This window comes from Tauraco erythrolophus, chromosome 18 (assembly GCF_009769465.1).
Source record: "Tauraco erythrolophus isolate bTauEry1 chromosome 18, bTauEry1.pri, whole genome shotgun sequence".
NCBI lineage: Eukaryota > Metazoa > Chordata > Aves > Musophagiformes > Musophagidae > Tauraco > Tauraco erythrolophus.
Window position 1 is genome coordinate 15,436,563 of NC_141482.1, and position 107,126 is coordinate 15,543,688.

At 48.3% G+C, this 107,126-nt stretch overlaps 1 protein-coding gene across 7 annotated transcripts; it reads right to left on the reverse strand.

The window, feature by feature from the left end:
• Positions 1–40,454: 40,454 nt before the first annotated feature.
• On the reverse strand, positions 40,455–106,283 carry KCNQ2 (potassium voltage-gated channel subfamily Q member 2). Of its 7 annotated transcripts, none has more exons than XM_086623195.1 (17): positions 105,988–106,283; positions 82,233–82,323; positions 81,165–81,291; positions 79,858–80,033; positions 78,626–78,751; positions 76,254–76,364; positions 75,469–75,564; positions 74,744–74,838; positions 71,241–71,270; positions 66,821–66,889; positions 64,827–64,856; positions 51,953–52,176; positions 51,417–51,525; positions 50,740–50,871; positions 47,705–47,812; positions 41,893–42,016; positions 40,455–41,174 (listed from the first exon to the last, which is right to left on the reverse strand). In XM_086623195.1, the coding sequence occupies exons 1-17, from the start codon at positions 106,281–106,283 to the stop codon at positions 40,455–40,457; spliced, it is 2,664 nt and encodes an 887-aa protein (XP_086479321.1). The 7 variants fall into 7 exon arrangements, with proteins under 7 accessions (XP_086479321.1, XP_086479322.1, XP_086479327.1 ...); XM_086623196.1 differs by lacking the exon at positions 47,705–47,812 and adding an exon at positions 59,224–59,277; XM_086623201.1 differs by lacking the exon at positions 47,705–47,812 and having other exon boundaries at positions 51,417–51,522; positions 51,953–52,140.
• Between the last annotated feature and the right edge of the window lie 843 nt (positions 106,284–107,126).

The window sequence follows — 107,126 nt, forward strand, 5'->3', positions numbered from 1 at the left end:
CTTTGTAGAGGAAAACATGAAATATAAATCAGCGATTGACATTTCTCCGTGGGGAATAAGAGAGAAAGAGTGACATGTGACAGATGGCAGAAAAGTGACAGCACACTTTGCAGAGATGCTCAAATCATTTGTTGACAAGGAGAGTCTAAAAGCTTGAACAAAATGAGATATTTCTGCTCATGCATTTAGTCAGCTGGTGCTTAACTGGTTTTGTGATGAAGGCAGAAAAATGCTATTTAAAGTTTCTGAAGATCTGAAAAAATAGCTCACGGATGATCATTTTCTTTAAAGTCCAAGTTGTGAAAAAGTGATAACTCAGTGGCATAACACTTTCTCCAGGATAAGACTTGAAAGCCAGCACAGGAAATAGGTTAAATAAACATAACTTTACTGTCAGAAGAAATTATAGGTTTGCATTTTCCCTAAAGACTTTTTATTTTTAAGCAGGCAGCAGAAACTTTTAAGCTTCACTTAAAAAAAACCCATATATTTTTATATATATATATACACACCATACATATGTATGTGTGCATATATATACACAAAATAAATTTTATATATAAATATATACATAAATAAATATAAAAACCACATATATACGTCTATATATTATATATATACATATATTTTTTTTCCCCCTCCCACTCACTGAGGGACACCAGAACCTGAGCAAGGAGGAACAATGAGAGGAAACTTCAAAAGCTACCAAATGGAGACAAACAAAGTGGAACCAAGCTTCAAAGTCCAGTCCACCTCTCCCAGAGAGGTTTCTCAGGAGCTCAAGAAGACAACACAACTCCTGCTTTTATTTGTGCAAATCAGCTTTGTGGATACTTGCAAAGCTCAATCTGACAGGAACAGGTTTGGATCATCCCAGACTGGTTTCCTGTCAGAAACGACGTCAATGGCATGGGGTCTTCAAGAGCTGTGTGAAATTTGTTTCTCGTACACTAGGTGAACAATTCCTACTTAGTGCTGGTTACACGTTCCTACAACAGCCACAATAAAGCTGAGCTGACCGGTATTGAGAGAACATTTGGTGTCCAGAAAGTGTCTTAGAAGATAAAAAATATGAACAGGCAATTACAAGTGATGGTTTCTTAGAGTTTGACAAACCACCAGCCAAGTGAAACTCAGCAAATAACTCTGTGTGCCTCTAATCCATGGTAAAATATGTTATCCCATATAATTAGCTGGTCTGTGGACTCAGGGCATGCATCTGGTCAGATAAGACAACTTCTCAGTTTAATCCAGTGCAACTATTTGCAGTCATCTTACGGATGAGGAACATGTCTCAGTGATGAGTCTTCTGCTGCACACAACAGTTTGCTCCAAGGACTGCTCCAACTAGCAAGCCAGCCCTCTCCTACAGCATTTGCAGCCAACGACCTGCTATGAGCACGTGTAAGAGCAAAGAGCACCATCTGGTGACTCTTCCCACAACAAGAGCACTTCTCTTCTTGCAACCTGTGTGCAATAGGCGGCACTGGAGCCTCCAGGACTAAACGATGGACTAAACATCCATCTGGCCAGGCAGGAACTGGGGACTACCTGACCGATTACTCCTGGTGCAGCTCTGAGCAGAGCCTGCTCCTCTCGGTTTTAAAAAATGGAAAGTCCTGTATGTGAAAAACTATCTAAACTGCTGCTACGACCCGCCTCAAGTTGTATCCAAAGAGTCTTACCACATCCACCACCCCACTTGGGTTCATCTCCTGGCTGCTGTGTCCCTTCCGCATGAACTCCAGCCCTTTCTCCTTTCGGGAGCTTGTTGCATTATTTACTGGATGCCACGGGGAGCACTGGGGTTTGTCATTTCCCTTCCACTTCATTCTCCAGGAGCTTGAAGATGTGTTTTATTTATTTCACCTGTTCTGAAAATACATTTTTTTGGGGGGTTCTGTCCATAAAGACCCTTGCAGGCTCCACTATTGCACGAGAAGAAATATGAAGCAAGTTGGTTTTGAACAGGACTCTGGGGTGTTTTTATGTGCCTGTTCAGGAGCTTTGACTCCTACCAGCTCTGCACGAGCAGGACTATAAGCAGATGGTTTCAGCAGAGCTGACCTTGCCATAGGGCAGGTGAACGGACTAAGCAACCTTCCAAGGTCTGGAAGTTCGTGTCTTCCTCTCTGTTCCAGGATTGCAGCCCACACAGCAGGTGCTTTCCAGGGGCTTTCTTTCAAAAGTAGACAACATAAGCCCCCTCCTCCCAGAGTGTCTTCCCACCCAACCACTCTGTGTGTCTCCATGACCTCCCCTCCCCAGTGAGGAGGTCCCTTCATCCCTTTCAGCCACTTTACATCCCATCAGATACCAGGCAGCACCATTTCAGCCTGATCACAGAGAAAAGGGCTTCTAACAAAACCTGCCAGCTGCTGTCACCCTTGGCCCTTCCCTATGGTAAATACCCATCACCACACACTAACTGGACCTCAGAGATTAAAAAAAACAGGCTCAACGCTCAACAAGAAAGCATAAACACTTGCTGTCGAATCATGGCATCGTGGTGGAGCACTTGCCTGCTCCCCCTGAAGAATAAGTCATCTATGAGGCATTGATCCAAGCGAAAACTTCACCCCAAAACCGTGCAGACCAAAAGGGCACAGTCAGGAGAAGATCCCAGGAATTCTTGACTTCTGGCCATATTGAGACATGCTTTGGAAAGCACCCCAGTGTAACACTCGTTTTGGGGGAAGTCAGACAAGGAAAAAAGTGACCCATGCTGTGGTATGCTGATGTTTCAGCTCTTTCCAGAAGCCTGGGATGCTCTGATAGCTTTAAGGAGACTTCATTTCTTGAAAATTGTTAAATCTGTCTAAAATCTGTCAGGGTTGCTTTTTTGACACTGGAAGCCCATTTCACTCACTCAGCTGACTTGGTATGGGTGCAAAACAGAGGTAAACTCATTGCTTTGTCCTTTTCTTCCCTGACAGAAGTATCAACAACTTATTCAGATGAAGTTGGATGAGGTAACCCATGCCAGCCCTCGCTCAGGAAAGGTTATTGAACAAACTGATAGAAGTATAAAGTGTCATTCATCAGCCTGAGGCTTGCTGTGAGGCATTAGGTTTTCTTTTTGCTGGAGTCTTGGCTTTAAATCATGCTTCCATTATCTGCTTGCTGTGATTTAGCAAGGAAAAAAAAAAACTTCAAAGCCCAGTCCGAATATTCAAGAGGACTTGGGCAGCAATAGCTAAAACTAAGTCCTAAAATCAGCAAACCACACTTGTGGCTAATCTTCTTTGACATTCCAGCACAAACAGTATTTGCAAAACATCTACCAGTTTAACCCACGGTTTGTCAGAGCCCAGGCCTTAAGTTTCAATCAGTCACCAGCAATAGATTAAAGCTGAAAAAAAAACATCTCCACACTTAGTCTGCAGTAGATTTAAAGCCTTGAGAAATGTGGGACCTTCCTCATAAGAGGATCCTCTCTGCGCAGGATCTGCTGCAGAGCAGAGTTTGAGGATGATGCTCCACCTCTTTACAGAGAAAACAGGGGACTGAAGAGGTTTGAGCAGGAAGGAATTTGTTGAACATACACAAACTGTGGGATCTGTCTTAATAGGGTTAACAAAGCTTCATGTGCTTATAGAGATGTGCACGGAGAGGACGAGGGTTTTAGGGTTATTAACCCTAATACCTGGTTGGTTGGGATTATCGTGCAGCAGAGAACTGTGATTTCTGTACGTTCAGAAATCCTGGAGCATTTCAGAGGGAGGATCACACTCAGATTTGAGCTGCTGTTTCAGACTGAGCTGAAGAGGATTCCTCATTCTTCCTCCCAGTTAAGTGGTGGGTTGGCTCAGTCTTTAGCAGCGGAGAGGGTCAAGGAAACAGGGAGATAACCTTGCCCTGAAGGAATGGGCTGTAGCCATTCCCTCACTTGTAACAACCGCATAGCAATGAGTCTCTTCCACTCTTTGCTCTCCTTTAAAACACTGTATTCTCATTCCAAGAACTGCCTCACTTCTAACCTCATAAAAGTTTCAGCTCAGGCTGGGAGATGAAGCATCTTCCCAGAAAATACTGGGAACAGTCACCCCAGGAGGGGACCGTATAACCTTTAAACTGACTGTTAGACTGCAGCACCTACTGCTCAGTGTTCACAGGACAATGCTGTTAGCTGAAATACTTAGGATGACTCTCAATAGCAAGGCTTGGCTTTCTAAGAAAGCACTGAGGGGTGGGCAGGTCTTCTCTTGCACGTGTCGGACAGGATGCTTGAAATTTAGCTGGAATTTTGCTTTTCTTGATGTAAGCCTTCCATACATACACAGTACATTGCACTAATTACACCTGGCCACAGACAGAGCAAAGCCAGGAGTAACTACGCTGAGGTCCTGAGGGTGCTCCTCCAGCCCTGCCCAGCAGCTGCCAAGGGGCTGCAGTGGGGTTTTACTATCGCTTTGCTCAGCATTGCTGAGCACGGGGCACAAAAGAAGAGCAGAGACAAGCAAATTGCAATAACACACAGCCTACAGGCTCGGAGAAAGCCTCACCGACAGCTGGGATTAGTTTCTCCAGCACCCAAGTGCTTTCAGAGAACATCCATGAACTATCCAGGCTGCTGACTCCTCAGTGGCAGAAGTAAGAAACAGTCCAATTACTTCATTTTTTTTTGTTAATCAGGAAGGAGAACTCCAATTGAAGTGGTGTTCACTCACCAAGTAGGGAAAGCCAGGAAAACAGCAGCTGCCTCTCCAGGACCAGGTGAATCTGGCCCACGTAATGCAGAAGGGCAGATGCATGCTGGGCACCGAGCCCCTATGGGGAGGCACCTAATGAGCATGAGTTAATATAAAGAGGGTAGCTGAAGAAGGGAATGGTTGCTGCTGAGGAAAGCTGTCTTTATAAGCAAGGGCAAGTGTTGACTGAAAACTCAGATACCTTTTCTCAGCATAGATTCATTTTCTTTTACTCAATAGATTAGGAGTCAGGCAGAAGATCAAGATGATCTTATTAGACCCCTCCCTATTCTCTTTATCCTATCTTTTCAGTTAAGGAAAGAAAAAAAGAGAAAGGACAAGACTGGAGAAGGGAAATTTGATGGGGAACAGCAGCTTTGAGGGCATGACGTGAAGACAGGAAAAAGCTGAAAAGATGAAGAGTAACACTGTGGGTCTTCTGCTTGCTGAGTCCCTCATTGGTAGCACCTACTCAGAGGACTCTACCTTTTCTTTTCTGTAAATACTTCCATTTCTAGGGATGGGCTGCATGGAAGAAAATGGGCCATACTCCAAAGAAATGGGTGAATTTATGGCAGGAAAGAAGAGGCTCTGAACCCCTGTGCTTGTGGCTCAGCACGAAGTTAGAACTGGGGGCTGCTGACACAAATGGAAAATTACCATCACTTTTGCTGCATCCCATCAAGGTGACAAGCCTTTCAGCAGCACCACCAAAGGAATAAAGTTGGGAGCATCTCTGGGCCCCGACAGCCTGCTGCACACTCTGCCTGTGTTTACTGCAGGGATAATGACTCCTTGTCAGGACTAATTCTGTAGGGAGTGACAACCATTTAGGGGCTGAATGGTGTCATTAGATGTGGCTTGCATGCTCTCCAAGCTACTTTTGCTCGCAATTTGTGCCGTGTTGCCTTTCGAGATGTGCGGGAGGGGATGGGGGGAGGAGGGTGTGCAGTGGGTTATCTATTCCCAAACCTTTCCAACAGTGTTTGGGCAGTGGCAAGTTACTGCAGGCTTAGGGATTCACGTGGGGAGGCATGGAGAAGAGAAGCGGGTGCGTGAGGAGTGAGGCAGCAACCCAAAATCTGCTCTTCATTACAATGTCCAGGTCCCTGGTCTCCCCGATGTTCCTCTGAGCATCTGCACGTGTCGATGAACAGGCAACTGCTCTCAGCACGAAGGGAGCTCCTCTTCTGCACAGCAACACCTACGATTTCTCACACACCCAGGGGACTGCTGGATCCCTATATTCAAATCATTCTTGTGTTACTTTTTTACACCTAATGGTGCAAATTTGTTCAGAGTTTCCCTCCTGGAATTGCAGAAGAGGGCACTGTTAAGCCCATTGCAAATATACTTTTTGACTAATAGCTTAAAAAATTTGATATTCTGAAGTATGTTGTCCCCTAGTCAAATATTCATCACTTATCATTATTCACCTTGGAAAATAAAAGCTGTGGTAGCTCTCAGATACTCACGTCTTAGCAGTTGGCAAGACTTTTTTCTTAACAAGAGCTTGACTTTGATCAAGGACAAACAAAACTGGGAAGCAGAGCAAGCTGCTGTTCTAGTTGGAAATGCAGTTGTGGTTTTCATTTTTTTGGGTCCAATCTCCGGCTCTCACCCTGAAGCAGCAAACCAGCATGGGGCTTCCTGGAACAACAATCCTTCCATGTCATCTGGACTGGCACAAGCTTTTCACTTGTCATGTTGTCAGTGGGATAACAAGGTTTGCTCTTCCTTTGGATGGAAAGAAACCAGCTTAATGGGAGAAATGGAAAGGGTAAAACCCCACTGAACCCTGAAGCAGGTTGAGCAGGACCCTTCTCAGCTTTGTTTCAAGCAACCCTCACCATAGGTGGGCATCGCCATCTGGAACGCTGCTGCATGACCGACCAGCAAAATCCACTTGGTCACAGCAGTCAGGAGTTGGCCGTGTCCTGACCGCAGGTGTCAGATGGCATCAATGCCCAGTTGAGTCTTTGCCATCTATTGGGCAGCTAATTTGTTCTGACAGCAAATGAAGATGTTTCCTTCTCGTCCCTCAAGGTTAGCCGTTCCCTAAAATAACATTTTTCAACAGTCACGCTGAAAAATGGCTAAAGTGAGTTGAAATGGCTGAACTGATTTGGGGGAAGATGGTTAATCATATTTAATTGTATGACATGTTTGAGCCTCGGTGCAGTGATACGGCCTCATGAATCATGTTCCCACGGGATGTGAAGGAGTTGCACCAGTTTTATATAACAACATGCATTTGGACAATAAATCCCCTGCGTATTTTACCTGGCTGGCTCTATAGATTCCAGCAAACACCGTACCTGCTGATTTTTTTAATATTTTGAGGGGTATTTGGATTCATTCGCACATACAATTAGCATGGCTGATGTCAATGGGAGCTATTCTTAGCAGAGGGCAGGCAGGCAGAGATTTTAAATAAATACAGATATGTTAGAATTCGTGTCAAGCGAATATTGCAACCTAGTCTTGGCAAAAAGCAGCAGAAGATTATTATTTTTTTTTCAGTTGTCCCATGAAAGTTAGAGTTGTACAGGGCTGAAGGTAAAGGGTGGAAGAGAGAGCTGCTGGGCTGGCTCAGCAGACCCAAGTTTTGCCTCAGAAATAATAATTTATGGCGCTGACATGCTGAGGACAGAAACCTGAGGGCAAGTAAGTCCTGGGAGGGGAAGGACACGTCTGAGGGATGTGAAGTGTGAGGTCCACGTTACCACAAGTGCTGACGTGTGTGATGGATGGGCGAGAAGTTCAAGTAAGTGTGATGATGGATTATGAAAGCTGTCTCGACGGCGGGGAGAAGAATCGCCCAGGTGCCGTAAGGAGGAACATCCAGCGTGCCACAGGGAACAAAACCCTTTATTTGTGCTGCTGGAGCCAAGCCAAAGGGCTGTGTTTAGGATCTGCGTGTCAGAGACACTCTGCCTTGTCCAATTTCTTTTCTGTCTCAAGGATGGGGATTGATTTGCTGACCTTGGGTCTGACACCTCACCTTGCAAGCACCGCACAGCCTTCCCCGTTCCCTCTGCTCTCATCCAGGCTTTTACCTTTAAGATGTTTTTTCATACATAATCCAGGAATCATTTTAATTCAGTACAAAATAACAGGTTTATGCTATTGAGTGATGTGAAGTCTATTGCAGGGTGCTTGGGAACGTGGAGGTGAGGGAGAAACACCTCTGTTCATTTATTTATGTCTCAAGAGGTGAAGGACAGGGCTTTGCTGTCCTGGGCACTGTGAAAACACAGGGAAAAAGTCTCCTGTGTAAGATAAGCCTCCTGTCATTTCAGAGGGCAGAGGGGCTCAGCCACCCCAAAGGGTTGGCTTCCAGCCCTGCTGTGAGCCCCAGGGAGGGAAAGCATCTCGCTGCACCCCTGCTTTGGGCAGAGATGGTGTTTTGGAAGATGAAAGGGCTGTGGGTTTTCCTAAGGAAAAGGGAAGAAGGTGGGAATTAAGCTCTGTCCTCTGCATCCCAATGCAGAACCCTGAAAGAGCAGGTCAGTAAAAATCACTGGTACCCTGGTTCTGTCCACAGACCAGGCTGGTTGAGCATCAAAGGGAGGTGGGACCTGTCTGGCTGTGCTTGTTGGGCTCTCTCTGCTGAAACACCGGGTCCTCTCACCCCCCCAACACAGCCTTTTGCCTGTTTGATCTCAATCACTTTGCAATCTCATTTCCTCTCGCCTGGCTGCCCTCCCCTCTCTTCCCTTCCCTTTCTTTTTTTTCCCATCTTTCTGGACATTCGCCCCCCTCTCTCATCTCCCCATCTCAAATTGTCCTTCCTTTCATTTCCCCATCACTCTAAATCCTTTCTGATGTCTGAGCTTTTGTTCTGCTCCCTCCTCACCCCTGCTGGGACCGACGCTGCCTTTTCTGTTTACACGCATGTCTATACAAATTCTGTGCCTGACAAAGCGTGGAGAAATGCCCCTCTGAGACCCGTTTTCCTTTTGCAGAACAGACTGTCCTTTATAGCAAAATAATGACTCAGCACTGCCGGGGAGAAGGGCCATATTTACTCCTCAAGCGAAAGGGATGCAGATGAGTCGCCCAGGCTTTGGGCTGGATCCCTGCCTGGAATATGATCTGATGCCAGTGAACAAGCACAGCAGCGAGGCAGGGAGATGAGGAGGAGGAGAAACGAGCTGGCAACATAAAATGAACTTTTAGCTTTGCTTCCCTCTGCCTGGGTGGACAAGCAGCCCCTCGATTGCTCTTGCCCACCACAAGCAAGCAAAGTTCCTAGAAGATGGTCTATTCCCTTTGTGTAACTTGAAGCATAATCCCATTTTAAAAAGAAACTGGGGCATTTTGAGCTTTCAGGATTTTAAAATCCCATTTTAAAAAGAAACTGGAGCTTTCAGCCAAGTGTTCTCGAATGGTCACTTGTCACCTTGACTCCAGCATCCTCCATCAGTCACTCTGTGCCATGGAATTTTACCTTGGAGACAACCAGCTACATCTTTCAATGTTGCCCACTTGAGCTGGCTGCCAGTTTCTTTCTGACTCACAACGTTTTATTTTAAGCAAAAGGAGTCATGAAATATGCTTTTTTTTAAAAAAAAAAAAACAACTAGAAATTGAAGGTAAAACACAATTTTTGCATTTCTCTTCCACCCCCAAGTCTCTGAACTGCCCCCTTCCCTCTCTTTGGGATGAGGGAGCTGCTCAGGAGTGACCAGCCGTGGTAAGTGCAGCCTCACTTTGCAGATATTGGGATTTCTTTGCGGGACAAGGGCATGGGAGTCTCCCTCAATGATGCTCCTGGTGACACGAAAGCCCCTTCACCTTCTGCCTCTCCCCACAAATTCACCCTGCCCATCTCTGTGTCCTCTGCATCAGCATCAGTTCTGGAGACAGAGCTGCCCTGGAAATTGCATCTTTTCTCCCCCAATTTCTTCTTTTCTGCTAAAAGAGGCAACAGAACCCCCTGTTGCCATGAATTCGAAAATCACAGAACCATCTACTCTTTAGCTTTCGTGCAACTTCTGTGCTCTTGGCATCCTTTAAAGACGGATTGCCCTAATCTGTCACCAGCAGGAAAAGGGGAAAAGCCCTACGAGAGTTTCCTGGTAGCCCTGTATGGGGATATACTGGGAACAAGCTGATTTTACCCACACGAGATAATAATAAGCCCGTGGGAGGAGGCGATTAGTGGAACAGATTCAAAAGGCGCCCTGCTGAGTCTAATCTGTCTGTTGTCATTCTGCTGCTGCTCTCAGGTCTAAACAGCCAGGGAGCGAGCCAGCCACGAATTTCCGTGGGGTTTATGTCAATCTTCTGACTTTTCATTTTAATAGTGGGGTTTTTTATTTATTTAATGTATAGCGTTGGGCCTGGCTCGGGTTGTGGGTAATCTCTGCTTAGAGCTTTTTGATCCATTTTCCAAAAAGATTTATTTTAATCTCTTCCTCCCTTCCCGTCTCGCCACACCAAAGGATAATTATTTATCCTCTTGGCTCACCTCGCTTCCACGGGGCCACCGTTTAATACTGGCCAGATGCTCGGAGCAGGAGAGTTGGGGTCAGGTTTTGTGCAAGGGATGCGACGTGGCACGATAGCAACAGTTTGAGACAGCAGGACAAAAGGGCTAAATCCCTATTTAAGTGAACTATTGCAAAATTATTATTAAACTATTGCAGTTTTCTTGCGTGTCTGAATTATATTCAGATGCAAAAGCCCTAAACTGCCCCAAAATGACCATCAGTGGTATTTCCTTCAAAGGCTGCTCTGAAGCCACGCACTGGGAATGGCTGGGTCTGGTGTCTGAGCTGATGATTAGGGTGAACATCACCAATCTCAGGCCACATAGAGCTGGAAAGTATGTACAGCCTGATAAAGGGAAATGGAAATCCCATCAAAAATATGATTCGGAATATTTTCTTTTCCCTTTCTCCTCCTCCTGCCTTTGTCTTTAGCAATCTTCCTCTTCCTACTCACCCGGTCCCGGAGGGTAATTTGTCTCTTCATGGCTTGTGGAGGCTACTTGAAAAGCTTTAATTAGCAAAGAAAGGTTCTGGCTCTGTATTTGCAGCACTTCCATTTCTTAGTTTTGCTGAACCTCTGTCTTCATGGAGATTACACACTAATCTTAATTAGGAAGTGGAAGAGGAAAAGAGGGGCTTTTTAGCTTGCATTATTCAACTTTGATCTGACTCATTCCCTTTCATTCTGGAAGAAAAACATTTCAAAGACTTCCAGGAGCCTTAGTCTAATGGCATTGACCAGAGGCACTGTCAGTCTTGGTGGAGAAGAGAAAAATGCACTGATATTGGCAGTTTCTCATAGAGTGTAATAATGCCCTTCTTAGCAGCTACCTCTGATTAGACATATTTTTAAATTTAAGGTCATATACTGTTCCTTGGGTGGTTCTCATTTAAGAGTCTATAACGCATCTCATCTTATATTTTGGTTAGCTTTTTAGCCAGTGAAAGAGAAAAATTCACGGTCTCTTAATTTAGGTTTCACAGGCAGTTATTAAACATACTTAAATATGCTGAATATTTTTAAGAAACCTCAGGCACGTTATCCTCAAAAAGGAGCAGAGACTTTACATCCACCTTCCTTGCTTTGGGCGTAGCATTGACACGTTGAGTGGATTTATTTACAAGGTGGACTGAGCTAGATGGTCTCATCCTGCTCATTAAAATTTGTTTAACAAGCATCACAAACACAAACTGCTTGTAAGGGTTTTTTTAGGGAGGGTGTTTTTTTGCCATCTTTTCTGGGAGGTGATGTTTAGACGCATTAGTGTAGTCATGGGGGACAGCAGTGCACTGCTGGGTACCCCTGGAGAGGTCATCTGTAAAGGAAATGCACGTAACAGAAGAAGTCATCACATCTATTTGAGTTAAGTGTCACTTCTTCACAGTCTCTGTCATTATTTTGGTTATAAGAGTACATGGTATAGTGGAAACCTACTGGTGGATGCCTCTGGTTTTGGTGCTCACACTCATGCCTCACTGCTTTAGTTGTCATACCAATGTCCTCCTCTCCAGGCTGTGTAGAGCCTTCAGCAATAATACATTATTAACATCCTCTTTCTGGGCACCAGCAGTCAAACATTAATGGACACACAAAGTGTTTCAGTTTGGATTACTCCCTTCTTCCTCCTGTTTTGCTAAGGGGAGTTGTCAATACAAAGCGCACGCTGGGCTGGGAATTGGCTCAGCATGGAATTTCACTGTGAAGTTACTGTTGGAGAAGGAGGAGGTTTGGTGAAGTTTCAGTTCACTTAGTCAAAATTAAATACCTGTTTACTGCAAGATGGAAAATCCAGATTTTGCTAATATGTGAAATATTGACCTTCATCTGAGGTTTAATAATTAAAGCAGCCAACTAGCCACACAGAGAATACCTCTGCCTTGTTATGTTCTTCTTGTTGAGCAGCCCAGATAGTTTCTCACTACCTAAAATAACAATTTTTTCAAAAGCATATGAAATTTTCAAAAGCAGCCAATCCTTCCCAGAAAAAGCTCCCTTTCAGTGTTAACAATTCCTCTTGATTTCAGTACAGGAAGACCTGGGGTGACTCTAAGCATGTGTGGAAATCTTCCCTCTGCCTCCAGGACAGAAAAAAGTTTTCCAGTTGGCTAAACTTCCTCAGCCCCTCAGCTGTCTTCCTCCTTTCGCAGCACAGAAATGTCTCCTCCCTTCCCATGCCAAAGAACAGGGTTTTGGTAAATAATCCAAGCCATAGTGTTAATGATTGCTGCAGACTTGTCAGATTGTCCTTGGAAAGGGCCACGGGAAAGGGGGCAGGGGAAGGGAAGTCACTTTGCCACCCCGCTGCCCTTCTTCATTACAAGTAATTCAGTATTATAAATATAATTACGTGTAATAAGCAGATTAGAGTGAGGAAACCAGCTTCCCAGGCTGTCCAAAATTTGGAAGATCTCATAGCTCCACTCTTAAATTTTCTATCCTGGCAAAAACAGCCCTACAACATCCTTCAGGGACAGGCTGGTACCGATTCCTGATCTAGGGATGCTCCAGTAGTCGCAGAGGCTGGGAAAGAGGCCAGGATCAGCCATCCGAAGGGTTAGCCAAGGAGCCTATTTATAGGGCTGTTCTGGTAGCAAATGAAACGTGAACCTTGCCTGGTGGATGCTGAGGGCAGAGCCTGCTCAGAAGGGGCTGTGCAAAAGTCTGAGCCCCCTCAGGACACTGTCAGAGAGACCTAAACTGAGCAGTGTCATCTCCCACACCTTCAGCACCTGCTGAGCGATGCCATATTATCAGTGCTGTGTCTGTACAGCCATGTATGAATGAAATATCACATGAATATATTCATCCTACCTGTAGAGCTTGATCTGATTTGTCTGACATCCCAAGAAACCAGTCAGCGATGTATAATAAAGAGCTATTGGTGCTTCAAAGGACCTGGGTTACATGAATAAATTATCTCTTTCAAAAGTAGCCTGAGATTTGACTTGCTTTCCTTTTTTCATTTTAACAAGACCCAGCAAGAGGAGAGAGAGGGAGAATCCTCAGATCGCACCGAATTTTAGATTAGTTCCTGTAATGCAGGAAAATTAAATATGTGTCTAACTATAGCAGGAGTGATTTTATACTTAGGAAAGGGCAGCAGGGAGTGAGTCTAAACATAGCCCGGCTGCAGATAGACGATTTGGCAATAAATAGATTCCCAAGTTGTAATGAGGAGGAAATAATTGGTACGGGGAAGTGTTTATCCTTGCAGAGTTGCCTCCAGAAAGGAGAACCCGCGTGTGGCACACACAGCGCTGTCACTTTGGAGCACATCAACGGAGCAGCAGCGCCTGGGAAAAGTCCACAGCATGTTCAGGACCACAAACTGCCCCAAATTCACAGTCAGGTGGAGGAGAAGAGACAAACCCATGAAGAAAAAAAGAGGAATATTTTCTCCATTTCATTTCCCAACCTAAGCATAGCTCAAGGCAGGTAGCTCAAATTTCTGCAAGGACTCAGAGCTCGCTCCTAAATTTCACTTCAAGGCAACTTTTTGGGGAGAAGCCCTACTCACCATAATGCTGACAGATGTCATATGTCCAGTGATGCTCCTTGCTCCAAGTATTGAGGAAGTACCTATGTTTTTTTTTTTAACAGGATGGTTTTTTTCCCCTGTTGAATGAGGCACATCTAAACCAGGCTTGTATCTGTATTCCAGCTCTGTAATTCAGCTCCTTCTCTCATCTCCCTCCAGGATAGGATGTCCTCCCTCTCCTCTGCCTCCCTAGATGCCTCATTAGCTTCTCATTGTATTTTGCTGTCTTAGCTGGCTTCCAATTTTCTCGAAGCAGCATTTTGATCACCTCAACTGCTCCAGCCCCTCTCTGTCTCACGCCCGCCACAGGTGGGGTCAGATCATCAAAAGACAGAAAGCAGCCTCATTGCAGCAAAACTGATTAAATTCAGCTGCTTTTTGACAACCTGTGGATGTGACTGAGAGATCCTGAAGGAGCCAAATGAGGTTTTGATACACCTTAGACTGTGCATGTCAGAGTGACTCAGAACCTGCGGAGGTGGGAATAGCGTTGGGCACAAACAAAATTCACCTTTTTCTTTGTTTTCTTTGCTTAAGATGAAAGAACGAACCCAAATCCGTTTCAATACTTTTCTCCTGACATTATAACTCCTTTTCCCATAATGATTTTTCCTCCAAGGTGTCAACAGGGGCATCCCTTGCTATAAACTATCAATCAAGAGGATTCCAGTTAATTGTTTCATGCAAACTCTTACAAGCTAAATGAGCCCATCCAGTGAATGTTTCTTCCCTTCCCTTTTGCTGATTCTTCTTATGGGTGGGTCCATACTTAGGGATGGTGTTGATAAGCTAATAGCTGATTAGGACTCTAATCACGTGCCACCTGGAATGAAAAGAAAATGCCAGGGAGGAGTGAAATGCAGATTTAATATATCTGAAGGAGAAAGCTGCTGCAGTGCTTGCAGTGCCTTGGGGAGGTGGCTGAGTGCACGATGGGGGGCTGTCCCAGGGATGGGGACAAGGACAGGGATGGTCCCTTTGATGCTCTCAGTCGAGGCAGATCTCGCCTCCCCTCCGGATGGGCTCCAGCTGCACGTGCAGGGAAGGCAGAGCTGCTTTTGCTGCATGAAACTGTTGCCACTTCACTTTGAAGTGTTCAGTGAATATAATCTTGTTTTTCCAGACTCTTATCTACCTCTTATTAACAAAGGATTGGCGAACATTTCAACCCTGCTTGGGAAGGTGTGAGAAGAAGATTAATACATCTGTTTTTCAGCACTAAGATGGCTCCCGCCTCACTTTTCCAAGACAGGGTTTGGGTCTTTGTGCTACGAAACACTTCCCGGCTCAGGGGGTGACTGTAACCTGTGAGCATCTGAAAGTCTGACCTCCCCCAGCACATCATAGGCTTCCTTTGGGCCAACTTGAATGGTCAGGGTCCAAGTGCCGTGCCTGGGATGCGATAAGCACAGCCCATCCTCTTTGACCGTGGTGGAGGAAGGCATCTCAGATGCACAGCCCAAATCCACAGAGTAAGCTCTCCCCAGCAAGGCTCTGCCATCTATGACCTGGGGGTCAGCAGAAAAACTCTGCTATTACAGTCCATAACCCGGGTTAGAAAGACAGCGTGTCAAAAAAGATGACAAGGTCTGGACAAAGTCCTGTGAGTTCCTTTCTCCAAGCAGAGAGCAAACTACAGCTCAGCAATTTAGCCCCCTTTGGAGAAGAGCTGCAGCCTCCCCCTCTCCTGGTGGGATGAGCCCCCCCAAAAACACTGGGACTGGGTGGTCCTTATCTCTAAGAGAGGAAAAAGCTGCTCTGAGTCAGGACAGAGCACTACAAGGCAGGTACCTTGCCCTTGGACCTGTTTACCAGGTGGAGACGATCTTTACTTTTTCATGGTCTATGACATTCTATAAAGAGCTGTGAATTAAAAAAAAAATAATCTACCTTTCTGTGTTTTCAGCACAAGTTTAAGGAAAGACCTGCAAGGTGGTGGCAGCAGCCAGGTGTCTGAGGTGGGAGGGATGGAGAGGCACCAGCTGCAGCTGGAGCCCAGTGACAGTGGAGCCCCATTTGGAGACCTGCTGTTGATGGTGACATCAGTGACCAGAGGCTGGATCAAGGAGATCAGCATCGTTCCTCCAAACAGAGGGAGGAACAGGCACAAAGACCCAGGTGCCGTGGTGAGCTGCCTGCCTGCAGCAGATAACTGCTCTGTGTGACCAGACAAGGCTTACAGGATAAACGTAGAGGCTTTGTGTTCAAGTAACTTAATACACATTCAGAAACAGAGGCAGTAGTGACCTCAGCCAGTGGCTTTCTCCAAGCTCTCAATGCAGGCAGATTTTCTCTTCCATAAACATGTATTTTGATGGGTGAAGTAGGGGATCTGTGGGGTTTTTTTTATTTTTTTTTTTTTTTTTTTTTTTTGTGAGATTTTTGTGTTTTCAACTCAAATTAAGTATTTGGACAGCTTACCCAAGCAACTCTGTTGCATAATTCTTCTACCCTCTCCCACCCAGAAGATCTCAGCATCTCACAGCCTGAAAAGTGAATGGAGAAAAACTAGCATTTTCATTTTACAGGGAACTGAGGGATAGAGAAGCAAAGGGACTGATCAAGATTAATCTGTGGCAAAGCAGAGTCCCCAGCCCTGAATCCTGCCTTGTGGGTTATTCTTGCTCAGTATGCCTTTAATAAGAACCAAGTTGGACCTAGAAATCAGGCTACATTCATGCTCAATGCAGCATGAAATCCTCCAGTCTATGCTGCATCTCTGGAGGTTTGGGATGCTCGTATGCAAGATCTGGTTTTCAGTTCTGGCTCCTGATTTTAATTTCCGATGGTATACAGGTGCTTGGCTCGGGAGCCTGCGTTGCTGCTGGTCCTGAATGCTAATTCCAACCAAGCTGTACGAAAGAGCTGCTGTAAATGTGATAAGGAAGCACTGGGAGCTAGTGTCAGAGACTCAGCTGATTGTAAACTGATACTGCTCCCTTGTTTAAGTGGAAAATTAGCTGGACAAAAATCATTAAAATATGGTAGACATTTTCTTCAGGCTCTTCTGAGGGCTGCTGTTTCTTGATGCATTCAAATAAGGTCTGTATTCCCTGTGCCCTTGTAATACAGAGCAACGGTTTGTCAAAAAGTACATGACTGTCTGCTGTCTGTTCTCTCTTCTATTGTAATTAAGGCACCAGGAATGTTGATGGGATTCAGGCCCTTGCACTTAATGACTGTTGGACCTGTGCCTCCGTTTTAATCAAGTGTGGGATCGGTTATTATTAACGCAGGGCTTTGGGTGTGCACGGCTGCTTGCAGAGTTAATGAAGATGGAGTCCTTCCCCAAAATAGATTACAAGCTCAGGTCTTGCAACCACTGATTCGGAGGTGTTCTTGGTGAGTAAATCATGGCAGAAAATCATGAACTGCTGCAAGATGACAGAACCCTGAAGAACAGCAAGAAGCGTCCCTGCTGAGGATGCGCTTGTGGTGGGAAACAAGTAGGAGACGAGTGGGATTTTCTTGCTTTGCATTGAAGTTGGGCTGGAGTCTAGAAGGCAAAAAATAGCAAGAGATGAGTCTGGGGCAGCACCAGCAATTGTGAACTCTGATGAGCTGATTTGCTCCAGGCATCAGGATACTGAGGTCTTGCCACTCTGCCGAGCCCACTCCCCATCCATCACACCCACCAGCGTGGCTGCTCTGTATCACCAGACACAAACTCAGTCCCTCGTTTGTCACAGCCTTCCCTCTTCTTCTGTCCCTTCTGCCCTTCATCAGCCCTAAGGCACATTACGGAGCTGTACCTCCATGTGCCTCCAACTGCAAAAGAAAGACAGTGCTATTTCTTGCTTAATTAGACAGTTTTCAGGCAAATGGCACCTATTATGTATCTGTGCATCTTTTTGCACAATAGTGCATGATGTCAGTTACGAGTTCTTGGATGCAGAATAATACGAATACTAACCGAGTGAGAAAAACACTGGAAAACAGGACAATGTGAAAGTCAGGGATAAAACCCACGAGGTCAGGGATTTCATGCCATGGCTGGCCTGATCAGGTGTTGGCAATAGTCCTGATTCAGGCTGGATTAGAGACTTCTAGAAGCCCTTTCCAGCCAACACTGCTATAATATGGTGATTGCTAATAAAGTCAGCACACTGAATTTTGCTAGTTTTAAAACAGAGCAGTTAGGTGAATAAACCTATGTCTCCTGAGGTTCATGTCTGAATCGCACTGGAAGAATTATCTTTGGTGTTTAATCTGCTGTAAGGCAGCTCTACAGCCTGACAACTGAAGGTATTGTTTAAATGGTCTGAAAAGACTGGATGGATGGATGGATGGATGGATGGATGGATGGATGGATGGATGGATAGATAGATGGATGGATGGATGCCCACCCCAGAAAGCTCACAAGGGACGAACCTATAGATGGAGTCAGACATGACAGGTTCCTCTTTTCATTTAAAAATTAAATGTAGGATTCTGAGTTAGCAGAAGGGGTGGCAACGTTGCATTTTAGGCTGAGAAACCAGGATTTGAGGCACCTGAGACCTTTTTGGACTCCTTTGGTCAGCTCTGTCATGCTGCGGATGCTGTGTTGGTCCCAGCAGCCAGTACATGCAGAGCAGTAATTTCAGTACGTTGGTGACTTTGAGACATTTTAGAGCTAGATGTTATCAAGGTAATTTATTTTTGTCTGTCAGAAGTTTTTTTTTTTTTCTACCCACAGGGGATGAATTTTGGCTTTTGACTCAGTTCCTTGGAATTCCCACCAAGACCAGATCTGTCAGCAGCAAGGCTGCGAAAGGATTTGAATGCAATCAGTCTTGGTATGACAAAATAACAGTATGCTCATTATCACAGTCTGAAATCACACCGTATTGTGGTTCTCAGGACAGTAAAGTATCTCCTGCACCCAGCTGTCTGGCTGAATTACATTATTTGTGTCCAGATGCCATCATACTGGATCGGATTGTGCTGTTACAAAAACCACTGTATTAAACCTCCCAAATCACTGCTTACTGCTCCCAGACTGTCTCCTACTGCCATATTCAGCGCTGATCACCCTCTAAAAGGGAATAGCATCTTTTCCTCTGATCCTGACACCTGACAAAGCTTCATTCGTTTTTGCATTATTTGCCTTCTCTTACGTCGTGTTAGTGGGAAGGGGAAGGACTGAGAGAAGAGCGCACAGACTGGCCCAGGGTGCCAGCTAATATGGTCATGTTAGAGTGACTTAATGAGAAAAGTTTCATTTGCTTATGTGCTTATGTGATTTGGCAAAAAAAGAAAAAGAGAGAGTGCAGCAGATCAAAAAGAGATAGTGGGTCTATACAGTTTAGATAACCAAGTGCTGCCTCTATTTTGATAAGAACAGCCACTACCAGGTCATCAGCAGAGAGTCAACTTTGTGCCCAGGTTTCCCCTGCAGAGCCCTCAGGCTGCCCAGGGAGGCTGTGACATCTCCATCCTTGGAGACGTTCAAAAATTGATTGCAAAAGGACCTGAGCAACCTGGTCTGACTTCAAAGGTAGGTCTAGTGTCATAGTCCTCTCTGCATGGGGACGGGGGTTGGAGGGCCCAGAGGTTTCGTCAAGCTGCAGTGACTCTGCGTGGTGTCGCACGGGGGGAATGAGCTGTGTTTTCCTCGGGAAAAACACTCATTTCAGCACTTCAGTGGTTACACAAACACGGCCCGTATAAATTACAATGTCAGGAAAAGTTACCAAAGCATGAAATTCCTTCTTCACCCCGAGTCTATTGGAATTGACTCATTTTCATGAGAAATGTGCTCATGCTTGGCACTAGATCCTTTCACTTCTCTTTCAATTCGCGCTGAACACCCACCCACATGCAAGAGTTGAGGCTTTTCCAACTTTTTTTTTTTTTTTGACGTGAGTTTCTGTGCAGGTTTGTAGTAACAGAGGGACCTGGTAGCTACGATAAGTTATTGCAGTAAACATCTGTACAAAAGAGTGATGAAATACCCTTTAACTTTGCATCTTGCAAATCTGTCGTCAGACTATGAGCAAACACGTTAAGCTGCCTCCAACCAAATCCTTGTTTTCACATATAAACCTAATTCTGCTTTCAAGCAAACGCTGGTGTACATCAATCTGGAGATAGGCTGTCCCTTTGAAATCCTTGCACTCCAGGATATTCCTGTGCTGAACTGTGTGTGACTCCATATATTTTTTGGCTGGACTTAACCTAAGCTTCCAAAACCGATCAGAGTTTTCAGCATAAATACATTTCTACTAGCTGGCAGTAGCACTCAGCCTCCCTAACACATCACTAATTTGATTAGAATTCCAATTTAAAAAAAATGTTGGAAAAACCTGATATGAAGAAGACTCAGTGTATCATCTTTCACTTCTGCTTGAGTCTCATGGAGTTTTGTTTTCAAGCAAAGGAGGCTACATCTCTCCGATCATCTACACTATATCTTATTCTTACTGCAGGATACAAGGCTTGGCAGAAGCTAAGCCATGCTGAATGACCAGCTGTTCTTACATGCCTTTGAGAAAACAAAGTGGTTTGATTACAGCTCCCAAGCCACAAAACCAGGAAGGAAAAAAAAGAGGTTAGGACTATGGAGCGTGCCAGGAACGGCCCTTTTCCCCAGCCACTGGTTTATGAGGTGTGGGCTTCTCTTGTTGGGATGAAACTGGGCAGCGCCGAGGAGGGCAGCAGCATCCTTTTACTGAGGTGTTTCAAGAATTGCACGTCTTGGGGACATGGGCAAAGCTCCCAGGGATAACCTGGTGTCTCCAGTGCTCCTGTAAAATTATGGAGTCTATATAGCTGCAGAGCGGCTGGCAACAGAGTTAAGGAAATGCAAACTCATTTCAGATGCAAATACCAAGGCAACAGTTTGCATTAAAAATTAGCAGCTCTGAATGTCAGGGAAAGAGTTTTACAGGCTTCATCTGCCTCGTTTGAGGCAAGGGGTCCAAATGTGGGCAGGCTGCTATTTCAAGAAATCTGGGCTGGAAAGGGAAAAGTTGTCTGGAAAGGGTCTCTAACTGTTTTGGTGGGAGCAGTGACCTGGGGGAGCTCTGACCTCCCATGAGAGACCTTTGTGGGGAGCTCAGGAGGACAGGGGGTCCCAAAGAAGGACTGCAACAGCAGGAGTGGACAGAGGATGGTCCAAGTTTATGGAGACAGTAAGAGGATGATTTGAGAATTGGCTACAGACTTGCTGAAAAGCAGCAGCAGAACAGGAGATGTCTGGCAAGGCTGTGGTTTGAAAAACAGCAGGACAAACACCAAGGACGGGCCAGGATTCACGTTGCTTTGGAAGAGGAAGGTTCAAGGGCCTTGTCTCAGCTTCTGTGTGACCTGACACGGCTCCCTCACCTGCTGTAAAACCTCTTCTGCTCTCGATTCTTTTGCAAAAGGATTTCAGGTTAAAAAGAAATATAAACACAGCTTTCAAACGGAGCAGAAGCTGATGTTATCGCAACAGTTTCAGCCCTCACTTGCCAAGTTCTGCTCTGGCACAAACGGGTCTCTCCCATCTGGTGTGTATTTCCAGCTCTAAATTGAAGTTCTGTCCATGTGATCCATTTTCTGTAACACAAAACTTCACGGGCCATTTCTAGCAGCTCCCTCTGTCTCTCTATCTCCCTGTTTCTTGGCTGTGCAGGAGATAATGGGTTTTCTTCTGCCAGCACGGCCCATCAGCAGGGCTGCAGCAGCGCAGCTGCGCTGAGCACGTGGGCTGGGACCCCACTGCGGGTCCCTGGGTGCCACTTCAAAAAAATACAACCCCAAGTGGAACACCATCACCAGCACGAGAAGAAACTGTGAGATGCAAGATGCTCGGTTCCTCCGAGACACCGTGCTCAGATCTGGAAGATGGGTTTTAAACTTTTTAAAAATCATACCCAATTTCTGTTTCTTTTAGTTTTGTACCTTGGACACCATTAAGGTTAATAATAGTTGTAACTGTTGTTATTGCCTACATTTTTACCCTCATACATTACTTTAGAGAAAGGCAAACTTTCACAGAACTCATCTTCAAAAAGAAATTTTCTATGAGGAAGGACCGGAGGCACTGGATAACATTTTCTTTAAATTGTCCAATTAAAAACAAAGTGTCCAAGAGCTAATAACCAAAGCAGATGTTAGCTCAAAATCTAAACCAATTATTTTTAAAATCTGTTCTTGATCGACTTATGCTAATGCACTATTTTATTATCATGAGAAACTGTAGCTGGTGCTGTGGTTTAACAGTCTAATTACAGAGATAACACTTGTTTTGTGTGCCCACCATCAGCACAGACTTTGAATTCACCCAGCAAACAGCACCGTGGCAGGGCAGGGCTCAGTGTCTGCAGCTCTACAGAGGGCACGAAACCAGAGCTCTCAACATCTGAAGAAGCTATCAGAGTTTCTCTGTGTCTTGACTACATCAGGAAATAATGAGAGTGTCTTCAGCAAAGTGTTTCTTCCAGCGGTTATCCGTGACCCCAAGGACAGCTTGCTCGACTGCATCCAGCTGGTGGCTGGGGAATAACAGATATTTAGAATGGTTAGGGCTGGAAGGGACCTTCAAAGGTCATCTAGTCCAACCCCCCTGCAAGGAACAGGGATATCTCCAACTAGATCAGGTTGCTCAGGGCCTCGTCCAGCCTGGCCTTGAACGTCTCCAGGCATGGAGCATCCACCACCTCTCTGGGCAACCTGTTCCAGTGTTCTACAACTCTCATGGTAAAAAATTTTTTCCTAATATCCAATCTGAATCTACCTCCCTCTATTTTAAAACCATTACCCCTTGTCCTATCACAACAGGCCCTCCTGAACAGCCTCTCCCCATCTTTCTTGTAGGCCCCCTTGATTTAGGATATTTATTTACATTCTATGCCCCTCTTTAGTGCCCCAGAGAGGGAGACACACCAGAGATGGTGTCCTTCGGAGGTGAAGAGCACCTTGCTGCACGGCCGTGATGCTGTTGTATTGGCTTTTCATTCCTGAACAGGGAACTCATTAAATGCTTTTAAAAACCCTCCCAAAGAAAGCAGATTCTTGTAACAACCCCCAGCCAAGGGGGACACCTCTGTGCCTCGGAGGGAGAGGTCATGACTCAGGCTGGAGCTTTCTTCACAAGCCCTCCGAAAAACAAAGCTTGTTTTTTTCCTTCTGTTTTGTCAACATTACTGAAGATACTTCAGCCAAAGGCAAGAGAACAGACCCTCTTTTTCCCTCTGCAGAAAATGCTTTTTTTTTTTTTTCCTTAGCACAAATAATGCCTTGCACAAAAACGAAAACTGGAGTGCAAGGACTCAAAAGAACAAGAATATGCAGAAACCTGATACTAATCTCATCAGCTACCACATCCATGAGATGCCCGGAAATGTCTCTGACTGCACGTTAATAGAACTTCCATAACCAGAAAGGTTTTAAGACTTTTTCCAAAACCACGTGAGCAGGAGTCTGTGCATTGCCCTCAGTGGACTCTGGCTGTATCAGATGCCTTCACTGTGGGAGCCCACAGACCCTGTTTATGCCCAGTGATGGTCACTAGATCACCCATCCATGCACGTGTCTTGTGATGTCCTCCCTGTACCGCTATCTATGAAGGATGTACCTGGTTTACTCAGTGGGATGTGAGCAGTGCTTGGGAGCACCTTCTTTGCTGTGCCACAGGCCACACACAGCATTGGAGAGAGTGTCCCTGGGCAAAGCCCAGCTGTGTGGCTCCGCAGAAGGATGCTGAGCATCCCCCATGACGTAGATTAGAGGAATGCATCTGGGCAGGTGTAACAAGGGACCTCATCAGCTCTTAGAAAGGCAAACAGCTCCAATGGTGATGGACACATTGGCCAGTAGACACTGAGAACTGTGTTCAGAAAAAAAAAAGTGATCGGAGCTCTTTGTTCAAAAGGCTGAATAGGACAAAAAAAAAAAAAAAAAAAAATCACTGCATGCTCTCTGGAATGAGTCTTTCTTCAGATTACAGAGGCATTTTCTGCTGCTTGTGTTGCCCTCCTGCCGATGTTGGCTGCCCTGCCTTTTTGCTCCAGAGCAGCCAGGGAAAATTGCTAGGCTATAATCAAGATATTTTTCAAGTGACTACGGCCATTAAATAAATATGAAGGTCACAGGGCTGTTTTCTCCCCTCCTTTTTCTAAAATCCATTTTCATACAAATCAATATCTGTGAAGATTGAAGGAGAAAGCAGACTTTGGGAAGCAAACCTTATCTGCTTGGAAGCAGGGCAAGAACATGATGCTCCCCAGCAGTGTTTTATTAAGGAGCAGGATTTATCATCGCAGGCCAAGGTTGGCTTCTCTTTCATTCTTCAGCCACCTCCTTCCTTTCCATGTCTCTCATTTCTTCCCTGTGCACCAAGAGGGCGAGTGGTGAACGAAGCTCAGCACATGGCACATCCATTCCCCTACACTTCAAAGAGATTTTCTCCTTGCGTGGCGCGTGACCGAGCTTTCATCCCACCAGCTGGAACAGGAGGTTCACGATTACTGAAAATTTTGGAAATGAAAGGAATGGGAAAGGTTTTTTTCTTTCCCTCTCCTGCCTCATTTACCCGGTATGATTGAGGTGCAATTTTGAAATTCATCCAGCGCAATCAAATGTCCCATTTTGCAGGCAAAGCCTATTTAAATTTACTCTTAAAAATCCCCCATAATACAGCAGATAAAATTCCCAAACACTGCTGAATTTTGTGTTAGGGGTCCAGCCCTTGGCTCTTTTTCCTCCCTTCTCTGAGATAAGCCTCAGCTGCTGGGCAGCAGTCGGAGCCTTCCCCCCATCCCCGTGTGTCCCCGTGCCTCAGTGCTCTGCCGTTGGAGGAGACAGTCTGAGATGCCGTGGGGAAACGGGACTGACAAAGAGCTCATATTTCTGCAGAACCAGTGGTATTTTCTCCCCACTTCGCAAAACTCCAACCCTTTAAAACAGCTTCTCTTACATTTTGGAGAAAACCACAAAACCACCTTGCCCCACTTTGCGCCCTAGAAACCTGCAGAAATTTCATTTCCAAAAAAAACCCCACCCCTGTTCTTCTCTCAGCCATCCCATCTCTGTTCCAAACACCCTATCGATATCCATCAATAGCATCTCCTTCGAAGACCAGCTTCAGCCTCCCAACCCTCTCTCCATTAGGAAGGGACGAAGTAAATCAACCCTCTGGCTGGTCCCGACGGCCGCCGCGCTGCGGTGGAAGATGAATCGCGCCGTTGCCTTTTATGACTAATGCAGAGTAATCATACTAAGGCTTTACGAAGTGCCATACATCTTCAAAGAGCTGTATGTCCATTAGCTAAAGAGCACTGCTCGACACAGGAAAGCAAGCAATAATGCAAGGTGGGGGGAAAAAAGTACCCCCGTTCCTCCATCTGAAATACAACCAATCTACGTGAGAGCTTAATTCTTTCTTCACAAGATAGCATCACAAGTCTTTGGATACAGAAGAGATGAGCAGCAGCCCCTGTATTCTGCAGGACACAATGCAAGCGAGAGAAGGCAGGACCGGATTACTGCCACTGCACTAATAAATATTCCAAATTAATCAAACGATGCACTATCGAGTCTGAAAATAAAGCTCCTGCACCCTCTGCTGGGGAGAGGGTTGTGGATGCAGATCCTGGAACGCCAACGCTGTCCTGGTCGGACACTGCCCTTTCACAGGAGATTTTAAAAGCACTTATTTTATCAAGGAAATACCTTCAGGGCTGTAGCTGAGCTGCCGTTGCGGGGTCAGAAGGGTCCACGAGCACAAAGAGGCACCACAGGGTGGACGGGAGGAACTGGGACCATCCTGCTTCACCTCTCCTTTATTTCTCCCCTGTTTTGAGGACAGACAACTCAGATTTTTTCCCTTACTTCCTTTCCTCAAACCTCCCCACTCAAGCCCAAGTGATGATCAGTGCAAATGGGACACCCGATGTTTCAGCGTGGTGACGGGCAGCGCGGATGCGGTGGCAGTGACAGACACGTGTGTGCCCGGATCTGCTGCTCCCGAGGGATTCACACACTCTGCAAACACTCGGCTTTGCCATGTGCCACCAGCAGATGAACAGACTGGGGACAGGAGAAGACGTGCTGTGCAGCTGGTCCACACACCACTCCTGACTCACACCAGGAGCCCTTTGTCCTTTGATTTAGAAACAGCCAACTTCATTAAAGACCTGATCTTTTCCTCCCTGACACGAGAAAAATCTGTTATTTTATGTAAGAATGAAAATCAGGACAGACCTGAGATACCCCAGACCTGAGTCCCTGCTCTGGTACCCCCTCCCTGGACTGGTGCACCCCCGATTCACTGATGGACCTGGAGCTGTACCGACAGGTATCTGAGCTGCAGCATGACCAGGGGCCTCGAGGCACCCAGCGCAAAGCCAGGTGTGAAGCTCAGCTGGTGGAGACGAGCCAGGATCTCCCCCCACCCCAGCCTTTCCTGCCATGCCAAACCAGAAAGCCTGCAGACCCCAGACAAGAAGGAAGCTTTGAATAATATATTCGATGTTATCAATAAATCACGGAATAAAATCGAAATAGCTTCCTTCTCCTACCACCCTCAGCTTGAAGGGCAAGAGGCCGGGACACACTAATGCTTGAGTCTTTGGTAGTTCCTACAACACAGCTTTGCACACTTCCCAGAATACCCCATTCCTTACAAGAACACATTTTGCCCCATTTAGGCAACCAGTCTCACTGAATCCCTTTATTTTTGCCAACGATGCTGTTCCCACTCCACAAACAGCAAGGGGGAGACATGCTAAGGGAGATCTCCTAACACCAGGGAAGACCCCAAACTCTGCCTGTATTCTTCCCTTATTTAGCAGAAATGAAACCCAGGTGCTTTGCACAGCTGAGCTGGCGTTGTGGGCAGTTCTGGGAGCGATCTCCTGCTCCTCCCCCGAGCAAAGAGCTCCGGGGCCCCTGCTTCTAAGGGGTGCGTCCCTGCAACTCCCCAGAAACTCTGCTGTCTCTGTCCAGTGGGTGCTTAACTATCACTACTGAGCAGGTTGGTGACTTTCTGGACTCTGAAGGACCCAGAAGTTCAGCTGGAAAAGGGAGCGAGTCATTCTGCTCCCGTTTCGGCGATGCTCTCCGGCAGCAGATGGGTTTCCAGTGCGGTGCTCGGCAGCGTGTCCGTTCTGCCACCGAGGGCCTGGGCTCTGTCTGCAGCAGGCTGCACACCTCCAGCCTGCCTTCCTCCCAAAGAGGAGCTCTGACTTTGCTGCAGGATGGATTGGAGAGGAAATTTCAGCTTTGAGCCACTCGGGAGGGGTTTCGTGCGCCGGACGCAACGCAGACGTGCACTGATGGGCTCAGGAATGGGTTAACACAGGGGGTTTTGGAGTGGTGCCACTACCTGGATTTTTGGGAGAGGGAGATCCAGAGGTATCACCCCCTCCTTCGGTCACGTCATTCCTGAGCAGGAGCTGTTTTGTCTGAGATTACTTTTTTTATGTACTATTTCAGACTCTTTCCACCCAAGGAAAACGTGCCTCCATGGGCTTGCTCCAGTGGAGCCCCGTTTGTGCATAGCAGGGAGCTGGGATTACACAGAGCACCAGTTAATCTGTCGTGCCTCGGTGTGTGCTGAAGTTTGGTTCAACCACTTCACCAAAACTGTCTTAATTTTTTTATATTCATGGTCTCATTCATGTTCTCATTTCAGCAAAAGCCTCAGCTGAGTCAGGAGAAGGCAAAGAATAAAAATCACATTTTAGTATTTGTCTTTTAAAGAAGAAATCAGGACCTGAAAAGACACAGAGATTGTATCTTAGTGTGGAGCACCTGCCCCAAACCTACGTGCTGCTTTTGTGGGTAAAAAGGAACAGAGCAGAAAGCTACAAAAATTAAAGAAATTCCAGATCAACAGAGATCTCATCCCAGTGCTGATCAGTGGCAGAGGGAGAAAAAGAAACAGCAAGAATTTATACTGATTTTTGGAACTCGAAAGTTGGAATGATAAAGTGTGTCAGTGCAGCTAAAACATTTGTTCAATAAATCATCAGGAAATGTGTAATTGATAGGTCTGGTTGTGGGGGAGTCCCTGGGACTGGCTCAGCCAAAGCTGAGGAATCCCTGAAAGTCAAAGGGGAAAGAGGAGCTCAGGGGCATTTGTTTGTTTTACTTAGCATCTAAATTCAGTGGTTTAAAGTGTAATCTTATTGGCTTTTCAGTTGCATCCAAAATTCTCATTTCCCCACCTCTGACTTGCCTCCTGCTAACGGTCCTTCAAGGGCAAGGAGATAGAAAATCTGCTCATGAGTTCTGTGTGAAAAATCTCATGTTCCATTATTCACTGAATTCCTTACTCATGCCAAATTACATAATCTTTTGAAGCGTGTCCCATGCCTTCTTCCTCTTCCCTCCACTTCATTTTATGTCTGTCTTTCTGTTCAGCTATGCATTATTAACTTCCTCACATAAAAAGAGAGGAACCCCCTTGCTGAAAAAGGTTCCTCCTTCCAGAAAGACACTTTATGTCCAAAACCACCATTAGGTGACTATTGATGGAAACAGGAAAGAGCTGCCAAGAACATAATAAGGGTGAATTATACCCCGGAGCAGTGCTGGAGTAGTGTTAAACGGGTCAGAGTGATTTCATTCATGGTTCTGCCACTGAGTTATTGTAGAGTTTCGGAAAGGAAAAAGGGCTGTAAATCCAAATTCTGGAGTCAGGTGTGTTGGTGGCATCAAATCCTGGAGTTGGCTTTTTTTCACCTTGGACTGAGAAGCTCCAGGTGTCCTAAATTGGGTGCCCAAAAGTAGGACTGAGATTTTACAACATGAGTCTTCCAACAACTCCTGCTTACCCCTCCAGTGAATTCGGAAGAAATGTTTCTTTATTTGTCAAGGATAGTGTATGGTTTAATTAGTCAGCAAACAAGGCACAGAAATACCCAGACTGGGATTCTGCTTAGGAACAGAGCTTGGCAGCGTTTCTGGCAACGAGTTCATCCTGCAGAAGTTCATATCCTGTCACTGCATATAAAATCCCAAATAACTGTGCTCACTTGGGAAAACAACTTCTACTTAACTTCTTAAACTAACTTCTGTCTAGTCAAAATTTCTACGGGAGCGTTCCCGACTTACTGCAATGTTGTTGTGCTATTGCTCCTCCTCAGGACCCCGTTCCTGGCATCCTCACAGACCGTGCAGTAAAAAGCACTGAGGGTAAAACATTCCTGCCTAAAGTATTTGAATAAAAATAATTTTCCCTCGAGGAGCTTTAGGTGTGAGAAGACCAGGTAGGTATGTTCCTATGATAACCAGGGCAACTGCAATCCTAAGGAATTTGAATGGCTTGTATTCATAGGAATGTCTTCTAAGGCTCCATCATTTACTTCTGCTCCACAAAAAGGGACATTTACCACTGCAGGGAGAAGGATCCTCCTGATTTTTCCTCTGGACCAGACTATCAGGGCACCGGAGGCCAATTGCCAAGAAAAAGCAATGCCTCCTCCTGCATAGTCTCCCTTGTTGGCTTGGAGAAGGCAGGAGCAAGAACTCTGGGTCTGCTGGAGCCAGCACAGCAGGTACCACGTCTGGCCCCACCAGCAGCCCCGCCGGGGTGGCCGGGGCATCCGCAGGGCAGCGCTGGGATGCAGCACGCGCCAACGCACGGGCCCGGTCAGATGACAGGGGAATAGGATTTAACAGGCTGAGAATTTTCCCGCTTACCTCACTGGGTGTGAAACATAACGAGATAAAGCACAATGATGTTATTCAAGCACGCCTTAATGTGCTGTATCCGTCGGGAAACGCTCGCACCTGGCCTCCCCTAACAGCTTTGGGAAGGACGGGAGCTGCCGACGGCTTCCAGCCAAGTCATCTGGTACCACCCAGGGGCTGCTGTGCCCGAAGCAAACCATTTATTCTGCCAAGCCTCTTCCACTGCCTTCTCCAAATGACTGGCAGGCGGTTTAAAATCCAGGCACCAGTTCATCTCCCTTCTCATACTTCATCCTTCCGGAAAAAAATTCAATCTGAAGAGAGGGATTTTATGTTTTCTTTTTCTCTTGCAAAACGGAACTGCTGTTTCATCAGCCAACCTCGCTATGGAAAATACTGTCAGCCCATCTGCTTCACTCCTGGAGAGCTCTCCAAAATCCCACCTGCACTTTCTTAGTTTAGGACTGTTGCCTGGTAAGCAAGATCATAGAATCATAGAATAACTCCTAACTATATTCTCATAACTGAGAATAACTCATGAGATAACTCATGGGACAGATAAAGGTCCCTTTCCAGTGCCATTCCTTTACTCTGAGCCTGCTTCAATGACACTGGCCTCAATTTTCAGCAAGGTGATAAGGGTCTGGCATGGGGGGTGAAGAGCTTCGGTAACCATCCTCTATCTGTTAGGATGTGGCTGGTGTCTAACCTTAAGAAAATCAATATTATTAAAGGATTCTGAAGTGACAGCGTCCTTGTAACTGAGGGCACTTGAGATTTCTGAGCTTGATTTTATACATCAGAAAGACAAACATTGTCTAATGTTAGAAATAAAAAAGGGAGGTGTGAAGGTTTAATGCTGGGAAGGGTCAGGTCCTCAGTCACCATCTCGCTCCTCTTCATCAGCCCTTAAATATGTCCCCAAAACACTGAGAAACCACCAGAAATGAACAAACGAAGTGAACAGAATAAGTGCAAAGAAAAATAAATGTGTATTTCATCTCATGAAGGTTAAATCTCTGGTATTTTTTACTGAATGCAAATTTTCCATTCTGATGCTTTGAGGCTTAAATTAATGACTGTGATTATTTAATTTTCCTCCATTTCCCTTCCGATTGCAACCGTCGCTGTCGTTTTTAATATCACACATATACAGTTTTGCAGCTGCCACAGTCATTCACGTGAAGGTACACGCTCAACACTTCGGTGTCAAAGTCTGGGCTACGTTGCTCTTCCGTGGTGCTAATGTAAAAAAAAACCACCTGTGACTGTGTCGTTCGGCTTCTAGCTACTCCCTTAGAAAACTACAGGTCATTCCCTTGGCATCTGTCCCTATAAAAATGTACATTGCACAAAGTCGTGATTGAAACGTACAGAGGAAATCACACATTCACCAAAAAAAAAAAAAAAGAAAAAAAAAAAAGAAAAAAGAATAAAACAAAACCCGATTGCTATTTTACAAGAGAAAGTGTGTACCATTCCATCCATACAAAACGTTGTAAAACTGTACGTAAGTACCAAAGGCATTATGAGAGATTCTTTGGAGATGAAACCAAAGTGCAAAAAGCCAAGGCAACAGAGCAAACGAAAGGAAGCAAAGCAGCAGCTGTCTTTGCTTTCGAAAGGACAACCAAACTTCCACACTCAGCTGAGTCCCGGATTTTCAGGAGCCGGAGGCGAAGGCGCTCCGGGCCAGAACGGCCCGTCCCGGATGAGCTTCACCTCTGAGCTCACCCTCAGCACAAACACATGGACCATTGTCAGCCCAGTTAAGGCCAAATGAGCCAGATCCTGTTACCAACTGTCCCAGCTCCAAAGTGTCTCAGGGAAACGGCAGCATCAGCGACGGATGGATCCTCTGCTGGGAAAGACATTTGGGACTGAAGTGGCTCGTACAGCTGATAACTTTGGACCCAGAGGTGAATTTCAGGCCAATGCAAAAATCTGATTACTATTTTTCTCAACGGCATCCAGCAGTATTTAACTGGAAAAGTTAGCTTTTCGTGCCTTTGTTTTGATTTAGATTAAACACCGAAGGGTAAGTTCTACCCAATATAGATCTTACGGCGGTGAAACACGGGCAAAATGAAATCCTAGAGGATGATTCATGTGATGAGGTTGGTGAAATCTCTCTACAGGGGCAATCGGAGCCTGGGGACTGACCAGCCTGGAAAATCAGATTTATTGATTATAACTTTGTCATTTCTTTCATAACTCTTAAGATCAAAAATGGGCTTTTGATGACTATTTCTCTCACTTTTCTTCAACGACTCTTAAAAAGGGGCTTTTTAAATACGTAGGCAAAGGGAAGAGCAGGATCTGCAGGGCAGCAGGAGCCTGTACCAAGTGGGAGGCGATGCTGGGTGTGCCAGGGGCCGGGGCACTACCCATCTGCAGCACCACTGCACGCTGGGTCACCCTGCCACAGCACCTTTGGCCACTGGTCCTGCCAACGGGCTTTTTGGTTTGGCCTCGGAACTGGGGCTGGCCACTCTGTTCTTTTGCCAGTTTGTTTTAAAGAAAGCCAAACAAATTGCCATTTACAGGAACTGCATCACTCTGCTGCGTGGCCTCTGCTGCCTTCACGAGTGGGATTTCTCCTGGGGGGTCGCAGCTACACGTCCACCCCCTTCGTACATCTTCCTTTTTGATAGAAGCACATTATCAAAATAGCCTTTTGGTTCGGTTTTACCCACTCTCCCACCTCCAAAAAAAGAACTTTCCCCCCCCCCCGTGCATCTCAGATGCAGCTTTATCTGTTTTCAAGTGTGTGTGCACGTGTTTGCACACACGTGCAGCCATACCTATATGCATGTTACGCAAACAACATGCACACGCTTCTGCAGCCAAAGTTGTGTTGTCCTTTTATCTTGCAGGTTATGACAAAAGTAAACTGTGAACTTCATTCAATCTGTACAGAATTTACAGTTCAGATGAATAGCAATGAAGAATATATAGAAATACAGTAATTATTAAGTATTTTCGGGCTGTGTGTGTTTGTTTTGTTCAGGGATTATTTTTTTTTTTAAAGTAATATTGCAGAAGCAATCTCACTTATTTTAGCTTCCTGGTAAAATCTGTTGAAAGAAGCATTCAAATTCTTAACAAAACAAGATCTTCACTTTCCCCTTTTCCCAATTATGTCGAGTCACATCACAAACCAGGCAGGTAACACTTCGCTCCGTGTCTGTTGAATGCACATGTGCTTATTACATGTAGTGATACCTATCAGCATTTGGCACGATATGTGCAACCCGTGTGCAGAATATGTGGATCGTGTGCCAAAGTGACATTAAGCAAGATAAATTTCATAAATACAATCTCTATACTGGAGAAACAGGAATATAGTTTTAGTGTGTGGAGCACCGCTGTGTAAGAACAGTGGCACTCACCTACACGAATTACTGATAAAAGAATAAAACATTTAGAAGAATAATTTATTGAATCTCCTAAAGCATTTGATATACCACGCAGCAACTGCAACTATGTTTAAAATCTGCTCTTGATTTAAAAAAACAAAATCTCTGTCATTTATCAGCTATATCTTATTTTGCCTTGGTGTTCCTGAAAGTCTCAGGTTCCCTACCACGTGCATGAATTCTTTTGAGGAAAAAGTGAAGAAACTTCAAATTTTAGGGTTTGAGTGGTGGAGGAGAGTAACCAACACAGAAGGGTCCCCATCCTGCCTGCTGACAGGAGCACAGGATATCCTCAGCTCCAGGGAATATGCTGGACCAGTGTGGATAATCAGGCAGGAAAGAAAAGACCTGTCTCCAGCTTTGATGACTTTTCCATAGGCCGTCAGCAAGGCTGAACATGTTGTCTACAGAGATGCTCAAGGACTGAGCCCTCTGTATCCACATCTGTAATAAATCCCTTCCATGAGCATCACTGCGTACGTGACATACCGGGTCATGGCCACTGTGTTGGTCAGGTTTAAGGGATTACCGTGAAATGTTGCTTCTACTTTTATCAGGAGGTGCCCATGGCATGCTAAAATAAGGAGGCATTTTCTCATCTTGGCTTGCAAGGCTTGTGCCAACCTTTTCTTGTGTGGCGTGGGAAGAAGAGAGCATCTCCCCAGGCCCACAGTCATCAGTGTCGAATGGAGGTGAAATTCCAGGGGAAGCTTCACCAGCAGCATGACACAGCCTTGGTTTTTGGCCAGAACCATCCAAACTGGTGAGTTTGGCACGGCTTCTACCTGCAACCATTAACCCTGCCCTAAAATTATAGGCATAGCTGCAGGTAAAATCCAGCCTGAGCTTGGCACTGAGATTCGGAAAGCTTTGCGGTTGCAGTTAGCTCAAGTTTCTCAGGACTAGGCAAAGAGATGCTGCTTGAACAATCCATCTGCGGCTGTATTTACAGGAATTAGGAGAGGGCAAGATGCTTCCAGGTTGACTGGCAGCTTTGCAAATAGCACAGCTTGGACTGGCTGCTTCCCAGTTCTCCCCGTTATCGAGCTGGAGCCTGGCATGCAAAGCCACACGCGTGGACCGCTGAAGGGGGCTGGGGTCTCAAAAGCAGCTCTTGCTTCAGGGAGCAAAAGCATCGACACTGTTAAAGAGTCCGTAAGCTCTTCTCTGAGATGTTCAGCTTGATGAGAAAACCAGAAGCAAACCCTCATCCCTGTTTCACCACCATCAGCTACAGCCAAGGGGACAACGCGGCACGGATGGGCAGAACAGATTCCACCCCTGCGCTGAAAGGCTCCCGCGGACCAAACCAGGAACACGTTGAGGCCGCGGTGGCTCAACGAGGAGGCAAATAAATTGCTGGTAAAAAGCAAAACTGCCATGCTAACAAAACATGAAGGCTCCCTGGTGCATCTAGTGATGTCGGGGCAAAAGCAGAGTTGTGGCATTACGTCTTCACTTGTGTACAGTCTGGACAAGGAAGGTTGAGGATATGGGACCAGTGTCAAACTAGATTATGGCAGCAGCACTAAGAGATACAAGGGACTGCAAACACCAGCCACGTGGGCAAACCCTGAAGGCCTCGTGACAGTCTGGTATCACAGCGGGGAGAACTGTGGCAAAATATTTATGGAGATATGAAGGTAGCTCAGCACCTTTCCATAAGGAGTGTGAGAGGTGCTTCCACAACGAATGGATATGGCACAGCTGTGGGGTCCCCAAGACCCCCAAAGGCTATAGACAAGGGTGGATGAAATTTCCAAAGAGGGGTTTCCAAAGGTTGGGAGTCACATTCTGCACCGTCCCTCGGGCTGGGCTGCAGGCACAAACATACATGCACACCAGAGCTGGACGCAGGCAAGAGAACCCTCTGAGAATTAAAAAGGGATACAGCAAGACCCACAGGTGTGGGTTCAAATGGCATCTCCCAAATGAGGACCAGCCCTCCATCCTTGGCACTGCCTGCCTTTTTCTGCCTTGTCCTCCAGACCCTCAGAAAGGGGTGTCTGGGATGCTCTTCTTCAGAGGCATCTGATGGGAAGGAGGTGGCTACACACAGCCAACACAATTCATACTTTTATCTCCCCGTGTACACATTTCCATGAACCGCAGGTACAAATGTGCTTTTTCCACCCCTCAGTTACAAGCAGGAGAAGTGGAGCTCGTGCATGCTGTACCGGAGGGACGGGGCAATGACCAGTGGCAGCATGAAAGACACTCAGTCTACCAGTGGTACCTCCAGAAGCAACCCAGCACCCTACGTGACGGGTCACCGGGAGGACGGCCGCTCCCAAAAACGATGCTCGTGGCAACGTTACCTCGTCAGGTACTACAGCAATCTGGGAGTGCAGATACAGCTGGAGCGTAGGGCTGTCTACTCGCCTCAGGCTGCATGCAGGAGCAGGCAAAATGGAGAGCACAGCCAGTGAGAGAGCCCGGAAAGCACATTCATAGGTTAAGAAGGACCCGGCTGCTCCGCCTGCAGCAGCCGCTCCTCGCTGCTACCTAAATTATAAGCGTGATTAATACTGTATCAAAAGGGGTGTAATCCCTCTAGACACTAATATAAGGCAAGCAGTATTGTGTCACCGGGGCATCAGACACTAAGATATACTAAAGAAGATTCCTATGCATTGCTATTATCCTTATCACTAAAAAAAACCCCCCACCTCTATGGTTATTGTTAAAAAACCCGACCAGCCCACACCCGTGCTCTAAGCAGATTTTGCTCCATGACGCAGAAAAGTCGGGGTGTTGGTGTGCCCAAGGCAAGAGTTTGCTTCTACACCACGGAGCAGCAGTGACCCACGCGGGGCTGGGAGGGGGCTGCTGCCCTCGGCCCCCCGCCCTCCGCGTCGCGGCCTCAATGTTACTTGCAGGTGAAGGAGCTTTTGTATCTGATTTCCTTGTTTCTGGTGGATGGGAAGGAAGCCGAGGCAAAGAGAAGATGCTGACCCACGACGGGGAGCGGGTGAGAGAGGGGATGGGTTGGGGACCACGGGCGTGATGGGGAGAAAGGGATGGAGGTTCAGGGCTTGCTCGACCTGACAGTTCACATGAGTGGGGATGGAGAAACAGAAATCCTTAGCCTGCTCCCGGGCTTTTGAACATTCCCAATAAAATACTCACTGCTAAGGGTCTTTATACGGGATAACTCTTGGGCAAATTCCTTAGTCACTCTTTGAATACTTTTCATTTCATTTTTAGCAATAATGTTGCTGTGGCCACAGTGACCTGAGGATATGTGGAAATAAGGGAAAGGAGGTTTGCAGTAGCTCCCTCTTGAGAAAAATACGAGTAAATGTGTTTTTCTTTTCTTTTGGGTAACTGTTAGGAGGGGGAGCGTTTGTATCTGAGGTGATGCTCTGGCTTCTCAGGTAGATTATACAAACTTGTTTGTTCTAAAAATCCACATAATTTAAAATCTTAAAAATCAATTAAAAATGTAAAAATATACCTATTTATCTGTACGTAGCAACGACCCTGAAGAATTTGTTTGGATCTATTAAGCAGCATTTGAAACAAAATATGTTTTTAGAAAACCTGATCTATCACATAGTCCATCTAAAGAAATATAATGGCTTTCTGAGCTGAACCCAAAGGTTTGCTTTCAGGGAGTTCCTTGACATTTTTGTTTTAAAAATTATTAATAAGAAAATGAGTCAACAAGGAAATTCACATACAAAATCTGCACTTGAGTAACATTAAAGTCCCTTCCCAAATGTTGGGAAATGCGACTTATGGCTAGTGCTCTGTCCCTGTGTCTCAGGATCACGCTGTGAAAGGCCACCTGCACAGAGATTGCAACGTCTCCAGCCACGTCTCCTGTTTGGGGACATGAACTTCTCACCCAACTCGAACTCACGCTTGGACCTGAAGCACCCAAAAACTGTGGCTTCAGGTTCCACTCCCAGGGATTGCTCCATCCCACAGGTCGGGCTGTTTGCAGTGTTTCTCTCCAGACCTAGACCCAGATTCTGAAGAAAAAAAAAAAAAGAAAGACAAAAAGTCCAAAAGTTTCTTGGAGACCAGATCCCAGGCTCTGCTCCAAGGCCACGGCTTCACATTCCGCACAGGTGCCCCTCGAAATGAGGCTCTGTGCACACCACCGGGCACGGGCACCACGGAGAAGTTCGAGGTGGCCTGCTGGAAATTTGGCTTTCATGTCTTCTTCAGCTCTCCGTGGTCTCCTCTGTCCGTACTTGGCATTGTCTAAAACTTGTTTCTGTCCTCCAAAAAATACAGAACCAGACTTGGGAGGAACAGGGGAGCAAAGACCAGCCCGAGAAAGGTTCAGCAGAGGGACAAAGCTTGTCTGCCCATTCTTTTAAAGGTCTTTATCACTGGGACTGCCTTATTGGCCAAACAAAACTCTTTTAATTTAGTGGTTAAGACTTTTTGTGGGAGTTTACCACCAGGAGTGTGTGATACAGGCATGAGGGAATTGATGGATGGAAAGTGAAGGCTTTGCAGGGAATATTGGGCTATGATTTGGGACAGGAATGAAATTATTTATGTCAATAAGCAATGAGCAGGCTCTGTTATCGCTTACACAGGCGTAAATCATTTCATGGAAATAAGGAGCATTATTTGGAGTTAACTCTGGTGCAAATTAACCCAAAAATCCTGGTCTTTTTTGCCTGGATGAATAAGAAGTAATGATTTATGGCACGGTTGTGGATGGAGGCACGTGTCAGAATTTCTTTGAAATGATGCCACAGATAAAGGTGGAATATTTCTTACACTTTCCAGATTAAAAAAAAAAAAACCTACGTGAAATTTGTAGCAGCAAGATACTATCTGTGCTGCGTGTGCATAAAACCAGTTTCCTGTCACCAGTGATTGTCAGACAAATCCAACACTTTTTAAAGCTACAAGTCAGAATATCTTTATAAACTCTGGTGTAGTAACTTGGAGGGGGAAAACACAATTCTTCCTAGGCAGTCCCTAACGGAGATAAAGGACAGCCAGATGTCAGCCTGTGGAAAACTCAAGAGGACACGGTGGAACCGCGTCTCCTCGGGGACACACCAGCAGTATCTGCTTTCAGGGGTGTGACATCATCTGGGCAGGAGAAAGGGATTTTTCTATAAGAACTAGGAAATGGATGTTCAAAATAGAGCCAATAGGGCTTCAAAACAAGGACATAGCAAATTTGCATCCTGCAAAAATTGTGCCTTGAAGTCCTGTTGACTTTGTCTCCTATATTAAAGACTTGTCATGTACCTGTACTGCAATAGGACCGCGTGACATCATTCTCATCTTCATCTGGAGTTCCTGCCTTTCTATCATAGTCTTCTGTGCCAAATTTCCAGCAGGCCTCGAAAAGTAATTGCAAACAAATAAGAAAATAAGTCTTCGTTATCTCTGACACGGACAAAATTTGCAACGAGCAGCTGGCTGGAGCAATGTTGACTCTTCCCTCACCCAATGTCATCTCTATTCTTGTGGTCACTAGAAAACACATGCCACCAAGTCTGATTTGGGACCTGCTGACGTTCCTTGCGCTACCAGAAGGCATCTCATTTTGCAACACGCCAGGGCCAAATCTGCACAATTTGCAGCCATTTTGCATTCAGAGATTTCTCTGTACGGAAGCCAAAGGCATCGCTGGGTTCACTTTGCACAAAGAAACCTGGTGCCAAAAGGAGTCTGGGAGCACAGGTAGAGAGGGGAAAATTGCAGGAGGTAACAAAAAAAATGGATCAAATAGGAAAGAAAGGAACTAGCATGGCTGGAGTCCTAAGTTCCCTCTAAGAAAAATGTTTTCCCCTCCTGAATAGTGAAAAATGGCAGGAAAAATTGTGCAGAGCCTTTCCCCACGCCTCAATCCCACGTGAAGACCTGCATGTTGGTCCTGAGCACTTCTTCCCTAAGGCCAAAATACTCCTGGGTCTCTCCTGGTTGCTGCCTCTGGCCAAGCAAACAGGAGAGAAAAAGGCTGCGATTCTCCCTTCACCCCAAGCCAGCCAATATTCAGTCTCTCAAAGGCCACGCAGAAATGAAGCTGATGTCTAAACATCCTTAACAGGGTCTTGATACGATACAGGGAAAATGTGGAGAGACAGGGTTGGAAACCACAGGCACAGCCCCAGCAGAAAACACATGAGATTTGGGTTGTAGACGCATGGGAGGGTTCAGAGGCACAACGCCGGCCATGGTGTCCCAACTCCTGGAGATGGATCCCAAACACAACTTGTCCTGGTCCACCCCCTTGCAAAAAAAACCCCCACCAACCTATCCATGAAAAGGGTCACTTTGTGACGTCGTTTTGGTCCCAAAAGAAACTTTGAGCATCGCTTTTCCCCTCGCCTTCCCCCAGCTCAATGCGCTGCTGAGGTTCCCAGTAACGACACAACGGTCGTTCCAAGAGAAAGTACTTTAACAACAACGAAACGGGGCAGACTTGGATTGGCACAACTTGTGGGCAAGCACAGGTAAGAGGCTTCTGAAAGACCATGAAGAAACGAAGCAACACCTCTTAACTCAGCTTGAGGGATCCAAACAAAACCGAAGGATGACCCGAGAACGTGGGTGTGAGATTCTTGGCAGGGCAGAAGAAGAAAGGGAAGATTTTCACAGGGCTTAGTGTGTGCAAAAGTGTTCAGGCACAATGCAAACCGTAAGAAAAGTGCCCGCTATGGCCAACGGGGCTTCAAAAGGATGGAGCTCAGCACTTAACTCGCAGCAAGGCGGGGACCACAACATCTTGCATATCCACCCTCTCCCTTTGGCCTGGTGGCTGTGCCTCCACAACAGCACTGTTGGCCATGACAATGGCTTCACACTGTGGCAGCCCTCCAGAGGGGTTGCCTTTGGTTTGCCTTTGCTTTCAAAGCACCCCCAGGTCCGCTGTCAGCGGGAGGAGAGATAATTAAATATAATACATGGTTTAAAATACAAACTTCCAGCCCCGTACCCGTAGTCTCTTGTCCTCCTCCTCTGTCTCACTTCCCTGCCCTCTGGGTTGTCTCTCTTCTTGCACTCAAGCTCATAGTTCTGAGTTTTTCAATTTCCTAAGATGGGACAATTTCCAAACCATTCTGGTTCAGAGCGGTATCCTGACCCATCCCACTTTGAGGCCATGTCTTCTGTTCATGCAAATATTCCAGCCACCATCCCCCTCCTCCAGGGCTCTACGCAACATTTCCATGTATTATATTGGAATTATGCCACCTTCTTGACAGAACCACAGTGTAATAACCCCCCGCTGTGACCTGACATCTAAGCCAGAGACAGACGTGTTCATTCCATGACTCCGTTAACAGCTGAAGGTGTCATCAACAGTGCCACGGCATGGCAATTCCCACGTAACACTTGTCAGCCAACAGTTACCGTGACCTCCAAAAGCCCTGGCCAAGTGATTTCTTCCCGCCCTGCACTTCTGAAGATTCCCAAGAAATGCAAATTGCCTACCCTGCACCAAGAAATAACGTCACCTAATGATCTTAGAAAGAGAGTATGAAAGAAATCTGGACTTCACGGCTCCAGTTCGCTCACCACCGTGACCTCTTCCACAAATGCAGGCTCGGACCTGCTCATTTCCCCCCCCCAGAGTATGCTGCAAGAAAGTATCCGCCAGCTAAGGATGTCCTAGAAGGAGGAAAACCTTAGCTGTCAATCTCCTTGAGAAGTTTGACGCGTGGACAGCTGGAGCGGTCAGCTGCCAGCACTCAGACGTGGCTCGGTGGCTGCGAGAAGGCTTCACTGCCTGGGGGTTGACCAGCCCATGTCACTGAAGGGTCCCTCGCCCGTGGCCGACCTAGGAGGAGGACCGCAGGGCGTGCAGAGGTCAGAATCGGTGTCTGATTCCCCTTCTGCAATGTAGGGTCTGATTTTGGCCACGGCTGCATAGCAACCGTTGTTAAGGATGTCCAAATTCTCTTTGGACTGGGAGATGCTAAAGCCACTGAAAGAGCGCTCCAGTTCCTCGTGGTCTACCGAGGGGATGGAGATGGACGTGTCGCTGTCTCTCATGGCACTCTCGTGGTGTTTGGTTGTAATGTCTTCGTTCCTCAGGTACTCTGCGCTCGCCCTGTGCCCACCGCTGTACGCTGACAAGGAGCGCTCGTGGGAGGGCGGCGGTGGGATGCGGACCAGCGAGCCGGGGTCTCCGACGGGCGAGGAGCCATGGCTTTGCCGCTGGTAGACCTGCTGCTGGCAGGATGTCGAAGGCGGGCATGCGTTGGTCGGAGCTGGCGGGGCAGAGAAGTTCTTCTGACCCATGGAGCTGGTGGACCTGATGATCTTGATGATGCAGCCGTTCTTGTCAATGTGCTCCCTGCTGTCTTCGGGGCTGTGGTAAGGAGGTGCTGGGTCTGGTTCTTTGGACCCAAAATAAGCCTCTGTCTCCGTTGGTGGGATGCCCATCCGCTGCATGTAAATGTTCACCAGGAAATCCAGCTTCTTCTCCATTGACTGAACCTGCAAACCACCACAGTTTCAGTGCTACAGGCTGCACGCAGGTTGAAGCACATAAACATCCTGAGTACCTGCAACTTCCAACCCATCTAGGCACGTGTGGGGGGCTGGGCTTCATAGATGACCTCTGCCTACACTGACCTGCACCAAACCGGAACCTCTAGTAAATATTTAATTGTCCTGTTTCGCAGCATTTAATTCTCCACCTTGTTACAGGGTTTTCCTTAAGCTCCTATAACCTCTTGACAGGCACCAAATTCCAGGAAAGCTGGAGCACACTCGCATCCTTCTTCCTGCATTTGGCACTTGCCTGGGCTCAGGTGGCCATGGGGATTTCTGAGCCTTATCCTCTAGGAAGAGTTTCATCTTCGGCAAGACCAGTAAATACAGCAGCCAGGCTCATGGACTCATCTGAAACACATCTACTATAGTGGCAAAGAAACCAGTGTGTTGTTTTCAAAAATAATGTAGACTTTTTGGTAAACTCACTGAAAAAGAAAGACTATGTGTCACAGCCTCCAAAGTGCCTGTTTTGAAAGTAGTACTTAGCTTCTAAGACATTCAGTGCCTTTTCATAACATCTACCTTGTTTCTTTTCCAAAATATTTTTAGTCCTTTTTTTCTAAATGGTAATGTCCCACTGGGGAAAAACCAGGCAAGAAAAGCCCAACACAACACATGCAACACTCTCCGACAAGAACCCCCTCCTGACCCAATATACCTGTTTTTCAACTTTTCCAAGCCTGCCCATCATGCTGGGGTCTTCAGGCAGCTCCCCCTCCGCCGGCCCTTTGGTCCGATCCTTGTCGGTCATGGAGGATCCTCTCCCAACGATCTGGTCAACTCTACCGGGATCAGAAAATCCCCCCGCCCCCGGAAAAGGACCTGGAGTCAGTTGGAGGCAGCAGGCGAGGAGGGCTCGTCTCGTCGCGCCTCCGTGGGACAAAGCAACAGCCTCTCTCCCAACTAACACCCCAAATTACTCACAGACACGCAGTGGCACCAAAGTGTTAATTCAGATGCAAAATTCAGAGCAGTATTAGCAGAGTTTGAAATTACTCTTTTCTGTTTATCCAGACAAAACCTGGCGCATTATGCACAGTAAATTTACCCACTGCAAAGAACTTCTTTAACTGGAGCTCTTCCAAATCAATTAACTTCTTATTTGTACTGAGAAATTATTATTTTGGGGGAAGATCAAGTTTTCTGTCTAGCACATTTCAGTCTTTGCAGCAGTTTCCTCTCCTCGATGCAAATGTAAGCGTGTGATTCTCAGGTCCACGAAAAGTAGCCGCTTGCCCTAAGATCCAGACAAACAGGTGTCGTGCTAACTGGTGGAGTGGAATTACATCCAGGCTGAATTTGGTCATAACTCACCAAACATTACCAAATTGTTTTCATCTCAGTGCTATGGTAATTCACACCTGTATCGTTAGCGGCTTTCTATTAGCAAAGCTCCAAGCCAGTAACAGCAGAAGACACTTCGGCCAAATCAGCAGCTGAAGCTACTGGGCATGTTGTTGGGCACCAACTTCTTTACACACGTTACATTTGCAACTCCTCCTTCCCAGTCTAGAAACATCTGTGGTCTAGATACACAGCTCCGTATGCAGAGGAAGGAGGGCAGAACCAGCTTGAGAGCTGGAAGTCAGTTTTATTCGAGGCATCGAATTGTAAATTTTCTAGACAGCAAAACACTGCAGCTTCTTGATCCCTCAAAAGTCAGGGGAGCAACTCAGTTTTGGAATAGCTTCTTAGTGGCAACCCAGTTTATAAGCTAATTCTAGGCCAGGCAAACTTTACTCTTGCATAATGCACCAGACGTTAAGGGTGGCAGGGGAAAAGAAGGGTTAATCTATCTGACTGAAACCAAGTTGAGGTATCTTGAGCGGAAAACTCAAAATGCTTCTTACGCAGTTCTGCCGTGTGGGCCATGGGTCCATGCACCAGGAGGAGGAAAAGGAAGGAGCTGAACACAGACAGACAGGGGAAAATGAACAAACAAAAACCAAGGAAAGGAATGAGACGTGAGGCTGTTTCCACCATGAGCCATCTGTTGACTTCACGTTTGACAGGGACTTAATACGTGTGTTGGCCGTTGACATCAAGGGACAGACATCTGCGGGTACGGACCAGTGTGGCTCCCTTGGCTTATATTAGAGCAACAGCAGCTTACAGCACCAGAAGATCTGGCTCAAAGAGATGAAGTGGATGAGCACATCACACCAAAGACAGAAAATATAAGCCAGCAATTATTTCAGACTTTATCTTTGATACCAGAAGGTACTTCATTTGGGCAGGGATGCGACAGAATCCCATTCTGTTTGGAAAGTCGTGTTCCATCCTTTGCTTAGCAATATAAGCACAGGAGTACAAGGAGCACCAAGTGCTGCAATTACAAGTGGGAGGAATATGCATGCCTTATTTCTCTCTTGTAATGGGAGAAGGGAGTTATCAACATGTACAGGCACTCCCCACAAGGGATGCAGTTACTGACATGACATACAGCACAAGAAATCCTACGACAATGGCGTTACCACGTAAGCAGAGAGGTATTAAATTGGATACCTCGGGCTACCTGGGTTTGGAATCACAAGTCAAGGCGTAGTACAGCCACTGTACGAACTCCTCTCCTGTATGCACAAGCAAGTAAACTAGTAAAACAATGAACATGTGTTTACAGAGGCCCAAAGTCTAAATGCTAATGAATATTGTGGAAGGCCAAGAACTCTCAGGGTGCTCTGTCCTTGTGTCCCGTCTAGCACAGCGCTAACACCGAAACGTGTCCGCTAATGGAAATGAGATGTCCTTCAACAGCTGCTGAGCAGAGCGGGGAGGCAGGACAGACTGTAACACAGAGGAAAACCAAACATTGCCATGCTATGCTGTATCCTACTAGCAGAGACAGTCCTGTGCAACCCTCTTTCTAACCTTGCAGAAATTGAGGAAGGACTTCTGCTCTCCACCATGTCCTTAAGAGAAGAGCTATCCAGTAAGTGAACCTCACACGACCCATGTGAAGCACAAGAGGCCAGCTGGCACTTCACAGATGGAGTGATCACTAGTCTCATATAGAAGAGCATTGACTTCTTCCATCACCTTCAGGCTGGACACAACTGGCCTGTAGACCTGCTATGATTTAAAAGCAGGACTGAGGCACTTCACAGAGCTCACCCATAACTCATTCAGAAGCCCTTGCCCGTGTAGCATTGATACCAGAGTCCAGGAGAACTCCTGCTTGATTCATTCCCTTTGTGTCTATACTTCCACATGCTCCTGACTCCCGAGGTGATCATCTTCCACAGCTCTGAGAAACCAGAGAGACAGATCACACCTTGGAGGCAGGGTCTGCACAGAGCACGGTGCGGTGGGCAGCTGTGGGCCACTGACTTCAGTGCAGAGAGGGGAGAAGAAGGTGAACCAAGTCCTTCCCTCTTGATAAGGGAAACCAGGCTCGAGGTGTCTCACCTCTTTGCTCCCATGGCAAAAGTCAGACCAGGGGAGAGCGCTCCTACCCTCAGCAAAGCTCAGAGATTTCATTTGTTCCTTATCTGATACAAGAGAAGAGAGGTATTTCCTTCTGAGCTCCCAACACACCTGTGCCTAGCTGAGCACCACAAAGAACAGAAGGTCCTTTGAGCCTTTATAAGAGCTTGAGGTTTGGTCCAAATTGGGCAGCAAAGCTCAAAAGATGAAGAAGAGAGAACATATTGCACCTTTGCAAGCAGAGGGGGACAGTGCACGTTCCTACTGCGTGACAAGACACCGCGAATCTTCTGAGATGCCAAACCCCACTTCTGCACTACATCCCGTGGGCAGCCTTGTGCCTTCCCAACGTGGATCTTGGCTGTGTTGAACACACATGTGGAGGGAAGGACTCAGCTGAGGCTTTGGAAGAATCAGCCTCATATTTTTCCCATCGTGGCAGACGAGGATTCAGAGCTCTGTAACGATGCCTGACAAACTGTGCCATCTGCTGTCCTCCATGGGCTCTGCTGGGGCTTAGTTTGGGAGGGAGAGAGAAAAGGGGTTTGCTCTTTAATGTGAACTTTGATATCTTTCCTTCTTCCCAATGACACAAAAAAAACGTAAAGTCTTGCATCAGCCACAGTGCAGGTTTTCTCATGCTTCATTATGCTTCATGCCAACAGTGCATGCAAAGAGGTGTAATATGTCACCCTCGGGCCAGAAGCAGACATCAAAGGGTCAAACGGCTCAAATGAGATAAAAATGAAGTGTTTGGGAATATATATTCAATCATTTTCTTTTTTTTTTTTTGCTTTATCTCTTATAATTTTTTGTACACAATCCAGGCATTGAAGCCAAACCCCCTTCATCCATGTCACAGGACTGGCTACTTACCTCCTCATTTGGCAATAAAGTTCACTCTAGACATATTTTGACCAATATCTGTTGTCTAAAAATTACAACTATTCCATGTTAAATTCACTGATCAAGGGAATTTAATCCAAATTGTCTGTGTGTACAGCATGGAGCAAACCTTCAGCCAAATCACAGCCACGGACACCCACTAGTATCTGGTTGCCTTTGATGGGAGCTACTTGCAGAAACCTTTTGACTTCTTTGGCCCCTGTCACTAGAGCACCACGATGCAATCCACAGGGTCGAGATAGCTCGTGGGACACCACTTGGTTTTGTTTCTCTGGGCAGCATTTGCCTAAAACAAGGGTGTTGAGGCTAAAAAGGAGAGGCTGGTGCAGCCCATGGGGACCCCATGGCATGGAGCCATGTGGTGCTGAGATGATGAATGCCATGGCAGCAGCAGAGCCTGACCCAGAGGTTTTGTGTTTTGGTTTGGACTTGGGGCTGCTCAGAGCTCTGGTTCCCATCCATCAAGCACCTTGCAAGTGCCACTGGTGTCTGTGGGAGGATGCAGCTGCCAAAAATTCAGCACAGCATAAGGCTTTTTATGGGTGGGAGCAGAGATTTTAGCAGCCTTCTGCACTCTGCTGCTTTCTGGAGCCTCTCAGCCACGGCTCAATAAAGAAGAAATGAGAAAATTCATTTAAAAAGGGAGAAATTATTAAAAAAAAAAAGTCCTAATGTCCCAGGAGCCAAATGGGCATCTGCCAACAGATTTTTTTAATCTGGCCATCAGTATTAGAGACTGTGAAGACAGGGGAGTAAAAAGTCGTTAAGCTGATATAGCAACAGACTTGGATTGAATAAAATAAATATCCCAGTTTGAGGATACTCCTCCTCTAGTATCCATGCTTGTTGCACACCTAATCTTATAGGTTAAATGCACAAAATCCATTTGAATATGTATTTTTATTTGAAAATCAGAATGTTTCTGCAGATAAAGTTATTTCATTTTTAAAGACTACTTTGGGGCTCCATCATTTGGCAGGGAGGAGAAATGGGAAAAATGCTTTTCTGAGGGCATCTTTTTTTCCAAGCATAGAGCTCGGTGCTTCTGGAAAAATCTCTTATTTTTTTTAATCTTTGAGCTAGCTGAGTGGGAAAAGGTAAGCTTTCAATATTCCTTTTACTCACATTCCCCTAGTGAAGATTACTCAGAGCAGCTTAAACAAAAATCAAGAGATTTGTCACGTATTAGCTCTTAGGGAGGGTAAGTATATTTAGAAAAAAAAATATTTGAGGCTAAGCTTGCTGCATATAAAAATCACCTACTATTTGAGCACGGAAAATGACTTTCTGGCAAATATTGACACCTGCCTCAGGCTCCAGTGGTTTCAATACAAGGTGAAAAATACAGCTCAGCTCCTGGCCCTGCTGACCAGACCTCAGAATGCCTTAAAACGGGAACTTCAGTGAGAACATGTTCCTCATGGCATCAGCTTCAGGTACGGTTTTACTGAAGGAGAGACCTTGATAGGGGCAATGGGGAAGATCCCACCACGTGACTGAGGGCTGGGTTTGACTCCTGCTCTTCTTTCTGCTTTCAAAATCAGGATTTTTTTTTTTTTTTTTTTTTTAATACGAGTCTCATGCTTGTCATATTTTAACACTTTTTTTCTTCCGTGGTTGGTAGAGTTGCATCAGCAAGAAAAAGAGCCCACTGTGCTCATCGGGTGTGAAACACTTCATTCTTACTTTGCCCACTGAAGGAAACTCATGTCATTGTACAAAGAGCTGCAGAGGCTCCTCCACTTGTTCATCTTTCAGAAAGGAGATCATTTATGTTGGCTTTGTGGGTAAATATTCCACCTTTTACATTTGAAGATAGCCTGATAAAATATGAGATTTTAAAAAGATACGTTTTTGCTTTCTAAAACCTAGAAGAAGACTGAAAATAGAAAATACGCTGGCTGAAGAAACTGATGGTTATTGATGACTGTACGGATGTCTCTTTTTTTTAACTTTAGCTTGCCTGGCGTGAAAGCTCATTACAGAATGTAAATCAGAGCACCCAGAGTAGCCCTTCTGAGTCATGATTTAGTAAGCTGAGCTGCTAAGTGATAAATGCCGTCGTATAACTGGCATGAAAGGGGTTTGACATTAAGCAAATGAAAAATCCAGAGAAAGCGGCATTTTTGGTGAATCCTAACCTAGGCGAGTATTGGGGAGATTCTTTGGAAGAATACATGGGTCCTTTGGTTGGATACTTCTTATGCCGGGGAGTTGAAGGGGGCGGGGGACCCACAATCATATCTATCCTGGCAAAGTAAATAAGAAAAAAAAAAGACACCAGCAAAATGCATAATGAAGCAACACGTAGAGAAAAGTTGGTCAGAGAAGTTGCAGAAAGATACAACTGAAAAACAGAACGACAGAGAGAGAAAGAGAGAGAAGTTGAAAATATATTCCGCTGGAAACCGAAGGCTCTCTCCTACCACCTGGTTGTCGGTGACAGCCAGAGTCTTACCCATCCCGGGGTAAGATTTGGAGATTTAGGCACCACTGAAACATCATAAGGAGAAACCCCCCGCCCCAGGTATAATAGGCAACATGCTTTACCCTCTGGAATATATTTGCATATGTGTAGCAACATCCCATTGAGGAGGTTGGATAGGAAACAACATATATTCATTCTCCTTTCAGTCCCAGTGCTAGATAACACATCCTCAGCTAGCTCAGAAAAGCCGTTGGAGCCGGCGAGACACGCTGCGGGATTGTATAACTCAATGAATGGGAGACATCCATGGTTGGCAAGGTGTCAGGATGAGACACGAGACAGTGTGAGCACAACACTGAAAAGAGCACATTACAGACACAGTGACAGAGGCATTAATGATTAAAGAGGAAAGTGCATGTAAACCCCCCAGAAATTTGCTCGGATGCAGCTTTAATCCACCAAAGCCCTGGCTACGGGAGGTCACCACCAGCCCTGCCGAGCCGCGCTGGCAGGGGGAACACAGTGCTTTGATTGCTGAAGGAAAGGGAAATCAAAATATCTGTTCTCCTTTGAGCTGCCCCGTGACAACCTCGCTGGGCTCCACCGTACGGGTGCGCTGTACTTCTGGCGCCAGTTGGTCATGTCCCAACGTTGGCCATGTCCCAACGTTGGCCATGGCAGCTCCAGGCACACACAGAGTTGTCTACAGGGTGCCCCTTCCAGTTGTACTGGGCAGGTGAGCAGCCATGGGACCTCTTGGTGCCCATCTGGCTATGACGATGAGTGCATCAAAGGATGACCTCAATGTGGTCTGCTCCCGTCACCATCACTGATCTCCTGCTCGGTGCGGACAGTGAAACCAGTGAAGCTGCCTGGTAGCCCTGGCTCCCAAATCCAGGTACTTCACACTCCTGAAGTGACTCCTGACTTCCCTGCAATGGAGTGGATGGCAGCCTTAGCCTAGTCCAGCCTCAGCAACCTCAGCCTCGCAGTCCCATGGCTACAACTAAGAGGAGAATCCAGTTTGGTCTTTGAAAGCTGGAATTCCTTACCCTAATCCCCTAAAAAACCCCCAGGTAACCAAAGCACTTTGTCTTTGCAACACATCATCTTGAAGGATCGGCAATGGGAGGCTTGGGTGGACAGTGAGGAGATCTGCCACACCAGCTCGGGGATGCTGGAAACTCAGGTGTCCCACCTGGAGCCGGTGGAGATGACAACTCCAGTGGCTCACCACCCGCTGCAGAGACAGCCTGGAGGCTGCACATTTTGGGTTATTAGAATTAGGAAATATAAATTTCCTTCTCCTCCTCTTCCCTCTCCAGATTCAGCTACGTGTCTTGGATCTATAATCATTGAATTTGCACTGAACGGGGGTGAGAGGTGCAAAGAGAGGAAATTCTCCAGGATATTTTAGTCTCCATCGTAAGGGAGAATTTACCTTCTGGCTCATATCTGGAAATGGGAAACGCACAGCGTGCAGCAATGCTGCGAAAGTCACTTCCACTGCTTGAGCATCAAAAATAGCAGAGTTAAAACGTTCTCTGGGAGATTAACGGGAGAAGAGAGCTTCCTCTTTTTCCTAAGACAATGTTCCTGTTTCATTTCTGGCATTCACATTAGCTGTTTGCATACCCAAATCCATTTTTTTGCACGTTTGCTAACTCTGCCAGGGATCTAGATGGGTTTGAAATTAAAGGCAAACTTCTCCAACAGCTTCCACAGGAAGCTGGGCTGCCACAGCCATCAGGGAAATACTTTCATTCTCCAAGTGTAAAAGTAAATGGTCAATTATTTTGACTGGAGATGGCCTACAGCCAAGCCCTGGCTCCATTCTGGGTGTCCTTCAAGCTCAGCAGAACCGGGGCTACTTCTGCTGAGCCGACAGAGCTGGGGGGTGTTGGGGGTTTGGGGTCTGGTTTTCAACGTGGGACATCAGGGCTGAGACAGGAGCAGTCAGACAAAAAAGTTTAGCTCAGTTCCTCTGTTCAGGGGACCAAATTCATCTGGGTTCCTTTGTAGGAGAAATAATTGGGTGATCGTAGAGCAAATGAAAACTGTCCTTGGTTCCATTTGTCCCTTTTTCACACTTCTTCCCCTCTTAAAACTAACCCATCTCCCCCTAAAATTTCAGTGCAGAGGCTGAATCGCAGCTCGGCTGAACGACACCCGCGTTGGTGGGATGAGAAATCCCCATCTGTGCGGATTGTTGGCAAACTGTGCCATCCGAGGAGGGCATCCTCCTAAAATGGCCACGTGGCCCCACGGGCCGGGGGAAGCCGCTGCGCCCTCGCTGCCCCCTCTGCCCGTAGCAGCAGGGTCCCAACCAGCACACCAGATTTTCTTTTGGATCACTCCCAGAAAGGTACTAAATTAGCCAGATTAGCCCTAAGGCTGAGGCACCAAACCTTTGCCATCCTGCCAGGAGAACCACAGAGACGCACCCGCCTTACCGATGGGATATGTTACAATGACGGAAACTCCCAAAGTAGGATGAGCCATGATTTTTGTGTGTATGTCCCAGGGTGGGCACTAAGGCAGTTCTAGTGGCATAACACCACCCCTCGCTCCGCTCCTGCTTATCTCTGTGGGTTCCAGCCACAAGCACCGATTTTTTCCTTGAGGTTTTCTCTTAGGAAGGAAAAAGAACCAGTCGTGGCTGCAAAGGAAAGTGTCTCTCTCCTGGCAATACCCCCACGCCGAACCAAAAAGCAGTGAGAAAATGAAGCAAAGAGAAGGGTCTCTTGCCTGGCCTGAAGGTTTTTAATCCGGGACAGCATGTCCAGGTGACCGGCCGAATACTGCTCGATGACATCCATCACGTCGTAGGGCCGAAGGCTCTCCTTAAACTTGCGCTTGGAGACCAGAAATCTCATAATGCTGCAGGAGATGGAGAAGAAAAGCAAAATATAGTCCCCGATCTGCAGCCTGACCTGCTTAGTGCCAGATCAAAAACATGGCAGGGAGCTGCTTGGGAAGGAAAATGGAACAAATCCCAGTCCTGTGGGTTTGGGAGAGGATGCGGCGATAGGAGAGGGGAAGGGGATTGTGGGGGCTGGTGGTGGAGCCCCGTCTGCCGCGGGGGTCCCCGATGCCCCTCGGACTATCAGCTGCGCAAGTGCCCTCTCTGCATCGCTTTTGTAAATGTCAGCATTAAATGGCAAAGCTGGTGAGAACGATCATTTGGATGCATCCCCACAGGGGATTTTCCTGTTTTCTCCATTTATTCCTTCGCTCAGCAAAAACTGCCCTTTCTGGCAGAATTTTCCGTAAAGCAGGACAGGCCACCCAGGGGAAAAACAGCCTACAGCACAGACCTCTCAGCATTTGCCACCTCTGCTTAGAATTTAAATGTCTTTTTTTTTTTTTTTTTTCCCCCTATCATTTATTTTTTCCGGACCGCTTCCCCCCTCTCCCCCTCTTACCACACTGCCCTGATGCTGACTTTCAGTCCCGGCGTCAAATCTTCCGTCACAAACTCGCAGTTGCAGCTTTTGTTCTCATCGGGAATGTCTTCTCCGGGGAGGCTCGCTTCTGGGTTTGGGAGACGGGGGGACAAAGACAAGGCGTTACTATTTCCCGTGCCGGTGCCACGCAGGGAAAAGCAAGTCGGACCACAAACAGCAATCCTAGGTGGAAGCACCAGAGATATCTGTGCTGAGCATCCCGATGGAAGCGTGTGCCAAGACGTGTTACGGTGACATCCAGCAATGCCAACCCATCTCTAGATGCCTGACTCTCCCTCCTTTCCCCATCCCTATATAAATTAAACATTATTGTGGGTGTCTGTAGGGGTTTTCTTGTCTCTTATTCTACTCTGTATCCCAGCTAAAGGACTGGAAGGGGAAGGGGACCTATTTAAGCACCCTGGCTTGCAGCCGTGCCCTTCCTCAGAGGAGATGGAGAAGATATTGGGGCTGCCCAGGGTTTTGGGGTCCCACGTAGCACCCCAAGCCCTCACCTTCCGAGTTTTGCCGTGACGCCGCTCCCTTGATGCGGAAAGCTTGCCGGGCTCGGCTGCGGTCTCCGAAGCTCCAGCTCTTGGGCACTTTGCTTGGGCTGTCCTCGATGCTCTGGTCAGCGCTGGGGGACCTCCGGATGCCCTGAGCCTGTGGAGAGCCTTTCCCTTTGGTGCCAGCACCGCGGGGACTGGAGAAGACACGATCTTTCAAACTGACCTTCTGACTGTTCAGAGAAACACGTTGAAACAAAGACAAAAAGGAGACAGCAGTAGGAGTCATTCTGGAAACCACGCAGTCCTTCCCCACCAGCCATTAGAAACCAAGAGCACTTCCAAGCAGCAGTGAGATGGAGTTTTGCTGTTGGCTTTTTAAATTTTTTTTTTTTTAAATATATATATATATTTTATTTTCTTTCTTTTTATTTTTTTCAAAAGAAAGCGTTGTAGAAATGTTTCCGCCATAATGAGTGAAATGGGAATGATTATTAAGAGAGAGAAAATAATGAGGACTTAAACAGAAGCCCCTCGTGGGATGCCAGGGCTGGCGGGACAGGATGACGTCAAACGATGAGGTCATGATTCCTTAAATCACTGATCACCTCCGATCACAAGCGAGGAAGCTTTTCTTTCACAACTGCCTTCCAAAACCCTATACCTAACAAGAAAATACTGATAAAAAAAACCTTTATCTGAAACTTTTCACTTCCTTGGAAACACTTCACTTCTGGCACTCAGACCTGTTCTTTCCCCTTCTTCAGCTCCTGTACTTCCTCCCTCTTCCAACACGATCTGCCCCTTTTATACCATCCAAACAGTCCCTCTTTTTCCAGTCCTATGTTTAAATACTTTAACACAAACACTGAAACGTGCAACTCCTTTATATCCTATAAAGATTCAATCTAAAATGTAGCTAACATCTACCTGCAGGTCCACTACGGGTGTCATTAACACGTAAAGTAAAATTTTACAACTTCAGAATACGGCATTTTATTGCTGATTTTCTACTAGAATCCCATTTTTTAAAAGCCATATAATGATGGTTTGAAAAAAAGATCGCTCCAGAAACAAAAGATGAGCTCACTGAGAAGCAGAGACCCAGCTCTAATTATTTTCCACATTCTGAAATTTGTCATTAAAGACTTTCACCCAAATGAAGATGCTGAATTTTCCCATGAAAGTTGCAAACCAAAAAGATTTTGTGAATCTGTAGGAAAGGGCAAACTTCACAGAGACAGCACTGGGGGGAACCAAACTGCACGTAGTTTTGGATAATTTGTTATTTTCTGAATAGCAACTGATTATTAAAATATGCTAATAGAGGTCAGACAACCAGTGCAAGGCACTTGCACACGCAGCTAATATTTTGCAGATAGGCAAACCGAAACTGAGTAAAAATCCCACGGATTTGATTCCCAACACTCTGTACCACGGCAGTAGCTGCTTACCGCTTTGCTGCAAAAGCTCTGACACAAAATGCAGGAATTTTGATTTCCAGGTCGCCAAGCAAAGACTTGGGATTTTTTTTCTGTCTCTCAGCAACTCCACCTCAAAATTTGGAGCCAAACTCCTCTGCCTTCAAATCTGGCACGAGGTTCTTTGGTGAGAACTTCGCTGCTGCTATTTGAAGGGAAAGAAGCAGCTCCCTTTTCCCGGCCCTATCCGCTGCACCGTGGACAACTGTTCATGCCAGGAAAAGGAAGAAGATGTGACTTGAGGACACACAGGGAGCAGATCTGTTGAGTAAGAAGGTGCTATTTTTACAAAGCCACTTTCCATTGCGAGATGGCGAACGCTGACAGGGAGAGAAAGGTGCTGAGGCAGCGTTTTGTGGGATTGCACAGCGCGATCCCACGGAGGCACCGGGGAACGGGGGGGAGCAGCCCCGTTATCCGTGGCCACCGGCTGGGCAACAATTTCACACCAAAAAAGTACATTCGAGAGAAAATAAAGTTTCTTCCTGACCAAGTTAGAAAAGGGAGAATTGATCCAATTAATGGTGCGTTTTTAATTCAGCGAAGTACCGGAGATGCCATTCCCAGCGTGCTGCCCACTTGGTGCCACGGCACCAACAGATGTCCAGCGTGGCTGAAAAATCAGATCAGAGGTACAAATCCACGCAGGAATCTAGGAACGAGAATGTGCCCAAATACCTTTCTGCATGTAAGCCTTAGGCACTAATGCTACCAAAATCATCGTACATAATGAGCCAAATGTTAAAATTTTCATCCTGTGTTTCTTTGACTAGAAACCAGATTGAAATTTTGTCATTTGACGCTAAATAGGCCAATTGGATTTTTTTTTTTTTTCATTATTTTAGTTGATTTTACAGGCAAATATTAATGGAATCTACTGCATTTCAGTAGTACTAATACTTTGAACTACCAGGACTTATTTTTAAAAAAGTTTTACAAAAATGAATCAGCAACACACCAATATTCAGAATTCAAAGCGACCTCTTTGTGCCTCATCCTCTGCAGAGTTGCTCCCATCACTGACCCCATCATCACACCCCAGCCCCGGTGTGAAACCATTTGCCTATGACTGAGTAAAGCAGGGCCTTTTATTTGGGGCCCCTTTTCCATTCCCACAATAAATGTCCTGCAAACGTTTGCAAGAACCACAGAAGGCAGAAAAGAAAGCGTTGAACTCGGCGAGGAACATGAGCAGAGTTTCAAGCCTGAGAGTACGAGGTGCAACACTTCTACACATGAAAAAAATCCTACAGAAATTTGATGAACAATAACGATCTGGGTGGGTTTTACTCTGCAGTACTCAGAAAAAAAACCCAGCACCTGATGGAACTTCTTTGTTTCAACACAGATGACACAAGACAACCTGAACAGTTAATTGGATTTTTCCTCCTGCCACGCAATTCTCATTGGAAAAGCCACCTGGAATCACATGCAAGTACAATCCCTGCAAAGGAGGATGCTGTTGGGGTCTGCAGGAGCTGGTGGGAAAGAGCCCAAAAGAAATAGAGACATATATATCTCTATATGTTGTGAGCTAATCCAAGATCATGTTCTCATTCAATCTCATGCAGAGTGATGCAGGGCGTCTCGGAGAAGTGGTATTTGGATGTCACTCAAGCAGATGGGAGAGGAGCCCCCGTGGGGTGGGAAGTGTCTGTGTTGGTGAGATGAACACGAGGGAAGCAGTAACCCAGCCACACACGGCGACACGAACTGAAGCTGATCAGGAACAAAAAAATGTGTAATGTTTCCAGGCTGACTTTGGGGAAGGTTTACAAAACTTTTAGCTTTTGACTGGAATTTAACAAGGGATAGCAACTGAGTTGACTATTTCTCTGCTGCCAGTCAGAAAACGAGAGCCCGTGGTGGGTGAGCATGTAAGGACCGATCCATGGTCCCACAGCTGATGGAAAGATGCTCCCTGCTTTAGTGGGCTTTGCATTTAGGTTTGTTTAGGTCCAACAGCCCAGCACACGGCAGGAAAACACATGAGAACTAACCTTCAAACGAGCTGCCATCAGCCTCCTTAGGATGCTGGGGGTTTGAGCTCCTGTTTGAAACCTTCTGGTTTGGGGTTCATTCCACAGTCCTCTACAGTATTAAATCAGCACTTCTAAAAAACGCAGACTCATACATCAGCAATAATTTCAGATCAATAAAAAGTATCATCTCTAACTTCTTGTCATTGATTTCAAGATATGCTTGAGCAATTGTTTCATTTTCTCCTTTCATTCTGTAGGCAGCAAACAGCCAAACTGAGATAGACCAACACGGCCCCAGATCCATCTCTGCAGACAAACTCAACCAGTAACAGCGTTTGTTCTTCTGCAGAGCTATGGCCAGGAGAAAGAGGCTCTCTCCCGTTGGGAAATGAGGCTGGTTTTTAATCCAGAGGTTGTGCTGAGCCCATGGCATATGAGAACAGCTTGTTAGAACCAGGCAGGAGTGCCAGGAGTGAATGATAAGCCTTGATGGATATCACTGGGCTCCAGTCTGGTTGCAGGTGTGAATAAGAGGCAGAAACCAATTACTGGAGACATGAATGAAAGGAAAACACATCCGTGTGTGCAACACCCACCACGACTTGAGCAGAAAACTACAGAGCACTAGGCTCAAGCCTGGTTTGTCTCCAGTGATTTCAGAAAAGCCATTGCAAAGGTGAATTCAGTCCAGGGAACGGAGTTTCTAGAAGCAGAGCAACTTAGGCATAAGGAAAACAAAAGGTCAGCCAACGATCAATGCCATGGTGAGTAATCCCTCTCCTCCTCGTCCACAACCACAGTGTTAGACTTGGGTTGAAGGGAGTCACTGAAACCGTAACGGGGAAGACCAGAGTTGCACCATCCCCACAGCCACCACGTCAACCTGGCTGAGCATGGGGCCTCGGGTGAGCGAAGGGGTGCTGGAGCCAGACACGTGTCTTTAACCCTGGCTGTTGTCATTGTGCCATATTGCTGTTATACCGTCGCCCCTCTCTTCCTAACACACGGCAGCTTTTTCCCAAACCATCAAACTGAGCACAGTCAAACGCCACACCACACATATCCTGCATCTTCTGGCAACATCTTGTTATTTGCCAGCTCAGCTGTTTTGCATTTCAGGAGCAAAGCAAAACGCCCAGATTGCAGCTGCGAGCTGGCTGAGCATTCCTAAACAAGACCTTAAGAACCACACTACGCCCAGACCTGTAGGCCAGTCGAGGGCTCTGCAAACACCTTTCCATCACGTCGCTGGCCTGTGTGCCATCTCTTCCCACTATCAGGTCTCTGTGGCATCTTCAACTCTGTGAGTAGCCACCAGGAAAGTCTCTTACAAAGCAGAGTATGATAGACTTGCTAATCTGGCTTGGTTTAGTTACATTACTGTCTAAAAATGTATGCATTATTGCATTTAATGTACTAAACCAATGATCTCTAGTCAATAAGAAACCATGGCTTCTAAGGACTTTTCTGTTCATTTACCTGCATTGAGTTTTCCATGACTGCCTCATCGTTTGCTGTTATTTCATTATGTGCATCCCAGATGAAGGCTTTTAGCACTCAGCCTTAGACTCATCTAAGTGCTGGCATCTGCCCCTAAGAGTTTGTGCAGCGGGGGGTTGCAGGCAGGTAGCCCAAGGGTCTGGGAAAACAAGACATTTGAATTGTTTTTACGGCCCTTCAAGGTTAACCTATAGTTTTACTAAGGGACAGTGTGTAAAACGCTACGTTCAGGATGGATGCAGGTGACAGAGATGCTCTTGCAGCTACTCCAAAGTTCAAGACTCCTTTTTGACTGGAAGATTCACAGTCTGTAATCCTCCTTCTCAGGGTCTCCAATGGATTAAGAAGATCTTGAGATAATAGTTTGTGTCATCCTCCCTTTCCCTTGCAGATCTCAAGATAGGGGAGATGAAATGAGGACCACAGTGGGAAGAAATTCAGTAGAAAATACAAAAAATTATACTGGCTTCACCAACTAAAAATCCATGCCTAGGAAGACATGTAAGGAAGACATTAAGATCAGAGTGGCTGATTTTCCAGAAAACAGAACTGGACACGGACAGGTGAGAGGACAGCATTACGAGCATCACTGCTTGTTTTAGTCTCTGCCAAAACCAACCTCAGCGTTAAGCAACGGAAAGGACCCTTTCTCTGGAGAGGAGTCCCAGTCTGTGCTACGCCTCTGCCTCCAAGGATAAAACAACCTCACCTGGCAAATGGAAATCCTACAGAAGTCACAATCTTTTTTTTTTTCAGCTAGACTACTGACCAAATCTTTGCCATTTGGAAATGCAGCGAGATGCTGTCTGTGCTGATGATGATCACCCAATATTTAAACCAGTTCTTTCAAGAATAAACTTCAGTGAAGGTCACAGCACCGTCAAAACACGTAGCAGGAGGCTAACTCAAAGATTCAAGCCACTTATCCAGGCAGAGGAGATCTCCTACCATGAAGAAATGCTTACTATGAAATGTAGATCATGCCTCCTTCCTCTCTGTCACCCATTCAGAGATGGGATTTACCACCCTACTTCTGAGCTTCTGGCACACACACATATATCAGGCATGAGCCTTAGCCTCTAGTCTGACAGATAATAAAACAGCCAGCAGGGAAAAAAATAGCAAGAAAAGAAAAGATACAAGTTGGAACAATTAATGGAGAAAATCAGAGATACATATACTTTTTAAACTTTCTTTTGTTGGCTTTCTGAGGGAGACAGAGACTGGTGATTTTGAGAATTGAAACGGACTCCAAAAAAAGAGCATGCAAAAATCCGGTTTCACAAACATGCGGCATCACGCAGTGCCCTGCCACTGCTGGGCCCTCCGCCTGCCCGGCTGCGGGGACCAGCTGATGGGGCTCACCTGCCAGCATTCACAGCATGCAGACTCTGGGCAGTGCTAATCCAAGAAGGTGCATGTTTGCTGCTGAGAAGCAGTGTCTGGGGCAGGGGAAGAGACTCTTCCAGTGCAGGCGTGGAAGTAGACGTATTTATGCCTAAGTAAAATCAGATGTATCTGTGTACCCTTATGGCCATCGGATGGGTGCACTAAGGGATGCTCATTGGGAATTCTCTGAAGCCACCTAACGATTGTCAGCTTGATGAAAAAGATGAAAACTCTGCTCCTACGAAACCCTCTGCTCTAGCTGTCGGTTCCCCATGGGATCGAGAAACAGAACCATTCACGATGCCAACGTCAACGCTAAGGGGAACCCATATCCCCTACGTCTGGTGGGACAGGCTGAGATTAGTCCTTCTCTAGCTGCGTAGTAGAGGTGCTAGATAGGCAAGCTGTGGCTTCCAAAGGCCACAAGACTGGGAAAGGTCAATTTGTCGTGTTCAGAGAGCCAAAGGAATGGTGATTGAACGGAGGAAGGAAGGTGGCATTTCTCAGGCTACTAACTTGATGTTGCAGTACAGTGCAATTCGATTTGCAAGGACTGCCTGGATCTCGAGGAGGGATGGAGCAATAAGGAGGAAGGGCTCTTCTTCAAAAATAATCTTAAATTTTTTTTGTTTGTTTGTTTTAAATTTTTCATCATTTCTTAAACTTCAACTCCCGGCCTCCTCCATGGCTGAGCAGACACTGGCTTGCCAGCCCCATCCTCATCTCTTTGATTCACACCGTCTGCACGAGCAGCAGACAAGGAAGCCCTTAATTCCTGAGCGGGCAGCGGGGAGGCTCTTTCACCTTTTTTTACTCATCTAGTACCTCTATTAAGCAGAGAAGTGATCAGAACGGGTGGTAGCAGGGTAGAGGGAGAATGAGCCGTGCAGCTTTTGATTAGTTCCGTGCGACGCATTTCCCGTGGTACCTAGAGTTTCCTGAGCAGCATCCGCATAGTGACTCTCTGCACGGTTTGCTTTTACTGGAAATGAGGGGAGAGTAAAAATTAGACCTGGAAGCAAATGCCAGACAGGAAACTTTTGATTACTGACTCTAGGTTTAAAAGACAGGTGTTTTGAGGGCCGGGTTCATGACAGGATTTTTCTGTTTGAGCGTTAAGTAAAAAAAAAAAAAAAAAAAAATCAAGAGGATTCCTGAAATTTGTCTCGCTGTGGACAATAAATGTCATCATGAGAAATGATACATTCTACATTGAATTGGTGGCGTCAGTTCATCTACAATTGATTGTGTCCCACAGGAAGATTTTTTTCATTTTCTGCATTGGAAACAAAAAGTACTCTCTTCTTCCTCTAAACAGATGAAAAAGACAGGTTTTTTGAATTGCCTAAGCCATGGAAAGCAAAAAATTCAACTTGTTTTGTCCAACAACATCCAAAAGGTTCAAATTCCTTCTTTTTCGTTTCAAAAAAAACCACCAAAAAATACCTCACAAAGAGACCTATTTAACCTATGAATTATTTGCATTTCTTATACAAGAAATAGCATTATATTAAGCTGGCATTAAAAAAAGAAAAAATAAGATAAAAACAGAGTGTGGCGGGTGCAGTTCCTTACGGGATGGGTCTTGAACATCTGTGCTCACACATCTGGTTTTTGTAATGTTTTTTCAGGCGGGCCCTACCACTTCTGGGGAGTTACTGGCTTTGCTGAGGCACCACCACATCTCCCGGGAGCCCATCCCAAATCGCCACTCAGGCACTGCCCTGCCAGGAGATCGCCACCATGACCAGGGTCCTCCGTGCCATGGAGCAGCCCTCTACCTGCGGAAGGGTAATGACGTGGCCCCCATCATCCCACCGGCGGGCATCGCTTGCTGAGTTCATGGACGGGCTGAAAAGGCTGAAGGGCATAAAACCCCAAATTCATTTTACGCCTGAACTCGGCAATCGGAGGAGCTCGTGGGCATACGCAGAAGGAGTCTGCAGGAATTTGCAGGAATTCCTTCTGCTTCACGGCATCCCGTGCAAGCTCAGCTGACACCACCCTCTGCACCCTGGGGACTCCCCAGGTGCCCACAACAGGACCCCGCATCCCCAGGGAGCCCTGGGGACCAGTGGTGCTACCGGGGCTGTTCCGGAGCTGGGGTCTGAGCACCGCGCCGTGGGAGGGGGATATTGAGCATGCAGAGTCTCGGGGAGACACGTGGGTCACTCCTCTTGGTCTCCCCTGCGGTCCCTACGCAACGATGCGGTTCCTTTTGTGCAAATAATCCGCTCCCCTAAAGGCAACCGATTATTTCCAGATTACTGTCAGTCCCAGCATGAGTCTCTGACGCCAGTTAGAAGGTCAAACGCCAACCCAGGCTAACGTGGCCCGTTGGGCTCCCATGATCAACACCAGTTTCCAGGGGCAGTGGCGGTGAGCGACACCTCGGACACCCTGGGCTGGATGAGCAGGGGCCCACTGAGTCAACCAAAGGCATCCTCCAGTGCGTACCAAAGCCTTAATCACACCCCTGAAGAGAGATATTAATGCCGTGTGTATCTCGGACAGACGTACACATACACTGATAGCTATACACACAGATATACACACACAGTACGAGGCGGCCCAGTCCAGATTCACTTGATGTAACGGCCAAGGTCTCGCTGAGTTCCTCAGGGTCAAGGACAAACCGCAGCGGACAACCTTCCAAAGGGGTTCCTCTCCATCCCCTGCAGAACTGAACTCATGCTGGACAAAGTAATCTGAGCTTTAGCCTCCCGGTTCCCTGGAATCCTTCCGTTTCTTTTTCTCTGATATTAAGGTATCATTAGGATCACTTGGTTCATTCATTTTTAGCTTTTCACCCAATCAGATTTTGGAAAATACGAGAGGAAGAAATGTGGTCAGGGATGCCTTCAGATGTTTATCAAACCACCTGTTAAAGAGCATCTGAAGCGCACATTTCATACAGGAGCCTCCATTGTACCGGCTAACCATACGTTTGTCTTTTTGACGTCACAATCAGAAGACAAAATAAACAGAGACGAGATGCCACAAAGAATTTCCAGCCTGATTAACGTAAGAGTAAATCAAACCCTGTTCCCACTCTGGTTTGCTGGCTTTCTGCAGTAGGAGAGGTGATGAAAGCCCCGTTACAGAGCAGCCCTCCTTCCCTGAGCGTTATGGGGCAGAGAGGACTCATGTTTGGGCTCTGAACGAGGGCAGTGAGGTCTCAGAGGCATCATTGGTGCTAACTGCTCCTGCAGCAGCAGCCAGCCTGGTGAAGGGCCAACGGCCACTTCTCCTGGCCAAGGCAGATGGTAGGGTGGACACAGCACCCAAAGTGCTGGGCAACAGCGGAGGCTCTGTAAGCAGTTTTTAAATAGGAAGGAAAAATAAAAAGGGGGAAGAGGTACGTAGCATGTAGAACAAGGCCAGCATCTTTTCTGCTCATCACAGCCTGGGCTCCACGTCCCGGGCAGGTGAGCTCCTGGCCCCCGCGCAGGGCAGCACGCAGCATCCCGCCACTCAGACGCGGATGGATGCAGACAAGCTCGCAGTGACAAACAAGGCAGAAGCAACAGAGAAAGGACATAACCTGTCTCTTGGGTTGGCTGTCTTGCTTTACGCCAAGACCAAATCCAAAGCCACCCGAGTAACTCCAGGTGGCCCTGAGCCTCCTCCATGCTAACGCCATCGCCTCTCCACATCCTCCCACCCAAGGAGGACGTGATCCCCAGCTCGCCCAGTGCCGTCTTGGCAGAAATCTGCACGGCTATGGCATCACCGCTGGCACGTGGGCAAGACCCCGACAGCCACCCCATGTGCTGGGGATGTTTGGGATGCTCCCTGACCTTGCAAGGCAACGGTTGTCTTGCCCAGCACTTCCCACGAGCCGTGCCAGCATCCCTCCTCTAGCTTAAAATACATTAAGATGCCAAATAGTGAAAAAAGCTGTTCTGTTTGCTGGAAGGGCTTTACAGGGTACCAGTTATAGAAAGAGGGATGTAGGAAATCAGCCACTCCCTATAGATAACTACAATGGGATGAAGATCCAGCTGCCTCTGGATGAGAGACTGTACGTTTCCTTAGGTTGGTGGAAAGGGAAAGCAGCAAATCCTTTACCCACTGAGGCAGCAGAAGTGCGGTGCTGGGCTCTGCTGTGAGAGACCGTTCATCCCGAGGAGTTTCCAAAGCAAAACAGCCACCAGCGACAGACTGGGCTGGATGATTAACTGTTGGGTGGGCTGAGGAATGGGGCGAGTTTTCTCTTCTAAGGGCAGGATGACACACCGAGCATCGCCGGGAGGCTGCTGGAAATTCAAGTGGGTGGGAGATTTGGGATGCGAATGTAAAAGATCCAGAGATTTTTGTTTAGGAAAATAGGTGATTTGGGGTCCCCCTGAATATAGGGATCACCGTGTGGAATTCCTTCCTGAGATCCGAGACATTATCAGCCAGACAAGGGCAGGGGGAGCAGGCAGGACTGATACTGCCCTAACAAAACAGAAAGGAAGGAGCTTTGGTTCTGCCATGGAGCTGAACTGAACGCTATGGAAAGGATTCCAGTGCCATACAGACCCCCAGCTTAAGCACTCCTGGGTTCAGGTTTAGCATCTTACGACAGATGGCAACAAAACCCATCAGTGGCACAGGAGGCAGATACAAGACAGGAGCAGGAAAACAGCATTTGGAAACGACCCTGATGGAGGAGCTCCCAATATTAAAAAAATACCCAGAAAAAGGGCAGTGAAAGGCTGTATTTACTTCTTTCTGTGACATGAAATTGAGAAAGCAATGTAGAAAACGAACAGGGAAAAATCTACAACCCCTATGAAGACATACATCCAACCTTGTGTTTTAATGGGTGAAAAAGAGCCCTGCAAGACAGCACTGAGATTATGAAAACAAGAAATCAGCCTAGTGCCTGCAACTGCAGGGATGCTGCCTGGTGAGACCCTACGAGGGACCATCAGTCCAAAGATTTCCCTGGCTCTGGAGCTGATTGGGTTGAACAGAGATTTTTGTGCCACGAGGAATGTGGCTTTACCCTTCGATGCATCCGAAGTGTGTCACTGGCTGAGACAGGGCAGCGGAGCAGCCAGGACCCTGGCATGGAATGCTGACCCTCCTGATGCCAGCCCAGGTTTCAGCCTTGCTCTGCTCCCAGACGGCACTTCCCACGGAATGCTCCCTGCTTTAATAAGACTGGATCGAGGCTGCCTTCGCTCCTGCTATGCAGGCTGAGACCCCAAGTAGGAAAAAAAAAAATCCGGATAGTTGAAACATGATCTTGGAGATTTGGTTTATTCAGCAGGAAAGCGGATGGAGCACTACGGAGGTTCTGCTTGCAAAGAAAAGCTCAAATGAAAGACAGAAAAAAGAGCAGGGGGAGAGGTAAGGCAGGAAGGATGAAATTTTCCTCCCTTTACTCAGCACCATATCTACCCAGATATCTTCGGTTGGATTTTATGTCAGGGAAAAATTAGTTTATCGCCTCTTATGAGCTAAAAGGCACAGCAGAAAGTTACATCTGCAAAATGCCAGGCTGTAGCCATACTCCTGAAAAACATGTTCAGTGTTTAGAATATTCAGGCTGTAAGCTACGTTTTGAGATATGAGATGGAAGATCTGAAAGCCAAGCAGATGATCTCTGCAGATCATCAGTCCTGCATCTTGCCTCCCAAGACAAAAAAAAAAAGTCAGTCCTAGAAGTACTTCTTAAAAGAACTGGGAAAATACAGGAGAAAAAAAAATCCCAGAATTAAATACTCATAAGGGGATGAAAAGTATCCTGAAAGTATCCCAAATACCAGCCCTGTTGCCTTCCCTGGGGCATGTGAATAGGGAAAAGCTCTGCCCTGCGGAGGTCCATGGCTGCCTTGGAAGGTGCTCGCCACGTCACAGAGGGCGCCTGGTCGAGCACGCTCTGCACGGGGCCCTCGAGGCACGGAGGGAAGGTGGAGGAGGGACTGTGCTTCATCCCGAGGTTGTGAAGCCAAAGGGAACGGGGTGGAGAAAGGGTGTCTCTGCCATGCCACGCTGTGCCGTGCCAGAGAGCCCTCCTGCGTCCCGCGGAGCAGGTCGGCACGACCCTGTGCAGCCAGAGGAGCTCAGGAGAAGGTGCTAACCGGGTGCCACGGAGATGGCTTTATGTTCCCGTGGCACCTCCGCCTGGCACGGCGTTGGGTGATGGAGACGGTCAAAGCATCACCTACCCATTGGCACTCATCCAGCCTGTGTTATACTATATACAGCTATGACTCCAGCAACAAAAGAATAAAAAAAGCAGCGTAAACCACCCCAGATCAGTGTCTGCCAGCTCTGCCCGTGCTGCCCACCACCTCTCTCTAGCCCCCACAGCCTCGCTACCCTCGCAGCTACGGCCCGAGGCAGACTGGAAGGAAGATATGATTTAAGGTCCAGCATACACGTAGGTACATTGGACTGCCACAGCACAGAAAAAGCACGTTAATACCTAGAATGCTTCCCTCGATGGCACCACGACATGGTACACACACGCACACACGGACATAGAAATCTACAGGGAATGCATGGGAATGGCGTGTCGGCAGTGATACAGACCTTGGCGATGGTTCAGGCTGCTGCTCTTTCCTTTAAACAGAAGCAATAGTACATTAGCATGGTGTCAGGTGGCAAGAGATGTTGCTGCTTCACTGTTAAAACATAACGAAAGGACAATACCAAACAATACAACTAAGTGGAAGTTGTGGACAGAAGAGAGGGAAAGGAGCACTTAATTCCTGGAGTTTTTGGCCCGGACAGAAGATCACTGGAGACTCACACAACCTCAGAGAAGACACATACAACGCACAGGGCTGAAGAGTTTCTCCCAACCCATCTTCACGCCTACGCAGGACTGAGACACCCGAGGGCTGTGTGATTTGTGTGAGCACAGGAGGACTTCCGTGGGCTCGGAGAGCAGCCCCCTTCCTTTGGAAACGCACCTCCCTGAGACGTTGCTGCATACAGGGGAGGATGTGAGCAGCTCCCATGATGCCGGTGCACTTGATTTCCCCTCCTGGCCGTTGGGACAGAGCTAATGTCACGTCTCTCGGTGCACTGCCCCGTGCCGCAGTGCTGACACACGGTGCAGGGAGCGGGGCATCGGTAGGATGGAGTGCAGACCCCTGCCCTGACATCCCAACACCCCGCGTGGGGCTTCTGCCTCCCAAGCCTTTGGCAGCTACTTCGTCAAAGCAGTTGGCAAAGGCTACACGGAGCGAGTGGGAAGCCACAATTTTTGCACGTGGTTTCCCCCCAAAAACCCAAACCACTCGATTGCCTTGAAAAATCACTGATGTTGAGGATGAAGCAAGCTGAACACCCGCAGAAGGGCAGGCAGGACACTGCAAGCCAAGCTAAGGCCACGCTGAAAAACACCCTCACCTTCCCCAACAAGGCATCTCAGCAGCATTTCCCTCCAGCAACGAGGAAAACCCGCTCTGCCTTCCACTATTCTGATCCATGGGTCCTTCACGCCGGGAAATTGTATTTCTTCTGGGGCCCCGAAGCAGCCTTGTCCCACAAGAGAGGGAGCAGACTGCGTTTCTCAGCAGATAAGGGTCTGCCTCCCCTAACACCAGACAGACTAAGGGACAAACTGGACTGCGAGAAGAGCTGGGCAGGAGCTGGTTCCCCCGGAGCGTGATGCCATCCCAGCCCCAGCCCTGCCTCCACCCACCGCTGAGACCTGCACAGACCCCGGCCTCTCTCCCTTAGGCTGAAGGCAGCAGTCTGGAAAGACTGAAAAAAAAAAAACTCTTCCACCCTCTGCTCCTTGCTCAGACAACGCTGGAAGCCCAACCTCAGTCCCTAGCTTGAACACTCGCATTTTAAAAGCTTGCAGTCTGACCCACGGGTCTACAGATCTCTACTCTCTGCAGAGACAGCAGCCCAGGGCAGGTCCCATCCCACACCTCCCCGCCGGCCCCGATGCCCACCGGCACGGCCAGCATCTCTCCATCCCTCCCGGGGTCTGCACGCTCCCCGCTCAGCAAACGGGGCAGCCTCACCTGCTCAAAAACCCCCAGAATTACCCATCTCGAGTGCAGGTTTATGGCTGCAGGACTCCTGGCCACCTGGGGCAACCATGTTTGCTTTGCCACAGCAAATTTAGCAAAAATTTCTCAGTGCCACAACCTTGCCTGCTCTCGGGGGAGGCGAGGGAAGGCTGGAGGGAACAGAGAATGGCTTAACACATCGTGGGCCTGAGTCTCTTCTGAAAGTGGTGAAGAGCAGAAAGATCAGAGGAAAACTGGGAACACTACCTCCATCAGACCCTCTGGGAATATGACTTTGGGTTTTCAGTGAAGCACTGTAACGTTACTCCAGAGCCGAGTTAGGCTGAAGAAATTCATGTACAGCATGGGAGAGGGATGGGGAGGATGTCGCTCAACGAGCCATGGGGCACCAGCTGCCAAAACCTCCCACATCCTCAAGGCTGTCCATATGCAAAAGGCAGGAAGGGTGGGGGGGAAAAAAAACCCACAAAAACCCAAACCACAAAAGAAGATTGCAAAGTGTGTGCTTTCTGAGCTCTCAACTCTGCTGCTAACCTGAATGTCAGTCCCGACTTGCTCTTCAGGTTCCTCAGGAGCTCCAGCTGGTTCAGAGGAGGGATGAGTCTAGAGGGAGAAAATAAAGATGATTAATATTCAGGCAGAGCTGATTTCAGAGCCTCCTGTCTCGGAAACTTCCCCCGCTGCCCCCTCCTTTCAACTAGAACCAGCTTTGTGCCACCAACTGCAACTGGGGGACAGCTCGGGAAGGATGGAGAGGGCTTTGGCTACTACTTCCAACAGTGTCCTCAGGCAGAGCGGTGGGGAAAGAGGGAGGGTGACAGCAAGAGAGAGAGAGAAACTTGTCTGCACCGCCGGGTTTTGAACATCCAAAAAAACCAAGTGGCCCCAAGCTTTGTCTGGGGGTCAGAGCTTCAGCTGTGTTTGAAGTGGAGAGAAGCTCCAGTTTCAGAGACAAATGGGAAAACTCGACCCTGCTGCTCTTGGGAACGCGGGGAGGCATGGGAAGGAGCAGATTATGGGGCAAAGAAAACAGAGACCCGAGGTTGGAAGCGACCCAGGAGAAACAGCAGCGTCCTCCGGGGCCAAGTTTAACCAACTCGCTACTGTCCATGTCAGGTTTTGCCCCAAAACATGGCAAAACCATGTATCTTCTAGGAACCATGGGCTTTCTTCCTTTCTGAGGAAGAAAAAGAATCTGACAATGGGAATCCTGGTTAATAATTAAAAAAAACACAACAATAAACAAATGCCCTGCTGCCTACTCTGCTTTTGTGCTAAAAGCCATTGAATTAGCTCCCACATCCACTTTTGGATTTTTCCCTCAGACCCTGGGAGACCAGGGCTTGCTCCATCAACATTTAACATTGATATTCAGAGTCAGGCTTTCAACCAAGAGAGACGTGAGCTGGAGGTGTCGGGGGCAGGATGGAGAACACTCAACGTGCAGCATCTACTTAAGAGCTCACTTGGGGACTCTGCATTCCAGGTCAAGGCCAACGGGGCTCATCCCATGGCGTGCTGCAAAGTCCTTTCCGGGTCACCAGCGTGCCCTTGTCAAACTGTCCAAGTGCCACATGCCACCACCGTGCCCAGAGGGTGGGAAGTCAGCACAGCAGCCGCCTCTGGTCATGCGTGTGACAAGCGAGCAGGATGATGCATCGTTGCAGGGACGAAGGAGAGGACAAGGGGCTGCTGGTGGGCTGGGAACAGGTCCGTGTGGCTGGAGCCACAGCCCAAAGAGCCACATCCCTGAGGCAGCATGTGCTTTATGGCTTTGCTGGAAAATGAACCATGTAGGTTTTAATGAAAGCAAGAAGGACCTACTCAAACTGTCCCAAAACCACAACTAAGGACTGGAAGGAAAGGGGTGCAAGTGCTTGCACTCCCAGAATAGACTGGTCTCAGCTAAGGTGCTGTCATGCTCAGGTTTTTTTCAGCCATTACGAGACCAGTTTTCCTCTAACTGGAAAAAACCCAACTAGAAAAGCCTCTCCTCTGCACGCACAAAACTCGTCCTCAAAAACACAGTTGTTCAGCAGAGCAGATCTGGTGTTCAGAAGAACGAGGCAATCAGAAAACTTTCCAATCCTAAGTATGGAGAAAAGAGTAAAAATAGGCCTGAAAATTTTGGCTCAGCTCCCCAGTCCAGCTCTGCTCGCTTCCATCCAGAGACAAGCACATCCTGATCTGATGAATTAATGATCCTCTTCACTCAAGACGTCAGGAAGAAGCTGACCTCGGTGCAGCAGAGCAGTGCACGAGTGCTGGGCTGTCACCTCCATCCGAACCCACTGTTGGGTTTGCAGATTCGTTCCCACATGGAAGAAGGTGGTGCAGAAAATCAAGCACAAAGTGTACTTAGTGGTTAACAAAGAGTGCACAACTGTTCTTTGGTGAGTTAGTTTCTCAGGGAGGGCCATACCCAGCAGAACACAGGACAACAGCCCCACGTTCTCCAGCTGGGATCACAAATCCAGGGCTTCCACCAATGCAAGTCTCGGAGCTGAAGAGTTCAATAGTTCACTAGGTTGAAGGATTCAGCGTCCCAGAAGGAGCTCCTTCTTTTGCATTAGCCCACAACACAAGGTCTACAGCATGCAGAAGGTGGCAACCTCTCGGGCCACCACGGATATCTCCACGCAAAGGTGAAGGTAAATGAGCAAACTCAGAAATTCACCATTTCCGTGGTAGGGTGATGGGCCTGCTAGACAAGTGGTGGAAAAAACAACGTTCTACTAAAATAACAATTATTAAAAATGGGTGTAAACTCAGACACATACTTGATCCAAAATTTAATCTCAATTGAACGCTCAGCCTAACCTGCCACTACAAGAGCAGCTTGGGGAACAGCTAATGCACAGCACTCCTTCAGCAGACCCTCAAAGAAAAGGCAGGGCTCTGCACAGCCCTTCAACGGGATGGAGGGCACCCCATACTGGGGTGTGTGCCCAGGGGACAGGTGCCACAGGTGCCACCATGTCCTCCAGAGACATGGAGAAAGGACCTCCGGCTGGCATGTCTCACGTTTTCTCTCTCTCCCCCTGGTCTGAGTGTCACTTGTTAGCGAGGGAAGCACGTTTCGGTTAAAGGGGAGCGAGGTGAGAAGATCTGCACGCCACGGGAACACACACAGCTCATGCTACCCACCACAGCAACTCTTCCAAGTCACCGGTGGCTGCTGCAGAAGACCCAGCGGTTCCCACAGCTGCGTCCCATCACCCCTCCCAGCACAAACACCACACTGACACCGGGCACCGACTCCCCCCATCCAAAGAGAAGGAAAATTCACTATTCCTGGTAGCACAGATAACATTCAAGCATTTGGGGACAGTGGAGGTATCATGCCTTCGGCCAGGACACCATCAAAAACCCACAACACACGGAGGGCAGCAGGACACAACAGCGGGCGGGAGGATACAGGACCAGGTACACACCACGACACACACACAGAGACAATGAGGTTTTTTTTTTGAACAGCCCCAGTACGAACGGTTAGGAAAGAAGGTGACAAGGAGATGGATGCTGGAATGGGATGGAGACTTATATGAGTTTCTACGCTGCGTTGGATTTCCTATGAGGAGCCAATTACTACTCTAACCATGACTTTATGTCTCCAATCTAAGCTATTTTTCATAACAGAGAACATTTATGAAACTTATACTAAAATATATTAGTGTAAGAAATGGGATGGAAGTGGCACATTCTTATTTCATTTCCAGCAGTAGAAAAATGCCTGATTCTCAAAACAGGCTGTTGTTCAAGACAATGAGAAAACACATTCATAACATTATACTTGCAATTCATTGATGCAATTGGCTGTAAATTAACCACACGAAGTGGTAAGTGGGATTTACTAAGGCTGTAAATTTACACCTGCAAAAACTGGAACCAGGTTTGGAAATTGGACACTAAATCACATCGGCTCGAACGGCATTAATGCAATTAAGTGAGGATTTAAACTGCCTACGGTCTTGAAATGCAAGTTATCTATTCCTCATCTTAAAATACTGACTTGACTACACCTTCAGATACCCAGCTTATATAAAATATGCCCGTGATTTGAAAAATCTGCTCTGTTCTGCAGAACCTGGCATAATATTAGTTATAATAAATCTTACCCAGCCATATACAGGTCTTTTCGTTTGGATTCATCCCAAAAGGTTAAGTCCCAGATTGAATAACTGGAGCTAACAACTGCTTGGGGCTCTAGGTCAGTCTTGGAACTAAAAACTGAAATGGGAGAGTCCTGCTGAGCTGGAACATCTCTTTCTCAAAAATCAGACTAGATTACTGAGGGAACTCCTGAATGATCATTCCAATTTAGAATTCCAGATTTCTCTGTCCTCCAGACATTGCCCTCACAAGCAGGCATGGCCACTCCTGTGACTTTATTCTGTGCTACCACTGATGTGTCCCACAGTGCCACCACACCAGCAAATTCAACCAAACCTCACGTTACAAGGTGGGAACTTCATCCCACAGCACAAAGTGAGATAAATGGTACAACGAAGGATGGGAAAAGAGGGCTGGAGAAAGTGGAAAACACAAGAGTGATGGCAGAAGGAAAATGGTATAAACAGGGACATTTTCTTGTTAAGCATTGTATGAGCTGGAGGAGGTTGGTAAGACCATCAAGAAATCATCCTTAAAAAAAAAGCAAACTTATCAAGCACTCTCCCATTCTCTGTCCTTAAATCATCATTTTGGCAGACAGTTTCCCAACACTGGTGTGTACCAATAGCTAAAGTGTACATGGAGGTGCACGGAGTTAGGCTGTAGGCAGCAGGATGGGGGTCTGGTTTGGGCTTTCACTCATTCCTTCGAAAAAACTGATCTTCAGAGTTTCTTGTTTTTTTTTTTTTCCGTTCTAATTAAATGTTTTGCATGTTACAGTCCCAAACGAAGAACAAGGAGTGACATGACACACAGTTGCAGAGTCACATGCACTTCATACCTGGAGGCACCGTACGTTTGCGTTTGCGTGCTTTTCAAGTGTTTTCACCAAAGAAAACCAAAGGGACAAGAGAAAAAAAACAGGGGGGAAAGGTGGGGTGGAGGAAAGGGGAAAAGAAACAGAATAAAGAAAATTAGCATATGAACGAGGTGTATCCCGGGAGCAGATGTGTAGGCAGACCACGCTTACAGGTGACACGGGAACGTGGGCTGAGCTCAGCCAGCTCAGAAACCACAGCGTGCCCATGTCACCCTCGGGCATGGGCAGCTGGCACCTCGCTCCGAAAGCGCTGGAGAGTGGGGAAAAGGTGGGGGGGCCTCGGAGAGACCTTTTGTGAGACATTCACAGCCCTCAGTCCCATCAGACCGGGCTGCTGACTTGGGCATGATGTGCTGGTGGCTTTTTTTTTTTTTTAAGACCAATAACTGAACACAGATGAGATCAACTTGTTCTCACAAGTGACAATAAAATGCAGATTTTTTTTTTTTTTTTCCCCAGCAAATCCAGTGGCTGATGTGCAGCAGGTTAGGATGTCTGGGCACACCAAGCTACATGTGCCTCACAAGCCCAAACTGTACCTGCAGGCACAGGAGCCTTGTGCACGTTTCAAATTTGCTTCTACAACGTTTGGAATTTAAAGATTAAATCCGAGATGCTCTCAGAGGCCACCGTGTTTTCCCCAAACGAGTGAGACCAGCTCTGCCGCAGCGATCTGAGTGATGTTCTGGGACACGTGAGCCCCTCTCCAAGGCACATGTAACAATTTTGTCATGTCAAGCAGCCAGTCTTTTGGGAGATGCCTCAGGAAGATGGGCAAGCTCAAGCCACAGAGCTCCTGCCAGGAGGAACACGCAGCCCAGTGTCGAGCAGAAAGGGTGCCAAGGTGGTGGGGGCTGCAGACCACCCCCAGGCACCCGGGAGGCAGACAGGGATGTTCTGTTCCTCCAACCCACTTCCTAAACATTCTGCATCACAGCCACACGCCAGGGGCCACCGCCGTGACACGGCGCTGGGCTCGACATGCTGCTGAGGCTGCGTTGGCACGGGGCTGCCAGCGTCTGCCCGCTGCCGTAGGGAAGTGGGTAGACGAGGATAGATGGACAGTGTGAGCAATGGAAGCTGCAGCCAGAACGTACAGTTACCCCCTTTTAAAAAATTTTCATTTTTTCCAATTAATTTCTTTGCACCTAAAATATAATCAAAAGATGTGCACCGCTTTCTTGGTAAAAAACCCCAATTTGACTAACGGCTGAAGCCACTGGTGCACCCACGGCTCACTCCTGCAGGTGATGCTCCCTTCGCCTGCGCGCAGACAGGAGTTGGGATTTAATGGTGAAGCTGGGAGAGCAGAGAAACCTGTGCCCAGGGAAGGCCAAGGTGACACCGCTGCTCAGGACCAACGTTGGGAGCTGCACCCATGGCATCACCCAGCAAAACTGCTACAACTCTGTCCTGGCTTTTCATTCAAGACAGCTAAATTCTTCACCAAATCACATTTTTTGCTCCTTCTCCTGCTCAAATTTTTTATTTAGCCTGCTCTGGAGCTCTTTAGCTTAGTTTTCTTGCCGCATATGAGCTCCATGGGAAATCCAGGTTTTCACAAGTGGATTAAGTAGCAAGTCATCACCCCAGCATGTCCTCGTGCAAAAGGGTGTCACTGTGCGTCCGGCTGCGTGGCAAGTTCGGTCTTTATGCAGCAAAACCTGACAAAGTCCACTGACATCAGCCCCTGGTTTTCTGTGTTTTGCAGTGGACTTTGGACCAGGCTCTGGTCCTCGTCCCTTCCAGCAGCTGATCTCAGAGAGAAGGTCAAATACTGGGAGGGAGAGTTTCCATGGGTGGGTTTAATGCTATTGGAAAACAGTTTTGTTCTGTTTTGTTGGGTAGTGGTTTTTTTTTTTTTCCAGACAAAATCTTTAAGTCGGTTCATAAATCTCTTGGGGGGGAAAAAGCAACCGGTCAGACACACACTGGGAATGAATCCAACGAAAACTTACTGACCACGACAACACAACTTCCAATGGGTTTTTAAGATGGTTTAACAGGCTGGCTGCTGCGTTTTAAATACAGGCTAATGCTTACCCCCTAGGAAATGTATCCAGACCGTCTGCCCAAGGGCTAAAAGGCACCAGTAACATGGGAAAAAAGAAATGGACTCGCACCCACAGTGGCACAACCCAGTGCTGGACCACAGCCCTACCTGGGAGCAGGGAGATGGGGCACAGGGAGCCCCATCACACCCAACGAAACCCCATGAAGCTACAGGAATATCTAACCAACACGTCTGGCTGCTGTACAAACCCAAATCAATCTGGCTCGCCCCTAAACACACACCAGAAGGGAAGGCACGGCCCTGCCCGGGATGCAGAGCAGCGTCAAGTGGAAAACGAACATCAGCATTGTGCATTTCAGCTTCTGGGGAAGGGAAGCCTCCTCCTCCATGCCACCAACTCCAAGAGGGACACGGGAAATGTGGAGCTTCCCCACCCCCTGCGGGCAGCAAGGCACGGCGGGGGACTGTCCCCATCTCCATGAGGCTCCAAGTCCCAAGAGGCTGAGGGTGGTGAGGCACTGGAACAGGTTGCCCAGAGGAGTTGTGGCTGCCCCATCCCTGGAAGTGTTCAAGGCCAGGTTGGATGAGGCTTTGAGCAACCTGGTGCAGTGGAAGGTGTCCCATCCAACCCAAACCATTCTGTGATTCTCTGAATTCCCACAGCTCTGCTCTAATCTGTTATTTCAGCTGAAAGAGCTGTCTGGGCACGATGACGAGCCACCATGCCCCAAAGCAAGCCAGAAGGACACTGCTGAAACGCAGCGGCGCTTGACCAGCACCATCCGTCGTGGCTTTGCCATCCTTCCCTACTCGTGTCAACAAGTCGTAGGAGATAAATGAAATGCAAGAAATGGGAGAACGCTCACTGAATCCTGGTCTGGTTTTCCTCCTCTTAAAGAAAGGAAAAAAAAAAAGGAAAGGGAGATCCAGGGCAACTGCACCTGGGGAGAGCATTGGGCCAGTCAAGGGAGGGACAGAAGTTTGGTGTAAGGCAGAAGGACCATTAGAGACCAGCAGGAAGGGGGTCTGAGTGGGCACAAGGAGCTGGACGCAGGGCAAGGGTGGCGTTTACCTACGATCCAGGGCAGCTCGGGAGGGAGGTCTTCATGCCCGGGCACGGCAACTGTCACAACACAACGCGACTACCAGCGGACGTGGAGAAATAAAGGTGAAAAGAACAGCGTGTACACACACAGACACGAAAAGAAAAAAAAAGACAAAAAGAAAAACAACACAACAAGGGAATTAAAATCATGTGAAAAAGAAATATACAAAGCAAAAAAAACTCCAAAAGAAAAAGCATACGTACAGCCCTTAAGAGCTCTTGAAATCAAATTTTTCAACCTAAAAAAAGTAAATAACGAAACTATATATCCAGATAACAAAATAAACATGGAGACAGTGGCACCACGAGGGCGGCAGTGGCAGAGGGAGGTTGAGGAGGAGGTACCTGTACATGGGGACGGTGACGGTGCGTTCGTAGTACTGCCAGGTGGAGTGCAGGTCCGTCCGGGACAGGTTGGTGGCATAAAACCTCCACGCCGCCTACGGAGGAGACACGGTGGGATCGTGGCCCCGGGCACGGCCAGTGCTACCCTAGATGATCTTTGAGGTCCCTTCCAACCCAACCCATTCTATGAGTCTACATGAGCCCAGCTGCAGATGCCAGGCACTCACTGCCAAGGTGAAGTCAGATATCGAACAGGTGTTGCTGCCCATTAGGGAGTTAAAAAATTTGGAGAGAGGAGCAGGGGAACAATAAAATGACTTTAGTTTCAAATCTCCAAGATATATACCAAGGCCAACCTTCTGTGCAGACATCTGTTATCGTGAAGAAAATGCTCCCAATTGTAACTTTATATCAGCATAAATATTCTCTTTGGGGAAAAAAAAGAACTTTGGTGAAAACAGACTGTCCTAATGCATTTGTCTTACTGTGCTGGGCTGGATTTCGTCCCTTTTCTCCCCCAGATTGCCTACCACATATGCTATTTTCCCAGGGCTGATTTCCTGGCATTTATTCCCAGACAAGACCAGTTCCCAGCTGCTGTCTCACACCTTACACACACAGCCCCATTTCTCACCTGCCCATCCCCTCCCCAACTTCTAAAAGTCTATTAAACCCCCCCAAATCAGGGTGATGTGACCCCAAGACTCCTCGGATGTGATCCTCACCTGAATCAAGCCCGCAGCCGGGTTTCGCCTCTTCTCAAAGTGTTTTTGGCGATGCTGCTCCTGAACCTTCAGAGCAAACCCCGAGCCCAAGATGCCCTGGGGAGGAGAACGACAATTTGCAGTTGGCAAGGTGTCAGCTAAGTTTGCACTAAAAAGTTGCAGCTAGTTTTCCTTCCAAAGGTTTGTTCTGGCTCATTTTTTGCTTGAAATATCTGGAGGGGGAGGAAGGGGAGCCCCCTCCGCAGCAGCCCTGGCAGACATGCTCCCCACGAAAGGGCAGCAGTGGGGAGTGGACTTTGCTGGTGCTGATGGAAATCACTGCTTTCACCAAACTCCCTTCCAGCTGGCTGATAAAACACCAAACAACCCCACCGTGCTGGCATTCAACAAATTATCCCCCGAGGGGAAAATGAGATCCATGCCACGCACCGAAACACGCGGCGAAAGGGACAGGAGGAATTTGCAGAAATAGTGTGATCACCCCCAGGAACAGCCCTTTGCTGGAAAAAATAAGGGGTTTATTTAATAAATATTTGTGCAGTGCCAAATCTAGAGTTTCCATCCTGTTTGCTCATACACATAGTGCCTGAGCTGTGGATATTCAGACATGGTTTCCCCTCTTTTTTTTTTTGGACTCAAAAGCCCCGGAGCAGGCGCCGTTGGGAGGTCCCCAGGTACATCATGCTGCTGGATGTAGCTGTCGTGGTGCCACCAGCTCCAGGGGCTGGGAACAAAGCGCAGCAGAGCTGAGCACCCCCTCACCCCCTCCAGCAGCCCCCACTTACGGCAGGAAGGGCGAAGAAGGAGACGCCGATGAGCGTGAACGTCGCCGCCAGCAGCCGCCCGTTCCACGTCTGTGGGTACTTGTCCCCGTAGCCGATGGTGGTGAGAGTGATCTGCAGGGAGGAGACCACCACGCAGCCCTCGGTCATGCAGCCTTCACACTAAACCCACCCGGCCAAAACACCCACGGCACCGGAGAGGGATGCAGAGGAGCCGGGGTCACCGCAGGCCCGGGGCTCACCCATTTGGGGTGCAGCTCCAGCAGCCAGGAGGACCCCTCCAGCCTCTTGGGATGGGACCCATGCGGGCAGCAGCGATGCCCTGGCACCCAGGACACCACTCCACCCTCCCCGCTGAGTTTTCACGCCAGTCAGGAGCGTTTTCTCGCCTTCAGCCGACATGGAGAGAGCTGCCATCTGGTGCAGAGGCTGGAGCCTCCCCCGGGAGACGGGGCCGTGCCTTCGGCAGGGGAAGGGAACCAGCACCGTTCCCCCAAACCCCCTTTTGGCATCTCCCAAAAGAAGGCAGCGCTATTTGTACACGTAGAGATCCGATGCTGTTTATTCCTAACCTTCCCGGCAGTGCCTACCAGCCCATCTCCCTTCTTATTTAAAACAGCCTATTAGCCCGCCAGGATGAATTACAGCTGCTTCACACAACCTAATTTAGGGATGGTTTTCCCTCTCTTCAGCATTATTGCAATGCACCAAAAAAGCAACAGCAAGCTGCTGTGTGCATTTTGGGGAAGGAGCCAAGAGATTTGTTGGAGACAAATAATCCCCTGAACTCTAAACTGTAGGAAAAGACATATTTTCCCATTTCAGCCCATGGATATCTTTAGTGGGAAATGCTGGGTATCTCCCAAGGCTTCTGAGAGGGTTTGGAGAGCCTGGGACTGGCAGGGAGAGATGGTCCGATTAGGAAATCCCAAATCTTTGGGATTTCTGCTCAATGGATCCCAAAGCTGTCCCCATCCCATGGCCTCCATGGGCAGAGCTGGCCCCAGGGGTGGGAGCTGACACCGTGCTGATGTGGCTTTGAAAACCTCACGTGTTCAGCTTCAAAGAAAAACACTTTTACACAAATGGAAGCACAATCCCAAAGCGCTGTTTAATTGGGCCCACTAAAAGCCCTATCAATTAGATGCCATTTGGACAAAGTGGTTAGAAAATGCATCTGCAGGGCTACTCCTTATGGAAACACAACGTCAAAGCAACGGTCTCTCCGTGACCACTGCAAAGTTGGTTCACAAATTTTTTTATCGTTTATATAGACAACTACAAGGATTGGATCCACTAAGATCAGACCAAGGGATGAGTTTCTGAACCTGAAATTTGATTTATTTTGCCCATCTCTTAATATCTGTCTGTACTGGACCCGTGAGCTGGACAGTGACAAAACCTGTTTATTTTAATGAAGCTCAAATTTTCCTCTGAGCTTCTCAGTGGCAAAGGAGTCTGGTGAATCCTACGTGTCCTGAAACAGGGGGAGATGATCCTCCACCAGAGTCTTGTGCAGCCTGGGAAGCAGGAAGGATGAATCTGCACGTGGTTCTCCCAAGCTCTAATCTGGGTTGTCACTTTTCCCTCTCATTGTTTATTTTCTAGTTATGTCAAATTGGGCTTTGTTTTTATTTTCTGTCATAACCACGGAGCTTGAAAAGCAATTTACTGCTTCTTTCCCTTTGTTGGAACCGAGGAGCTGCTTGATCAGCCGATTCCTCCCCAAGCCTGTTACTGGGATTTGATCAGATCTGGGATTTTCATTACACGCTTTGGAATCAAGGCCAAACTCGTGCCACGGCGGCGGAGCAGAACAACAATAACACAAGAAGATTAGAACGTCATTAATTCTCTCTTTGTTCGTCGGGTAATCCGATAATTCACACGCACACGGAGCAAACAAAGCACTGCCCTCTCCTCCTCTGTCGGCGCGGGTGCAAAGGGGAGCGCCTTCAGCGTGGAAAACTTTCATTTTACAAAATTTATTCCAGCATGTTTAACAGCACGTTGCCCAAGTACGATTTTAAATCACTAAAAGGCAGCAACACTCGTGAAAACGATGATCGAAGCATCCCATAGAGCGGGGTCTTTATCTGCCCTGCCTCTGCTGTCGCGACAGAGCTAAATCCCACGACTGGGCACACACGAGTTCCCAGTTTCCTTGCGGCTCCAGCTAATTCAAGAAACACGATCCCTAACATTTTCTACGAGGTTTATCTAAGAAAAAGAGCTAAATGGAGAAGCCTGAAGCCATTTAATAAAAATGTTAACTAAGCACTCCTAAGTCGATTCCTCACATAAGTGATAGAAGATGGAGGGTTAATGGGCATTTTATTTTAATAACCAGCAGCTGTTCTAGGAAAATTACTTACCAGACCCCACCAGAGTGCATCTGCGTATGTATCGAAGTGCTCATTTTCTCCTTTCTCGGCCAAGTATACCAGGAAAGAGGCCAGGATGAGGCACAGGAAGCCAATATACCAGGCAGTAATCAGCTCCTGCAAGGGACAGAAGAGAATAATTGCAATCCTGGTGCGCATCTTCAGAAGCGGAGTTACTCGCTTGTGGTTGGATCTGTACTTTCCCTGCATTTGTTTAGGTTTTGGGGCTTCAGTTGGAGATCAGTAGTGGCATTTTTGAAGATGGGACCATGCACTGGCGGTGGCCCTGCCACACGCAAGGGGCTATCCCCATCCTGAAGACCCCATCATCTAAACACATACAGCAAACGGAGAAGGAAAGGGAGTGTTAATAGCCCGGTTATTTCAAGGTGTGGAACTGAGACTAAAAAATACCCAAACATTTCCCCAGTTCAGGCAGGGAAGCGAAATAGGAACCCCAAATCCCTGAGGACTCTGCTTGGGGCAGGTCCCTTCCACGAACTGGGGAGGAGCTACAAAGCTGGGGTCTGGACACAATATTCCCCAATTTCAAGGAAGTTTTAATTCAGAATTCACAGGAGTGATTATTTTTGGATGAAGTTAATACAAGGGTTGACAAGAGACCCATGAATTCCCTGTGATTTTTACATAGTTCTGGCTAAGCTTTGCAGGGAAAAAAGTGCAGGAAAGAGAAGAAATGTTAAATTCATAAATTCGGCAGCAGGAAACAAACAAAAAAAAAAGAGATCAACAAACTCTTCCCAAACCAGAGAAAGGCCAAGGTGCCTTACACCTGTAAGGTCCTTGACGTCGTGTCGGGAAGAGGAACCCATCTCAATAACTGTGCCTGCAAGAGGCTGCTGCTCACAGGACACGCTTTCAGAAACGCATCCGCTTCCTAGACAAAGAGCTCGCAGCAACACCTGTGCTTAACGAGGCTGCTGGCTAATTGCTGTTTGAAATGAGCAGTGTCAGTGTGCAGGTGGTCACTATGTTCAAGATATTCCCTGGGAACAGCTAAACATCCCTCCTTTCTCTCCTCTACTTGTCGGAGGGCTCCATCAGACCTCGTGTCTCTTGACTTTGCATTGCTCCCTGTGTTACTCCATGGTGTTTTTCCAATCTCTCCAGGTCTGGGAGATGTTTGGAGTGGAGAACTGAACCAAAGTCTCTGGTGGGGGAAAATACAAAGAGTGACTCAACGTTCTTGGCTTGAGACTTACCTTACTGTGTGCGTAGACCACAGAGCCCAGGAGCTTCCAGGTGCCACCGCGACGGTCCATGCGGATCATGCGCAGGATCTGCAGGAACCTCAAACTCCTGAGCGCCGAGGTGGCAAAGACATTCCCTTGGGACCCCGCTGCTAGCACAGCGATGGACGCGATCAGCACCATGATGTCTGCATGACACAGAGGGCACAAAGTTGAAGAAAAGCTGCTGAACCACTACCAAAGGGATGGCTCTCCTACCGCCACCGGCAGCAGGACACCCCGCGGGAAAGGGATCTTGCACCAGTTGTATCTTGTGCTGGAAGGACACAGCAGAAACCTTAACCTGCATGAAAGGAGCCACTACGTGCATTATGGAAATGTCCTAGTTTCCTTCTCCACACTCATTGTCCTCCTAGAAAACGTGTCAAATACTGCAAAGCCTGAATTCTGATGGCATTTGGTGTTAACACAGCTAAACTGCATTAAATCCTTGCAAAAATGCCTGCCCTTTTTTAACCACCACAGCTGCTTATTACACAGAGCTGTCTGGAGGTGTGAATTCCCCGTCTAAACTGGGAATGAAAACCTAGAGGTCCACCACAGCAATCCCAGGGTGCTCACGGACAAAGAAAGGCCAAGAAAAAGAGTCTTGCCCTATATATCCCACATTCAAGGATCCTGAAAACCTCCCTCTTCGCTGTTTTTTTGTGCTAATTTTGTAGGGTTTTCTGTGGAATACGCTAAAATCCTGCCGATGACCATTGCCAGCGGCAGGCTGTTGGAAGGCAGGCTCCATTGCCAACGGCATTGCCCCTCTGCCCACTCCTCACCCCGTTAAAAATACCCGCTGGGCCACCCCTTTCACAAAAGCATCGCCAAGTACTTCACAAACAAGACTTAATTAATTCTTGTAACTCCCTTGTGAGGCAGCTCATCAGCACGAGGGGAGGCAAAGCCAGACACAGCGAGTTTCGAGGACTTGTGAGCGATTCAGTGTCAAAGTTGGATGCAGGATCATGGGATCCTGGCTCCTATGCCCACCTCCTCCTGCCTGAACCCCCTTTCCGTGGCTGCGGGTGGCTGCCAGTGATGCATGGGGCGACAAGACGGCTCCTGCATCCACGAAAAACAGAGCGGACCTCGTGCAGAATAACAAAACCCACATCTGTGGATTAGGATTTTTGCCTTTGTACTCTCCTTGAGGTGACCATGAAGCAGCTGAGGATCAACCCCGAAAACACATCCAAGACACCGGAGCACCGTGCAAGCAAGCGCTGGGAACAGCCGTTCCGGTTTGGGAAACCCCACGCGGGTCTTACCGATGACGCAGAAAGGCTTGCGGGCAAATTTCAACCTTCCCCTCCAGCCCCGGTAGCGGCAGCAGCAGCCAGCTGCCCAGATCCTCACGAAGTATTCCACCCCAAACACCACGATGGTGACAATTTCCTGCGAGGGAGACAACGCCGTTAGTCGAGGAAGAAGGGTGATGGACAACACACTCCAGAAGCGAAGACAAAGCCATGAGCTCAACTCCACGAATCTCCAAAAGCACAGAGCTGATGGGAGCCACTGACTCCTGCCCATCCCAAGAGTCTTATCTCGGATTTCACAGGGGATTGCAGCTTTTTCCCTAGAAAACTGGACTGGGTTGTCTCTGGGTGCTGGGCAGCCCGGTGCAGGGGTGGTGGAGCTCCTCCATCCCTCGATGCCGAGCGATCACCCTACACACTCCCTTCCCTCTGATTTCTTTATTAGTGGCACTTGCCTCAGCTTTCTCATGCATCAAACTTGATGAAGCCCTAATAAGTTTGCAGCATCATCCTATGTCAACATAGGGCATCCGAGGAAGACAGACAAAAAGGGATGCATGAAGCAGCAGCCCCACGCACGGCATCTCTGCTGGCTCTCGCTGGCAGAAGCCACAGCGTCAGTGCGAGGGGTGCCAGGCTATTTAAGGAACAAAACTCTGCAGTTTGATGTCGGATCAAATAGTTGCAGGGATGTTACAGCATGGGAGAGGAGGCGGCCACACGGGCTGCTCCCTACTGCAGCCCATCCACAGCTTTAAATAGTGGGAGCTGTTGGACATCAGACTGCTTTTCAGTTGGGATCAGTCTCGCTACTGCGTTTTGCAATTAGAGATAAACGCAGGAAAAAAGCTTTGGAAGAATGGTTTTAAAGGATGTTTAAAATTATTGTTAATTTATTCCTGATACGGATTTCTCCTTTTTGTATTTTTCCTATTTCTGTCCCAGCAGACCCCTTCTCACAAGCAACAGTTTAAATTCTTGCCCCAGTTAAACACCCCCAACCTCAGCTTTTTGTGTGTTTTTGACTTTGTCTTAATGCCTCATTGATGGCTTCATTTGCAACCCCCCCCCACTTACCAGGATGTAAAGGGCCCCTTCCGAGCTGTTCTGGTACTCGTCGATGGTCGAAAAGACAGACAGCACCAGGCAGGAGAAAACTAGTAGAAAACTGTAACACAAAAATACAGAATAAAAAAAGAGAGAGGGAACATCAGTCTTCAGAGCAGGAGTTTTTCCACATGTGCTCAAACTAGCACAGAAAGCATTTTTGGACATATGTACTGTGCTATAACACCGTGTCAAAAGAGAAAGTAAATTCCCCGATTTTAATAACTGAAGGGTTGGTGCATGGAAGGACTCACAAGACTGTTCCCAGTTTGGCCAGTGCCAATCCGATTCCCTCCCACTGGCTCCGAGAACCCCTGACATTATTTCCCCAAGGAACCGTCAGCTCTTACTGCAAGCAGCTTTCAACAAGTGTGCAAAGAAGCAGGGAAACATTCATTTATTAAGGAGATAACAGGGGGCCAGAGCAGCTGATGAGCAGGAGCTGGGGCTGAACACAAACCTGGAGAAAACTCTACTCCTGCTCCTGATGGCACATTCTGCTCGCACGTTCTCATCCGCAAAAGCTTACACAGGAGCAGGATTGCATTTCCCATCCTTGCCAGGGTTGGATATTTTGGGGCAGATTTAAGGTTCCTTTCTTTGGCAGATGCTCCAGATTAACTCCTGGCTGCCTGGGAAGGCTGGCAACTCTTTAGATTCGCTGTAGTGTCACTGGGAGGTGGATTGTTGTTACTCTGTTCTTCTGTCCAGACACCGTAGAGGTTTCATCCAGTCCAAGGGACATGATGGTGGTGCCGTTAGTACCTCCATACGAAGCCAGAGACACCCTGCCACCAGGAAGGGAGCTGGACCAGCCTCTCTGACCCAGCCCTGCAGGGACACAAGGGGTCCCATCCTGCCAGGAGCTTGGGGGACCCAGCTTTGATATCAGCTCAGTCTTATTTGCTACAAAAATAACAGGGGAGATTCCCAAAACTCCCCTATAGTGCACGTCCAGGTCTCATTGATGTCTGCTTCTACTGGTTGTCCCAAAAGCAGCCTCAGAAGTGCCCTCCCCCCATCATTCCCAGGCTGTCCCCACCAAAACTGTCCACCCAGATGTACTAATGCAAATCAAAAGGCACGAGATGAATGACAGGAGCTCGACTCTTCTGACACACAACACCCAAGTCCACAGCTCCAGAGGTGTCCTGGCATCTGCTCGCGGACGGAGAAGGTTTCCACCAGCCCGCAACGCCCACGGCTTGCTCAAACAAAAGGAGGGAAATTAATTTACTAAAGATCGATTTACTGATACAATAAAGCAGGGCAGTGCAGGGAGAAACTAAAAGCTGCATTCTTTCAAAGCATTAAATAATTCATCTGTCTGGCTTTGTCTCACATTCCGACAAACGGCACACTGAATATTTATAAGGTATGGGTTCAGCTGGTGGGTGCTGCTCCTTTTCCTTGTAAAAAGAAAAGGAGTTTCACACCACCAGGTCGTGCTTGTGGCTTTGCAATGACCATTAATGTCACAGTAACAAGTCAAAACAGGGGGACTGGCAGTATTTATTCGAACCACAGGCTGAAATGTCCATGGCTGATGGAGGTAAGGGACCTTCAGAGCCCTCTCAGCAAAGGCTGAGCTTTGTCAGCAACACGATGAATTCAGCACGGACCAGATAAGGACAATAATTGCCTGATTTCTCACTGCAAATTCCCTCTTTTCACACCAGATCTGAGACCCAGAGAAACAGTCTCAAGAGAGTCAGAAAACATCCCTTGCAATCCCACTTGTGATCTCCCTTAATCTCTTTGCCAGGTCTCACTTAAAATGTGTTTTCTCCCCAAGCTGGTCTTTTAAAACCCTTGCATAAACGAGCCTACCACGACCTGTCCTGCAGCCAGATGGGCTCCATCCATCCAGGTCAGGCCCTGGGAGCTGGAGACAGGACCCTGCTGCTGCCGGCACCCTGGCGGGGGGAAGGAGCTGCAATGGGGTCAGGCAGCCCTGCTACCAGGGTGGCCCAGATTTTGCTGCGAAATTCCATGTTGGAGCAAGAAATGAAAGAAGAAAGAGAAGAGGAAAAGGAAAAAGATAATGGAAAGGGACCAGGGGAAAAAGCAAATCCTACGTATTCTGACTAAAGAAATAGAACGTGGGTTGTATTTTTATGACCAAAGAATACAATAAAATGCCTGGGGAGGTGCTGAAAGCAAAATGCCAATATTGACACAGACTTGGATGCTGTGTTGGGAAAGGCAACCACCTTGGCTGGATCCAGAACGAAGTCACGCTCAAACAACGAGTCCCGGTGGGGACAAACGCCACAACAAAGAGAATCAATGTGCATTAAATTTATCACTAGATGTGTCTTGATGGGGGAGAAGAACGACAGGAAGAATAATTTTATCACACTTTGAATGCCAAGGGTGGATTGTGCAAGCAGTGGTTACGTGGGGAGAGCCAAGGCAGCTCCGGCTGCTGCCGGGGCGGTGAGATGCCCAGGTTCTGCTTCTCCCCTTCCCCAGAACATTGCTGCAGCCTCGTCCCCAGCCTCTCTGCTCCCTCATCTCCCTGGGGCCAGCTCAGTGCTGCTGTAATTTCAGCTCCACGCTCCCCAGGGCTCTCAGTGCCAGGGAGATCTGATGCAGATCGTGCTTGCAGGGCCAGCACGAATTACAGTGCTGCCGAGCATGGGAGGCGATGGGGAAGGTGCCAGCTTCTTCAGTGAAGCATGGAAGCTCCATGGCCAAATCCCACATGGATCAAAAACTCCCCGTCTCCATCCCAATAGGGACATTCAGCCACCAGGTAAGGGAAGGGATGCAGGCACTGGTTCATCACCAGCTGAGCTGCACGAGCATCCCAAAACAGCTCCATGGCGATGCACACCTGCTCTGCTCAACTCTGTGGTCCACAAACCTCTGGGAGGCTGTAAAAGGAGACTAAGAGAATGAAACCTTTCTGCAAGGAAACTGAATTGAGGGAATTGGGGTCTGTTCAGCTCCTGGGAGGCTTTGAAGGATCTGCAGACCTGTTATGGATAGGGAGGTGGAAGAAGAAAGGCGAGAGGTATGTCCACACTGGAGATGGTGGGTATCCTCTGAGCTCCCATGGAGGGAGGGCAGCAGGGAACGGGAAGGCTGACTCTGCTTTAATTTCACCTAATCTACCCAGACAGTGCAGGAAAGGGCTCCAGATCATAATGGACAGCTAGGGAAAGGGAAACAGGCCAATAAATAGTGTAGAGGCTGGGATGAATCTAATTTTTAAAGCTACATATCTAATCAAAGCAAATTATGTCTGCAGCCTGACTCTGGGTAATGTTAATGTGCAATAAGGAACGTTAATTATGTCCCATCTAATGATTTTTACATTAAAGATGCCAATTCTGCTTACAGCTTTGGAGGAGACAGTATCCTCCTCCTGAGCAGACAGGAGCTGGGTCCTACACGATGCACAGCTGGAGCCGGCATCAGCCTCTCCCAAACCTGGGCTAGGATGCAAAGGGCAGTGTGTGGGTTTGGACTGCTGCCTTCTCCATAGAGTGATGGCATGGAGGGAGCTGGCTCCAGCCTCCTGGAGCCCCTGGAGAAGGGCACATCATGTCACAGCATCTTCTCACCCACCACCCAGCACTTCCTGCTGCTCCAGCACCCTCCACACCTGTTGCTTAGACCTTCAAGCTCAGCCAAGACTCAGCTGTGCAAAGCTGACTGCTGCTAATACTAATAAATCCAAAGTCCTCCAAAGTCTGGCTTTACACCCAAAGGTGCGTTAACTTAAAACACCCGTGCAAGCTTCTTATTGCAATTCATAAATCCCAGCACAAAATCTGCGTATCCAGATTTCATACTCACTGTGCTTCAGGTTAGCAATAGAAAAAGAAATGACTGAACTCCCCCTCGAAAAAAAAAAAATACTTAAAATGACTTGAAACAGGAAAGATTGTCCTTTTCTTTTCTTTTTTTCTCAGCAAAAGCATATGGTAGAATCATCATAAAGCTTTTCAGGTTAATCATCCAATTTGCCTTCCAAAAGAAACTCCCTTGGAATCTACACACCTATTTACATAAGAATTTAAAAAGACCTTCACATTTATTCCTGTATTCAGATAACATTCGCTGACATGCAAAACCAGGGGGCTTCCTCTGGATTAGCAACTGGATTCCTGGATGTGATGGAGATGGATACAATACAAGGAGGTGGCACAAGCTTGTAACAAGCCACCGTGCTTGTCACACGCTTCGCTGGCTTTCCCTAGAATTAGGAAAGGGAATTAATGATTTGTTTAATTGGAAAGAGCAAAGCTGGAAAGGAAGGAGTATTTTACAACAGGCATTTGAGAGCCGCACAATGGAAAACAGCTTAAAACATTTAAAACACTTAAAAATTACTTCGGGAATGTAAACAAAGCGTTGATAATTGTGCTGAAATAAAACCAAACTGCTTCTGGGCAGCCCATCTGTAATCCCAGCAACCCATTTGCTGTGTCTCTGTAAAACACTGGCGTTAAAGTACCTAAAACATCACTGGAACCTCTAGAACAGGTTGACAACAAACCGAGGTGAAAGGACATCCACAGCAAAGAGAAACAGAGGTTGTCAAACACCTTCTAACGCCCACAATCAGCACGGGAGGATCTACAGCTCAATGTAAATCTCCAGTGAATCAGAAGCAGAACTCCGATAATGCCAGGACTTTTCCAGGGGTAAAGACGTGGCCGTATGGCACCTGCCCTTAGCCAGGAGCACCCACTGCTGCTCACACGAGCAATCCCGCTGTGACCTGCAGCCCAACCATTCATTTACAAGGCTAAACAGCACCTGAGTGCATCGTTCCGCGTTTCCACGTCCCTCAGTCTCAGCCAAAATCACCTCCCAAGGCGACTTCCGTCACAAGCACGGCTGAAAATAGAAGCGGGGAGTCCTGCCTTTTGGTCCTGTGCCTTAACGAACGCTCTCCTTTCCAAGCACAGCTCCTGATGGTGCCTCATTCCCAGCAGGTTTGGCCATGCCCAGCCCAGACCTTCCTCCCTGGAGGAGCCTGGAGGCTTCCCGGGCACTCACGCAGGTAGAAAGCGTTGTTTAGGGACAACGCGCAGGCTGGCTCCAAGGCAGAAATTCTCATGGTTTATGAACTTTTTAATCAACCTTTAGCAAAGGCCCCTCTGGGGCAACATTAATAGGTCCTGTGCCTTCTCGGAGCACTGAGACCATGGCTGAAGAGCCTCGGTGAGCACCACCCTGTCTGTACACAGCCATAAAGCGCACTATGGATGGAGGTGAAACGTGCCCCGGAGCACCTGCAGAGGACCAGGGCTGTGTCCCGGAGGAGGCTGCAGTGTGGACAGCAAGGCTGCGTTAAACAGTGCTCTGGGAGGGGGGAATTAATCAGGCTACAAAGAAGTAGGTCTTGGAGACCCCAAACTGTGTTATAGGGGTGGCACTGGGATGGGAAGGAAGAGGAGGGTTTGCCCATCAGCCCTATTGCACCACCACCAGCCATCCCCCAGAGCGTGTCCCCCCAGCCCCTGCACATGGATGCAGCGAACCTGCTCCCCTTGCTGTGTGACAGCAATGGAGACAAAAAAAAAGGGGTGGTTTTCCAGATGTGGTTTTCTGGGGTCTTCTCTGGATGCGTGGCCAGAAGCAGGAGCACTGTTGGCTGAGCACCATGTCCTGCTTCCGCTCCCCTTAGAGCTACTGAAATGCACCGCCTGCACATTTACATCCCAGGGAAGTGAAAGGGGGATGAGATTTCCTTTGCATCAGGTTTTGGGAGGGGAAGGATGTTTTCTGTTTTAGGGGCAGATAAGGAACATTCACAAATCTGTCACAGCAAACTAAGGAAAAAGGAATAGGTGTCCACAGCTTTACTATACGGGCACAAGTCACAAAACTTCTCATCATAGAATGGTTTGGGTTGAAAGGGGCCTTCAAGATCATCTAGTTCCAACCCCTCTGCCACAAGCAGGGACACCTTCCACTACACCAGGTTGCTCAAAGCCTCATCCAACCTGGCCTTGAACACTTCCAGGGATGGGGCATCACACATCACACACCACAGCTTCTCTGGGCAACCTGGTCCAGTGCCTCACCATCCTCTGAGTGAAAAATTTCTTCCTTAGATCTAATCAAAATCTTCTTTCAGTTTAAATCCATTGCCCCTTGTCCTATCACTACATGCCCTTGTCAAAAGCCCCTTCCTCTGCCTTCCCTCTATTTAGGCAGCACATTTCTCAGAAAAAGGACAGGACACAGGTTCACATACGTTTTCTCCTTCAACATTCACCACTGTTGAAATCAGTTCCCACTCCAAGAGCTCCTCCAGCCTTTCCCTCCTGCTTATAACAGAGGCAGGGAGCAGAAACAGCATCATCTGCCCCAAGTGCCCAGAGTCCTGACCTGAACCCATGATCTGTAGGAATTTGAGCAGAAATGGGGTTTGCATGACATATCTTATCCTTAGTCCAGCAAAGGATTATGTATCTCTGCACTTACAAGCAAGAGTGAGCTTAAGAGCTTTCCTGGACTGAAGCCTCAAAGAACAAAAGCCATCTAGAAATGACGGAGATCAAGATCAGAACAGGAAAAGGGGTTAAATTTAAGGAACCAGTCATTTATTTCACAGGCTGGCTCTAATCACTTAACTTACTCAACTCAGAGTAAAAGCCTTATTAATAATAATCACCGCATGCAAAGCTCTAGCTCAAACGTTCCTCTTTGTCCTCATCTAACGTGAATCACCGGGAAACGCTTGTCTGCGGATCCTCCTCGCCCTGCACGCGCAGCCTCGGAGGAGCCAGATGTCTGGAGAAAAATCCAAAGCATCAATCCAGCCCGTGCAGCTGCCCGAAGGACCAGTCTCCACGCACGATTCAGCGCTGCCGGGCTGAGGTTTTCCTTCAAAAAACTCGGTGGGGAGAAATGTATTCCTGCAGCTGCAGAAACGGTTCACAGGAGAGAGTCCTGAAGACCACAGTGCAATTGTGGTGTGTTGGGAGGTAAGTTAAGAGTATGAAATATCAGATATTGAAGTAATTCTTAAAACATCTGCGCAGGCATTTACTCAGAGCACGTTCATTGATTTTAACGTGAGGGAAAGTTGCTGTCTCATGCAATACCCGTATTATTCAGATTGAAATCTGAGTGCTGCTTCTGTTTCATCCCACTGGGTATTCCCCAAAAGAGCCTCTGCTTCCTCCCTACCGCTGAGAAATCATCGTCCATGAGTACAGGAATATCAGCCTTCCTAATCTAACCTTTACCTGTATATGAAGATCAAGTTATTTCTGTTTAAGGGAAAAGCCCTACCTTTCTGCAACACCTCAAGAAAAAAAAAAAAAACAAAACCAACTAAATTTAAGAAGCCAAAGTCTATCTGCAGGGTTGAAGCACACAGGACTACAAAACCCTCTTGCAGAAGTCAAGATCCTTTAACTGACCCAGGCAAGTCACTTGACCTGACTTAACCGAGCTCTAAAAACCGGGCTAAAAGCGAGATGTCCCCGTAAAGTGTAATGCTGCACCTCATCTAAACATTCCTCGAGGGAATGGGATATGCAAAAATAGGCTCTGGTCTAATTGCAGATAGGCAGATCATCTCCAAACGCGCAGGGCTGGTTCCCGCTGCAGACAGGAATAGCAGCTGGTTTTTCAAAGGTCTGTCCCAGAATCCGTGGCTCAGCCGGAGCCTGAGGTTTCCTGCCCGCGAAGGACACGCTCTGTCTTGCTGAGCTCCTTCGGCTTCGCTTCCCCATCTCTGACTTTGCTCCCGTTCTGCAGCACCAGGAATCACAGCACCTCTAAAAGGAGCACCCTCGCCAGGAGCATCCGCAGGGACCTGCCGACACGGGGGCTCGGCGGCTCCCACAGCCACACGAACCATCCCAGACCCACAACAGGCAACTAAACGGCTCAAAACCCGTACATTGACTTCAAAAAAATCTCACTTTCCCCACGCCTCAGCCCATGGTTTGTGCTTCTGTAAAGGCAGGACCCAGGCTGTGCTCTTAGCTCCCTCCCAGGGAAGAGGGAAGAAGGATGGATGAGATTTTGGGTCCATCACCAGCTTCGTGCCTTGATAATGAGAAGACAAGAACGTGGCTTCCTGGAGCCAGAGCCTGACGGATAACGCCAAAGCATAAAAAGCAAGCATTACCAAAGCACTGCTAATTTCATTTGCTCATCAGTTTAATTAACTGAGTCTTGGAGGGGAAAAAAAAAAGAAAGAAGTATTTGCAAACTGCCCGTATAATACGTCTCAGAGTTGGTAATTTCGCCATCTGTTTAATTTTACTTCTCTTGTCCCAGCTAGTGACTAGGAAGGAGCTCGGAGCCAAGAAGCAGGAGAGCTGGTTCACAGCCTTTCCATTTAGTCCCCAGAAGACAATGACCCTCAAGTTGGGTAAAAAAATACCTCCAGAGGAATAAGGGGAGTGCTGCAATCAGCAGGAGCATGTCCCCTCTATAACTCTCCCTGACTCACACTGGTGCAAATCAGGAATAAACCCCTGAAAATCCAAGGGGGCTGCCCTGCCACGAGAGCCAGGCACACAGAAAACTGCAGGATTAGGTCCAACAACAAGAAATCAAAGGCTGGTGGTCAGTTTTGTAGCTCTGCATCCCTCCTCCCCATCAGCAGGGCAGCATCCTCCCCCATGGCAAAGGTGGCAGAATATGGCCCTGGTGCTTTTCACATCCGTGAAACTGCTCCTGTTGGGATGGGAATGTTTCTGGTGGGAGCACCAGCTCGGCCACGCAGACGGGCAGGCCTGGAGGAGCCGCTCGGGGTGACAGGGTGCAAAACAAACCCAGACCTCCAGAGAGCTCGGGCTGAACAGGGCAGTGCTCTTTAGCCCTAAAAAATTGCTGAAACAGCCAGTTATGCCGCAGGGAAGGGAGAGACATCACAACAGCTGCCAGTCAAGCTCCGTTTAACTTCAAGTAATAACTAATATAACTATTTTGGGTCTTCCAAGAGCTTCAGAGTCCTTTTCCATCAATCTCCCCTCCACAGCAGTAAAGCTTCCCCGAGCTGTAGGCAGATTTGCCCCAGCCACGCTGCTCCCCAGGAGTGATGGGGAGATCCTCCAGCCACCACCCACATCGGTGACTCCTTCGAATACAGCAGAGAACAGCCAGCTCGTGACACCAGCCCCTGCCAGGGCACAGCCTCTCCCTGCACCTGATAAATTAATCCCCGGTGCCAATAGAAATGATTAATTGTCTGTTATGTCCTGCTTCTTCTCCAGCACAACTCGAACCCAGCAAGCGGGTGGCCAGGTGTGGTGGGGGAGCAGCCCCCCATCATGGCGAGCCCTTTGCATGGGGAGAAGCTTCCCGGGCAGGAGGGGAAAGCAATGCTCCTGCTGCAAGAAATAAAGACAATCTCAGTTACAAGAGAGCCTCATTTTTAAAGCCTTTCAGGCTGGGGGGCTTTGGGGGCTTGTTGAAATCAGGGCTGAGAGCCAGTGAGCGCAGACCAGGGCTTTTCAGCTCATCTGGATGGTTGCAAAGAAGGAGGCGTTGCCTCGTCCGTAGCTCCCCAAAAACCTCCATCAGTGGAAGAAGGGAGGAAGGAGGCGCATCCCTCCAGTCCCTGCCGTGCAGCACCACATTCTAGTCTCATTTAAGGCCGCCCTTCCAGCCGGTCCCGAAGCCCTGCAGCTGAGCACCAGCCCCAGCACCTCTCTGCCCATCCTGGTTCCTAAGGCAATGGTGCTCATGTGACTGCCCTGTCTGCTGCCTCACTGTCCCCACTTCATATTTGGACCTGTTGGCCAATTTTCATCAAACCTGCCAAAGCACAGAGAGCCGGTGATGGGCAGCAAGGAGGAGAGCAGCCTGTTATTGCCCCTCGGATGCGGCTGCTGGGTGAGCTCGATGGGGCTGGCACACCCCAGCCCACCTGGGAGAGCCACCAGCTCACAGAAAGCATCTCACCCAGGTTCCCCTGCTCAGCAAACGACAGGTTCCTTCCCTCTCCCCATGCCAGTAAACACAACAATAAATAGCAAGCTGCAGGAGGCAGCTGATTGTGTGGTGAAAGGTGGAAAACATCTAAAAATGATTTAAAGCAGGGAGGAGAATAGGAGGAGAGGGCTGCAGATTATTTTATCTGAGGAGGAGGAGCTGTTTGGCTGGTGAAAGGCAGCAGAGGCAGGGAAGGTTTCCCTGCCCACCCTGCAGCTCCATGCTCCAGGTGATGCTCGGGGTCCCTCTTTGCAAAGGTCCCCAGACCCAGCCCTGACATGGGACCCCACCAGCTCCATCTCCAGGATGGGCCAGGAGTGAGGCCAGTGTCACAGGAGCCAGAGCCACAGTCTTTTAAAGCTCAGGAGTAACAGGGACACAGAGCACAGACACGTTAAAGCCAAAGAGAGATTATCTAGCTGCCATTTCAACACGCCGGTAAATCAAAGTCGATAGAAGCCATATGCTCTGCTGGGAAGCATCCATCTCGTTGTCAGGGAAACATCCTTCCCATTTAAAATGGCAGGCAAAGGCTTGCAAAAACCTGCTTTTAACCTCCTTTTCTCAGGCACGATCCAAATCCCCCAGCAGCTCCCCCGGCCCCGCAGCATCGTGCTGTACTGGTGCCTGGGACAGCTGCCGCAGCGTAAGTCAGGAGCTGGAGAAGGGGATGGTGCCTCTCCTGCCAGGTCCAAGGAAATTAGAGCCAGGCCTACAGCACTGTGGCCTTGCTTCCAGCTCACTCTCAAGCCAGTTTCCATGGTTTATTCTCTGGGAAAAACAGGGATCACCTGCCTGGGTCACATCAAGCAGCTCCACTAAGGGCTGCTGCAGATGCATGGCACAGGCAGTGACCGGCTGGGCATAGATGTGCCCAGCTGTGGAGGAAAACTCTTCTAGGGCAAGAGAATAACCCACAGCAGGACCCTGGCCTGGGGTACTGCTGCTCAAATCCAGCCTTTTGCAAAGCAGCAGGTACCACCCGATGCCGTAAAAGCAGCGAGCGAAAATCTGACCTTGGAAATGACGGCAAACTGCAGGCAGGGCTCGGGGCTGGCAGGAGCCGCCACAAACCCTCCGTGGGGCTCAGTGGCTGGCTGAGGGTCTCCTTCTCTGCACCCACACCTTCTTGTTGGTCCCTCTGAGCCGCAGGTACAGCCACAGCTCATGAACACAGCGGGTCGGTTTGCTGGGGTCTCTTCCAGCCGATGGAGGAGATGGTGATGGGGGGTGCGGGAAGGGGAACCCCCCCGGGCACAGCCTGTAACTTGGCATCATGGAAGCCACAGCAGCAAACACTCTCCAGCCTCTTAACACTCATGAATTTGCAGGTGGTTTTGGTTTAGACAGAAGCCACAGACCAGCAACCACCTGAGTGCTGGGACAGGAATCTGGACATCCTCTTGCAAAGATGTTACTTCTGTGTTTACTTCCAACCTCAGCTTCTCATGTTTGTCTTTTTTTTAAACTCTTCTCATTTATTGTAAATCCCACAAGCAGATGAAGGCAACTGTTAAAAGTACGGAAACAGAGTATTTTCTATTCTGATAAGTAGCTGGGCTCTAAAAACCTTTATAATGGAGATTACAGACAACCTTTAATAATTCAAAGCCCAGGAAGGCCTGACGGGACAAGGATACGCACTGAAGTCTCCTTGTCTGTATGGGAAATGATTATTGCTGCTGGAGGAGGGAGAGGCTGAGGATGCAGCCCAGGGAGCTGGGATGCTGGACTATGCCGCACACATCCCGTGTTGCTGAATTCCTCCGTACCTTGGCTCCCAAACTGGAAAACAGAGGTGATGATTTCCCCCCAGCACACAAGGGCACTGGTGGAGGTTAAGCCCACGCATAGCACGAGACATGCCCATGGCCCTCAGCAACCAATAAATCCTCCTGGAGTAGAACAAAGCCCAGCATGGAAACACTGCAAAGCACAGCCATAATCAAGGCTCGCACAGACCAGGGCCAGCAACAGCACAAAGCCACCTGGGACCATCCAGCACATGATCCCAGGACACGGCCAACACCACAGCCAAGGTGTCAGCCCTCCCCTGTCCAACGTTTCAAGGCACTTGCCACACTCCTAAATCCCTTTCCCGGCCGCTGACTTGGCTCTGAACCCAGTGGCAGCAGCCGCTGCGGAGCCCACGAGCAGACGTCGCAGCACGACTTCTCCATCGGGGCATCCTGCTCCTGCCAGAGCCGGGAAGGAGTCACCTTCGCCCGGTGGCACTCGCCAGCCGGCTCCGAGATCCGCTCGGGCTGTCTGGGAATTATGTCACCGGGCACTGTAAACATCAAATGGCCCTTTTATGATCCTGCATCCTCCTTCCTGCCTCCTCCTTGGCTCGGAGCCTCGCGAGCGGCCCGTGCTGCGCGTTGAGGACACCGACAGCGATAAAAAGTAATGAATGGATAATAGCCAGGTAGTATTTCCAGTCCCAGTGTCATCAGCCTGCTGCTAAAGCCGAGCAGGAGCAGCTCTCCGTCCTGGTTGTGTAACGCAGCCTCGCAGGACCTTCCCCGTAATTACAGGGCCTTTCCCTGCAGTCCCACGGGGGCCGGATGCTGCATTCATGAAAGGATGCTCAGAGTTCAGCTCCCTCTCTAGCACATTATTTCAGTCTTCTCTAGAAACAGCAAAGAGCAAGAGGAAGCAGGAGAGAGGCAAAAAAGGTTTAATTAATCTTCATTTAATTTCTGCTGCGCGTTTAGCAAATGAAAAATCATCCCATCAGGTCCATGATACCTCCTTGGGCTGCTCTACCAGCCCCCGTGTTTCACACACGGGGTGCACATCCCACCAGCCCCCGCTGCATCTGGCACAGAACACTGGCACGGGGTCGGGGCTCAGCTCCGGCTGCTCTTCCCAACTCACATGCCCAAGCTCTTGCACACGGATGGGTCAAGCCCAGGCAACATCAAGCCCTGTCCTACCAGCAGATCTCCCAGATTTGGCAATTCTAAAGCACAGGGTGGACACCTGAGGTTGGGATACATCTTGTCTACTTGTACAGGTCCCCATCTCCCCACAGAAACAGTGGGACAGACACATTTTCAGAGTCCCATTCACTTGTCTTATTCCAGCACTTTCATTACCTTTCCCTATACTCACAACCTCAAATCATTCCCTCCACATTACAGCAGGTTAATCCATCGCCAACTTCAAATGAAGTTTCAGACCTACATGGGTGTTATTTATCCCAGGCTTGGATAGGAGATCTCCTGATTCACAGACTAAGCCTCAGCAGCTCGCTCTGTGCTGTTTAGCATGACTCGAGATGCTCCCACCACCCACAAACATGCACCAGGGGGGTGCAGGCTCAGGGCTTGGAGGGACAGCTCAGAAAAGGTTTCAAATTATATCTGGTTGCTGCTGCGGAAAAGAAAAACATCAGCAGCAACAAAAGGTCAACGCAGAAAATCTTCCTACTCCTCATTAGCTGGTACCATAAGAGAGAAGCTGCTAAATAAGAACAGCATTAAAAACATCTAGATGTTAAAGAGAAAAACATGGAAAAGAAAAACGCAGTGCAAAATTCCGTGACTGCACGTCATGCCTGACAAATCACAAAGAGCTCAGGAAATTCTCCTTTTCTCTAGGTTTTTTCCTTCCTTGCAGGAATAGCCATAACTAAGAAAAAGACAACCACAGTGATGTGCACCCAGTAGCCACAAGGACCAAACCACAGGGTCACCTTAAAGTTTCTTTGGTGCTGATACGGATTCAGTGCATCAGTCCCTCAGGCTATGGAGATAGAGCCTTCATGAAGTGCCAGCAATTTAGTTCAAGACATAATGACATGAGGACTTGTCCCTCTGGCTCAGGGTGAGGCTTAATTGGGTGTGAAGTCAGCTTTGGGATGAACTTTGCTATTCGCACATTGGCTGCTTCTCCTCCCCGAGAGCTGTTACTTGAGGGATTCTCCTTCCACCTCCAAACTCATACACAGCAAGGTAGCTTTCTGCAAGGCCACCAAGCAAGCATAGGATGTGTCTGAAAAGGGTCATCCCATGAGAAATGACACAGTGAAATTCCTCCAAACCTGGCAGCTCCTGCACTGGCAGTGTCTCCAAGAAGCCCATCTACATTTGCCCATGGCACCTCCAGTTCTGGCTCTAATACCAATGAAGAATTATAGCCACTTGGAAATAGCTCACCTCTTCTTAAGAAGAAAAATCCCACCAACCAAAAACTCAACAGCATCAGCAAATCAACCTCAGGGGAGAAAAGGAGGTACGAATCACACTTCCCTCTTGGTCATGAGCTACCATAGAGCAAGGACTGCTCCTGGGCATGGACACGCAGTACAACGTGTCCCTACAAGCTGTCCTAGCAGCTATGCAACCCCAAGACGGACAAGCATCCCATGCAAACTCCTACCCATGCTCCAAATGGCCATGCTCCTTCAGTCGGGAGAGATGGGATCAGCAGCATGAATCTTCCAAGCGATGGAGTCAGTTTGAGGGTTGGTTTTGCTGCTCATTCAAGCCTGGAGTCTTTATATAGAGTCAGGGCAGGATCCAAAAGCGGAAGAGAGACACCCACTCCCAGGGAGTGTAACACACACACTGAAATAAATAGCTCCCTGCCTAAGGAGATGACTCAGGAATCTCACTAGTCCTTAAAGAGCGAATCATTGCTAATAAACCCTAGGAAACTTGGAGGAAGGCCCCGTGAGAGGTTAACTGGACAAGACATGGCATTTCCAGCCTTGCCAGACACATAGGAAGGATGGATAACCGCAGAATTAAACCAATGGCCAACAGTGAACCAATGGCCGCATCAGCCTGAGCCCTTCGTGCAGCCCACCTGCTTCAAGAGCAACAAATAGTCCTTGTTGTTGAGGAGAGGTTTTGTTTTTCACTGCCCCTCCTGGAAGCATTCAGTCTTAACCACCATATGGCTTGAAGTGGTAGGAGGCAACACAGCTTCACTCCCTGCTCATCCAGCTATAACAGACAGATATTTATATTTCACAAATTTGCTCTCCTCTTGAGTGAAACGTGGAGTGTTCCCTCATCCCTTATTATGTTCTTCAGATCAGGTAACGAACCTCCAAGCATAAACTCAATTAATAGTCACTTTGAGACTCCAGGTTGTGCAAAAAGCCCATAAACACACAGGAGAAAGTCTCCCAGTGCTGTTGTTTCAGTGCCACATATGACACTCGAACAGTGAGGGGGCCCATAAGCCCAACTCACAGCCCTCCACACCGGGCATTTGTAATGAACAGCAGGATCACAGCAAGCTGCCCCAGCACGGGGGATCCGTGTCCCAGGGAAGGTGTGCCTCCATCCTCCCAGCCCAAAGTCAACCATGCTGAGGTGCTCAGACCATGGGATTTACTGCTAAGACAGGCTGGCCCATCTGCCCTAGCCAAAGCCAATCCCACTTTCTATTGCAAAGTCAAGGAGCACAAGGAGAAACCAACGCACCAATTCAAAAGCAAATAAGAAGCTGGGCCAATGCTACTAAAGGGAAAAGTGAACCAAAGACAACATTTACACTTTACACCTTCCATCCATCTTGTCTGCTCAACACAGCAAGTCCTTACAGCAGCGACTGGCTCTTTTTGGCTCGATGTACAGAACAGAAGCTTGTAGACTTCTATTTCCATTAGGGGTGCTTGCACACTGCTGTAATACCAATCAAGAATTGTTTTCCCCTTGGTATTCATTTTAAGTATTATTTGATTAAAGTTCTCCCTTTTCTTTCACGCCACATATCAGTTTTTCCAACCACATCAAACCAAAGTTGCAACAAACACACGCAGCAGGCAGCCAGACACGAGCTACTGCGTTCACACAAGAGATGGAGAAGGGGTGTACGTGAGTCACCTTTGAGTCAGGATTTCTGAAGGATTTTTTTTTTTTCCTGGGCATCATAACTCTATAGAGAGTGACAGCGTTCCTGGGGAAGCTGCGTTAGGACTGCGATCCGTTGCGGTGTGCGACAGCAGCTTAGCTATCGCCCCAGCCCTATTTCGCTTCGACGCTGTCACCTCCCCGGGCTGGCAGAGCTCTGAAGGAGAACACAGGACTTCCAGGCAGATTAGGGTTTGTTTACAAATGAAGCATTGGAGAATCCCTGGGAAAGACCCTCCGGAAGGCAAGAACCTCTGTCTGTTTCAATCTTGTCCTGAAGAGACCAAGTGCCAGGCACGATGAGCAAGAGCAGTCATCCCTTCTGCCATTGCCTGTCCTTGTGTTTCTTTGCCCTGTCCCACCCTCTCAGAGGAGGCATTAAAAAAGGAGGACCTCTGAATGAAGACTGACCACTGGGCACTCTCCTCCAAGAGCCTAAACACAACTGTAGCACTGCTTAGGAACTATAATCAGCACTAATAAGGCTTGATTACCTTCTGATTGCCCCTGGGTGTTGGGTTGCAGGTCTGCAAGAGTTGATTAGGGTTTGCTATAACAGTTCCTTTCTCAAAACTGCTTCTCAAACATGGATCAGTAAATGTAGATCTCAGATCCTGGTCATCTCATTTCACCATGGATCTGCCCCACCTCTCACCTTGACCTTACCCAGCAGGGTGTCCACAGGGTAGTTCTGGCTCTGAACATCCCAGTTCCTATAGGAGGTGGGAGATGCCTCAACTTGCTCCAGTTTCAGTTTGAAGTTGTGCCAGGCTCTGTCTTCTTGTTGCCTGGACTAATCCCATCCAGCTTTCACCCAAGGTATGCAAGGGAATTTAGGCTCCCTCTGTCATCAACAGAGATAAATGGGCATCTCCAGAAGGCAGACCTGCCCACCTAAGACCCACACTGAGACTCTGATGAGATTTCTGCAAGGAACCCAGCAGGTATCTGAGCAACCCCAAACTCAAGCTGAAAGCCCACTCCACCTGCGACATCTGGGCATTGTAGGTACTGAAACAAATCAAGTGACTCCTCTGTCACAGGGCTTGCACAGACCAAGCTGCTGCTGCACGTCCCAGTGACCCTCATGTAGCTTTAAATCACCTTCCTACAGCAAGAGGCAAGATGATCTCGCAGGTCTTCTGCTCCCCACACCTTGGAAAGCTCTGCCCTTCACCTGACATGCAATCCACTCAAAAAAAGTCACCAGATAGACACCAACATCAGAGCTTTCCACGCATCTACAAAGCATGTTAAGAGGCTGGAGTGATAGCAAAGACATCAGAGAGAGATCTGGAGGAACCCTCCAGTTTCCATCATTTATTGGCAGTTAAACAGTTAAGATGCCCCAAGGCTGTAATAAAACAGCTCTTGCCATCCCAGCCAGTGACTTGTGTGAGACACTCCCCAAACAACGCTATATATAATTAATTCAGTGCTTTAGAACAAATGCACATGATCCCCCAAAACACCTTCAATGCAAGTGTCGTAGGAGGCTGCATTCCCAGTTTATCCAGGATAAAGCCAGAACTGCACAGGGTCACCCGCAGCTTCAGTGAGCTGGTGAAGTAAGTTAAGAACCACACAACTTGCTCTTACTGGAGAAAAATAACATTTTTTCTTCTAATCTGGGCAGATGGGCATGTCCACCAAGGGACCATATTTCAATACCTACTCCTGCAGTCCTGGCAGGGCCATCTTTTGCTATAGGTGTCAGAGTAGTCCAGGTGGTTTTGGCTTGCAACCCAGTTGGGAGCCATTTAAACATATGGTGGTGAAGGACCCAGCTGCACCAGCCAAACCACCATGCCCAGCATCCTTCTACACCACCTGGTTTTGCCCTTGTGTGCTCACTAGTCAAACCACCTCACATCACAGCTCCCATCCAAACACATCCATGAAGCTCAGTTTAGGCCACCACAGTAATCCAGTTTTGCAACGTGGCTTGTTTTTGACCATCAAGGTCTACAAATCATTGCACTACTCTGCAGCAACGCGTATCTCAGTGCTGGAGACCTCCACTCTTTGATGCGTTGGGAAAGGGGGACATCACAGCAACAGGGACAGGCTCATGTTTGCCCAAGAAGCACAGCATAGACAAAGTTCAATGCTCTGTAGTAACCACCCTTCATCTTTCTCAGCACTCCTGTACCTCTGGTACAGAATGCACAGCAGAAAAAGGGCCCAGCACATCTCCCTGCCACCACAATTTAAAGAGGAACCTGTCCCTCAAAAACTAAGAACCCAGCTAAGTGTTTGGGCTACCTTGAAAGGGATTATGCAGGCCTGAGTGTTTGCTGCTTAAATCTCAGAAGCCAAATACCAAACTTCTGTGCTTTTTATATCCTGCTAAGTCCCACTGATGCCTAACCAACAGGCAAACCCTCTGCCCCACTCCACAAATTGCAGTGTCTCACCCTGCTGACATCCCCTCCCTCTGCTGCAATGCAAAAAAACAATATCAAGAAATCAGATTTTTGCAAACTACATCTCTTTAAGCAATGCTCATCATCCCTTTAGGATAGGATTTGGGGCTTGCTTTTGGGGTTGTTCCCTCTTATAATGAATTGAGCCATAGGAAGACTCATCTGGCTGAGGTGTGTTGCAGCAGAAAAAGGAGGTCAGCCGGAGGATCCGCTTGTTTTTCATATCCTTAATGTCAGTGTGGGGCGAATGTGACGACTGGAACATGACACATTAAAGCGACTGAAATCAGGTTGCTCCCACCAAGCTCTGACTAAGCAGCTGGAGAGGAGCTCGTGAGGCATCACACCATGGAGATGGTCCCCAGGACAGACACAACGGCAGGGCTGAGGGCATCGCCACCGGAGGTCAAAGCCCAGTAGCTCCATTAAACACAGCATTTATGGGAGAGCTGTACTGGCCCCTTCATCCCACATCCTCACTAGGGCACAGGGAGGAGAACCCAGGAGGTCCCTGCATGTCACTACTGGTGGTGGGCTGAGTTTGGTGGCATCGTACCTGTCAGCAATACCCCTGACTGTGAGTGAGGGCTTGCCATGAACCACCATCCCTTGGTGCTTGGGGATGGATAAATGAGACCAGCATACTAAAGTTACCCTAATTAGCAAATGCCATAAAACAAGTATTAAAAAAATACAAGTGGAAAACAAAACAAAACACAAGAGCTGCCTAAAAACCCAACCCAGGCAGCACAAAAACTGCTGGGGGTTCCCAGGGTCATTCAATCTGATGCAAAAGATTATCTGGGAATGGATTTGTATGAAGTAACCATGTTTTCACCAGTCCCTGAGAAGTGGAAGGAGTCACAAAAGAGGTCACCTCTGCACCAAGAAGCCTTGGACCTTCAAGGAAGTAATTGCATCAACTCTCCATCCTCCCACCGTGCCAGCCGTGGCCATGCCAGGATGCGGGCAGTGCCAAGAGGAGACTTCTGGAGAGAGAGGTGGCTTCTGGCTGGGTTAGAAGGGAAGAATGAAGGGGATGGAGATGGCACAAGGAAAACTTAATAGAATTAGGCAGGGAGAAAATGTTCTTCCTTACTATAATTTAAGTCCATGCACTTAATTAACTAAATGTATGATGCACGGTATGCGGATAAAAAATGCACCCAAACTATTTTTAACGCAGTTAAAAAGACGCAGTAAGGTTGTAAATTCAAAGTAGGAAATGCAAGAACTACGTTGGCCCTGGGCACACAGCTTTCAAAGTCTCTGAAGACAGACACTTTTCTTGCTACTACCCCAAATCCAGCTCCCCCCTGCCCCAGCTCAGGGGCCAAACACAAGCAGCTCACCCAGGGCATTAGCAAATGTGTCTCCAGACCCATGGAGCTATGGGGGTGCCCAGTGCCAGCACCTCGCGTGGGCTGGCACAGAACACAGCCATCCCTCCTGAAATAAGACAGCAGGTAGGGACAAAAATCACTTCCAGGTACCACAGCCCTTCAAACTCAGCACCACTGGGCACAGGACAGGTTACAATAACCAAGGTAAAAGGACTAGGAGAAAAAAAAATAATTTTAATTATTGAAAGACATAAAATGGAAGAATTCTGGAAGCAAAACACCCCCCTGTGCAGAGAACTACCTCAATATCTCAGTACTGCTGCATCCCTCAAAAAGCCTGGCCTGCTATTTAGACACAGCTCAACTTTTCAAGTTTCAACTCAACCCTGAACAGAATGAGGCCACATGTGGCATTGCTGAGGCTTTGGAAAAAAAAAAAAAAAACAAAAACAACAAAACCAAGAACAGGGAGGAAGGAAGGAACAGAAAAGATGCTGAGAGAAACACTGGGAGAAGATGAGATGGGGAGGCTCAGACCTCCAGGAGCCAGAGTCCACCTCCAGCCACGCTCAAAAATGGGACCCACCAGGCTCAGCTGTCCAAGGGGCCAGGCAAATATATATATTATATATAATCTGTATACACACAGTTACCATGAGCAGGTCACCCAGTTGTGTCAGTGTAGGAAGAGCTATTAAGCACAAAAATGACTCACAAGATAGAAATATAAAATAGTGCTTTTGCTCACAGAGGTAACGGCGCTTTTACAGAGGCAACATCTGAGATGAGACCACGTTAGGGAGTTTGGGGCTGGGGGAGGTGGGAGATGCTCTGAATTTCCCTGGTTCCTTATGCACGAAATGGTGCAAAGGGGAACGGGGGATGACAGGAAGAAGAGGTGGGGAAAGAAGTCAGATGGATTGGATCTAGGACACAGAATTGGAAATAAATGCAGCTTGCTCAGGCTTCTCAAGGCAGCGCATCAATCGCCTGGTGCAACAGCAGCCTTGGAGACGGGCCCCTGCAGATAGGCATTGATCAGAGGTACTTATGCAGAGGCACCTCTCATATTTATTAAAACATGTCCGTGCTGGAAGAGTCTCTATAGTTTGTGTCTTGGGGGCAGGGAGGCTGCCTGAGCAGCACAGCAGCCCCGGAGCAGGTCTATAAGCATCTCTACAAGCTAAAAATCCAACCTTGTGCAGTCACAAACTCATCCACGCTGGAAATAGTTCCTAAACCTTCGTACAAGAACGTCCCCATGGGTTGTGGGCGCAGGGAAATAGGGGAGCTGGCAACGGGGTCAGCAGTGGAGGGGCTGAGGGGTGCACAGCCCGAGATGGCAGCAGGACAGGGCTGCCCCATCCCCAGCCTCCTGCAGTTCAGGGACAAAAGGGGCTTTTGTGCTCGAGGCTTTGGCACAAAACAGGGGTTCAGGCAGAAGGAGACAGTGTGACCCCGACAGCACAGGTAGGGCACCGCTCCGGCCAGCGGGACACCAGTGCTGGCTCCAGCTCTCCATCACAAACTTTATGACCTTGAGCCAGTCTCTTTATCCTCCCATATCTTTGAATAAGCAGCCACTGAGCTTTTTATCTGTCCTGGCCATCCGGATTACAGACTTCTAGGTACAGAAATGCAGGAAACCCCCTCCCTGCCCCATTCCAACACGTACGGATCCAGCACGGGCCATGCCAGGCTCAGCTGGGCAGCGAAGGGCAGTAACTGGTGCGTGGGCTTATCCCAGTGACTCTGTATGCAGTTCACCATATCCTTCAGCACTTCAAATAATATATTAGCAAAATGCCAAGACTAAACCTATCACATGTATAGTTCAGAAAGCTGGAGTCCGTATAACTTCCCGATACACTCTAAAAAATTATTTGTATCACTGATGCTTCACAGGCATTGGTGCCATTACCACCGCAGCCCTGAATTCAGACTCCATTTGCCAACGGGTGCACAAGTGGGGCTCAGCAGATGGTTTTGCAGTGGTTACATCTCAGGCATCTGCCCCAAGGTGAGCCAGGGAGGCTGCCCAGCTCCAGGCACATCCCAGGCCGGCGGATTCTCATCAGAAGGCTCAGCTCCATGGGATGTCACGGCAGGTACGAGCAGAGTCACAAGCCCAGCAGGAATGCAGCTGCTTGGGCCAGGGAAGAGGTGCCTGGGAGGGATGTGGCTACATGGGGAGAGCCAAGGGGCACCCCCAGCCTGACACTCAGGACAGAGCATTTACAGGAAAGCGAATCCTGGCAGGAGGTCAGTTTGGGATGCCCATGCTCCTGCCCCATGAGGATTACTGGCTGCCCAAGCAAATGCCACCACAGAGAGCCCAACGGGTCAGAAGGTAAGACTGAGCAGCTGAAGAAGCAAAAGACGCTGACAAAGCCCTCATGATCAGGGCTACCCCCACCACTTGCCATTTGGCTTCCCTTCCTCCTCTGCCATTGTCACCCCAGTGCCCCCAAGCTGGGGTCTCACCTGTACCTAACAGCACACGTTGCACACATCACGCCCCCGCCCTCGGCACACACAGCAAGCATCCAGCTCACAACGCGAACGCTCAGCCCCTCCACACGGCTCTGGAGGATTGTGTGCCACAAACCACCTCCAACTCCAGAGGATGGCCCTGAGCACGAAGGATGCTCAGGACTCCCAGCGCCGGACTTCCCGCTCCTTGTCGTAGCTGCAACTGAGCTCCTCTGATGTTCCCTCTTCTCCTCTCCTGTTTCACTGCGGAAAAGAGCTCCCAGCAAGGACCCCAACTCGCTGCAGCACACAGCAAAGCTCCCCCTTCCCCCCAGCCAGTATTTCACCGACTGGACTCACCAACATCTCCCTAGAAGACCTCAATGTACAAAATGGCTGAGCACATCCCAACACCTTATCTGAGAACAGCATTAACAGCAAAAGGATGGGGGGGGAACCAAACACACACAAAAGGCCAAAAAAATCCTCTTGCCAAGTCTGATAGAGGCCCTAGCCATGATGATAAACACATAAATAAAAAAAGCCATTGGCACCAAGGGAACGAGCACCCAAGCCTGAGTCCAGGCCTGCAGAAGAGCCTGGTGGGACCGTGGAAAGTCCCAGAGGGACGGGAGTTGCAGTAACACAGGGATTTATCTTGACCCTCCCTTTGCAATCCTCTAAACAACGGGGAGTCCTCTGCGCTCCTTATGCAGCAACGCCTTCAGACATGGGCATCTCTGCCAAGCGGTGGGTCAGATGTGGCCATTTCTGGCTAAAAAAAAAAACCCCAACAAAACCCCAAAGCGGGTGGCAGAGGGGAAATGTGCACCCTGGGACCGCTCCTTTGTTTTCCGCTCCTCGCCGTGCAGCGGGAAGCCCCAGACACTGATTAGCATTTCTTTCTAGACACATCTCCAACCCAGCCGCTTCCCCACGGGGGTATAAGAACCAGAACCACCTCCAGAAGCCAACGCCGAGCCAGAAAACCAGCCCCGGCCCCAAGCCCTCGGCAGCCAAAGATGAGGCCGGGGGAGAAGGTGCGCTGGGGGGGTGAGGGGGGGGGAAGGGAAGCAGAGACAGTGCCTGAGTAGAGCTTTTTTGTTCCTCTGCTCACAGCATTGCTATGGTGATTTCAAGCAAGACGGAGGAGCCGTCCCTCCCCATCACTGCCGCTGCTCCAGCCCCCTGCACCGACCGCATGAGCAGCCCCTTCCCCCGCAAGCAGGAACGGGCAGGGGGGGCCGGTGCATTGCACCTCCCTGGGGAACCACCCTCCAGCTCTGCAGGGACAGCTTCTCCCCACCCCACCCCCCAGACTGCCTTCACCCGCCGCCCCCCGCCCGGTATCGCCACCCACCCCGTCCCCGGTGTGCCCGGGCACCGCGCCGCCCTGCACCGGGCACCCGCGGGGCCAGGGACGCAGCGGGGCCCGGCTGCTCCGGGGTGGGGGGGCGGGAGAGGTGTGGGGGGGCTCAGCCTCCGTTCCCCCGCAGCAACCCCCGGGGCTCCCCCGCCAGCCCCGGCACCCCCCTCCCCGCACCCATTCTGCAGCTGGAGCATCCTGCCTCTTCGGCGCGCCTTTTGGGGGCTGGGGTGGGGGTGAAGGGGTGCAGGAGGGCAGATACGGACCGGGGCGGGGGGGGAAGGGTCCTCTCCCAGGGGTTTTGCCCCCCACCCTTGTACTCACACGTATGCGTGGTAAATGAACGCCCAGCCCCGCGGTCTCTCCAGCACATTGTAGAGGAAATTCTGCAGCTTGCGGTAAAAAGCATTCCTTTTGGGGGGCTTCCCGCTGCCCGAGACCCCCGAGCGGGGCTTGCTGAGGATGCTGCCCCTCTTGGTGCTCTCGGAGCCGGCGATGAGCAGTGCCCCGTCCCGGCTGGAGTCCGGGGCTCCCGGGTCCAGCCCCACGAAGCCCACCTTGAGCTTCTTCTCAGCGGCGGGCCCCGGGTAAACGCCTCCGTTGCGGGATTTCTGCACCATGGTGGCGGCCGGGGAAGGGGGGGGAAGCGGTGGCGGGGTCTGGGGCGGCGGGGCCGGGGAGGGGGGGGGGGGGCTCCGCCCGCGCTCCCCGCCGCTGCTCCGCGCCCGGCGCAGGCGAAGCCGCAGGAACCGGCTGCAATCTGCTCCGCCAGCGCGGCCCCGCCCGCCGCCGCCCGCCCCCTTAACCCTTGGCCTCCCTCGGTCCCCCTCCGACATCAGGCTCTCGCACTCCACCCCCACCCCCCGAAAAATCCAAGTTTGCCACCTTCCACCCAAAAGAAAAAAAACACAGCAAGATCTGTCCTTTCCCCCTAAAAAAAAAACACAACAGGATCTGGCAGCATCTCCCCAAGCATCCCCAGGATGCTCCTCCAGCGTGCCTCTCTAAAATTAAGGTCTGGCATCTTTGCCCTGACCCCAAGTCAGGGTCCAATGGTGTCCCCTCCCAAAATCAGGCTCTGGCATCCCCCACAAATCCCCAATGAATGTGCTCCTTCTCCAAAGGCCCCATGAGAAGTGCTGGGTAACAGCTTGTGATGGGATGCCCATCCTCAAGGCTTCAACATGGTTGCACCAGCAGCAGATACAGACTGCGTTGCAGGTTCACAAGGAAGGACCCAAGTCCATGCCCCATCTCCACATGCCCACACGGCCACCAGACCTGCTTAACCTCACCACAAATCCCCTTGTACAAAGCCATTCCCTTTGTCCATGTTTCCTCAAGGTCCAACCTGCCCACTTAAGGCTTGGAAGCTCAAATTCAGCTTAACCCACACACTGAAACTCCACCGTGGTGTGGTCACCAAGCCAGACAGAGATCAACTTCCAGCATAGGAAGTCCAG

Bases quoted from the DNA above. Each gene is read 5' to 3' on its own strand.
- KCNQ2 (XM_086623195.1), bottom strand. From the start codon at position 106,283: ATGGTGCAGAAATCCCGCAACGGAGGCGTTTACCCGGGGCCCGCCGCT. The intron at 75,565-76,253 runs GTAAGTGGGGGC...TCTCCTCCCCAG, and splicing joins CCTTCTTCGCCCTTCCTGCC to GGCATCTTGGGCTCGGGGTT. The intron at 74,839-75,468 runs GTGAGGATCACA...TCTCCTCCGTAG, and splicing joins CGGCTGCGGGCTTGATTCAG to GCGGCGTGGAGGTTTTATGC.